The sequence below is a fragment of the Cryptomeria japonica genome, chromosome 9, assembly GCF_030272615.1.
Source record: "Cryptomeria japonica chromosome 9, Sugi_1.0, whole genome shotgun sequence".
NCBI lineage: Eukaryota > Viridiplantae > Streptophyta > Pinopsida > Cupressales > Cupressaceae > Cryptomeria > Cryptomeria japonica.
In genome coordinates this window covers 675,398,894-675,543,072 of record NC_081413.1, presented here as the reverse complement: position 1 = coordinate 675,543,072, position 144,179 = coordinate 675,398,894, and the positions used below count along the sequence as shown (strand labels likewise).

Genomic DNA, 144,179 nt, shown 5'->3' with positions numbered 1-144,179 from the left:
CAGCAGCAATGAAGATTGGTAGATGAAGTTATGTTTGTGATCACACATGCTAATTCAAACAAATAAACGAGATTTGATTGATAGAGTAGGTATTCTGACTGAGACATAACCAGTAGTGATGAAAATCATTCAGATCAATAAAATGACACAAAATTGAATTTGTTATATCAGTGGCCAACATAACTAAAGTGTACAATGCAAGATTGTCTAGATGCATTGAACCTAGGGAATTGTAACAAGGTTCTAGCCAACCTAATGATGGTTTTAAATGTGTGATGAGGTATGAAGAGATATGTGTGTGCTTGAAAGTGTAAGAGATCATTAGCAAATTATGTATTTTTGATACTATAGTGATCAGAGGAGTTAAGAGATGGAGTATATGTGATGTTGTAATGTTTTGAAGCAGACCTTATCAGACACTCAAGGTGTTATACTGAGATCATTTGTACTTGTTATCTCCCTAACAATTGCAGCAAGAAAATCCTCTTACAAGGTCACTCCTAATAGGGTGCAGTCGGATCCTAATAGTTATGATCATTAAAATTCTCTAACCAGGTGACACATTAGCTTGTGTTTGTAAATCCCAGTAACTTGGGTATCTCCTAGTAGGGTTGGTCCTCATAGGCCTTATTGTATAGCTCTTAACCAGGCTTAGATGCTCCTAATAGGGTGTGCCCCTAACTAGGTGTTGTAAACCTTAACCGGTCAAATCTCTATACTGCAGATAGTGGATATTGTGGGTACTAACTCCCACTGTGGTTTTTCCCATTTGGGTTTTCAATGTATAAAATCTTGTGTCATGTGGTTTATGCTTTATGTGGTGATTGCATACTTGGTGTTATTTCTTATATGCCTATTGAGTTTTAAGTTGGTGAAATTGATAATAAGATTTGTATTGTTTTTACTTGCACTGATTCACCCCCCCCCCCCCCCTCTCAGTGCCTTATAAGTTCATCAATTGCCATTCTTTTTGGTAGATCAGTTGTAGACTTGCATCACAAACTTGAGATGTATGAACATGAGTAGGTAAAATAGGTTAGATAATTGAAGGAGCTTCAAACTCAACTAATTCCTAAAGTTGAAATTTTACAGCAAGCATACAAGGAGTTAGAGGCTATTTTGGCTACACCTGTGATGAGCACAGTTGATGCAATGGAGGAATTAGCCTAGCAGATAAAGACACATGTTGAGATTACTGACACACTATTAGAGACATGGGATAATGATCTCAAACAAATGAAGTTTCATTTCAGTGATGTTTTTTTTTAAATTTCTTTATAAAAAATTTATGACTCTTATATTTATATATGCTCTGATGCAAATTTTTGATGTAAAATGTATATATCTTTAATGTATTTTACTTCTTTATTTGTCATTCTTGTCAAAGGGGGAGTAATAGTTAAGAGTCCAGTCAAAATTTTGTATGCAATGTAAAGAGGGAGTAATAGGAGTAATTGCTAAGGGGGAGTATAGTCAATTTTTGTATTACACACCTAGTTGACAAAAATTTTCCTAAGTGTTGCCATCAATGCCAAAGGGGGAGATTGTTGGTATTTGATCATTTGATCTTAACCGGTAATTATTTGTCTACCTGATACAACCGGTACATGTTTGATTAGATTCTTGTATGATGACTATGTTGTATGTTGTCATTGATGGAAACTATGTTTTTGCAGTCATCTAAGTCCTATAGGTCAACCGGTAAGCAGAGACAAATTTATTAGAACCGGTAGTTAGGACTTTAACTGATAAAAGACAGACAAAGTTATACTCCGACAATCGGTACAGAAAATCTATGAAGAATGAGATGATGCAGTTTGATAGCAGCAATGAAGATTGGTAGATGAAGTTATGTTCATGATCGCACATGTTGATTCGAACAGATGAATGAGATTTGATTGATAGAGTAGGAATTCTGACTGAGACATAACCGGTAGTGATGAAAATCACTCAGATCGGTAGAACGATACAAAATTGAATTTGTTATATCGGTGGCCAACATAACTAAAGTGTGCAATGCAATATTGTCTAGATGCATTGAACCTAGGGAATTGTAGCAAGGTTCTAGCCGGCCTAATGATGGTTTTAAATGTGTGATGAGGTATGAAGGGATATATGTGTATGAGCTTGAAAGTGTGAAAGATCATTAGCGAATTATGTATTTCTGATAGTGCGGTGATCAGAGTAGTTGAGAGATGGAGTATATGTGATGTTGTAATATTTTGAAGTGGATCTTATCAAACACTGAAGGTGTTATAATGAGATCATTTGTACTTGTCTCCCTAACACTTGCAACAAGAAAATCCTCTTACAAGGTCACTCATAATAGGGTGCAGTCAGATCCTAATAGTTATGATCATTAAAGTCCTCTAACCAGGTGACACATTAACTTATTTTTGCAAATCCCAGTAACTTGGGTAGCTCCTAGCAAGGTTGGTTCTCATAGGACTTATTGTATAGATCTTAACCGGGCTTAGACACTCCTAACAGGGTGTGCCTCTAACCGAGTGTTGTAGACCTTAACCGGTCAAATCTCTATATTGCAGATAGTGGATCTTGTGGGTACTAACTCCCACCATGGTTTTTCCCATTTGGGTTGTCCATGTATAAACTCTTGTGTCATGTGGTTTATGCTTTATGTGGTGATTGCATACTTGGTGTTATTTCTTATATGCCTATTGAGTTTTAAGTTGGTGAAATTGATAATCAGATTTGTATTGTTTTACTTGCACTGATTCACCCCCCCCCCCTCTCTCAGTGCCTTATAAGTTCATCACTATCCACTACCACAAATATAGAATCATTCCCTCTCTATGTTTTAGGAAATCCTAATATGAAATCCATGCTTATATCTTTCCAAGGTTTCTCTGCTACTGTCAAAGGTTTATACAATCCCACATTTTGACTACTACCCTTTGCAACTTGATAAACTCTACAACTTTGCACATATTTCCTAACAACCTTATGAATCTAGGGCCAAAATTAATGCTCACTCACCAATTCTATTATTTTATCAACACCAAAGCATCCAGCTAATCCTCCATTGTGTTTCTCCTTTATTAGATTCTCCCTCATAGAACTCTTACGTATGCACAACTAAATTCCTTTGAATAACATCCCATCTTGAATGAAGTAATCCAACCACTTGCTTATGTCTACCATAACCGGTTCTCTACATGATCCCCAAGGTTCTGCAAAATTCGGGTCATCATCATACAAGGTCTTCAACTCCTCAAATCCTAATATTGTCACTCTCGTCTCTGTCAACAAATTCCTCCTTCTACTTAATGCATCGATAACTTTGTTAGAGTGCTTCTATGCTTCAACATAAAGGTTTAACTCTGCAAAAATTCTACCCATTTCATATGTCTCTAATTCAACTTACACTGACTGTTCAAATACTGTAAAGCTTGATGATCCGTATACAACACAAACTCCTTAGGCAACAGGTAATGTCTCCACTTCTTCAGGGCTTGAACTATGGCATAAAATTCTTGATCATACATTGAATATCTCCTTCGAGCATCATTCAATTTCTCACTGAAATAAGCTACTACTCTCCCTTCCTGACTCACGACTGCTCTTATTGTTGTTCCACTTGCATCACAATCCACTTGAAATACTTTATTGAAATCCGGTAAAGCTAACATAGGCTGCTCAGTCACTTTCTGCTTCAATAGTTCAAAAAAATTATTTGCTCTGGTGGTCCACTTGAACTCCTTCCTATCTCCCCTCATTATCTCAGTCATAGGGTTACAAACAGAACTCAAATTTCTAACGAACTTTTGGTAGAAACTAGCCAATCCATGAAATGATCTTACCTCTCCAATGCTTTCTGATGTAGGCCATTCAACAATTTCTTTTACTTTCTCAAGGACCATCTTCAAACCATTCTTAGATATCACAAATCCCAAATAGACTAACTCATCCTTCATGAAAGTACACTTCTTAAGATTTATCAGCAACTTTTCTTCTCTCAACCTCTACAAAACTTGTCTCAAATGCAACAAATGCTTCTCTTTTGTCTTACTGAAAATAAGAATGTCATCCAAATATAAAATAATAAACTTCCCCAAAAAATTCTTCAATACCTCATTCATCAACCTCATGAAAGTACTTGGTGCATTAGTTAGCCCAAAAGACATCACCAATCATTCACACAATCCTTTATTTGTCTTAAATGTTGTCTTCCACTCATCTCCTTCTCTGATACTGATACTGATCTGATGATATCCACTCTTCAAGTCTATCTTTGTAAAGTATTTGGCTCCACTCAAACAGTCCATTATGTCATCCATCCTAGGCAAAGGAAATTGTTATTTCACAGTGATCTTGTTTATTGCTCTACAATCGGTACACATTCTCCATTCTCCATTCTTCTTAGGTGCTAATGCCGTTGGTACTTCACAAGGACTCAGACTTTCTCTAACCAAACCTTTCTTCAATAGCTCCTGCACTTGTCTATTCAACTCTTTATTCTTTGTTGGTGTTATATGGTGTGAAGCTTTGTTAGGCAAACTAGCTTCGGGAATCAAGTCCATGCAATGACTGATACTTCTCACAGGTGGTAATCCATCAGACACATTATCTGAAATGATGTCTTCATACTCTGTCAAAAAATATTTTATCTCTTCCGGTTGTTCTTCTTCATTCTTCGGGTTCTCGGTCTTCTTAGGAACTAAGGCAAAACACACATTCCCATGTCTCATTCCATCCAAAATTTTCCTTCCATCCACCAAACAGATTCTAGCATTCATACAAACTTCACCCTTCAAAGGCTCCTCCAAGGGCAACAAGGTTTTCTTCATCCCATTGGCCACAATAGTGTATGTATTCTTCCTCCCATCATGTATTTCCTGTCTATCAAACTGCCAAGGTCTACCCAAGAAAAGGTGACAAATATCCATAGGCATAATATCACATAAGACTTCATCATGATAATTCCCAATTTTCAATTTCACCAAACATTTCTCACTTACTAACAACTTATGATCATCATGAATCCATGCTATCTGATAAGGCTTAGGTTGTTTCAATCTTTCCAAATTCAACATATTCACCATCTCTTCTAAAACAAGATTATCTGAACTACCACTATCAATGAAAACTTACAACACTTATCAGATACCTTAGATCTGGTCTTGAACAAATTCTTCCTCTAAAAGGGCTCTTCATCTCTCTCGGTATGACACAAAGCTCTCCTCATCATCAATAGTTCCCCATATTCCAATTTATTAGCTAATCAGGTGGGGTTTTCTTCCACCACTTCTGTTATTCTGGTATTCTCTTTCTTCTTACACTCAAAAGAACGATGTCCTTCTCCTCCACACTTATAGAAAGTTCCTCTAAACACTCTCTTGTCTTGTCTTTTGTCATCTTTTCAAAAATTCTCATTCCGATAGTCATCCGGTTCTCTCCTTCGGTAGAAATTTCTATCATCTTTTTGGTATGAATTAGCTTCTTTGCTCACTTCCTTGTCCTTGTTTTGATCTGTACAAGTTCCTCCACCTTTGGTATATCCTCTTCCTCCTTGAAATCTTCCTCCGAAAAACCTTCCACCTCTGTTCATGTCTTTTGTTCAGCTTCTTTTATGCTTTCAGGGCATACTGGTAAGATTCTTCAACACTCTGCAATTTGATCAAACTGAGTTCATCTTGTATAGACACCCACAATCCATTTAAATATCTTGCAACTTGTTCAAATTCATCATCAACATGTCTGGATCTAATATTCAACATGTAAAATGCTTCGGTGTACTCCTTCACACTAGATTCCTTTTGCCTCAAATTCTACAACTTCTAGAACAGATTCACTTGATAATCAACTGGAATAAATTTTGATTTTAACTAAGCAACCATCCAATCCCACGTTTTGATCTTCTCTTTACCTCTTCTTTATCTATCAACCTGCAAATGCTCCCACCAAAGAGATGCATGACCCTTCAACCGGGTACAGGCATATTTGACATTTCTTTCTTCCGTAGTGTTTTCAAAATTAAAATATTTCTCCATCTCTGAGATGCAATCCATCAATTCATCTGAATCTAACTTTTCATCATATTTCAGTGGGGTAAAACGAGGTTTGGTATTTCCCTACTCAAACCCTCAAAAACCTTTCTTCATCAAGATCAATCGTCGTTGGGTTTACTTGTTTTGTCAGGGCTTCTTCTCCTTTGTCTTCACTCACATCTTCAACATGTCGGCCTCTTCTTTGGGTTATCTCAATGACTTCCAATCGGGCTACAATTCCTCGCAACATTTCCATCACAATAGAGTCTACATTCCCACATGCTCCACCATTCCTATTTCCTATTTGTGCCATCTTCACGCCAGTTCTCTGCAAGTGTGGGTTGGATCCACAGTCCGCAACCCTACAATAAATTTTCTCTGCGCAATTTCCGAAATGAAAGATTGCTCTGATACCACTTGGTGCAGTCACTAGTTAGAAGAGACCTCAAAGAGATCAATCTGGGTCGGTCAGCAAGAGTAAACAGAATGGAAACACAAGGATATGGTGGAGGCAATGCAGAACTGAATAAATTATATCATGAAAATTATTTACAATCAACCGATAGCAACTGGGTTACATAAACTGGCTCACTACTTGCTAAAACATGTTTAATCACAGAACAAGTCACAATCAGGACCTCAAATATTTAGATCTATCTTCTATGTTCTATATCTTAACTTATCTACATTCTAATTCTTAGTTGCAATGATTTATACGATCCAAGGGGATCTGGTCAGTCCAAAAGGGATAAAAAATGCCAAAGAACAAGACCTAACGTGTAAGAAACAACAAGGTCGGCCTTTGCCAAATAAATTCCTCCAGAAAATCCAAAGGATAAAGTCTAGATCAAAGGGAAGGTCAGCCACATGCCAAGGAACATCAGAATCAATGCTCAGGGCTCTGCAAGCTACGAAAGGGAGCTAATAGATCCCAATAGATCAGGAAACCGGTACTAGAAAATTGTCTCGAAAACTAGTAGTGATAACTTGCCGAAAAATGATCCAAATGCTCCACGGTTTGATAATAAGGTAGATGATCAAATCCTCAAGTAAAATCCAAATCCTCAAGATCTGATGAGCCAATGCCAGAAAATGCATAATGAAATGCTAAACAAAAAGGAAATATTTTTGGTTGATGCAAGATTGCCATGAACCAAGGATGCTCCTGCATCACTTGTAGCACATTATTTTCTCAGTTTTGTCTCCAATTTTAGTACTTTACCCTAAATCAGCATTTCAACTTATAAAAGAGGGAAAAACACATCATAATCAACCAATCCATTTAGTATTCAATCCTTATCTGATTTGTGACTGAATCTAGTGGATTCCTCCCTTCCTTTGAATGTAAAGGAATTCCTCTCCCAAAGCAAAAACTGATTTGGTGATTTACCCTTCTATGTTGCGAATTGCCAAATCAAAATTTCCCCCTTATAATAACAATTACTAAAACTTAATAGAAATAAACATAATAGCATGCATACCACAACACAATGATTTATGTCGGGAAAACCCTTTCAAGAGAAAAAAAAACCCACACTCTAAAAGTCGCCCAATATATTATTCAAAAATCAATAACATATTACAATATACTTGTAGAGAAAGCTTCTCACAAGAGTATCACCAATGGAGATCCAAAGGTAACTCAACAGCTATCAGAATTTGATAATACATCACACTATATAGTCGTAATACAATGCACTTATAATATAGGGTTGCCTTTTAGGACAAACAAAGCACATAAGATATCCACCATTAGATCTATGACCTAATGATAAAGGGTCGTGATATACAGTAAGCTATGCATAAAATGTGGCTTTATCAACTATTGATCATTATAGAAGCAATTTCATAGCACATGAAATACACTAGTAGGAAAAATTGAGCATTCCTTATCCAATATTCTAAATACACTTCAACTTGTGTGCTTTATTCAACCATCTAAATGCACTAGTACAATACTCAACACTCTTAACACACTTTTTCATTATTGTAAAGTTGAGAAACCATTTTCCTAACAAATTTGCTACTTGTTGAGCACCTTATAGGAGCAACAAGAGGGGTTCCAACATTATTATTTAATCACTAAGGACTGAGAGGCCCATAGACTCATGACACCATTTGAACTTCTTTGTGATCACTGCTTTAGTCAAAGAATCTACAACATTCATCAAATTAAACTAGATTCACCCTTCCATCCTCAGCCATATCTCTAACAAAAGATACTAAACATTAATGTGCTTGGTCCTAGCAAAAAAAATTGGGTTCTTAGCTAGGAATATTGTACTCTGACTGTCACAATAAACTATCGTTGCACCTTGTTTTATTCCAATATTTTAACATAGTCTTTTAAGCCAAATGGATTCTTTACAAGCATGAGTAGCTACCGTATAATCTATTTCAGTGGTGTATAAAGCAATCACATCATGGCACTAACTCATCCAACTAATTGTACCACCAACACATAAGCACCAGTATGTCTTCTGCAATCAACATCACCTACCCAGTCTAAATCCACATAACCATAAATATCAAGGGAAATATAATCTCCTACTAAATTACCATGATAATGTGCAAAGAATACATTGAGGTACCCCTCAAATATCTCAAGACTCTTTTAATTGCATCTGAATAAACTCTACCAAGATTAGACATATATTTGGAAAGAACTCCCACTGCTTGGGCAATGTCTAGTCTGGTGTAGACCATAGCATACATCAAACTTCCAACTATACTCTGGTAAGGCACTCTACTCATGTCTTCCATCTCTGATGGAGATGTAAGATAATCTTAAATGGATAATTTCATTCTAATTATAAAGGAAATGTATAATGATCTAAAATCATGCATGTTAAACCTCTATAAAACTAAATTCACATACTTACTTTGGCCTAGCTAGATCTTTCTATTCACTCCATCTCTTCTCATCTCCATCCCAAGAATGTTCTTTGTTGCACTAAGATCTTTCATTTCAAATTTAGTAGCAAGTTGAGACTTTAGTTTTGAAATCATACATATCCCTTTACCAATGAATAACATATCATCAACATATAATTCAATGTATAGGAAATGATCACCATCAATTATAATAAACACGGTGATCAAATTTAGAATGCTCAAATCCAAAACTCAACATATATGTATCAAATTTTTAATATCGCATCCTAGTACTCTGTTTGAAGCCATACAAATATTTCTTCAATTTAAAAACCAAATTACTTTTAGCTTGTACCACGTAGTGCTACGACTATGTCATATAAATATCCTCTATTGGACTTAATTGATAATTTTTGTTGCTAGGATATGTTGTTGTCATTGATGTCAACATATTTCTGTGACCTATTCCAGTGAGTTTGGGAAGATTTTCTGATCCGGTTTTATAATTTAGTTTTGTTGATCATTGTTTTGTAGAATCCATTATTTCGTCTGATATATTCTAGTATGATCAGATCTTGTGCTGAGATTTTGGGATATTGTCTTGGATGATCTTGTGAATCTTCATTGTAGATGGTTTGTGATTTTATGCTCCGCAAGTTATCTTTCCTTGTGACAGTTGCTGATTGGTTGTGTTCTTGAGGTTCTAGATGTTGATCGATGAAGATTTGAAAAGTGGTGTTGGTGTAGCTTTTCCAGATGATTCTAACATGTTTGATGATGTTTCCTAGTTGTGTCCTATTTTTTTTGGTGATCCACATTGATCATTGTGCGATTTTTGGTGTTTTTTATGAACCGGTGATGATTTTTGTGTTATGCGATTTTTCTAGTGGTGAAGCATGTTGCAGTTGGTATTAGCAGGATTTCCGGTGGATGTGATCATTTGGGAATTCAAATTAGGTCCATGCTATGTAATGTAAATCATAATATTGGCTCGATGGTACATCTTTGTATCATGCAATGTAATTGTAAGTAGAGGGTTGAAAGTTTAGCCGACCTTTTTATCAAGGTTGATGATTTGTATATATAGGTGAGATGCTTATGTAATTTGTGTGTCAGTATTGTGTCTGAAATTATCAGAGAAAGATGAATGTATGAACAAGGATATATCATTCAGTGAAGTGTTGAGGTGAGTTTGGTGTTGTAGAGTAGACAATTGTGCTTAACCAAAACTATCATCGGGCATTTGTAAGATGTTATCATTGCAATTCATTCCTTCTTGATTGTAGTCTGAATCATATTGTAAGTTAGTGAGACTTCCCTGAGGGTTGTAGCCTTCTAAGAAAATATCTTTTGAGCAGTGAGCTCTAGATAGTGTGCCTGAATGCATGTGCATTCCCCATAGTTATATTTTCACATACTATTGCAGAGTATCATCTTACTGTAGGTGGGTTCCCACCATGGTTTTTTCCTTGATTGGGTTTTCCACATCAAAAATTTTGGTGTTGTGTGTTGTGTTGTTAATTTGGTTGTCTGAGTATTGTTGCAGTTTATCAGTTCTTGTTTTGAAGTTTAATTTTCTAGATTCGGTGAAGACTGATTTACCCCCACCCTCTCAGTCTTCCTTCTTGATTGTTGCTAACATCCTCCTCCAAATCACCACAAAGGAAAGAATTTTCACATCCATTTTCTATACATTTAAATCATAAGCAGCAACAACAAAAAGTAAAAATCTAATGGATGTCATTTTTGCAATAGCAGAAAACATCTCACCATAATCAACACCCTCAACTTGAGAGTGGACTTTCACAACCAACTTCGCTTTATACTTTTCAATATTTCCATTTGAACCAATCTTTATCTTGAACACCCATCCAAACAAGATCCCATGTATCATTCTTTTTCAAGGTTGCCATTTCTTCATCCATAACAATTTTCCAGGATTTTGCATCATTCATACCTAATGCCTCTTCTATAATTATAGGTCCATCCACACTAGTATTCAAATAAAAAATACATCTCTAATCATCAAGTGAATACCTTTCAGGTGGTTTTCTTTGTCTTGTAGACCATCAAACAAGATGAGTTGGAGGTTCTTCCTCTTCTGACAATTTAAATCTAGATGAGCTCTCCTCAACTTCTTTCCTATCTAGGGATCTTTATTTAACTCTTTCAAGAGTAGAAAGAAATTGAATCACATCTTCCTATTTAGTATTTTCTTGTTGCAATGTAATAGGAGGCTTTATTTATCTAAAAATGACACTTCTACTATAGGGGATAAGATTGGAGTTACTGGGCCAATCTCATGAATAAAGAAGCGAACCGGGGGGGGAACAAGGGCTTTGCCTTTGTGATATAGGCTACCTTAGCTAACCTTATGTGCAACAAAGTCCCAAACTTTGTATCCTTTCGCACCATGACTGTATCCAATGAAGATACCTTTCACAACCTTGTTCTCCAACTTTGTTCACTTCTCCTTTGGAACATGTGCATACGCCTCACAAGTAAAAATTCTAAGATGTCTCAGTAAAGGCTTATGACCTAACCATGCTTCCATAGTCTTTTTATCAACAAGAGTTAATGTAGGAGACCTATTAATCATGTAGCATGTAGTGGCAACAACTTCAGCCTAAAACTATTGTTCTAGACTAGCACTACTAATCATACTCATAGCCTTCTCCATTAGTGTCATGTTCATTCTTTCTACAACTCCATTCTAATGCGAATAATATGGAGTTGTCTTATATCTACTAGTACCACAATCTTTATAGTATATATCAAAATTATTAGAGAAAAAATCACCACCATTATCAATCCTTAAACATTTTATTTTATTTCCAATCTACAATTCAACCATTGCTTTAAATTCTTTAAACTAACTGAACAATTCATATTTACTCTTTAGAAAATATACCCATGTCTTTATACTATAACCATCAATAAATGAAACATAATATGTGGATTTTTCAATGGAAGGAATATCTATAAGACTAAATACATTAGAATGAATAAGATCTAAAAGACCACAAGATTTATGAGAACTTGAGTATAACTGAATGTGGTTTTGTTTTTCATAAATGCAATGCTTGTAGAAATCAAAATCAATATTTTAATCATTCAAATCTTCAACAAGGTTTTTATTTTTCAAGATCCTTAAACCCTTTTCTCCAATGTGGCCAAGTCTCTAGTGCTATAACATGGTCTTTTCTGCAGGTAACTTTGCTTCAGAAGAAAGAGCACCCTTAGGTACCCAAAATCCATATCCATCTACTGAAGGTTAAACCCTTAAATCTTCAAATGAAGTATCCATAAATTTTCTTTTAACAGAAGTGCTATTACACTCTACAATGTATGCTTCTAGATTATAACATGTGTCAAATATGGTACCTCTAGCAATCACCATAGCACCCTTCACCATTTGACATCCTACATCAGAAAAGACTATCTACACACCCACATCTATCGGTTTGCTCACAAAATAAATTTTATTTTAGTCTAGGGATGTGCAACACACCAGTAACCCTTTTCACTCTACCATTAGGAAACTTGATTCTAACTTTACCACAACCAACAATATCTAAATAAGAATCATTACCCAAGTACACCTTACCTCCATTGAATTCTTCATATTTAGAAAACCAATCTCCATTGAAATTCATATGAAAAGATGCACTTGAGTCAATTAACCATGCATCATTACCCATATGATGATAGACTTATAAAACACTGAGAGGGGGGGTGAATCAGTGACAGCAAAAACAATACTACTTTAAACACTGACCGATAGATATACTTAATAAGTTTACTCAACATTATGCATGCAATCCAAAATGATATTAAAGCATTCACAATAAGTAAAACATCCACCATAACACAAGTGTTTATACGTGGAAAACCCAAATGGGAAAAACCACGGTGAGATGGGACTCACAAGTTATCTATCTGCAGTAATAAGTAACTGACCGGTTAAGTTCTACAAAAGTGCTCGGCTAGGAGCGAATCCTGTTAAAGATCCCAAAGCTTTGTTAGGAGCTATACCATGTTAAAGGTAGTACCCTGTTAGGAGTAACCTCAATAGAGCATTTCAGAATCCAAACTAATGGATCACCTTGTTAAAGGATTTGTACAATGAAGCTTGTTAGAGCTTACCCAGTTAGAGGATTTGACTATTGTAGTGATTAGAAAACAACAAGTGGTGTGATCTAGAAGTAGCATAAATTGCTTGAATAGATCCTCTTCTGTGCACTCAAAACTACATCACCAACATATTTTGCAATGCCTTCAACAACTTAACACTTCTATCTTCACATCAAATCATCTCATATCATATATTCAAAATAGTTGATCATAATGTCATTATATAGATATTTAGATTTCATGTCGCCTTAGAAATTATATCACAATTTCCTAGGTGCAGTGTATCTTGACAATCAAACATAACTCATCACAAATTACTGCCAAAATTTGTCAGTTAGGGTAACTCATCACGACCGGTGATAACTTATCACACAATCAATGAATACCAGTTGGAACACCAATACTGGTTAGAGTTAACAATTTCAACATGTAAACCAATTGTCCTTTGTTGCTTCTTTGATGGTCTTCGTTGAATCTTCAAGTTGGTTTCAAGTCATTCCTGCATATACTAGTTGTCTACATGTGTCAGTTTAACACTCTCTAAACCATCATAAACTAAACTTCCAATACCGGTTGCAATACAAGTAACTTTAGAAGTAATACCAGTAGACAATGTGAACATATGTGTGTGTACATGTTCCATCAGTGACAACACATGAAGTCATTCATTACAATCATCATCAAGCTAATAATCTCCCCCTTTGGCATTGATGGCAACACTTAGAAAATTTTACATACAACTAAGTGTGCTTACAAAAATTGTACAAACATATTTCTACTCCCCCTTAAGAATACATACAAAATTTTCACAACACATACATATTTCTACTCCCCCTTTGACAACAATTCCAAATTGAAAAGTAAAATACCTATTTGCATCAAATGTTTACATATACAAAAACTTAAAAGTTTGTATTAAGGAGTGTTCACTTCAATTTGCAATAAAATGTCACTGAAATTAATCTTCATTTGAGAAAAATCATTATCTCATGTTTCTAGTAAAGTTTCAATGATCTCAATTGTTGTCATAATAAGTGCAGAAAATTCTTCCATTGCATCAATTGTACTCATCTCCAAAGTCGCCAAAACCACTTTTGCATCCTTGTATACCCGTTGTAAGATGTCCACTTTAGGTCTTAACTGGTTCTTTAGTTCTTTTAAGGATCAAAGTTTCTTGGCCTGTTCATAATCATAGACATCTAACCGACTTTACAAATCATCCATAGATTTGCCAAAACCTAAGACTGAGTCCTGTAAAGGTATATAGGCATTACATATCTTTGTCAGTTCCAGTTATGTTTCTATTTGCTTCCTAACTATATCATCATAGAAAAATAAAACATTAGATGTGTAGGCTAGAATTCTACCTCCTATCTCAATATCTTTTCTCAAAAGATCTTTCTTCAGGGATAAAGCAATCTTCCCTGTATCAATATCTTTCATTGTTTGTTCTCCTCTTTTCTTCATGTAGTTTTTCTTAGCCATAGTCTAAGTTGCTTCTTCAAGGGACTTGAGTTGGTCAGAAGCATCAGCAACCAACTGGCCAAGCTTGTCAATAGGAGTTGACAAGTTCCCTATAGCAGTATCTGGTAGAAGACTTGACAAGATCTCCACAACAGTTTGGATGGTTTTTGCTTCCTTCCTATGTTCCTTAAGCCTCTTCTTCTATGCTCTGGATTGTATCACAGTAGCAATCTCCAATAATTTTGATGCACTCATATTGTCAACATCTATAGGCCCTTTGATGTCAAATGAGTCATCATCATCATCATTCTGCTGCTTGACTAATGCTTTTTCTGGTTCAACAGATTTCTCCTTCTCGGTTTCTCTTCCTTTTATTCTTTCTCCTTTTCCTATTCAGAGGATTTCTCTGCAACTTTTTCTACATGTTTCTCCTGGGTAGCCTGTGAAACCGGTGGGAGTTGTGATTTCACTGGTTGATCTTTTACTTGTGGGGGTGGAATATCCACACTTGGTTGAGTTGCCGATATATCCACTGCTTTAACCTATGAATTAGTAATTACCGGTGGTTGCATATCTGGTTCAATAATGTTCCTAAATAGATCAATGGTATCTTGTATTTCATCAACAAAGATCACCGGTTGGGAAGTAGTTTCATCCTTCTTCTTGATAGGATAGAAAATATCAGCTTGCACTATTTCTTCCTCATCCATTTCCAGTCCTTCCAAAGTATCTTGCTCATTAGCACATTGGGACTCTATTAGTTTACACATTTTTTGAATGTTCTTTGCTATCTAATGAGTCTCAACTTTAACAGATTGCATCTTTCCACTTATTAGCTTTAATCTCCTTGACTTAAAAGGAAATTGTGTTTTGTGTTTATCAAGCAATGCAATTAACTCCTCTTTAGACAGATCAGGAAAATATTGAATAAACGCATTATCAATAATTTATTTTTCTTTCTTCGCAGCTTCTTCCCATTTATTCAAAAGAATAGAATATAAAGAATCATAAATATCCTTCTTAAGATCATGAGGTAATCGATTGTAATGACACAAATAGTCGATTACCTATTGAACAATTTGTTCCTTCTGATCTTCATCAAATGAATCAAAACATTTTTTAATATTATCAAATTTATTCCTTCCCAGTATCTTTACCGTTCTCTCAAAATCAATCATAGGCTTGTAAGACAAAGCTTTAATGGGAATACTCTTTGAGAGATGGCTTCAATTGGTTTGGCCTTTTTGCCAGTTGTCTTTACCTTCTTTGGCTCCTCCTTAGTGTCAGTATAATCAGATTCTACTTGAAGAATCAGTTGTCGGCCTCTTTTATTTGTTGTGGTCTACTTCTTTATGTATACCTTAGGTGTCGGTTCCTTTTTAACTTGGACACTTTGTGTCACTCTAGTACTTGTTGACACCAGAGGCGCTTTCTCAACCTTTTTCATTTTCCCTTTACCACTACTGGGTGGAGCACTACTAATTTCTGCTTTTGCAGTTTGCTCCTCAACAGTATCTAGTCTTTTATTCTTCTTGTCCACTGGAGATGCCAACAAGTTATTGGCATAACCAATCAATAAGTCATAATTGACTTAATAGCTCATGTCTTCCATTTCATCTTCTCTTGGTTCAATAACTTCCATCAGACAAAAAACAGTGGTGACTGTGAAAATGATGTTCTTAGCAAAGTTTTTCACCATATCCTCGGGTAGCCTTACCCTCATACTCATTTTATTTTGAAATTCATTGAAGTACTTGTTCATTCTAGCAAAGAAACTGTTCTTAACAGCCTTAATGATATTCTTGATCTGAGTAGTTACCGGTAGGTCTTTAGACCATTCAATATCACCAATTCCCAGTAGGAAATTCTGAAAGTAAAATAATAAACCAAGCAATAACTGATCAAATTTGAACTTTTGATTGTTTTCCTTCTTAATTAACTGTATATTCAACATTAATTAACTCCTTATGGCCTCACATAGGTCATAATTTTGCATTCTGAGCAATCATTTTATAGGGTGTATGCACTGTTGCAGATGGCACACTATTCAATCTACTGGAATATAATATCTTGTAGCCTATAACTATAGTAACCAGTTTAACCGTTGGTTCCTTAATGTTATTAACAGAAAATGCACGCCCATCAGAGGTAGACGAGGTTAAAGTGGTTACAGTCTCTTTAGCAATTCATCTTAGCTTGGGAACTTCACCGGTTGACCAAAAACTAGTCATAACATGGATAGCTTCCTTGGTTATAGTGTGTGTCCTTTCTAGATACATGTTTTCACCATGAACACGACTTAGAATGATTCTGATGTGTTCCTCTTCAAAATCCTCAAGAAAATAAGCTGCATTATGAAAACCCTTCTCATAAACCCTAACATACTTGGGTTGAATCTTTTCGCTCTTATCGCAAAGGGGTTGCAATTGAGAATAAATTGATAGTGATCCTAAATCTTCAATTTTACAATCAATATAGCTAGACAAATCACCTTTTACAATGACACCATCAAGAGCTTGAGATAAAGCATTGTAAGACACTATGCGTTCTGATTCCACAACCTTCATAGGTTCTGATGTGATCATTAGCCTCTCTACTTGCTTAGATGATGAAGCCATTTAGATAAACTTGATTCGAAAAGGGATTTAAAAATAAATACCTTAATTCTCATGTGTTGCCTCGGTTACCAGTTGATTACTCAAGTACACACCAGTTCCACCTAAACTAATCTTCGAATCAGCTTCAATCACGCAAATCACGGCACAAATTTGACTAAGACCAACTAGAAAATCTCTCTTCGCTCTGCAAGTGCTCAAGAATTCTCTTTTGAATGCATTTAGGGTAAAAACAACATAGTAAAACTCACTTTTATCCTTTTTACCTACTGCATTAAATGCTCGACCACTAGGGTTACAAACCCTAATACACCTCTTAACAATGCATACAATATTAACAGGTGTAAAACTAGTTGATAAACTTTCAAAAAACCGATTGACAAAAGATATCAAGATTTCACACATAATAACTCAAAATGCAAACTCTCTTACCACTCATCTTTCAAGGGGTTCGGAAGTAGATTTACTGCTATGCTCCCCTTAGCCTTGTTGAAAGGCTCAATTCACCGGTGCAGGATTCTCCACACTGGGTGAAGGATTAGGTACTTCTGCAGGTATATCATCATTCTTCTTTTTCCAGATTCGGTTCATCTCTTCTCTATTTTCCTCAACATTTACCTTTTGCTTACCTTTCTAATCTACAAAATGATTAACTGGCTTGTTCTTTCTACTTCTATAGAACTTTGCCATGTATCCCGGTTTATGAAAATGATAGCATGCCATTCCAGATGATCTTCAGGATCCTGCATTGCCTCTTCCAGTTCTCCTTCTGCAATTCATAGCCACATGACCATAATTGTTACAGATGGTGCAAATGACATTAGTTACCTTTTCCATCTCAAATGGACTAAACTGGTTGACATAGGGTCTATGTCAGTTCATGTTACCCCAATTGTCATAGGTTATCCTCTAGTTACCATTAGGTCTTGGATTCATGTGAGGTACTGGATTATTTACTCCATATCAGCATTCAACTAATCTATGTCCATACATTTTGCATGTAAAACAATAACCTTCAAATCTCCTAGATGCATACCTAATATTTGCATTGTAGCTTGTATTCTCATTGGGTTTGTTTCTACACACATTTGTAGTATGTCCAGGTTTATGACAGACAAAGCAAACAGGTTTAAAAAATTTCTTACCGGTAGGCTTGTTAGCCTTAGGAGCAGTTTTGTCCTTGAGAATGTTGCTCTTTGTACCAGAAGACTCTCCTTTCTCATATGTGTTAAAGCCTAGTCCAGATGTATCACCTTTCATCCTTTGTGATTGGATCTGCTCGTCTAGAATGGTAGAACTTTTATTGAACTTTTCTAGCTTTCCATTAGCCTCAGTGAGCTCTTTGGTAAGATCTTCATTGTGGTTTGTAAGAGTCTCTCTTAGGGATGACGCCATTTCAAGATCTAGCTACAAAGCCTCTTTTTCTTCTTTTTCTGCATGCAAAGTTACATTTTCTTGTTTGATCTTAGCAATCTCATGATCTCTTTCTTTGACAAGGTCTTCAGCTGCCCTCCTAGCTTCCAGCTCTTGACTCATGCGGATAGTTAGGGATTCTAACTCTCTTCTCAGATTTAGCTTTTCACTGTTCAGTTTTTCAACTTCTTCAGCTAATGCATCAATGTTATCTTCATCTAAAGAGTTATTATCAGATATTTCCAATAGTTGTTCAGTCAGCTCTCTCCTTTTGACTTGTGAAGCTTTAAATCTAATCCTTAGGGTTTCAAGCTCTTCCTTGGTAGCTTCAAGCGCTCTAGCCATCTCAAAGTAGCTCATATCTCCAATGGTGGCTTTAGGGTTTCCTTCCAAGCGATTAAGCCTTAAAGAAGTTAGGCTCTTATACCAATTAATAGACTTATAAAGCACTGAGATGGGGGGGGTGAATCAGTGATAGCAAAAACAATACTACTTTAAACACTGACTAGTAGATATACTTAATAAGTTTACTCAACACTATGCATGCAATCCAAAATGATATTAAAGCATCCACAATAAGTAAAACATCCACCATAACACAAGTGTTTATATGTGGAAAACCCAAATGGGAAAAACCACAGTGATATGGGACTCACAAGTTAACTATCTGCAGTAATAGGCAACTGACCGGTTAAAGTCTACAAAAGTGCTTGGCTAGGAGCGAATCCTGTTAAAGATCCCAAAGCTCTGTTAGGAGCTATACCTTGTTAAAGGTAGTACCCTGTTAGGAGTAACCTCGATAGACCATTTTAGAATCTAAACTAATGGATCACCTTGTTAAAGGATTTGTACAATGACGCTTGTTAGATCTTACCTAGTTAGGGGATTTGACTATTGTACTGATTAGAAAACAACAAGTGGTGTGATCTAGAAGTAGCACAACTTTCTTGAATAGATCCTCTTCTGCACACTCAAAACTGCATCACCAACATATTCTGCAATGCCTTCAACAACTTAACACTTCTATCTTTGCATCAAATCATCTCATATCATATATTCAAAATAGTTCATCATAATGTCATTATATAGACATTTATATTTCATGTCGGCTTAGAAATAATATCACAATTTCCTAGGTGTAGTGTATTTGGAAAATCAAACATAACTCATCGCAAATTACCACCAAAATTTGTAAGTTAGGGTAACTCATCACGACCGGCGATAACTCATCACACAATCAATGAAATATTGGTTGGAACACCGATACCGGTTAGAGTTAACCATTTCAACATATCAAATAATTGTCCTCCATTGCTTCTTTGATGGTTTGCGCTGAATCTTCAAGTTGGTGTCAAGTCATTCCTGCATATATTGATTGTTTGCATGTGTCAATTTGATACTCACTAAATCATCATAAACTAAACTTCCAATACTGATTGCAATACAAGTAAATTTAGAAGTAATACCGATAGACAATGTGAACATGTGTGTGTGTGTGTACATGTTCCATCAGTGACAACACATGAAGTCATTCATTACAATCATCATCAAACCAACATATGAGTGGTAAAAAATACAATGAACACATCACCATCTTCCTTCTCAAATTCAATCAGAATCGAATTTTTTCTTCTTCTTCTTCTTCTTCTTCTTCTTTTCTTTATAGTCCTTATGGATGTGTCTTGATTTACCACAATTCTAGCAAATGACTTTGGACTTTCTAGGAGATTTGGATCTCCCTCTAGACGTGGATTTATCATGCTTCTCCTTATTCTTGCCTTTTTCCTTAGGTCTCCCACAAACAATTAGGGATTTCTTTGAATTTATATTTACCTTCCTCTCCATCTCTTCACCAAGCAAGGAACCAACCACATCTTCAGACTTCAAAGTAAAAAAAGAACTACTGATAGTCATAACAAGAGAATCCCGCAAATTAGGCAAATAATAAAGCAAGATTTGATATTTCTCCTCTTGATCCATCTTGACACTGACAAATTCCAATTGAGCCACTAACATATCGAATGCTTTCAGGTGGTCTATAATTCATCCACCATCTTCCATTCTCAAGGAATACAATTTCTTCCTCAAGAAAATCTGATACAATAAAGAGTTAGCTTGATACATTTCACCAAGCTTGTTCCATAGTTTTTTTGTATAGGTCTCTTCATGAAAATTGATTAGACCCTTATTAGACCCTTAGCTTTATGATCCATAATCTTATTAGACCCTTAGCTTTATGATCCATAATGTTGTATTGAGTAGCTACACTAGGATATAAAGGTCTTGAGAAATTCACATCAATAACATCCCACAAATATCGATCTATTAGTAGATCCTCCATCTTCAGCTTCCACATCTCAAAATTACTTGTAGAAAATTTATCCACCTCTATTCTCCCTAACGAACTTACCATCTAAAAATTTCTACAACAAGGTTGAAAATTATCTTTTGCACAAGCTCCCACTCATAATCTAAATTATTTCAAAAAAACCCAACAACCCACAACTAAAACCTTAGGGTGATCCTATGTTCGGTCTGTCCGATCTCCTATGCATTTTTTGTCTTCGGGGTTTGTTATTCCTCTTTGTCAGCCTTCAGTGGTTGAAAATTAATCCTTGAGGCATGTATAAAAAAGAATTCAATACCCTCATTCATGGACAGATGGACAATGAAAAGACAGATAGAGAGCATAAGGAGAAGATACAAGATTTCAAGATCATCATCAAGCATTCAAGAATTCAAGTCTTCTTCATTCATCCATTGGAGCAACATCACAACATTCATTGGTGAGCATGTGTGTGTATTAGGGTTTTGTCATGTTACATGCCATTTCATACAACATTTTTTATTACATTCAAGAATCAAAGCAATCATCATCAATAAGTTGCAGATCTACAAGGTATACATCTCCATTGTTTACATTCAAGCATTTGCAATTACTTTCTTTCTAGGTTGATTCCTCAATTGGGGTTTGACTGAGGCAAGCCCCTATCTACAAGCCCCCTTTCTTCTCTTTTTTGTGTGTAGGTTGTAGGTGCGCAACTGTAATTGCGGGTTTGGGCTTCATTTGCAGAGACAAAAGAACCCTTTTTGTTTTGCAGATTTTGTGGTGGACCATGTACATTCCCACCACGGTCCTAACGACTTTTCTCCAAATTTGTAGGGTAGAACCATGTTAGTTTAATTAGCTCATATTTGAAGCTACAACGTGATCCCAAATTGGTAGCACCTCATTTCACTCATTTCCTCTCTCTTTTTCACATAGTCAACTTTCTCATTTACAAAAGAGGGTAAATCACACTTCAACCACTTGCAATCCACTCAGAATTCACATCCTTGTTTCCCTCAGATTTGGATCTAGTGGATTCAACCCCTCTTTTGAATGTAAAGTTACTCTCTAAGTGAAAATCATCCTAGTGGCTCCCTTTCTCTCTCCTAGGTGGGGAGTCACTAGGATCCAATTTTCCACTTTACAGGACCTTACCTTTTATATTGAGTATCTCATTTAAGAAGTATAAGGCCAGGCAAATAAGGATTGTACTATATTTTAAAAGTGTTCTTTTATCCTACTTGATCTTCTTCAAATTACTTAACAAATCATTTAGGAGGGTTGAACAGAGGTCATACCTTTTCTCATCCTTGAGCATCTGGTATGCATAGTATATGGCAATACCGAAGACAAAGTTGTACCTGCTTGACTAGTAAGCCTTGTAACTGACCACCATCAATGCAAATTTTACATCATTCTCTAGTATATTGCTTATGGTCATAGCCCTGTTGTCGAATTTGGAACTCGTGGTGGCTATCACCATGTCATTCGAGACTTTCCTCAAGCTGGGCACATCACCGGTTTCAGCTAGGCCTGTCATGGCACAGATCGCCTGTTTGGTGATTTTGTGTGGCTTATCAAGCCATATGAACTCATCATGAACATGACTAAGAATGTACCAGATCCACTCTACTTTGTCAAACAATGAAAAATGAATGAATTGTGAGAAACCCTTATCTTGAAGCACCTTCTATTCGGATTTGAGATTTCCCAAACCATCAGCCAAATGCTTGTTGTATAGGTTCAGCATGTTTGCATTTCCAAACTCCTCGGGATCAAAATGTATGTGAGCCCTGATATCTTCATTATGAAGCATGCCATATGGCACAGATAAAAATGCACCTTCTGGATTATCCTCAACCGACTTGAAAGGGTGTTTTTTTTAAATAGGTTGGGCCTTGTCCTTAACTTCAACCACCAAAGGGGTAGCAACACCAGAAGATGAAGCCATTTCAAATGCTAGGGTTTGTAGAAACTTAAAGATTGAATGGATAAATACCTTGATTCATAACCGGGTGCTGAAATTTGCTTTGGAGTTGCTGAAATTGTTGTTGGAATCGTCAAATCACTTTTCTCTACTTCTTTGCACTGTTTGCTTGATCACATTGTGACAAATGAATCTTCAAAATGCACTTTTATCCTTCGAAAACCTAATTTTCCACTACAATAAATGCAGTAACTGGTTACCATGATTTTCATGAGATCGCATACCAGAGCATCAAATTCTTTCTGAAACTTTTGGATATGATCTGGACATATGATCCAATCCTTTTGCAACCTTTAGGAATCAATTGCAGACCACAGAAGAGGAGGTTCTTAGAATTTGCATGAAAAGCTCATCCTAAGCATAAAGCTCTAGTTACTAGATGAAGATCATGCATCGGATTCAGGTGCAAACCCATTATCGGCTTTGGATTCATCTTTTTTAACCTACATATTCTCATGTTTGTCTCTGATCTCTTCTACCTTCGCTTTTCCCTTCTCATCTGATTTGCTCTTGTCTACTAGAACATTGTTCTTGCTTCTGTAGTACGTTGCAATGTGATCGGTTTTGTTGTGTGCATGGAAAACAACATTATTTTGCATAGGTCTGAAGTTCATCTGACTTGGTCTTGTCCTGCACTAATTAGAGATATGTCCAAACATCCCACAAGTATAGCATCTTTTGTTTTGAAAGTTATTCATTACTGCTCTACACATATTTGACTTGTGTCCAAAGTTATTCCATATGAAACACTGACCGGTAAAGGTAGGAACATTATTCATGTTGTTCATTCCATTATTCATCCTACTTCTACATTGATTCACCATATGACCAAATTTATTGCAAGTAAAGCATCTACCATTGAATTTGTGAGCATTAGGTTGTCTTACCAGAGGATTATTGCTCTTCTTTTGACCAGGTTTAGCATTTCCTTGTCTAGATCTGGAGGATTCGCCTTTCTCAAATCCAAGTCCTCGCATGTCCTTTCCATGTCTTTGACTTTGTAGCATCTCATCAAGTCTTGCTGAGAAAGCTTTGAATTTTTATTTGTATTCATTAGCAATAGAAAGTTCATCCCTTAAGGTAGAAATTTATCTTTCAAGTTCTTGACCATTATTCCTTGACTGTGTCAACTCAAACTTCAACTGATCATTTTCATAGGTAATCCTGAAGCACTTATGAGCTCTTTCCTTCAATGATTGTGTCATATTCTCTTCATTTTTCTTTTGGTCCTCAATCTCCTTAGTCATTCTCATCACAATGGATTGCATCTCATTCTCCAAAGTAGCATTCTCTCTCTCAAGCTTGTTGACTTCGTTAGCTTTATCATGGTATTCTATGATCTGATCTTCTTTCTTCTTCGACTTGTCTATCAATTCTTTCCTCTTGTCTCTTGAAGTGTTCTCTTGATCCTTCAAGTCATTAATAAAATCATTAGCAGCATTCAGGTTCTTCTTCAAGGTACAAATATCATTTCTAGTTGCATCAAGATCCTCAAGTGCCACACTAAGTTGTCTCTGAAAACTGAAATCCATTTAATCAATCTCCCAGACCTTCCTCAAGTGATTAAGCTTCCTTAGAGGAACCTGGCTCTGATACCAATTATTGGAATCAGGGATCACTAAGAGGAGGGATGAATTAGTGATCTACCGGTTAACAAATTTTCAAACTTAACTTTCAACCACCGGATGCAAACACATAAAACTAAAATGCAGAAACATGAAACAAACAATCACAAGATCATTATGTTGGTATTTTTATGTGGAAACCCAAATGGGAAAAACCACAGTGGGATTTGAGCCCATAATATTATTCCACTATGGCCAGTAGAAAAACTATATTACAAAATGGGAATTCACAGGGATTCAGGCACACTACCTAGAGCTCACTACTCAATTACAATAACATGGAAGGCTACAGCCCTAAGAGAAGTCTCACTGACTTACAAAGTTGTTATAGTGATGAATTAAATGTATGAACTCTAAAATAGCATCTACTATGCCTGGATGAGTTTCGGTTAAGTGCTAAATACAATGACTAGAGCACCTTCTCTGTTCTGCTTTGTTCTACACTGTTCTCTATCGCAGTTAGCTACCAGATCAAGAATGCATACGTGAAACTGCACCAAAATGGATTCTCGATCACCTCTTGCTCGCATATAATCACATCATACACCAAGAAGATCACCCACACTAAACTTATATACTGACAACCACAAAATAGATCATTTACCATGTCGGCCTTAAGGTGTAATGTGTAGTCACATGTCGGTTTGACCATATCCAAAACGATAAATGCAAATCACCAAAATAATAATAAAATGATGTGTCTGAGTTGGCCCAATCAACAAGAACACAATTCAATGCACCGCAATCACCGAAAAGCTTCCAGACCCAAAACTGCTCAGTTCTTCCTGAAATACTGATTAATCATCTACCGGTTAACACCCGCTTTTGAATAAGAAGAATTACGACCACCAGATCGAATCTCTATGAAGAGTTGCCATCAATGACAACCCTAAGCCAATAATCAACCACAGAAAACCACTGGAATCCACTGGATGAGTGTTAATTGCCAACAATTTACATTTTCATATTACCTATAACCTAATAATAATGTTTGCAAGTCTACCAAGGATAACTTCATTAATTCAAATGTGTAGTTAGCTCGGTCTTAAAGTAACATTTTATACTAGGATTAAGATCCTGCTATGCATTACCCAACACAAACTCAACTAGTTCCAAACTACTTTCAAACACTTCTTCTCATTATGTTTCTTTCTCTAGTGCATCCAACAAAACCTTTGACACAGTCAACAAGCTAACATAATGTGCACTCTATCACTTCTAACTTTTTATCTGCTTGACTAAATTCATTGAAACTTGGATATAACATGGTTCATGTGAACTTTACTTCACTTCCAAATTGCAAGCCATAACTACTAATTGCAATAGAATGTGGTACCAAAAATTATGACAACGTAACATAATACAAATACTATTTTTGAGAAACAAACCTCAGAAACCTAATGTAGACATGTACATGCCTCCAAAAATGCACTAGATATATAGGAACCATTGAGATTCGTATGTAATGAATACGTTAACATTCTACGAGAGAGCTATCCAGTCATTACTAGACTCTATCCTACATTGTTCTCAAAATACTCTCACATAATATACTCAACAATCTCCTTGACATCAATGACAACACTATATTTGACATGGGCTTGGGTATGATTTAGTGTATATATATTATATACAATTGGAATTGAAAAAATACATCAAAAATTACAACATAGTTAATGATGCTTTTACCATGAGGTTTTTCAATACCATGGAGGGATATAAAGAAAAGAGAATTTTAGTGGATGCACAAACTACAATATGCCCACATGTAGCTTGGTTCATCCAATGCCCACTTATAATATTATAATGGAGGTATTTAATGGGGTACCCTTCATGTTATTGAGGTACCCTATAAATAAAATTATATTACTAAAATTATCTCAAAAAATCATAGTCTCTTGAAGCTTCTTAGGCACTGCACAAGGGCAGAGGCATGAACTTCCCTATTAACATTGGTTGGTATAAATGTCAACAAAAGGCATAGAGGTAGAATTGGAATTGTTAGGATCCAGGATCTTTGGGTTGGCTAGCCAAAATATGACCCCTACCATAGGCTGGAAAAGTATATCACAAGAAAACTAAGCATGAAACTGTTTCTCATGTTTGAAATCATCAAATCCAAAATAATTAGGCTAAAAGGACGAATCACAAAATACTTAACTTATTAAACTGATTTTAAACACAATACAATGAAATAAATGATAGAAATAGAAAGATTAAACTAAATTAAAAGTCCCTATTCTCCACTTTTGCTTCCATTATTCTTCTCCATTATTGTTGGTGTAGGTGGATATTAGGTATTGCACCGATTTCTTGCATAAGATGGACAATAACTTTGAAGACTGTGATTCTAGGATTTTGGATGCTGTGATTCTAGATTGAAAATGAGAAAAGATGTTGAATTTATAGATTTTCAAGAGAGATGGGGAGTGATTTTGAACTCAAGACCTGATTGGGAGACAACTAATTTAGATTGATCAATTAACATAGTTGATTGATTTGTTAACTAAGATTGATTGACTTGTTAACTCATTTGATTGAGTAGTCAACTAGATTGATTGGATAGCGAACTGAATAGATTAGTCAGTGAACTAAATAGATTGGGGAGATGACATAATGGATTGGAGAGATAAGTGGATTGATTGATTAGTCAGAAAAGGTGATTGAAGGAGATTGAAGAGTTAACTGAGTTAACTGATTTGATCAACCAGTTTGATTTTCAACATGTGTTGTAGGATTTTGAAGTTGAATTTGACTTTCATTTTCAATTTGGATTTTTGAATGCTGAAATGCACATGAAATTAACTGAAATTCAGATTTGAGGAAATATTAATTTAGAAGAAATGAAATTAAGTGAAATGAAGTGAAATTCAAATTTGGGGAAGAATGAAATGAAATTAGGTGAAATTAATTAGAATTAGAATTTGAGGATTGGAGGAATAATTGTTAATTTGTTTAAATAATTTAAATAAAATTATTTAAACATTAAAAATGAGTTTAATTAAATAATAAAGATTATTTAACTAAGGAATAAATCATAATTAATATGTAATTAATATTTGAGATGGGTTTGAATGACGAAATGATTAAAGAATTGGATAATTAGTAATGTAGAATGTGATGATTTGGATTAGTAAATTAGCTTGGTTAAATAATTAAAGAATTACTTAATTAAATAGACAAATAATTAGTATGTGATCAATGAGACATTTTTAGGTGTCTACATTTGCCCCTCTTTGACACAATGTCAAAACGATATTGTTTCAAAGAAAATGAATTTTTTTTGCTCCAATATGCCCTGATAATGGAGGTATGATGCCCCCTCAAGAGATTGTTTGTGCATTCAAGGCATGAATGATCTCTTGAAAGAAGAATGTTAGATGAGAGATGGAAGAATGGTTAACTTGATGACAGGAATGAGTTTGATTATAGAAAAGAAATGGTTGAAGTGATTTGTAGATTGATTGGATTGATAGGACAAAGATAACATCTGGTTTCATGAAGGACACATCCTATATAAGACAAAAATGGTCAAAACGTCTAGTTTCAAGAAGGATACATCCTATATAAGACAAATGATATATCAAAATTGGATGAATAATGAAATATGATGAAGGTGAGGAATAATTGATTGATAGATAGAAATGTTGAAATGATAGAATTATAGATGAAAAGATTGAAATTAAGTGACGAGAGAGATGTTTTTAAACAAAATGAATGATTGGAAAGAATTGAAAAGGTTGATTCAAGAAGAAAAATGTTTGATGAGAGAATAATCTGAAGAGACAATCAGCATAATGAGATTAGAAACAATTGGTATGAATTGAAATGTATTGATGATGATTTGATTGATGGTGAATAGTCTTCTTTTCTTTATTCATAGTGTAACACATTTTCATCATTGAGCCTTATTATGTAACAATGAAGCTTTGTACACCAGGGTATAAGGAACCAAGATGCATAGATATCTCATTGCAAAAAACAAACACGTAGCAGACAAGAAATGAACCCTCCATAATGGGAATAGCACCAAGGGTCGAGGTATGTGCAGTAGTCACAAGCATGGTTATCCTTCATGGGATAATTGCCAAATGAACATACCAATCACAGACACCCACTGGAACTATTGCCCCAGAACTTCATTGGTTCACACCACAAACAACAAACAAAGAAAAAAATCATGCCCATCACGGCTCCTCTACTCACTTTTTTGGACGTCCTTGAGTAGCAAAAAGCAATGATCTTCCCCAAATTGATAAAAAGATTCAACCAAAATAGACAAAACTCAACAGTTAGACTGACTGTGTCTTTGCTTTGATTCTTGCGAGACAACTTATTGCAAGCTTTTGATTCTTGCGAGACAACTTATTGCAAGTTTTTGATATTTTTTGATATTTAGTTTTTTTTTAAGAGATTTTCGATGTTTAGGGGTTTTGGCATTTTCTCAATGTTTTTGTATTTTGTGGATTGATATTTGAATGTTTTTGGATTTTTTATGTTCTTTTTTTTTTTTGTCCCTTTCTGGCAATTGCGGTGGATTCTAGCAATTGCGAGAGATTTTGATAGTAATTGCGTGGGATTTTAACATAAATTGCAGATAAATATTAGCAATTGTGTGGGATTTTAACATCAATTGCGGATTTCCATTTTCTGGGCTTGATTTTTCAATGTTTTTGATATTTTTCTGATATTTTATGTTTTTGATTGATTTTTTCAGGATCATATAAAGGTTTTTGGTATTTTTATGGTTTTCAAATGTTTTTGGTATGTTGATGTTTTTGGATTTTGTTGAAACATGACTTTCCATTAATTGATAAAGATAAGACTAACCTGGACAAAATCCAACAGCCATACTGATCTTTGTCATTGTTATGATTTGTGTGATCATTGATAGGAATGTCTGGTTTCAAATAGTGAGTACCCCGTATAAGACTGATCTACCTAGTTTTGAGTGTACCCTTCCTTGTATAAGACATGTTGATGTTTGATAAATTTTGATCGATAGATTGATTAACAAGACATGTGATCAATTTGATTGTAGGCTTTGACAATTTACTTGTTGTTGATATGATTTGATGGATGGCCCTTGCTTTCTTGCTTTGATTTTTCAGATTTTTTATTTTTTTTTCGATTTTATTTTTTATTTTGTGTTTTTCAATGTTTTTGTTATTGATGAAACATGACTTAACATTAATTGATAAAGATAAGACTAACTTGGACAAAATCCAATAGTCATACTAATCTATGCCATTGTCTTGATTTGTGTGATCATTGATAGGAATGTCTAAGAGTGAGTACCCCGTACAAGACCGATCTGTCCGGTTTTGAGTGTACCCTTCCTTGTATAAGACATGTTGATGTTTGATAAATTTTAATCGATAGATTGATTAACAAGACATGTGATCAGTTTGATTGTAGACTTTGAGAGTTTGTCTGTTATTGATTTGATTTGATGGATGGTCTACGATTTCTTGCTTTGATTTTTTATTTTCGATTTTTGAAAGATTTTTTAAGGACATTTTCTGATTTTTTAAGTACTTTTTCAACTATGCCCCCAAGTATGCAAACCTATGATGACATGATGATCTAGGAGATTCATATGAAGATAATGAATTTTTGATATGAGTTATGCTAATGCAAGATGCATGATGAAAATGAAGTTCCTATTCGAACAAAGATGATCGTGTGCGTTCTTCACTATGAAATGCACACTAATTGATTCAAAGGTAGGAAATGTTTCAAAGATAGGAGTTCAATTTGTTCTCAGAAAACCTTAGACCATCCAACCCAACACTCTATGTAACCAAGATATATGAATGGAGGCACGGAAAACTTCTCTATTAATTCTTGAAAATTTGATATTCTTTTAGCCCATGTGTGTGCAAATGAATTTATTCTGACTCTTAACCATCAAAGACCCTTGGAATCCTATCTGGCTAGCTATGTAGGTTATTCTGACATCAAAAGCAACCTGGATAGAGCCTCACTGCCAGCAATATTTTAGGGCTCTGACGAGGTTATAGACTCTAATCTCTCAAATATAGCTCCATTGCCAGCAGGTGTCCATAGCCCTGATGGAGTTATTCGCATGTTCCCATAGTCAAGCTTTTTGTTGTACTTGTATGCATGATATTTTGGTTATATATCTTTGCCCTTTTTTATATTGATTTTTTTGATATTGATTTTGGCATAGCACTTTTTTTTCTCTTTTTTTTCTTGCCTTGACTTGTAAGTAATGAAACCTACGTAGTTATGACAATTATAGCGGCATTGAAGTAGAATTTTGGATTTTTCACTAGCTACATGACCAACTAGGTATCTGTAATGACTTAGAGCTATTGATTAATGTGTGAGATATAAAAATCAATATATTTTGGGTAACAAGGCTCAATAGTGAAACCTCTACTCAACCATGGATAAAGCTCAATCATAAGGTGACATTGAAGATAAATGAGCAAAGACCTCCCATAGACTTCCTAAACAAGTATCTAGGAAATGAGACAACCTTCGTTCCTTTCAGTGCACACAGGTGAATGACCCAGACAATCATCATGTTTTTATTGATGTAGCTATATGTTGTGCAATATAAAATGTAACTATGATGCACTCTAAAATGGAGATATGTAATGCAGTAAAGAAATATGCAAATGCAGTACTGAAAATTGAAATGAACCCACCCTTAGATGTACTATCTTTTTAGGTGCATGTTGTTATTGAGTTGGTATAAAATTTGTGTAGATAATTCATTGGTCTTTGTTTGAAGAGTTGGATAAACTTGTCTTTTTCAATAGGATATAGGATTCAACTGGGTGTATTTCATGTACAATTTTTGCTATAGCCTCCTTATTTTCAAACTAAACCGGTTGTGGTAGAACTAGGAGGGGCATTTTTAATTGGATAAAGCCAAATTTGAGTGTTTGTAGTCACTTTTGGGTAAGGTAGGGGGAACCTTTGAGTGTTAAAGGACACAAGGTCTCATTTTCATAAAGCAGGATAAAGTAGAAACACTACCTAGGTGGTCAAATTTATCTAATACTTTTTCTTAACATGCATGAAGTGGCCACGCGTGACTTTATTGACAAACGCACATACGGTTGGACAAAAAATTATTTGGCTATAAAATTTATCATGGTTTCTTTAGAGGTAAAGAGGGTATTTGAGAGCTTCTTCCATCAAAACGGAGTATTTAGGCCCTTACATGGTGATAAATTTTGAAGTAACTCAAATTTGTTCTTGTGTAGTGTCCTAAAATTGCACCCTTTTCAATTTTGACCGCATTTGGGGCCCTCACCTTGGTATTCTCATCATCATGCTTGATTGGGACCTATTTATGCCTTTGTCATGCAATAAATGACATATTTTCATCTTGTGCCTTGTTGGGACCCCTTAAGCCTAGCCCAATTTGGGGTAGGACCAGGGTGTGGTGCCTTGGTCCTCACTAGGAACATGACACCACACCATGGTCCTCCCTAATTGGGGCCTAATTTGAACCATATGCCTTATCCAAAATTTGACCAAGAATTACTTCTCCATGTCGTCCTATGTTTGAAAATTAATATGTTTGATGACATGCAAGTATATAAGGAGATATTCCCCTCTCATTTGGTCATAATGCATAAGGAAACAATAAGGTCATAAGGCAAGGATAAGAGGGAGAACTGCATTCAAGCATTCAAGCATTCATCATCAAACATTTTTAGAGGTCTTCAAGGCTGCATATTCTTCATCCATCCATTATGGAGCAATGTTGGTGTAAATAATTATTCATCTTGGATATTATTACACTTTACTTAAGTTTACTTAGGTACATGCATTTCATAGTAGTTTGGGTATGAGACACTTGGGTGTTTGTGCCACATTGGGATAGTGTGTGTAGGAGAATTTCCACCTTTTATGGTGTTGATCTTATCTTCTTGTTACATTCCACCTCATGTGGAATATTATATTATTTCTCCTACCTGCCCACACCTATTTCCTACCTACCCTTGTTTCTTATTGAGCCACATGTCATGTTTGTGTGCTCACATATCCATATAGCCTTGCCTATATAAGCAGGCTCATCCTCATTGTTTGAACGGGCAATCATTGAACATCGAGCAATCATTGAACATCTTGTAATGGCCTATATAAGATGATTTTTGAAAATTAGGGTTTTAACAAGTAACCTCTTAATTTTGTAAATTTTAATTGCAAATTGAACAAGACAATGAGGAAATTGAATTTGACAATCAAAACAATTTTCAGATCTAAGTTAACCACAAGCAATTTTTACAAATCACAAGTTCAATTTTAATTTTAAAAACTAGGGTTTTTAGTGAATTAACCACTAAGTTTGCAGAAATTTGAAACTTGTAAATGAAAAATATGGAATTCTGTTCAAAGGAAAGAATGCAAGATGTCGAGTTCACCAAAATGTAATGGTGGGAAAATGGTGAATGATAAATCAAGAAGGAAACTACCCTTTCCCTCAAAGAGAGATGAGAGTTTCGCTATCAATTACCATTCAAGCACTTAGGAAGAGGAGAGGATAATTCACTAGATTCAATCTCTTCACATAAAGATGGTAGATTGAATTCTGAATGAATGGGGAATGCCAAGCTGATCCCCTCTTTCTTATTTGATTTAGAAAAGAAGTTGATTGAATTATGTAGTGCAAAAGTGACAAAGAATCGATTATAACTTGAGATCAGAATGGGATGAAGCTATGCACCTGGAATTGGAAGTAAAATGTTGAGACGAAGTCACCCTGCGAATTTGAGGAAAAGTTGCCCGAACTGTGGCGAGAATGTACATGGTCCTCTGAAAAATCCGCAAAATGAAAAGGGTTTTTCTACCTCTGAAATGAAACCCAAATCTGAAAGGACAATTGCGTGCCTGCAACCTACACACAGAAAAGAGAGGAAAATGGGTTGGGATTAGGGGGTTTGCCTTTAGGTCAAACCCCAGTTTTGGAATTAACCAAGTAATGAAAGAAAGTACTTGCAAGTAGATGTAAATGAAAGACTGAATTGTAAATCACCTCAAGAGAGGTTGTAGTCAAAATGTTGATAGAATGTTGAAATCAATCTCCTCTTCAATGGTTGAATCCTTGACTTGAATGCAACACCTAACCTTGAAGGAAGACTTGAGAATTCTCAATGCTGGAAAAGAATGTTTGAATTCTCTCGAATGCTTGATCGCTTGTGCATACTCTAATCTTATCCAACTTATCGAACCTATTCTTATGCAAATGAGAGGACAAATGCCCCTTAAATACATGTTAGTGGATTTGAATTTCATCACAGGCCGACATTGAGGGAGTTTCCCACCCGAGGCACAACCAACAATGCAACCCTAGGAAGGGTCCTACCCCAAAATAGGGTAGGGACAGGGGCGCCACGCCCCTGTTCTACCCCTTTCTCCAGGGTAGAGTGCGAACGGGGTGATGCAGAGGCCAAGGAAGAAGTTGTTTCCACAAGCTCAATAATCTCTGATCTCTGATCAGGCTAGAGGATTCGAATTCGCATGCATGAGGACCCTAATGCAGTCGAAAATTGCTAGGGTCATAATTTTATGACGCTATAGCAGAATATGTGATCTCTCTCTCTCTCTCTCTCTCTCTCTCTCTCTCTCTCTCTCTCTCTCTCTCTCTCTCTCTTTGAAGATTACCTCTTCTTTTGAGTTGCATTTTACATATACTAATATCTTTTATTGTTTTGGATATTTATTCATGTAAGTATATTGTGCATTTTCTTATGCCTAATCTCTCCTTAGAAGATTGTGTAATTCTTCTCATTGTCTTTACACTTGAGGGGCAATGATTTCCCCTCCTCTCTTTTCTCCAAGGATCTACTTTTCCTTTTTTGAGTGGTGTTTGTTTCATGATTTGGTGTCATTCCCCATGTGAAGTTGTTATTGGCTCAAGGATTCTCTCTTGTACAAGAGGTGTAAGTCCTTGGATACAACCTATTCTTCACTTGGCAATGTACATATATCATAAAATTACCCCTCACATTGGGTCAAAAGTGTGTCATCCTTCATCAAGAATCCCTTTCACCTAGCAATGGGAGAAAGGTATGAATTCTTGTTCTCCTTCCTTTATTTTAGTAGAATATGTTATATTTGTTTAAGATAGCTCCTCTTGGAGGTAGATGCCTTTTGACCAAAGATATCTTCTCCTCCAAGGACCTCCTTTACACTTGTTGCAAGATATCTCTTTTTCAACTATGTATACTCGCTTGAAGAGTGTTCCCTCTCTAGCTTGGATTTATGACATCGTTGCCCAAAGGATATCTCCTTTGTGTTGAAGGTAAGATATCCTTATTTATAGCTTCCTTAAGACATCAACATAGGGTTATGTTGACATATTAAGGGGGGGGCACCCATATCTCTCCCTTTCTACCTAATTGTACTATATTTTTGCATACCATTTTGCATGTCTTAAATGGGGTGTTCATTCTCGGAACCAGAGTAAACAAACTCTTAGAGAGAGATGCTTCACACTTGAGACTAGACATAACATTTAATATATGTCTTAGACGGGGTTACACATCACTGGAACTAGAGAAAAGATGTCCTCGAAACTAGGCATGTATCTGTCATTCGTCCCTCGACATTTGCACACACATTCGCCCCTTGGCATTTGCATTTACATTACATGTCTTAAGTAGGTTGAAGCACTCTTGAAACCAAAGGAGACAAACTCTTAAACGGGGTGCTATACACTTGAAACCATACATCACTTGCACACACGCATGAGGATGAGTGAAACTAGCTAAAAAAAACTAGACTATTCCTACTCTCCTCCCCAACATGGATCACCTAGATAAAAACATCTAGGGATGAGTAGTCCATGTTTGTTCTCATCATGGATCACCTAGATAAAAACATATAGGGGCGAGTATTCCATGTCATTTCTCATCATTCTTCTCATGTATCACCTGGATAAACACATCTAGCATGTATTCATTCTCTCTTCTTCCTCTCATTAACTCATAGTTTTGCTATTGATAGTTCATGGATGATGCTTGCTTTACTATTTGATGTGATCACTTGTGTTCATGAGATGGTATTTTTTAAGAATGATATTAGTTGTTAAGACATTTTGATATCGAGGTTAACTAGCCGAAGTTGGCTCGAGGTCTTGTTTTTTTTTGGTTCTTAGCTTTTTGAGTGTGTCTTTTTGTGTCTTGTTTTGTGTGCCCTTGCATATGTTTGAGTGAGTTGAGATCCTAAGATTGGGGGCTTGGTTCCTCAAGATTAGCAATATCTTATACTCCTTGTGTTTTTATATGCATTCCTCATCTTCTTTTATCTAATTTACCGTGACTATTTGCATAAGCTCACACTCTTGCTAAAGTGGGGGCTAAATGTAGCATCCTAAAATTGCACCCTTTGTAATTTTGACTGCATTTGGGGCCCTCACCTTGGTGTTCTCATCCTCATGTTTGATCGGGACCTATTTATGCCTTTGCCATGCAATAAATGACATATTTTCATCTTGTACCTTGCTGGGACCCCTTAACACTGGCCCAATTTGGGGTAGGGACAGGGTATGGTGCCTTGGTCCTCACTAGGACCATGACACCATGTCATGGCCCTCCCTAATTGATGGGATGGGGTTAGGGATAGACTAGCCTAGTCTATGCTCTTGGATCCTTTCCTTCGATCACCTGGTGTTCTCCACACACCCTAGGGTATCTAGGACTTCCTTCGCTTGAGGAGTCCCCTAACCTTTCCCAATTCCACCCACCAATGAGTTGCAATGCTTCTCCTAAGGTCTCACCTACTCACGAGACTCAAAACCCCTTACTATGGCTAATAAGGGCTAGGCTTGTTCTACACCTTCCAAGGTCTTAGCAAGGTTATATCAGGCCTAATTCATGGTCTTTCCACCCATTCATGTGCCCCCAAGAGGTTTCAAGCCTTCAACCCCTTACCAATTTCACTATTTTGTGTTTTGCCTACAAAATAGGGCTACAAGGATTAGGACCAATTCGGCCTCCTACCCAGTCCTTTAGGGCTTCCTTTCACAAATGATGCACAAACTACCCAAACTCCCAAAATGGACTACCATTCATTTGGCAAGGGCTCAAGGATTTCTCTAGTTTTGGGCCTCCAAGTGGCCGTACAGTGCCTAGGGCAAATTTTGGGGTTTTTAAGGGTTTTGTGAGGGTTTTTTTTATGGTCTACCTGGGTCACAATGGATGTTCTATGTTTTAGCTACCTTGTTTGGATTTGTGAGGGCTCCTCCTTCACACCAATGGTGCTTCACACACTCCTCTACACCTCCTCCAAAGGGTTCACTCTCCTCTGACCAACCTTGCTCTCCAAGACCTCTGCACCAACAACCATTCCTAACCGGGCACTGTCCAGTCTCGCCTAGGAATGGGTCTCCAAATGGCTACCTTGCATTTTCAAGGGCCCTGCTTGCATAGAACTATGGTACAAGGTCTCTACTCTCATTCCCCATGGTTTCATGGTGATTCCACAATGGGGAATGGAGTTATGATTCCATTTGCACAAACTAGTCCTAAACTGGATAGTGAAAAGTCAGTTTTCAAAATATTTACAAACACACACAACCTGCAAAAAAAAACCTAATATAATTGCTCACAATGAAATTATTTACACCATATAAGACACTCCACATAGTTTTACATGCAAATCAATCTATTAACCTACTCGGTTGCTTCATTCAAACTGACTGGTAACCAAAAAAAATAGTCACAATCAAGCTTTTCTTCCTTGGGCCGTACAATGTCTGACATCCAACCCATTAACTTAGGGTTTGCAAATACTTATACTACCCTCTCCTCGATTGGTGTGCCAAAATTAGGGCTCTCCACACTCAATAAGAGTCTTTGACCTTTTGGGTGGAAAAGTTGCTTGACAACTTTTAAAAGTTGTCATGCAACTTTTGCATCTTTTGAGCAACTTTGCCATTGTTGCTTTTCAGGACTCCTAGGCCTATTTTGGGCTATCCTAAGGACATCAACATACCATTAAGGCCTAACACACATCCAAGGCACACTCAACCTCTCCTACGCAAGAAATCACAACAAAAACACTAAGGACCTAAAACTAGGACCTAGTCAAACACAAATGAGCTCATGGCTCTTATTACATATACAATGGCTTCAAAAGAAGCACAACCCCAACAAAACAAAGAAGGAGGAAGAGCTTGGAAGGGTGCTCCTACACCATACTCCCCCTCTACACACAACTAATAAATATAAGAAGAGATGAGAGTCGGGTCTATGCCAAGTGTCTTGAACCTGCTCTCTTTAACCCAGGTAGCTTCAGACTCAGGCTAACCTGCCCACTTCACCAAGTGTTCCATGTAGACCTGGTGTTTGGTGGACTTCTTTATTCTAGATTCCAAGATCTCCTCTACTATTGGCTTCTTCACCTATGGTAAGACATTAGCATCTAGGTCTTGCAGCACCTTGGCTTGGTTCTCCTCTTGCCCTGCTATTTCACCCTTCTACATGATCAGGTCAGCTACATTAAAGACTAGTGATATAGCCAAATTTGAAGGCAGGTCAACTTTGTAAGCATTCTCCCCATACTTTGACAGAACTCTACAAGGTCCTACCCTCTTCATTTGCAGTTTGGTAGGCTTACCACTTTGCATCCTAGCTTTGCTCAAATGGACCATCACAAAGTCACCCACCTTGAACTGAACCTCTCTTCTTTTCTCATCTATTTTGGCCTTTAGTTTTTGAGTGGATTCAAGGATGGATTTCTTAACTTGCTCTTAGACTTCCTTAATAGTTTGAGTGAAGTCCTCTGCTTGCCCACTCTTCATTTCCAAGGTACCAAGGTCTCTCAACTCGCATACTCCTCTTGGATGTCTACCATAGACAACTTCAAAAGGACTTCTACTAGTGGTCCTATTCACACTGTCATTATATGCATACTCTGCTTGAGGAATGATCAGGTCCCATGTCTTCCCATACTCTTTAGTTAAACACCTCAACAAGTTGCCTAACACCCTATTGATGACTTCAGTCTGACCATCTGTTTGTGGATGGTAAGCTGAGCTAAATGAGAGATTAGTTCCAAGTCTCCTCCATAATGTCTGCCAAAAATGACCCATGAACTTGTTGTCCTTGTCTGAAACAATGCTTAAAGGGAGTCCATGAATCCTAACAATCTCCTTAAAGAAAAGATGTGCAACATAGCTAGCATCATGTGTAGTTTTGCATGGAATGAAATGGCTTATCTTGGAAAATCTATCTACTACCACATAGATGTTGTCCATACCTGTCTTTGTCTTGGGAAGTCCTACTACAAAGTCCATGCTTATACATTCCCAAGGCCTATTAGGGACCGACTTGATCCCCCTTTTGCTCTTTGGCACACACCACATTGTTCTTGTAAGATATGGACCAACTCTGATACCATGTGAGATATGGACCAGCTCTAATACCATGTGAGACATGGACCAACTCTGATACCATGTGAGACATGGACCAGCTCTGATACCATGTGAGATTTTGCCAAGATCAAGAGGCAATGGAAAGCACAAATAAGAGATAACAAAATAGATGATAGAAATAAACTGTATTCTATCAAGATGAAAAATATGATCAACTCGATCATTAAGCATTTGTTGTTACGTATAATGAATATGAGCCTGCTTATATAGGCAAGGCTATATGGATATGTGAGCACACAAACATGACATGTGGCTCAACAAGAAACAAGGGTAGGTAGGAAATAGGTGTGGGTAGGTAGGAGAAACAATATAATAGTCCACATGAGGTGGATCACCCACTGAATGTGGAGTGTAACAACAAGATCACACCATAAAAGGTGGAAATTCTCCTACACACACTATCCCAATGTGGCACAAACACCCAAGTGTCTCATACCCAAACTACTATGAAATGCATTTCCTAAGTAAACTTAAGTATAGTGTAATAATATCCATGATGAATAATTATTTACACCAACAGTTCTACATATCTTTTCACATCCCTTGGCAACTTTGGCCAATAGTAGTACCTCTGTACTAAATCCAAGGTTTTGTTGACCCCAAAGTGTCCACTTAAACTGCAATTGTGTTTCTCTTGGATGAGGTTCTCCCTCATGGATCCTCTTGGTACACACAACTGATTACCCTTGAACAAGAGACCATTTTGGAGAGTGTAATTTGTATACTCACCATGGAAATGGTTCTCAAACTCCTTGCAAATCTTGTAAGATGATGAGAAGTCTTCATCTCCTTCATAGAGGTCCTTGAAACCTTCTGTTCCTATGCTCTGCAACTGCAGTTCTTGAACTATCAACAACTTCCTACTTAATGCATCTACCACTTTGTTAAGTTGCCCCTTCTTATGCTTGATGGTGAAGGTGAAGGATTGGAGGTATTCCATCCATTTCAAATGCCTATTGCTAAGCTTCTCTTGAGTGTTAATGTAACTCAATGCCTAGTTGTCTGTGAACACCACAAATTCCTTTGAAAGTAAGTAATGCCTCCATTTTTTAAGAGACTGCACTAATGCATACAACTCTAGGTCATAGGCCGAGTACTTCTTCTTTGCTTCATTAAGCTTCTCACTAAAAAATGCCACAGGTCTTCCCTCTTGACTCAATACACCACCTACTGCAATTTCACTTGCATCACACTCCAATGTGAACAACTTATCAAAGGTAGGTAGGAGAAGGATAGGTTTTGTGGCTACTTCTTGCTTCAACAATTGAAATGCTTTTTCAGCCTGCTCAGTCCATTTAAACTTAGTTTTAAGGCCTCCCTTAATGGTGTCAAGGACTGGTGCACATATGCCACTGAAGTTCCTCACAAACTTCCTATAGAATTGAGCTAATCCATGGAAACTCCTAACTTCAGTCCCTGTTCTAGGTGTAGGCCAATTCAAGATTGCCTCCACTTTGCTTGGATCCATCTTCAAGGTTCCTTTAGACACCACAAATCCTAAGTAGACCAGCTCTTGCTTTAAGAAGTCACACTTCTCTAGGTTGATGGTGTAGCGTCCTAAAATTGCGACACTTGCAATTTCGACTGCATTTGGGTCTTCACGATGGCGACACAACACTAAACCTGAATGGAGACCCCGAAACTTGCTCATGACATCAAAAACTGCATTTTTCCAAGCACCCTGGCCTGATCCCTCCTTGCACCCTGCTGTCCCGAGAGGTGGGACCAGAGCGCCCAGCGCCCTGGTCCTTCAGGACTATGGCGCCCAGCGCCTTGGTCCCTGGCCCTATTTTGGGCCCGGTCTCCTATGGGAATTCGGGCCTTTTTGTTTGCAAATTGGAAAATAACATTTCCTGGTCGGCCTAAGGTCAGGAAAATCAGTCTTTTAACCCTAATTGACAAGTATATAAACTACATTTCCTCTCCCATTTGAGGAGGTCGAAAAAAGGAGGAAGGACATATGTGTACAAGACGTGGAAATGATATTCAAACATTCAAGCATTCAAGCATTCAAGCATTCCTTCAAGCAATTGATCATTCTAAGTCTCCATTCAAGGCTAAGTGTTGCATTCAAGACAAGGATTCAACCATTGAAGAGGACATCACAACATACAACATACAACATACAACATACAACATAATCTATACCTTCGCATATAAGGATACAAACATCCTTACAACAAGGTATTAGTACTTGTTTTACATTACACTTACAAGCGTTTCTCATTTCTTGGTTAATTCCAAAACCGGGGTTTGACCTAAGGGAAAACCCCTAATCCCTAACCCCCCAATCGTCTTCACTTTTCTGTGTGTAGGTTGCAGGTACGCGGCTGAAATTGAAGATCTGGAATCCTTGTGCAGAGACGAACAGATCCCCCTTCGTTTTGCGGATTTTTCGGAGGACTGTGTGCACGCCGAGCGCCATCGTCCTGTCAACTTTTGCTCAAATTTGCAGGACAGCACCGTCTCGACATTTTACTGCTAATTCCAGGTCTGCAGCTTCATATCATATTCCTATCTCTGTTTATAAGTGAATCTTTCCTACTTTGCATGCATTCCTAGTTCAATCTTTCTATCTACATTCTTTACAAAAGAGGGTATCCTTGCTATCACAACCCTTGAAACTCATATAGAATCCAATCTTGCATTGCGTGGGATTGGATCTTGTGGGTTTCAACCCCTCTTTTGAATGTGAAGTCCCTCCTAAGTGAAAACCATCAACCCTAGTGACTCTCCCTTCTCTCTCCTTGGAGTTGGGGAGGGGAGGACGACTAGGGTTCGATTTTTCTGCTTTACATTTTGGTGAACCTGACGTGAACATCCTTTCTGATTATTCATAGTTAGATCTGAAAATTGGATTCCTTGATTACATTTCCATATTTGATCTTTTGCAAATTTTAGAGGTTGATTGCATAAAAACCCTAAATTTTCTTTTTAAGTAATTGAGCTTGTGAAATGTTTAATTGTTAATGCTTGTTTCAGATCTGCCCTTCTATTACAAATTATCAATTCATATTTGTGCGTTAAGTTTGAAAATTAAGTGGTTAAGTGTCAAAACCCTAATTTTTGAAACCCTCTTGATTCAACCTTTGTCCGACAATTTCACTGATCAAAACATCTCCAAATCGGCTGTAACTTTGGATTCCGCAATAAAATCACAATATCTTTCATCCCTGAAAATTTGAAAAAAAGTTGCGAGGACCGTGTGCACCCCGAGCGCCATCGTCCCCGAAATTTTTTCCGAAATTTCGGGAGCTAGATCTTACTGTATTTTTCTGCTAAAATCCAGAATTTTGGCTGATTTTATCAATTTTAACACCTTCAAAATTACAGTCAAAGTTGGTCTAGCGATTGCTTGGATTGAGGCTTCTAATCATTCAAAAATTGTTGAAATTGAAATTTGTGTCAAAATTGTGTTTCTTAGAGTCCTAAATCTGAAAAGTGTGTTATCATTCATTCGAAATTTCAGTGATTTATTCAAATTTTTGCAATTTGTGACTTTTGAAATTAAGTGCTTAATTACAACAACTTTGATTTCCGCTTTCAAAATTGAATTTTGCGTGAAATTGAGTCAACTTTCAAATTTCAAAGCTTGCATTGCTTTTGGTATTCTCTCTAAAATCATAAAATTCAAAATTTCAGTTTCCCTCTTTTTTTTTCAAAATTCAAATTTTGCATTTTTCGACAATCTTGGTAGGGTTCAATTTTGAGATTGCAACTTTAATTTGGCCTATCTACAGATCGTAAAATCACTCAATTTTTTCAGGTTAGCTGTAAAATCATCATAACGTTCATCCCTGCAAATTTCGAAAAAAGTTGCGAGGACCGTGTGCACCCCGAGCGCCACGGTCCCGGACATTTTTTTCAAAATTTCGGGAGATTGTCTTGATTGTATTTAACAGCTTAAATCTGGAAGATTGGCTGGCTTTACTGAAATTTGCTACCTCTAAAATTCAAAATCTTCTCTCTTTCTTTAGTGCATGAGTTTTACAACAATAAACCCTACTTACACTATTCCCGTTAGACAAAGCCTTAGAATTAAGTCCTTCCAAGGTGTAATTACTGAGGAGATGGAACCTAATTTGAATGGCCTTTTTAACGAGGACATGGGTAATTCCTCTAATCCTCTTACTGATGAAGAAGCTCTCCATGAGGTTTCTGTAGAACAACTTTCAAAATTGGATAACTAATTTGATGATTTTCGACAATGGATGTCTCAAGAATACCCTAATAGTCAAGCTCTTCCTTTAATTGAGGGTCTAAAACGTATGCTTCAAAGTGATAAGAATGGAATTGATATTTTGCGTGGTATTGCACACATTGTGGATTCAAATGTGATGCCTATGAAAAGTTGTGTCAAAACCTTAGGTTATACACAACCTCCTACTCAAGACAATCATCCTATTCCTTTGACGACTCCTATTGCTAGTATACCTACTTTTACATCAAACATAATGACTACTTCAATACAAGACATTCCTCCTATGATCACCAGTCATGGGGGCAATCCCTCTTCTTCAATCAACCCTCTTCCTTCATTCAATCCAACTTCTTCATTCATTCCTTCAATGAGTGTGCCTATTATATCTTCACAAATGAACATGACGCAAGGGGGCAATTCATTTAACCCTTCCATTCCTCCTTGTAGTGTTCCTCCTATCCAATCATCTCCTATGACTAACTATCATAGTGTCCCACCACCTTACTCTCTACCTTCTTTCAATAACATAACACCTCCATCACAATCTAACATGTCTAATATGAACTCTTCGACTGAAGCGACCATTAACAATCTTGTACAAACTGTCTCTTCTTTACAACAACAAATTGCCTCTATGAATCAATCTAAGTTTAGTGTGCCCACATTTGATGTTGCGAGCCCACTTTCTCTTGACATTGTTCGAGCTATCCCCCCTAAACATGTTGAAATTCCGCATTTGGAGCTTTATAATGGTAAGGGTGATCCTCTAACACATGTTAAGACCTTTCAAACAATATGTACTGATTTTGCTTATGACCAAAGGTTGCTTGCAAAACTGTTTACTAGAAAATTAAGAGACAAAGCCCTACAATGGTATTGCTCGTTGCCTTCCTATTCTATTACTTCTTTCGAACAACTTGCAAATGCTTTCATTCAACAATTTCAAAACAATATAAGTCCTAAAGTTACTTTGATTGATTTAATGCATTGTAAACAAGGTGTTAAAGAAAAAGTGACTGATTTCATTGGTAGATATAAGCATTTGTATGCTCAAATTTCTTTTCCAGTGCCTGACAATGATATTCAAAGAATCTTTATTTCTAATTTACAAAAAGACATTAGAGAAAAACTCTTGTTTTCTGAGTTTACTTCTTTCCAACAGTTGTGCGCAACTCTTCACAATTATCAACTGACTGTGAGTCAAATGGAACAATCACATCCTATGGCTCCGAGTGATAAGGGTGATAGTAGTCAACAACCATTTGGGAAGTTTAAACCGAACAGAGAGTCCATTAAATTCAATGAAAACATCATCAACAACAATGTGAATGCAGCATCAGGTGTGTCTCCTATTTCTAAGTTTTTCAAGAGAGAAAGAAAGTTTACTCCTTTGAATGAATCATTGCATAGTATTATGAATAAGCTATTGGAACAAAATGTGCTTACTCTTCCTCCTATAAGGCAAATTGATCCTACAAAGATTAATTCACCTTATTTTGATAACAAATCTTTTTGTCAATTTCATCATCATCCTGGGCATGATACTGAAAAATGTTTTGCTTTAAAGGGAAAAATTCAAGATTTGATTGATAATAATACTATCTCTGTTTCTGGAGTGAATGATAAAGGCAATACATCTGTAGCTCCTCCTAACCAAAATCTTTAGATTTTCACTGATCCATTGCCTTCTCATACCTCTAATGCGATTGATACTACTGATTCCTCTGTCTCACCTGATGATCTCGTGTCTATGTCTCCTAATGTGGTTAACTTTGTAGAGCAGCAGAAAATCCCTAAATAACTTTCAATCACCTTTGATTCTAGTGAAACTATCAGGGCACCTGATGGTCCTTTATATATAGTTGCAAAAGTCAAGAACACACCTTGCCGTGGAGTGCTTATTGATCCTTCGTGCATGATTAATATCATTACTGAAGAATTTCTTTTTACTTTGCAATTGAATCAAGTGATGTATGACAAAACAGATGTGGTTGTGAAACTATTTGATGCATTTTCTTCTCCTGCAATTGGTTCTATTACATTACCTATTGAGGTCCATAACAAATCCCTTGATGTGGACTTTGCTATTATTCCATCATCCGAACAATTTCGTGTGAAGCTAGGCTATCCTTGGCTATCTTCCATGAAAGCTATTGCTTCTCCTATTCACAAGTGTCTGAAATTTCCCCATAATGGTGAAGTTGTTGCTGTCAATCATAGTCTCTTTAAACCAGCTAAAAGAACTTCTAGCCTTCCTATTGATTACTTTTGGCCTAAACAATTCCAATCTCTTCCTCCACGAAGTGATCATCTTTTCAAATCTTATCAAAAGTGGAAAAAAGATATGATCCTTTCTCTAAGTGAACCTAGAACACCCAAACTTGATATTCCTATCGTTCTTGAGAAGGAAGTTCTTCCTTTGAAAGATAAAACCAATGTCTTTCCTCAAGAAGATTCCCAACCCATCCCTATGGATGTAACTATGCCTATATCTAATAAACTTCCTAAAAGTAGACCTATACCTCCTCGTCATGATGGACTTGGTCTCCTTCCTAAACCAAATATTGCTCCCTTATATGGAGCAGTTCCTCCTCCTTCCTCTTATGGAGAGAAGAGACCTTCCTCTTCTCCTATTGTTCAACCTAAGAGACCACAACCTAAACACCCAAGTGATAAGGATGAGAACATTACTCCTCCTCAATCTTCTCAACTTCCTACTAAGACTAGACGAAATCGTTCTGCACGTGAACGCCGACGAAAGCGTCGTCTTAGAGCTCAGGCAGCTGCTTCTCAAACTTTGCAATCCCCAAAAACACCTTCAACTAATATTCCATTTTCTCCTCAGCTGACGATTGAGCCGAAATCTCCTAAACATAAGATGCATGATGGTCTTGATCCTGTGCGAGTTAAAGATCCTATTTTTATAAATCTTGATGATGATATAGATGAAAATGTTATTCATGATGAAAATGTTACTCATGTTCATTCTGATCATGAATATGAATATGTTGATGTTGATAACCATCTATCTAACGAATTTTCTAAAGCACTTATCCTAGCTCCTAGACAAGAACAACGTGGCTCGGAACATGAACATAGCCCTTGTTTGGATCTTGTGATAGCTCCATCTGCTGTGTTGGATGTTCCTCCTCTAGCGTGTTTCCTACCTTCTCGAAATACTGATCAGCAAGATCGGGGGGTAGATGACGTGCTAGACTAGTTCATTAGCATAGCAGATTCTCTCCTCCTCTCTTTTGTTACTTCTTCTATGTGTTATTCTCATTCTTCTATTTGTCGTCCTTAGTGTTGTCTACTTGAGGACAATGCAAAGCATTGAGATCTCTTGATCTCTCTCATGTTGACTCAAAAGACACATGTGTTCCCTTCTTCTAGGTGACCTTCCTTGATTGGGGAATGAAGAACAATTATGCATACATACATATGATATACATGAATTATCATACAACATACTGACCCCGAGGAAAGCGAAGTCACCTTGTGCTTTGTGTTTTGTGTCCATTATCCTTGGGCTTATCTCACACTTGGGGGCTAAATCCTTGTGATAACGTGCTCCTTTCCCTTCTCATTCTTATATGTATCACTACCTTAAAGTAATCACCCCCGGTGAGGCGTGTGCGATCGCTTTAACATAGGGGGGCATACATCCCGTTCATATCTTTTCAAGATACTTGAAAATTTCTTGACAAATTTAGCTTTGCCTTGAAAATTTTTGATATCTTTCTTGCATGACTCATAGTGAGGGAACCTTACTACTGACAGTCGTGGTTCTCCCTCGTGATCTTCCCTTTTACTTTGTCAATCGAAGTCGTAAGATCCTTAGTCCACTGGGGGCTTGGTGTATCTTGCCTCCTTGACGTGGTGAAAGTTTTTCAATGTTGTTTCCTTGTACTTTACCGGAAGTATGAGCGTACGCTTATACTCCTGCTAAAGTGAGGGCTAAATGTAGCATCCTAAAATTGCGACACTTGCAATTTTGACTGCATTTGGGTCTTCACGATGGCGACGCAACACTAAACCTGAATGGAGACCCCGAAACTTGCTCATGACATCAAAAACTGCATTTTTCCAAGCACCCTGGCCTGATCCCTCCTTGCACCCTGTTGTCCCGGGAGGTGGGACCAGAGCGCCCAGCGCCTTGGTCCTTCAGGACTAGGGCGCCCAGCGCCCTGGTCCCCCAGGACCATGGTGCCCAGCGCCCTGGTCCCTGGCCCTATTTTGGGCCTGGTCTCCTATGGGACTTCGGGCCTTTTTGTTTGCAAATTGGAAAATAACATTTCCTGGTTGGCCTAAGGTCGGGAAAATCAGTCTTTTAACCCTAATTGAAAAGTATATAAACTACATTTCCTCTCCCATTTGAGGAGGTCGAAAAAAGGAGGAAGGACATATGTGTACAAGACGTGGAAACGATATTCAAACATTCAAGCATTCATTCAAGCAATTGATCATTCTAAGTCTCCATTCAAGGCTAAGTGTTGCATTCAAGACAAGGATTCAACCATTGAAGAGGAGATCACATATTACAACATACAACATACAACATACAACAACATCTATACCTTCGCATATAAGGATACAAACATCCTTACAACAAGGTATTAGTACTTGTTTTACATTACATTTACAAGCGTTTCTCATTTCTTGGTTAATTCCAAAACCGGGGTTTGACCTAAGGGCAAACCCCTAATCCCTAACCCCCCAATCGTCTTCACTTTTCTGTGTGTAGGTTGCAGGTACGCGGCTGAAATTGAAGATCTGGAATCCTTGTGCAGAGACGAACAGATCCCCCTTCGTTTCGCGGATTTTTCGGAGGACCGTGTGCACGTCGGGCGCCATCGTCCCGTCAACTTTTGCTCAAATTTGCAGGACAACGCCGTCTCAACATTTTACTGCTAATTCCAGGTCCGCAGCTTCATATCATATTCCTATCTCTATTTATAAGTGAATCTTTCCTACTTTGCATGCATTCCTAGTTCAATCTTTCTATCTACATTCTTTACAAAAGAGGGTATCCTTGCTATCACAACCCTTGAAACTCATATAGAATCCAATTTTGCATTGCGTGGGATTGGATCTTGTGGGTTTCAACCCCTCTTTTGAATGTGAAGTCCCTCCTAAGTGAAAACCATCAACCCTAGTGACTCTCCCTTCTCTCTCCTTGGAGTTGGGGAGGGGAGGACGACTAGGGTTCGATTTTTCCGCTTTACAGATGGATAACTTCTCTTCATGCAACCTTTCTAGGACTAACCTCAAATGCTCAAGGTGCTCCTCTTTGGTTCTGCTATAGATGAGAATGTCATCTAGGTACACCACCACAAACCTGCCTGTGAAGTCTTTTAACACCTCATTCATCAACCTCATGAAGGTGCTTGGGGCATTGGTGAGTCCAAATGGCATCACAAGCCATTCATACAATCCTTCTGTGGTCTTGAAAGCAATCTTCCACTCATCACCCTACTTGATTCTAATCTAGTGATAACCACTTTTAAGGTCCAATTTGGTGAAATACATAGCACCTCCTAGACAGTCCATCAAATCCTCTATTCTAGGAATAGGAAACCTATACCTTATGGTGATCCTATTTATCACCCTTGAGTCAGTGCATAGTCTCCACTTACCTCCCTTCTTTGATGCTAGCACTACCGAGACTGCACATGGGCTGATGCTCTTCTTAATCAATCCTTGTTCCAATAACTCCTGCACTTGCCTTGCGACCTCCTTATTTTGATCAGGTGTAAGCTTGTATGCAGCTTTGTTAGGTAGGGATGCTCCAGGAACAAAGTCTATTTGATGGCTTATAGACCTTCTAGGTGGGAGTGTTGCAGGTGCTCCATCACTCACTATGTCTTTATACTCTTGTAGCATTTGCTTCACCTCCTTGGTTACTTATGGCTGCAACTTGTCTTCTTCCTCCTTTGGTTTCACAAAGATGGCACACTTCACTATCTCCTCCTCATGAAGCAATTTTAAGAACTCTTTACCAGTAGCCAATAAGACACTAGGGGTTCTTGAAGTTCCCTCTTCATCCTCTGTCAAGGACTGAATCTTGAAGGTCTTGCTATCCTTCTTGAATGATATGGAGTTCTCCTCTCCATCATAGATCACCTTCCTATCAAATTGCCAGGGTCTTCCTAGCAGCAGATGACAAGCATCCATAGGCAACACATCACAAAGGATCTTATCCTTATATCCTCCTATAGAAAACTCTACCCAAGTCTGTTCATTAACAAGCACACTTTGTCCTTTGTTCAACCAAGTCACCTTGTAAGGGTTTGTGTGGGGTATTCTTGTGAGTTTCAACTTCCTAACTTCCTCTTCTGATATGATGTTGTCAGTTGAGCCTGAATCAACTATCACCTTGCATACCTTACCAAGAACTTTGCATCTCACCCTAAACAATGCTCTCCTATGTTTGGGTTCCTCCTCAACCAACTGTCTGATCAAAATCTTATTGAACATTAGATTTTCTCCAATTTTTGATTCAATCTAGTCCACATCCGGTGTCTTGCTGCTTGAAGAGTCTTCATGAGCATAAGCAACCCTCTTTCCACTGTTTGATGAAGTAGGCTTGTCAGGGCATCTATATGTCGAGTGTCCCAATTGTCCACAGTTGTAACACTTCGTAGTTGCAAAGTAGGAGTTACCTCTGCCAGTACCTCTACCCCTACTTGGACCACCTTGTGCACCTCTTCCTCTAGAATGGCCTCCTCTAAGATTGGTTTCACTGCCATGTTCAATCAACTTGGCTTCTCCTTGGTTCCTCTGCTCATTTGACTTGCTTTGGTAACCACCTCGGTGGTTCATTTGGTCTCTACCTCTGCCTCTACCCCTGTTATTGGAGTCTCCTTTCCTTTTGTTCCTCTCTTCCACTTTGACAACAAGCTGATGACATTTTTGAACAGCAGTAGGAGTCCATAGGCTTATCTCCTCTTGAATGTTCCACTTTAGGCCGCTTAGATACCTAGCCACCTTAATAGATTCATCTTCTTAGACTTTGGATCTAAGACAAAGTTTTTGAAATTCTTCGGTGTAGGAGGTCACATCAAGGTCTTTTTATTTCAAACCCTGTCTCTACTTATGAAGTTGGACTTCATAATCCTCTGGTAAGTAGTTCTCTTTGATCTTTCTCACCATGGCCTTCCAATTGGCAATAGGTAGCTTCCCCATGCTAACTCTCTCTTCTTGCAGGTACTTCCACCATGTTAAAGCTGCTCCCCTTAATCTTGATTTGGCAACCTTAACCTTTTGAGCCTCTGTCACTCCCTCATACTCAAAGTGGTTTTCCATGCCCTCAATCCATTCCATGACAGTGTCAATGTCCATCCTTCCATTGAAATGTGGCAATCCTTCAAAAGCTTTGGTGTTCAAAGCCTTAATAGCCTTCACAAAAGGTTCTTCATTAAACAAGGGATTTGGTTCAGGAATAATGTCATCTAAGTCAATGGTTTTCTTGCCTCTATCTTTGGTGTCTTCACCCCAAGGTCCTTCTGTCCTCTAATCCACCATTTCTTGCAGTTTATCCCTTATCTCACTCGTAGCTTCTTCAAGGAGTTGATTCTTCTCCTTCTGCTCTTCTACCTCCCTAGCCAGCTCTGCATTAGTGACCAGTTTGCTCTCCCCTACTGATTCACCAGTATATAGAGACATACACAGTCCAACAAATCTTTAACTCGCTCTGATACCAATCTAATGGGATGGGGTTAGGGATAAAATAGCTTAGTCTATGCTCTTGGATCCTTTCCTTGGATCACCTGGTGTTCTCCACACACCCTAGGGTCTCTAGGACTTCCTTCGCTTGAGGAGTCCCCTAGCCTTGCCCAATTCCACCCACCAATGAGTTGCAATGCTTCTCCTAAGGTCTCACCTACTCACGAGACTCAAAACCCCTTACTACGGCTAATAAGGGCTAGGCTTGTTCTACACCTTCCAAGGTCTTAGCAAGGTTATATTAAACCTAATTCATGGTCTTTCCACCCATTCATGTGCCCCCAAGAGGTTTCAAGCCTTCAACCCCTTACCGATTTCACTATTTTGTGTTTTGCCTACAAAATAGGGCTACAAAGATTAGGACCAATTAGGCCTCCTACCCGGTCCTTTAGGGATTCCTCTCACAAAGGATGCACAAACTACCCAAACTCCCAAAATGGACTACCATTCATTTGGCAAGGGCTTAAGGATTTCTCTGGTTTTGGGCCTTCAAGTGGTCATACAGTGCCTAGGGCAAATTTTGGGGTTTTTAAGGGATTTGTGAGGGTTTTTTTTATGGTCTGCCTGGGTCATAGTGGATGTTCTATGTTTTAGCCACCTTGTTTGGATTGGTGGGGGCTCCTCCTTCACACCAATGGTGCTTCACACACTCCTCTACACCTCCTCCAAAGGGTGCACTCTCCTCTGACCAACCTTGCTCTACAAGACCTCTCCACCAACGACCATTCCTAACCGGGCATTGTCCAGTCTCGCCTAGGAATGGGTCTCCAAATGGCTACCTTGCATTTTAAAGGGCCCTGCTTGCATAGAACTATGGTACAAGGTCTCTACTCTCATTCCCCATGGTTTCATGGTGATTCCACAATGGGGAATGGAGTTATGATTCCATTTGCACAAACCAATCCTAAACTAGACAGTGAAAAGATAGTTTTCAAAATATTTACAAACACACACAACCTGCAAATAAAAACCTAATCTAATTGCTCACAATGAAAGTATTTACACCATAGAAGACACTCCACATAGTTTTACACGCAAATCAATCCATTAACCTGCTCGGTTGCTTCATTCAAAATGACTGGTAACCAAAAAAAACAGTCACAGTCAAGCTTTTCTTCCTTGGGCCATACAATGTTTGGCATCCAACCCATTAACTTAGGGTTTGGAAATAATTATACTACCCTCTCCTCGGTCGGTGTGCCAAAATTAGGGCTCTCCACGCTCAATAAGAGTCTTTGACCTTTTGGGTGGAAAAGTTGCTTGACAACTTTTAAAAGTCGTCATGCAACTTTTGCATCTTTTGAGCAACTTTGCCATTGTTGCTTTTCATGACTCCTAGGCCTATTTTGGGCTATCCTAAGGACATCAACATACCATTAAGACCTAACACACATCCAAGGCACACTCAACCTCTCATGCACAAGAAATCACAACAAAAACACTAAGGATCTAAAACTAGGACCTAGTCAAACACAAATGAGCTCATGGCTCTTATTACATATACAATGGCTTCAAAAGAAGCACAACCCCAACAAAACAAAGGAGGAAGAGCTTGGAAGGGTGCTCCTGCACCACTAATTGGGGCCTAATTTGAACCCTAGGCCTTATCCAAAATTTGACTGGGAACTACTTCTCCATGCTGGCATATGTCAAAAAATTAATACGTTTGGCGACATGCAAGTATATAAGGAGGTCTTCCCCTCTCATTTGGTCATAAGGCATAAGGCGATAATAAGGTGATAAGGCAAGGATAAGAGGGATAACTACATTCAAGAAATCAAGCATTAAAGCATTCATCATCAATCATTTCTAGAGTTCTTCAAGGTTGCATATTCTTCATCCATCCATTATGGAACAACATTACATCATTCATTTGCAAGTGTGTGTATGTGATTATGATTTTGTCATGTTCATGCTATTCATACAGCATATGTGATTACATTCAAGAAGCGAAGCACCATTATTAGTCATTGCAGATCTGAGGTATACATTTCCATTATTCATTTAAGTATTTGTAACGTTTCATTCAAGGTTGATTTCTCAACCGGAGTTTGACTTGGGCAAACCCCCATTCCTAACCTATTTCCCTTTCTTTCTATGTGTAGGAAACAGGCGCACGACTGTACTTCTCATAATAAGCTTTAGGCATAGAGACAAAACAACCCATTTTGGTGTGCGTAAAATTCGAAGGACTGTGTGGCCGCATCATGGTCTCTGCTTTTTGGGGGCATTTCAAGGGGTGGGTTTGAATCAACTTATACTGCTAAATTCCAAGTGCATGACAAAACCTCGAACCTGTAGCTAATTATTTTCTTAGTTTTGTCTTCAATTTCAACACTTTACCCTAAATCAACATTTCAACTTACAAAAGAGGGAAACACACATCATAATCAATCAATCCACTTAGTATTTAGTCCTTATTTGATTTGTGATTAAATCTAATGGATTCCTCCCCTCTTTTGAATGTAAAGGAATTTCTCCCCCAAAAGAAAAAAATGATTTGGTGATTTCTCCTTCTACGTTGCAAATTGCCAAATCAAAATTTCCCCTTTACATCTTGATACTATGCACAAGTAACTAGATAATGTATTATGTTGCCATGGATGCACCAGTGTAAAAATAGTACAATAATCTAGTACAATGGTTGTCATGGTCATTATTTTTTAGTAGAAGTGATTTCAATAAAAAATAGGGGGAGAAACAACAACTTGGGAACATTTATTAGGGGAAGAGCACCAGTAGTTGAGCACCCTGACTTCGCGCTTCTCAAAATCCTATGTGGAAATTTCAAATCACTCCCAATTTTTTACAGTAGCTTACTTGGCAAGTCCCCTGCTTTTAACTAAGCTTTCAGCACCACATCATCAAGTATGGTGCCACATCAACATGCTTTTTGCCAAGGTGTCCAAAACAACCCAAAAAAAAAGTGAGACCAATAGGCGTGCAAAAGAGGCCCCAATAGTTGTGCAACTGATATGACATCACTTGATTGGTTACTTTTTACAATATTAGTACATTTCCTAACAACTATTGGTACATTTCCTAACAAAAATTGATATTTTATGTTTCAAACAATAGGTTTTATTTGTTCAATTTTTAGAACAAAAGGTATCAACAACCCTCACAACAATTGATACATGCTCAACTACTTGTACTCTTCCCCTATACGATTTATATCATGCAAACATATTATATGTTTTATAATCTATAGGTGATCTATAGGCGAGTGTAATTTTTTGCACGACTCTTATCTTTGGCTCATGTGAAGGCAGTGCGTTGGGCTTTTCGAACTCAGGAAACTCTTAACATGCACAGGTTTTTTGCTAACTTTGTTTTGTTTTGCAGGCATTTATTAGTTTTCAAACTCCAAAAGACAGGTGGATGGTCCGACCTTTCAGTACACGTTTATGTGGCATCCTTCATGCTTCTCTCAGAAGAAAAAGGTTTTACAAAGGGTAGAGACTTCAAGTCTTGTCCGAATGCAACAGTGGTCGCTATTGCCAAACAAAGGGGGAATGCAGAGAGATAACTGTGTGTTCAACTTATCAAAGGGAGCATATGGAGTACATGCTGTGTAAATACATAGTCTACATTTCAGTGGCAAAATGGGAGCGACCATTCACAGAGCACATTTCATATGAGCTTCTTGGCCAGGTATTCTACATTCGCAGTTACCAGGTCAGAAAGAGTGTTAAAAGGATAATTAAAGAAGAAATTTTGTTTCCTCGGTTCAAAAGTATGATCTTTGGGAAGGTCAAGCGCATATTGGACATCTTTTCCCGCGATAGTTTCTTCTTAACAAGCATGTTTACCTATCAATCTATGATAATTTCAAGCACACCCTGGAGAGAGTTTTACATACATTCATCATGCTTTGGATAGGCATCACAGAGTAGTTGGGCAAGATATGACAGATATGGTAAAAAAGGAGGTTAATGCAATGCTCATTTTATTGAATGTTCATCATGATGTTGTGGATCATCCTTGCCAATCTTCATTTACATAGAGCACTCGAATTAATAGTAACTCATAGCCCACATTACCAAACCTTAACATCCCACCAAGGGTTGTTGTAGTGCAGGTCAGAGCTGACATTGCGTGTACCTCTCATGTGTCGTTAGTTGGTGAAAGGGGTTTGATTCAAGGACAAGAAGATAAAAATGAAATGAATCCACAAGCAATGAAAGAGTAGATTATGCATAGTTTTTGTTTGTACTTTGTTTTCAATTTTGTAATTCAGCGAATGGGAACATAACAATTGGTGATATAGTATGTTAATAGGAAGCAATATTAGAATTAGGGATTAAATCTTGGATGATGATAGCTGTAATCAAAGCATATTCTGGCTGATAAGAGCCATTTTGTAATCTCAAAACTTTATTATTAATATATATCAGGCTTAATGTCTTTTACCCCCAAAAGTAAAATTGCTTTCATAACATTCAACCATGGATTCTATATAATTATATTTGAATTTAGTTTTCTAGGAATTAAGTGAATAATGAGCAAAGTAAAGTGTTGAGCTTGGATTGGAAGAACAAAAACCTAAACATGATTTTGTAATATTATCCAATCCTTTAAGAGTAAGTTTGGACAAGCATATGATAGATAAATCTACTGTCATATAATTTAAACAACCCTTTATGTGTATGTAAAAAATAGATACATGATCAATTGAGGATAATTTGATGGTTTCTTTACCAGATTCCACAATGATATGTAATGGTAATGCCCATTTAAATAATCTTGGGTGGGATCTCTCTATCATCAAAAGATATATCATGACAATTTGCATGTCTTATAGATTTAATCTTGATGCAACCTATATATATTTTAAGGCAATTTGTAGGTCCTCTCCATGAAAGAAGTGATGTACACACTAAGTTCCATGGGGGGATTTTAGCTTGGGTACTTTAAATTTTTTAATATCATAATAGTCCCTTGTTTAAGATGAAGCATGTCGTATAATATGTAAAATAGAAAAGTTTGTGGTAGACTAACATTTCACCTCTTTGTAACTTTTGATGTGTATGCTCAAGGAGATGATAATCTTGAGAATCATAAACAATATGAAAAGTAGGTGTAGGATGTAGACAAGTTATGCTAATACATGGGTCCACAGGTTAGAAAATAAAATAGAAGTTGTCCTCTCTAAATCTATTCTATCCTCTCATGAATTAGACTTGAAATATATATGTAATAATAGTATTGAATAAAATAGTAAAAGAAGTGTTAGAGCAAACAAGATGAATCAAATTAATGGGGGATTCACTCGCTAGGCAATATTATATCATGTGCGTTCATATTGGGGGGTTTAATATCACTGAAAATAATATATTGCCTATCTAGTGATAATAGGGGGGTTTTAATTTAGGGTATGAAAAAATACAATATTTGGTGAAAATAGGTTTTTTTAAAATTTGGGCCATGTATTGGGAAGGGGTGACAAAAAAAGAGTTTAGGGCAATATTTTTTGAAAATAGGGGGATTCTTTAGTATGTCATGAATGCGCATGATATAACCCAAGTTCACTAAGTGAATCCCCCATGATCAAACTATTCTAAATTTGTACCATGTAAACACAATCTAAACTCATTAGTCAACATAATATCATCAATATGCAAATAATTAGCAAGAAAAAATGATTTTACATGTAAATATGCCCCATTAGACCCACCACACTTGAATCATGTAAGAGTTCCTTATGAAAGCCCACACCATTGACTAGAGGAATTAGAGTTAGCTTCCTCCATTTCTGGACTATATCTCCTCCATTAAACGAACCGCCATTCGAGTAGTAGATTCCAGGGACCAATGACTCGCCTTCCCATTCCCTGGCAAATACCCCCTTCTATTATTGCCAGGCAGGCAGATTCCCCTCATGCAATATAGTAGGAAGTAAATAAGTGCCAATAAAATACTAATGACAGTCTAATAACCAATAAGGCATAACCTGTCACCATGAGATGAAGGAAAAGGCAAGAATAATTATCCATAGACTCAATATGAAATGGCAAAGAATGATAGTATATATGTTCACCACCATGTATGAAATATGAAATTCATGTGAAGCACATGAATATATATAATTGCTATGACATTTAATAAATTTATCACCATCAAGTACACTAATGCAATATCTAGGTGAATTACACGATGGACCTTGCTTAGTCTGTGACCATCATTGAACTACAAAACATGTGCTCATTGTGAAATATGTGAACAAATAAATAAATAATATCCAAAAACATAAGATACTAATCAACCTCATGAAGGAGGGGAAAGATAAAATATGATAAACTAACACATTTATAGAAGGCGAATGCATATCCATAGCATAAAAGTTCACAACTATATGAAGGATAAATGCGTTGTATAATATGAAAGATACAAACACATGTCATACTATGAAATAAACACATGTAAAATAGCCATGGAACAAATCATAATTGGTGCCATAATGATGTGATATTCTAGGGTGATAGGGGTGAGATAAATGATAACTCACTATTCATACCCAAATGTTAATCAAAATATTTTGGAAGATAAAGATCAAATCCTTAAGTAAGGTTGAAAATATACAAACATTCAAAATAATTTAGATCTAAAAATATAAATAGAATTTATATAAAAGGTGGATATGTATGGAACTAGATGGGTTCACAAAAAAGTGAAGGGAATCAACTTTTCCTCATGTCTAATATAGGCTAATCTAGTAAAATACACACAAATAAGTGTAAGCTTGCTTGTATTAATAAATGAGACTTGAGTATCAATAAATTGATGATTTACAACAACTAGTAAAAATAAATAAATAATTATACATAGCTCAATAATCTAACAATACATTAGGATTGCTATTGATTTGAATATGATGCATTTTGAGTTCCAGAACACTAAGTATCAAACTAGTGAATTGCTTAGGAATTAGAATATCTTGTTATGATTAGGAAAGAACACATTTGATTGTTAGGGATGAATTTGTGATTGCAAAAATTTCATGCATGTGTTTTGTAGACTTTTGTTTTCAACTTTGCCAAGTGTGTCTTGATTTTCTTTATACTTCTTGATATTTATGCATTTGCATTATTTGATAATACCTTTGTGAGGTTACCAATATGTCACGAGGGGACATGTTATATAAGGTCCACTCATGTGTATATCAATAATAGATAATCGTATTTATGCTCCTATAATACTTGTGTTGAATTAGATTCCCCTTAACACATTAAATGAAGTGTGTAAGTATGAATTAATTCCTTTATTCTTTTAGATTAGAATGAATGCATCAAATACCTTTAAATATAAAGACATATCAACATATCACACAAACTCATGTTTAGTTGTCCTAAGCAAGGGGGCAAATGTGAGAAGTTCACCATAGTTACGTTTTTAATTTTAAAGTTGTGTATGATGAGTTGATGACTACAACAATAACCTTATGACTACAAACTAGTCATAGGACAAAAGGACTAGATCTGAGTGGATGATGTGTGCATGGAAATAATTGTTCACATAAGCATAATAAACATGTGGATATAGATAATGTATATGAATAGAAATAAATAATAGACACACATAAATATGTGTAAATGATAGGTAGATAACAAAGACAAAAGACCTAACTTTTCATTATGTTATATCATTTTCATTATATCTATAATTAATAGAAAATGACATAATATACAAATTTCACCATTAAAACTTTCACCCACCTAATCAAATCTCCTCTAATATTATTGTACTCCCTTAAACATAAATGAAGTATACACCATCATACAACCTAAAATAAAATCTAAGGTCACATTTCCAAATACAAAACTTTCCACAATTAAGGAAAAAAATAAATGGACTAAAAATAAATAAATTAGATTTATACTATTAACACTCTTCAAATGTTATTCTGTAATAGGAAAAAAGACACATCATTATTCTCAAAGTTCCCGTTCCATATGCAAAGAGCGCCACTAGTCAAAGGTTCTCATTATATCTAGCAGTTGTACAGAATCTGATTAAATGGCGAAATATCTATCCGTCAATAAACCGCCAGAGTTAAGTTATGTAAACCCCGGTTCGACGAATATGCCGTAATGCGCATAAAATGAAAATATCTCGTTAGCCACTAGTCAAAGGTTCTCATTATATCTAGCAGTTGTGCAGAATCTGATTAAATGGCGAAATATCTATCCGTCAATAAACCGCCAGAGTTAAGTTATGTAAACCCCGGTTCGACGAATATGCCGTAATGCGCATAAAATGAAAATATCTCGTTATCTTTATCTTTCGAGGGTTCGGATTCATGTTTTGGGAACAAGTAACCTCTTCTCTGCAACTATGGGTGAATTTCGGTTCTAACTGTAATCAAGTAAGAATTCATTTAGTTTATCTGTTATTGTTCTACGTTATTTCAAACTAACGTTATGAATTTGTTAAATGCCGGTTATTTTGTTTCAATTTTACGAATTGTACCAGGGAAAAATTCTTTTTCGGCCGATCGAAGGCACAATTGCTATTCTATCACTAAAAAAAATTGAATTATGAATTTCGGCCGCTATATTTTGCTTTGATTTTACACAAGGATAATATTTGAGCCCAGATCTTGCACGAGAGTGTTTAGGGTAAAACTATTGGAAAGTACTCTCTTGCATTTGAAGAGGATTGAGAAATGATTTGGTTTTGTCTTTGGGAGAATGAGTATTTAAATGGGATATGTATAGACAGATGATAGAGGGTAGTTTATGCGTAATTTTATTTTGGATTGGGTAATTTTCCGTTCAGGAAGCCTTTGATTGCCTTCGTCAAATTTGTCCAGAAATTGCACCTTGCTTCTCTGGTTGCGGTTTTCTGCGCCCTGCAGTGGAGGCCATTGTTTACTTGATTTGAGCACACTACATTTATGATTTTATCCATATTAATATGTAACATATTTCCTCTGGATTTGAACATGAGAGGATTTACCACTCGAGTTCATCGCATTCAACTAATCTAGCATAATATTTGTTAGGTAAGCCGACTATTTTTCTGAATTGCATCAAGTGGAACATACTTTAAGTTTTATTTTTTATTTTTTTAAATGCACGTACTTTTTAACGTGACCAGCCTCACGCCCTCCGCTGCTGTATGAAATGCTTTTGACCCAGAGTTATGAATTTGACGTCACAAGCGGGAACTCGTTCCCACGAAGGCACAAACCTGCGATCACATTGGCGTGAGAATTTAGTTGTCACAACAACAACACCACCACCACCATTTAACCAACACACTACTATGGGATGAACTCCACTTTAAATTCTTTGCCATTTGATTTTCACAATTATATTACAGTGTGCGTGGATCATATAATTATGACTATTATATTACATCATGTGTGGATCATATAATTATGACTATTATTAATTATATTACAGTGCGTGGATTACATAATTGTGACAAGTATAGTACACGGTTTGTAGATTTCATAATTGTGACTGTTATATTACATGGTTTGTGGTTTGCATAATTGTGAGGGTTATATCACAAAGTGTTTGGAGTATATATTTCTGACTGCTATGTTACACATTGTTGCGACTGTCAATATGATATTGGTAAATTGCCAATCCCTTCCAAACTTATTGTTAACCAGTATGATCTAAATACTGCAATTTATTAGTGAGGCTCCCCCAAAATTATGTAAAGTGCTAACTGTTAAAACTTGAACCAGAATATAGAAAATCAGAGAACAGAAAATAGAGAAAGAAACACAAATGATCAAGCCCTCTTATCCTGGGAAAACCCTCCACCTTGAAAAATAAATTAAGAACAAGTCGTTTTGTAATCTCTATATATACGCTTGTATATTGTTGAATACATTATCTGATTATTGAATCATTCATTCAATTTATTTTTGAAGGTGGAGGGTTTTCCCTGGATAAGAGGGCTTATTCATCTGTGTTTCTTTCTCTATTTTCTGTTCTCTGATTTTCTATATTCTGGTTCAAGTTTTAACAGTTAGCACTTTACATAATTTTGGGGGAGCCTCACTAATAACAGTTAGCTTTGATACCATGAAAAATAAATTGAATGAATGATTCAATAATCGGATAATGTTTTCAACAATATACAAGTGTATATATAGAGATTACAAGACAACGTTCTAAATTAAGAACAAGTCGTTTAAAGTGAACTACCAAAAAGCTAAATGCTAAATAAAGCTTAAAAGCTAATTAACTAAAAAGAAAAAGCTAAATGCTACATAAAGCTTAAAAGCTAAATGACCATTAAACAAGGAACTAAATATAGGTGACTAAAATATAATTAAATATTCTAATACACTCCCTTAATGGTCATTCTATCTACTAACTACCCTACAGAAGACACTATAGGTCTTTTGATCACAAATGAAAAGAACACTCTGCTACAGTGGAGACCCTCCCTGGATCTGAAAAGTGTTAATGACCAAGAATACCAAAATCCATCCAACCTGACGTTGGGTAACCAAACTGAAACCTGAAACCATGATTTTGAGGAAAAATCGGCAAACCCTCCAAAACTGAAGATACAAATCATCATTTTTGTGGAAAAAAATTGTAAAAACCCTTGAAACGATTTTTGTGGAAAAAAATTGAACAAAACCTTGAAACTTTGCATGGCAAGACCCAAAACACCACGTGGTAAGACACCAAACATCACGTGGTAAAACATCAGACATCATGGAGGGAAACACTAGACAACATCACGTGGTAAAATACCAAACAGCACGTGGTAAAAACAACAAACCTCACGCGGCAAAATAGTAGACATCACGTGGTAAAACAACACTCCCTGATTTTTGAGGAAAAAACAAGCAAAACCCTCCCATGATTTTTTGTGGAGAAAAATCAGAAAACCCATGCGAGCTTTGCAGATGACAGATAATAATTTTTAAGGAAAAAATTCTAAACCTTGCGAACAATTTTTGAGGAAAAAAAATGTGAAAACCTTGGGACCTGTAGGACTTGGTCTGGCCTAAATCAATCTGATCAAGGCAACAATATGCAGATATCGTGAACATGCACCGTTTCTAGGTGTTGTGGCAATTGTTGAACTTTTGACTGTGTTCCAACATGATGTTGGTCAAAGATGCCATCACGAAAATGGAAGTTGAACGAGGTCAACCTAGTGAAAGCATGAGACAGAAGAATCTGATTCAAAAATCAGAATAGAAGTCGCTGCACAAAAAATCTGAAACCTTGGAGGAGAATTCAGGCATGAATTCCAAGGCGCGAATTTCGAGGTTTGGAAGAAACCCAGAAATTAAAAAATTTCTGCAAACTTAAAACAGTATAAACGGTGCCTAGAAAACACCAAAATTCCCGACGTCCACAAAATTAGTAGAAATTGTGGACTATTTTTAAATTCCAAAGCAAATTCCTTGGCACAAAATTTAAGGCACGAAAAATGAGGCACCCAGAAAAGTATGAGACCAACCCAGAAAAGCTCTCGAAAAACTCACCAAGAATTTGAAATCAGAATGCAGATCCGACGGCTCAAAAATTGAGGCACGGAAAACGATGCACCCCAAAAACTCTAACGACGACTCTGTTGAGGTCTCGAAAAACCCACCAAGAATTTGCAACCAGAAAAAATTTTCGACTTGAATTGAAGGGTCAAAACCTTAGTCAAAAATTGCAAAACCCTAGGAAAATTTTCAATCTGCAAAAAAAAAACCTCTAGGTTGCAGGCCCGAAAATCTCCAGAACCCTAAAAAAAACATGAATTGCTGCCCAGCACAAAGAAATTTGCCCACAAACCAGAAACCCTCGAAATCCTCAAAAAGCCTTCAAAAAAACAAAATCGTTTTTTTTAACAAAAAAAAACAATTAAAAAAAATTTGGAAAATATTCCAGAAAGAAGGCCATGAATTTTTATTAAAAAATTCGCCAAACTTTAAAGAATCCCATTGACTCGCTTTGATACCATGAAAAATAAATTGAATGAATGATTCAATAATCGGATAATGTATTCAACAATATACAAGCGTATATATAGAGATTACAAGACGACGTTCTAAAATAAGAACAAGTCGTTTAAAGTGAACTACCAAAAAGCTAAACGCTAAATAAAGCTTAAAAGCTAATTAACTAAAAAGAAAAAGCTAAATGCTAAATAAAGCTTAAAAGCTAAATGACCATTAAACAAGGAACTAAATATAGGTGACTAAAATATAATTAAATATATTAATACACCTGAGGGTGAAAAACCCAGCCCACTCAAAATTAACTTTATTATATCTTTAGAAAAGAATACAATTGATGACAGTCGCATAATACTATCAATCATAATGAACTCAGCTGATACAACTTGAATACAAACCAAAACCTTCCTATATCTGAAACTCAGTATGCAGAAAGAAATACACACTTTTTCTGATCTGACAGACACGATCATAAGGAAGAAGAAGCCGATCAAGAAGGCTGCCAAAGAAGAAGACGTGACAAGGAAGAAATGACCAATATAACATATCAGAATATCAAAGAAGAGTCACACGAAGGGAGAGGTAGAAGCATGGACAGTTACTTCTGTACGGACAGCCTCATCACCTCCACCGACAGCCACATCACCTTCACCGACAGCCGTTGCAACATGAAGAGTCACCGACAGTAAACAAGGCAAAGAAGGAACAGAAGCTAAGGAGCCGATGCTAGATAAGATAAATAAGGAGCCGATAATCTCTATCGAAGCTATATCTTCAACACTAACCGTGATTTTTGAAGAAAAACAATTGTGTTTGTTAGTAGAAAAAAATGTGATGTTGAAGCTTTGCATAGTTGACTGCTGAAGAAACCTATTGAGGAATAAAATCTAATCCTTAGTTCATGTTAACAAGATACATCTGAAAATGCTGTGGCTTGTGAAAATAAATCCCTATGCAGGTTACTCTAAATCCCTACTGCAAAAATAGGGAAATTGCCAAAGTTGCCTTTAATCAAAGATTTTGGTAACAGTAGCTGTTACTATGTTTCAGTTGAGGAATAATGTATTCAATATCCTTTCATTTGTTTGGCAGTAGAATTAGGACGTACTTAATAGAATTCTGGAAGGGCATGTAAGGTTCAGGTTTATATTGCAACACTTGAAAATTTAGGTGCTCACTTCAATAAAGGTCCCTCTTTTCAGCTTGGATGTGGTTTAGTTAGTGCTAAGTTGGAGTATTTACTGCCACAGTGACCCATATTGTTACCTGTACGATATGATTTAAGTGGCCTATCCAGTTGATTATACAAGGTTTTTTTTTTGTTTAATTTTAATTTTTAGTTTTCTATCAAATGAAAGTGCTCCACTTTAGCAATGAGGAATAATTTTTTTATAATTTAAGATTGACATTTTTAATGCTCGACAACCTCACCTACCTTTTGTTCAATACATGACAACTTTTGTAACATGTTCCTGCATATGTTCTGGGTTATTGTTTCCTAGGACTCTCCCTTATTGCTGTAGAGGACTTGAACATAACTCAGTCTAATAAACTCCTTTTACTATTACACTTGAACTATTTGGAACACTTTGCTTTTTAAAATTGCAGTTTTTTCAAGTGAAATTGTATCCAATAGAATATCCTGTCCTTTCAAGTGAATTCTATTGGACTTGTATTTTCTAGTTAATAGTAACAACTTTTATGTATAATTTTTAGGGCTTGAAGGAAATAAAAATAAAGAGAAAACACCATAAGCAAATTGAATCTGTTAAATAGTAGCTCTATGTTGATGCCAATGTATAAATAACAATAGAATCTATGTATGACCAAAAGTAACTACCATGCGTGTCTGATGATTATGATTATGGTTGTAAACCAATGAATGAAGCACTTATGAAGTAGTTCAATTCCCAACTTCATTAGTCCTAGGTAATATAGGTACTACATGACTTAGCATTACTATGGAGTCGTAGTATGCAAGAAAGTTAATTGTCATCAATCATAATCATGAGCTCATTTTTAATGTATAGAATGATAATTGTAGAAAGTTGATCAAAACATGTGAAAATTGGATGACTCATGGCATGCACTCTATCGATTTGTGTATTGTGCAAAGGTACACTAACCTGGGAAATATTATGTTCATCTTGAAAAGTGGTAGAATTTTTGCTAATCCTTAGTTATCATTGATGAATGGTTGTTGCATTAGCTTGGGTATTGTGAAACAATTCCCAGTACAAGTGGCTACTTTAGAAAGGTTAGTTATATCATTTTAAATACTCAAGGTAGAAGCTCAAAATGTCATTGAAAATAAAGTTTAATCTAAGCCTATTCTAATAGCTATAATTTATTAGTAGTTTCCACAAAAATTATCAAAAGATGAGATGATTAGGGAGAAAGAAGAGATTTACTAACACAATCCCACTACTTATGCCCATTCACTAGTTGAAATTAGACCAAGCTTGTGTTTGCCAAGGCACTGCAATACAATACAACTTTAGTGTATAAATGGAATCCAAATTTCACTCTAAATCAAAGAATAATCTAGTTTTAGTGAAAGCTCATGGATGCATGGCCAATTTTGTTATATGAGATGTGATTTTTGATTTTTTAATGTTAGAGTTTATCTGTCTTCCTACAATTTGGTTCAACATGGCTTGTAATTGAGGCAAATTCCCCTTGTCTTAGTCAAATTTTGTAGTTTTGTGACACACATGGTGTCATGCCCCCTACCATAAGAAAGCAGAGATAACCAATATAACCAATCTCAGCTTTCATTTATACTAAACTAAGGATTTAAGATTAAGGGAGGCTGACCTCATCAAGGACTAGATATTAAGGCCAACCCAGAATTATAACTTGAAAATGGTAGCAATCAGGAATAACCTATATATATAACCAGATATATAAGAGCAATCTATATGAATGGCTGACCTCTCTTTTCTTATTGGCATATATGCAAGACATTTTCTATGCTGTCCAACCTTAGTTACGGCACAAATTAATATTTCTGGCCAACCACCTTTGCCAAGACAAACACATGCTAGCCGACCTATGTCTTTATTAATGTAGGCTCACCTATTTCTAGCGCAATCATCAATGAGATGCCTTCCTTGTAAGGGTCGCCCCTCTCTATATGGCTGCCTCTTTAGAGAGGGCTAAAATAAATTTAATTAACTGAAGAGGCTGACTAGTCACATCTCTTTGGGATAAGTCGTCCTTCTTGGAGAAAACACACCCCTTGGGTATGGTATAAAAGGAGGGTCAGGCCTTGGAAAGAAATAATCTCTGTATTGAAGAGCAGATAAAGAACAAGAGAGCAGATCAAATATGCAGATCTGCAAACAGAAATCAGCAGACTGATGATGCAGCATCATCGAATCAAATAAACTACAGCAATCAGCAAATACAAGGAATTGCAACATTCTATCAAGAAGATACACCCAGATCAGACGTGTGAGAGCAGAAGACCTCTAACCATTTCAGATCTGTTTTAACAAGCATCTAATAACTTTAATAATTGCTCGTGGTATATATTTAGCCTATGCATTATTTGTCAACATTTATCTTTTATATATTTATGTGTATGATTGGATATAAAATGCATATGTCTGTTAATGAATCTGATTGTAAACCCCCATCATGTAGGGAAGGAAGGAGGTGTAAGGAAGAGGGGTAAGTATGAGATTGCCATCTAAGTAGGCCACCCCGAGTGGATGTCCATGTTGCCTGCTTTGGGGCCAAGAGGGCAAAGGTCTGCTCTTGGGCTTAGATAGGAAGATTAAGAGGTCCCCTATTATGATCTCCCCTTTGACTCCACAATGATTGGTTATTGACCTTAGGGGATGAGGCATGGATAGGGAAAGCAGGTTCAAGCACCGCACTAGGTAGACCACCGTGAGTAGATGTCCATGTTGCCTGACATTGGGGAGAAAGGGGCTAGTGTCAGCTCTTGGGCTTAGTGGGGGGATGGCTTTAAGCGAACTTGTCATGCTTCTTCCTCCAAACCCTAATGTGTCTGAATGGTAGGGAGTGATATAGATATTGTCTATATGTTGATTTGAGATAATTACATGTTCTTATCTAACCCTAGTAATTGAAGAAGTATCTATGTATATGTATCCTTGGTTATGGTTGCAGGATCTAAATCAGGGCGTATATTGTTTAAAAGAGGTAACCCATTGGTTAACTAAAATGATATATCCGACCTTGATAAAGTGCTGTAAAATGATATATCCGACCTTGTTCAATTTTTTGTATTTTGGTTGGTTTAGTTATCGAATTTTGATCCCAAAGTCAACCCTATGCTTCTATCCTACTTGTTGTAAATGCATTGACAACATGCAAATGTGCTAAAATAAGTTTCAAATATGCCCAAATAAGTTGAAAATGTTCCTAAAGAAGTTTTAAATGTGCTAAGTCACTATTTTGCTTCTCCACAACATGCATGTGTAATATTCTTCCCAGAATTTTTTACTGAAACTTGCAGTTTTCACAATGTTATTATGCAGGAATTTTGTCAAACAGTTTGCATTCAATTTTGTGTTGACATAATATAATAAACAGTCACCACATAAATTTATTTGACTATTTTGATATAGCCCTTTTGTTTTGATATATCTTTACCAAATAAATTTATACATGTGTAATATTCTTCCCAGAATTTTTTACTGAAACTTTCAGTTTTCACAATGTTATTATGCAGGAATTTTGTCAAACAGTTTGCATTCAATTTTGTTTTGACATGATATAATAAACAGTCACCACATAAATTTATTTTTACAATTTGTATATACTTCTGTCAAATTTTCTTTTACTCAATTATTGAATATGCACTAGTTAATATTTGAATATATATATATATATATATGATGTAAAATGATATATCCGACCTTGATAAAGTGCTGTTGATAATCCTTCCCAATATGGATTTAAAAATTTATTTGGTAAAGATATATCCCTAACCCTAACTCATCTCTTGCTTTATTGCAATTGTGATTCTAGGGAAAACTCTACGGTAAATCCAAAAGGGGATATTACACATAGGTCAATTTCACAATCTTTGATAGTTTAAGTAGCGTGTGTTGTTTGATCACTCCATAAAAATCTTCATTTGATGATACATAAGGATCTAATATGCAATAGGTAAAATTTCCAAGTCCAATCTTTGTCGTTGGTCCATGTTAGCTTAGTAGACTTGATGTTTTATCTCAACATTAAGAGTTCTTTTATCAATGGTAGGGTGCATTCTTAATTCTTTTATTTTAATTCGTGGCGTATGATTGCTAGGTGCCATGTAGCACACTCTTGGGACTTTGGTCCAAAAGTCTTTCTTATTTTCTTCTCGAAAAGGTTGTGATTGTTTGATATGCTCAACCATATCTAATCTATCAATCCATGTGCCTAGCCTATTTTGTAGTTATATTGCTTGTAACAATTGATTTTTGAAGTTTGACACACGTAGAAGTTTGCAAAGGTATTTCAATAGTAGTACACTTCAAGTGGGATTTTGGCCACTATTTTGAAAATCTCCTTTTTTTTGTGGAAAATATTGAGCAACATTCAAGCTTGGTGGCTACCTTTCAAGTGCCAACAATTAGTCTCAAATACTGCAACGGATTTCCTTATAGAATAGAGGACCATAAATTCAAGAACGATTACCTTGCATCCATTTCAAGGGTACTGGAACTGCTTGAATGATATCATTTCAAGGGTTTGTTTTATGTGTGTTTATGTTTGGTTGTAGAGATAATGAAATGATATATAATCGGCATGAGCCTTTTACTTTTTAGTTATTTCTTTTTGCATCTTTCTCCCATTTCTCTTTTCAATTAGGCTTAAACTAAATAAACAAGAGCTGGCCTTTCAATCTTGGAGGAAAACTCAAGCCAAAAATATCCTTCCATGCATTATCAACACTATCTAAACGCATTATCTTTTAAAGGAGATCGTGATCAGGTCATTCAATCAATTCTAGAATACCATATACCATCCTTCACTAATTTCTCAAAGGCACACCAAAAGGTTAGAAAAATGGAAAAACAAAATCATTGCCAAGAGGCATGCTTTAGTCTCAAGAAGAACAAGGTAAAGGAACAAAACATAATGTAGAGGCAAGTGGATCGATACAAAATGCTAACACTAGTAGTGCTACCTAAGCTAGAAGCAAAGGGGAAGACACGTTTTATCGAAAAATTACCAGGTTGATCAAACCATTTCAGACATAGCCCCATGAGAGAGAATCATGCATGCAAGCTTATTGAATAACCATAATGCAAAGATAAAAGACATACTACAAGATTACACAAGATATACCTTTGCAAAACCCTTGAGTGGCAAAAAACCAACCTCCAATACATTTACATAGTCTCCATGAATACTTTTGAAAGTCTAAGCTCCTCCAATGCATACTCCATGTTTCCAAGCATGTAACGACACATCCCATGTCACACTTCACATAAGTACTCAACAAGGGAGCTCAATACAAATGATAGCCAAGCCAAACAACAAACTAGCTAACAAGTCAACATGTGCTTGCTTTTATAGGATCAAGCTCACAAAACAAAGGTAAAACCATGTGCCTCAAAATCATGAGTGTACAAAATCATTGATCTTAACATTTACTTTTTGGTACATTTTTTTTCCTAATATTAAATATTTTCCCATGTGCAAAACATAAAATATTTAATCAATGTTACATACAACTTTACAAGTGGACCCAAATAAGTATTTTATGTGGCTAAACACTGTTGGTATTTTGATGATGTTTAGTTGTGATTGTCATTGATGGACACACTTATTTGATGTATGAATTATTCTCAATCGGTAGCTGTTCTAACCAGTATTGTATGTATAGTCTTTGTTTGTTGAAGACTATCGGTGTTGTGCAAAAAATGCTTACCGGTCTTAGTATGACCGAAGAGCCCAAGCGGTATGAAGATCTCAAGCTGAACAAAGACCCTGAGCGGCAGTTAATGTGTTGATCGGAACACTATGTTCCAGTTTTCTAGTCTTCACTTGTTAACCGATATACATGTAATGTGTGATGAGTTATCATCCACCGACACTATGGCGGTGTCTCTGTGCCGTGTTACCAAATGTGTCTAGATGCACTGTACCTAGGAAATTGAAGTCTAATCTTATTGGACCGACATGAAATCAAGTTCCTATATAAGGACATCATGTCTAGGGTTTTCGATATAGAAGAGAAGTTGATATGTGCGAGTCTTTGAGAGAAGATTAGGTCTGATTGAGAAAAGGTATCTCGTGACTGAGATTGAGAGTGCAAAACATAGAAGACTGAGGTAATGCTTGAATGCATTAACAAGGAGTTGTCAAGGATTTAATCAAGCATTTTGTGCTACTATCTAGATCATTCACTTGTTGATTACTAATATCTTCAACAAGTTTGAAACCCTTAACCGGGTAGGCCCAGCCAAGCCTATTGTAAATCCTCTAACAAGGTGGTTCACAGTTGTGAATTTGAAATCCTCTAACAGGGTAGTCTCTAACAGGACTTATCTCCTAACAGAGATCTGGATTCCTAACAGGCTCTGTTCTGATGAAGAACATTGCAAGACCTTAACCGGTCTGACCTTAACAGGTCTGGTTACTATTCTACAGATAGTTGACTTGTGAGTTTTACTCTTCGTGGTTTTTCCCATTTGGGTTTCCACGTCAAAACATCTTGTGTTATGGTGATTGCACTTCTGTGGGTGAATGCTTTATTTGCTATTTGGCTTGTTTATGTTCTAATTAGTTTATTGTTTAACCTGCTACACCAGTCTGCAGTTAAACTGCTTAAGTGTTTGTTTAATTTATTGTGTATACTAATTCACCCCCCCCTCTTAGTATTCATCAAACACATCTCCTAAAGATGCACCACAATTAAATATTTATTTTACATAAGTAAAATAATTTTTGTGCAAGGTATGCATAAGCAATTTTAAAATATACATGAAAAAGCTTAGAACAAGGACAATCTCAAAGAGCTAGCTAGAAGGGCTTAAGTAGTCTTTGGGCTCCCTTTAGCTGATCAAGGCTTGATGCGAGGTATTAGAAAACTAAAGTAGAAGCAAAACATCCTATGTTTTAATGTTGCAATTTTTGGAGATGGGTTAGACTTTGTGTTTAATTGTGAAAATAGAGATTGGCAAGGTGGAGGCTTTTCTCTCTCCTATGATTGTGAGTGACAAGATGTGTCATGAAACTATATGATAGCTCCTTATACAAGTTAGTTTCAACAAGGATTATGAGCAAGACAAGCACCGCACAAAAGGTTGGTGACATTTTGGACAAGGATGGAGTCCTCATAGATTTTAGTTTCAATGGGGATCATGAGAAATGACAAGTAACAAAGGACAAGAACCACACAAAAGGTTAATGACATTTTGGACAAGGATGAAGCCAATTAAAGATGGAAAGAACAATAGTATATCTTAGGACAAATAGTAGTGGGTATTAAGGCTCATATCAATCAGTTGGTGCAATAGGGATTGCTTTCACTGTTTGATGACAATCAATAAATGCTGCCCCATGATACATTATTGAAGTTAATGAAAGGAAAAGAGCTAAGACAAGTCAATTTTCAATAAATTGTTAAGAGTGTCTTCTATTGATGAAGTGCAAGTAGTTTTCAAGCCCTTGGTGGAAGTGGAGGCCACCATTCAAATGACTGGCTCAAATGCAAGGTGAGTTAAACAAGGACACCATTGAGCTGGAGTGTCACTTTAGAACCTTGTGAAAGTTGAAATCCTTTTAGAGAAAGAATAGGGAGATCAATAGGTTTCCTTGGAGAGTTTGTAGATGGAAGGTATCAATTTATTTTTGAAATTTTGCTAAGGACCCTATGCCAAATAGATAGCTTGTGGTGGATTCCTTGTTCTTTCTTAGGTGAAAGAACCCTTGCTAGTCACAAAAATTGTAGTGATTTTTCATTATAGGTGGCATAACTCTTTTGTGTTGATAGAGTTTGGTTCAACATGGCTTGTAGTTGAGGCAAAGCCCCTTGTCTTAATCAAAATTTGTAGTTTTGTGATATGCATGGGCCAATTTCACAATCTTTGTTGTTTAAGCAACTTGCTCTATTTGATTACTACATTCGAATCTTCATCTGACAAAGTGTAAGGATCCGAGATGGAACAAGCAAGAGTTTCCAAGTTTGATCCCCATCATTGGTCCATGTTAGCTTGGTGGGCCCAAAGTTTTACCTTAGGAGTAAGAGTTTTATATCAATGGTTAGCCCCACCCTTAAGTTACCTTATTTTTGGTTCATAGAGTATGATTGCTAGGCGCCATGAGGCACACTCTTAGGGTTTTGTTCCAAAAGTCTTGCCTATATTCTTCTTGAAGTGGTGATGAACATTTTATATACATAGTCAATCTAATCTAATAGTTTGTGTGCCCCATGGCCTATTCCTTAGTTATTTTGGGCTCGATGGTCTTTTTTTAAAGTCTAAAGTTCACTTCAAGCAAGATTTTGGCTGCTATTTTTTGAAACTTGCCTTTTTTTTAGATAATACTGAATAGCATTCAAGCCAATCAACTCTCTTCCAAGTGTCAACTATCAATCTCAATTGCTCTGATGGTTGCACTTAAAGAGTAGAAAATTATAAATTCAAGAACAAGCACCTTGTGTTTGCCCGTGTAATTATTTATTTGAACTTTATTACTTAAGTTTACTTAGGTAGATAGGATAATGAGTACTTGTAAAATACTTCTTTCATGGTATATCACTTTTTAGGTTTTGAAACATTTTTAAAGAAATCTCTTGATTTTTTGTAGTTTTTGCTTCTTCCTCATCTTTACTGGATTTGGAAACGTGAGGCTATGTAAGGTAACTCTCTGCTAGCATTAATTAATCTATTTTGATATTAATTTCTCTTATTATCTTAAGTTGATAATTGTATTCTGCACGATTTGTAGGTTGCATGCAGCGTTTTTGTAATCTTCTATAGTCACCTAGCGAGGCTTGTATTTGGATTTTTATTGAATCCTACATGGTATCAGCGCCTTTTTGGCATCTTTAGTTGGTTCAGGCTTTTGATACATGAAGGTTTCAATGGAAGCTTTTTAGGAGAGAATAATATCTAATTATTAGGGTTTCTCTTTTTGATCTTATTTAAGGTGAATTTTGAAGCTTAATGGATCAAGCTTAGCTCACAATGGCATTTAGAAAGCTTGAGAAAGTCGAGATTGGCTTTCGTATCATCAAAACTAAAGACTTGGAAGCTTTGTTGCTCAAATGGGTTTAAGTGCTGAATTTGGCAAAAAACTTTTAATGATTCATTTTTATGCCAAATGGACCTCCATTGTGTCTAGAAGGCTACAAAACCCTTATTTTGATCTATAATTTGTCAATTTTGGTCTGAGACATTTTTGGTTATTTGTATCACAGTTCTGTAGAAAAAAAATCATAGGTCTGTAGGGCAAACATCTGGCTATTTCCACTAGCTTTGCTCACCTTTAGCTTCGTTGCCTTGTGGCAAAACAATTGGTTTTCTAGACAAAGGGCGGAGTCTAGTGATGGAAGTGGTTTTGAGTTAATCAAATGGTGGTTTTGGCATATTTAGTGCAAAGGAATCTTTTGGGGGCATCTCAAAATATTCCTTTGTTGTTGATGTCAACATGACATCATCATCTTATCCCAACTCTTGATTCCTCTCGAATGCAATTTGAATGCAATTTTAATTTTTGGTGCTGAACTTCAGAGGCCTGTTTTAGCTCATTTGTGCATTTTGCTATTCGAGCAATTTTTTAATGGTATGGGCTAATTTTTCATGATTTTTATAGTGGTCTATATGGTTCCTGATTTTGGTGTCTTGTTCTTCTAGAAATTGCAAATTCTCATAGGTGATGTTGAGCAATTCTCATTTTGAGAACTTCCGAGGCTTTGTAGGGGCTCATATGTATTTTTTTTTGGTGCAGTTTCTTTGATAGTGTATGATTTTTCATGTACATTTCATTGGTTTAATATTATTTATCTCATTATTTATTATAAAATGTAGGTCAGCTCTATGGCCTATTTTGGGAATTTGTGATACATTGAGATCAAAACCACTTAGGTGTTTTGGGAAGTGACAGCTATAATCACACTCAATTATAAAGCGCCATCATAATAATCTGCTACGAGGTCTAATAATTGAGTTATTTTGGGGTTATTTTGTATGTAATTATGAACAACAATAAAGCTCCATCTTGGGGTCTTCATGTATAGGCTTCTAGTGTTTCTACACAACGAGGCATAACAAATGGATGAGAGTGCAGTCTGATGACATGTACTATTTTTCCCTCGTATCTTGATCAAAGTTCGCATGAGTTGCATTTGGATCCTCTAGTTTTCTCTCTGCCACATCTTGCTTATGATTTTGACACATTTTGCTTCACATTTGGTTCACCTCTCAAATGGAGAGCCTATGTTAAATGATCCTGAATCTTGCATTTGATTCATATTGGGTCACATCTCTATTTGAGAGCCATTCATTATGATTATTGTTTCTGAATCTTCATGGTACTTGCTCCTATGGATCAGTTTTAGTCACAAATTGGCATTTGCATTGAGGTACACAAACAAATTTCAGATTCATTCAGCATTCTCTCTTCTCCTCTCTTGAGGGAGTTTTGTTCTATTGGTTTCTCCTTATCTTGAGAGGCATCATCATTGTACATGGATACCTGATGAGGTCTACTTGTTAGAACACATTTCATGTTTCACATTTCTTTTGAGTTGCACTTAAGGTGAGGTGTTAGTGTAATTATTTAATTGCACTTTATTACTTAGGCAAGTTACGTATTTACTTAGATAGGTAGGATAAATGAGTAAAAATCCCTTGTTAAAAATCCCTGTTTGATGTGATATCACTTTTTTCCTTATCTTCTCAGATTTGAAAACATTGTTAAAGCAATCCTTGATTTTTGGCTTTTCTACCTATTCCTCTTCCTCATTGGATTTGGAAACTTGAGGCTATATAATATAGCTCTCTCCTATCATTCAATTAATTTATTTTGACACCAATCTTCCCCAGTTATGTTTGTATTTGGATTTCTATTAATCCCTGCAGCATCCATCTCAAGAGTACTGCAATTACCAGTAGGGGCATTTCTGGCCATGGTGTTGCTTTGTCTAGTTCCTTCTGACGCTTTTCTGTCAATGGGACTTTACCTGGGAGTTTCAAGATTCAAAATTTTGTACTTTGGGGGGGATTTCTATTGTGGGATTGGGTATTTTTCCTATATAATAAAGGCTTGTGTGCCATATAGCAGTTTAGATTTTGTCTTTTATGGATGCACTTCATGAGCCTTATGCATATGCCAATGTTTCAATTTTTTTGTAGGCTCTAGTAGAACTGTTGTGTATGTATTTAGAGGTGCTAACATTTCATTGCATGTGACTGAACAATATCATTTGATGTAATTGTTATGAAAAGTTGAAACTTTACTAGTTCTAAGTTGGTTGCAAAGGAATATGTTTGATGCATGTTTATTTCTGTGTTTTCATCATTTCTATTGACTGTTATGTTGTTAGTGTGCGAAGCCTTGGTAGAGTTTCAGGCCATCAAAATCAGATTTATTTCCTTTTATCAGAAATCAAAACAATAAATCAATCCTAATCAAACAATATTTACCGAAAAAGAGATAAATTTAGCAGTTCAATTAAAAAAACTAGTGATCAAAGACTGGATCAAACTCACAAGATGCTAGTAATGTGTAGTATTCCTTGATAGAAATAACAAGAAAACAAAGGTGTTATATAAGTTTTTGGTCCTAGTCCTTAGATCCAAGGTGCCTCACATAAATTATCTGAGAAGTAAATGTCTAAAAAGTCAGTTTTTGTCCATTATTGATATAGCCAAAATTTGATGGTGTAGAAATTGTGATTAAATGTAATAATTACATGGTTTGCCTTTTAAATTGCACGTCGTCCTCTGTTATAATTAGCTGACAGATGACCTCAGTTTGGTCAATCCATAAATTCCTTGGTTTTTGCATACCTGTGATATTCTGAGGTAATCCTTATGTGTCCCAGATTAGCTATGATATTCTTGGGTAAATCCAGAAAATGATAGCTTACTTCGTCATGCTGTCATATTAATCCATCTATCTTGTTCCCACCCCTAATTATAAGTATCTTAATGCAACTCCTTTTTAAAGTTTAACTACTTTCTGTCTGTTTGGTTATCCTGCATAATTTTATCATCTATTTTAGCTTAGTGTTGCTTTGTAATCAGATTTTTATTTTGCAACTCTTGTGTTTACCCACTATGCATGTGTATCGCAAGCTTAAAATTGTTAAATTTAATGATCAGATTATATAGATAGAAAATTCACACAAAATGCAGAGTGTATACCCTGGGAAAACCTTCCTCTTGAAGGTGAAAAACCCAGCAAAGAAGTTCCTTATTATTTTATTGATATACAAGATGTCTTTACAATGGATTTGCTTCACCCCTTGAAGCTAGTATCAACTCAGTTCAACTTACAATCTGTAAGAAGTAAGTTCGATATGCAATAAGAACAATCCACTCACTGTCTATGATGCCACTGCTGTGTGTCTAGGAGATCTGCAGAAGATAGAGATATCGCAACACAAGGAAGAACACGATTTGTATGCTGAAGATAATAGATTATTTGCTGAGCAAAGAATACGATCTGCTTAATGAATAATCTCGAACTGAAAATAGAGAGAACACAATCTGCTTAATAAACAACACAATAACCTTGAAGGTGATGGAGTGAATGAATCTATATATCAAACACGTCTTGTCAACCAACACGACTTATATCACAAGTCGGCTTCTTATTAATCAACACATCCTTTTGTTATGGCTTGATTATATTTAATTTAACATGTCTTTATCAGACCGATTCAATCCCAAAAGACACTTCTTAATTAACACGTCTTAATCATCATTTGTTAACAAGATCGGTTCAATACAAAGTCGGAATATTAATGAATATAAGCAAATCGGTATAACTAAATGTCTAAGGCCGATTTAGTTGGCCTTGAAGGACACCAACCAACGCTATTACATTGACACTCCCTCTTAGCTAGGGAGGAATCTTTCTCAATATCTGAGTCACATAGTGACATCCACCATACCTACTCGTAGAGGGTGGAACAAGGGCTGGAACCTCAAACTTCTTTCACAGAGAAGAATGCACAACAAGGGCAGCATACCTCAAACTTCTCTCATAGAAGAATGCATAACAAGGGCTTGCACCTCAAACTTCTCTCACTGAGAAGAATGCATTATAATACATATCAAGTAATTATTGATGCTGAGATTCCCTCTCAGCAAGGGCTTCATTCTCCACAACTCCAAGCTTGTCTCGAAAATGCAAAAAATTCACTTTCGCAAGAGGCTTGGTGAAAATGTCATCTGTTTGTTCTTTAGTACAAATGTATCTCAACTGAACAACATTCCTTTGTACCATATCTCTGATATAGTGGTATCGAATCTCAACATGCTTTTTTCTGTCATGGAATATTGGATTGACTGAAAGCTTCACACAACTTTGGTTATCACAATGAATGGTAGTAGGTTCCAATGATTGTCCAAACAATCCTGCAAGGAGCTTACAAAGCCACATTGCTTCGCGAGTTGCCACACATGCTGCAATGTATTCCGCCTCTGTAGTGCTCAGAGCTACTGAAGATTGCTTCCTGCTACACTAGGAAATCATAGTAGATCCCAAGCTAAAACAACAACCAGAGGTGCTCTTCCAATTAGTAACACTCCCTGCCCAATCAGAATCAAAATATCCTTCAAGAATCAGGTCCACACTGGAAGAGTATTTCAAACCATATCCAACTGTGCCATGCAAGTATCTCAAGATATGCTAGGCTGCAACTAGATGTATCTGTCGATTTTCACTCATGAACTGGCTAAGTGCACTCACAGTATAGCAAATATCTGGACTAGTGTTAACTAGATACATCAAGGACCCAATCAACTGCCTGTACATAGTAGGGTCCACAAGATCTGAACTAGCTGCAGCTTCCCTCAATTTCTTCAAGTTAGTTTCCATTGGTGTGGACATAGATTTACAATTTGTCATTCCAAATCTCTTCTAGATATCGATGGTGTATTTTCCTTGACTTAGGATAATCTCATTGGGCCTCTACCAAATTTCCAACCCTAGAAAGAAGTGCATGAGTCCTAAGTCCTTCATCTCGAATTCTGAAGTCAATTCCTTCTTGCATCTATCAATGAGATGATCTTCCCTTTCGGTCTAGGCACAATATCCCACACATCATTCTTGAGAATGGATTGATATTCCTCATCCATTGCATCTTTCCAAACCTGTTGTTTTGAGGCTTCCTCTACGCTGGAAGGTTCAAACCCAATAAGATTACACATCAATGCAACATAATTAGAGAATCTATGTGGTCTTTTACTTTCTATGAATGTGCCTCTAGGAGCAAACGGTTCTGCTTCCCGCAAAAGTGTTTCTTGCCCAAAGAGGTCTCTTTCGAGACACAACAATATCTCTAGGCCCATCAGTAGGATCCAAAGGTTCAATTGGATCATCATTCATATCAGGTTCTGTAGACTCCCTCTGAATCTCAGGCGCATGATCAACATTCATGTCTTGAGGAGTCTCATCATCTATCTTCATGCATGAGCCCCTTGATTTCCTGAATGCAACATCTTCCTCAAATGTGACATCCCTGCTTACTTCTATTTGCTTCTGACCAGGGATGTAAATATGGTAGGCTTTGGATGTTTCACTATAGCCCACAAATATCCTTGTCTTGCCAAAAGGCTCCAACTTGGTCCTCTTGTCCTTGGGAATATGAACATTCACAGGACAACCAAAGATTCTTAGGTGACTTATATTAGGCTTGATCCCTGAAAAGGCTTCTTCAGGAGTCATATTTTGCAATATCCGATGAGGACATCTGTTCTGAACATAGACAACTGTTCTAGAGGTTTCTGCCCATAGAAAAATCTGAAGGTCTTGATCATGAATCATAGCTTTTGCAGCTTCAACAATAGATCTGTTCTTCCTTTCTGCAACCCCATTTTGTTGAGGGTTGTAAGGAACACAAAACTCCCTCTTGATCCCTGTCTGAATACAGAAATCACGAAAGCTACTCGAGGTGTATTCACCTCCATTATCAGACCTTAAAATTTTAATTTTCTTTGCAGACAAATTTTCTACTAGAGCTTTAAACTCCTTAAACCTACCTAGGACTTCATCAGACTCTTTAGACCTTAACAAATAAATCCAAGTCTTCCTAGAGTAGTCATTTATGAAAGTTACATAATACAAACATCCACTTGGGGATGGGATTGACATTGGACCACATAAATCTAAATGTACAAGATCGAGTATTTCTTTAGACCTACTTTTACTGCTATGAAAAGGACTTTTAATATTTTGCCCATAGCACAACCTTTACAAGTACCATCATGTACATGAATAAGTTTAGGAATACCTTTTACCATCTTCTCCAATGATGGAAGAGCCCTGAAGTGAAGATGTCCAAGTCTTCTGTGCCAGAGTTCGCTGGAACTGGAAGAATGATGAATAAGAGCTTGAACAGGGAGAGTGGGGAGTTTATATAAACTCTCATGTCGATTTCCGATCACACAAGCAGTCTTGATGCTAGAGTTCTTAGGCCAAGCAAGGACTCTTCCTTCAGAAAATGCAATTTGATAGCCCTTAGCCTCCAAGGCTGAAATAGACACAAGGTTTCTCTTGATCCCTGGCACGAACAACACATTACTTAGGTGTAGAGAAACTCCAAATTCAAGGTTTAGAGATGTGGCACCAAATCCTCTTACAAAATAGCGTGCATCATCCCCAATAATAACTTGAAGATGTGACTCTTTCTCCACTAAATCAAAAAGATGCTCCCGATAATCGGTGATATGTTGAGAGGCTCCACTATCAATTAACTAGGTATCACTGTCCGTAGGAACATTGCTTGATAATGCTGATATGAAAAGAAAACCATTGGAGTTATCTTCAACCTCCTTCTGAGATGAGACTTCATTGATGTTTGCTCCTTGATGATTAGGTCTTGTCAAACAATCCTTTGCAAAGTGACCAAACTTGTCACACCTAAAACACTGGATGCGAGAGAGATCTTTCTTCCTCTTCCTAGAATCAGGTGCAAAATCTGATTTCAAATCTCTATTCCTTTTGAAGTTGCCCTTCTTCCAATTCTTACGTTTCTTGGTAGATTGAGTGGCAAGAACATGTGTATCTTCAATCTTGATTCTTCCTGAATACAATCTGCACGGAGTCGATCAAACTTAGGTAATTTGGATCTTCCACTTATGCTTTGGATAGATGGCTCCCATGAATGAGGGAGACCATTCAAGGCTAGCATGACAAGGTCTTTATCAATCACTTGATCCCCAATTGCGCTTAGTTGATCTCTCAATTCTGAAATTTTCATGAAGTAGGTGATGACTGAATCTCCCTTTGCCATCTTCACCTGGTGGAGTTACTGCCTCAAGGCAAGAGCCCTACTTACTTTGTTAATCTTATATAAATCTTCCAAGGTTTTGAACATATCTCTTGCAGTTGTCATCTTGGAGATGAGAGGCACCAAGTGATCCCTCAAGGAGTCGATTAATATGTTCTTTGCTTTGATGACATTTTTCTTGAATTGAAGCTTCTCCTCATGATCTTCAGGTTCGGATAAATCCTTTTCCTCCACGAATTGAAGATCATCATTTTCTTCAAGTGCAATGAGCACTCTAAACTTCCATGAGGTGAAGTTAGATGCGCCTTCAAGCCTATCTTCAACTTTAAGACCGTTCACCATTTTCGAGACTTAGAGATACTACTTGACAGAGAGAGAGAGGAGAGAATACTTAGAAGTTGTAGAGAATCTGATCACGATCTTCTTTCACCGTGGCTCTAATACCATATTAAATTTAATGATCAGATAATATAGATAGAAAATTCACACAGAATGCATAGAGTATACCCTGGCAAAACCTTCCTCTTGAAGGTGAAAAACCCAGCAAAGAAGTTCCTTATTATTTAATTGATATACAAGATGTCTTTACAATGAATTTGCTTCAGCCCTTGAAGCTAGTATCAACTCAGTTCAACATACAATCTGTAAGAAGTAAGTTCGATCTGCAATAAGAACAATCCACTCGCTGTCTATGATGCCACTGCTGTGTGTCTAGGAGATCTGCAGAAGATAGAGATATCACAACACAAGGAAGAACATGATTTGTATGCTGAAGATGATAGATTATTTGCTGAGCAAAGAATACGATCTGCTGTATAATATACGATCTGCTTAGTGAATAATCTCGAACTGAAAATAGAGAGAACACGATCTGCTTAATGAACAACACAATAACCTTGAAGCTGATGGAGTGAATGAATCTATATATCAAACATGTCTTGTCAACCAACACGACTTATATCACAAGTCGGCTTTCTTATTAATCAACACGTCCTTTTGTTAAGGCTTGATTATATTTAATTTAACATGTCTTCATCAGACCGATTCAATCCCAAAAGACACTTCTTAATTGAGACGTCTTAATCATCATTTGTTAACAAGATCGGTTCAATACGAAGTCGACATTTTAATGAATATAAGCAAATCGGTATAACTAAATGTCTAAGGCCAATTAGACAATTTAGTCGGCCCTGAAGGACTCCGACCAACGTTATTACATTAACAAAAATAGGTTAATGTGTTTAATCCAGAGGCATTGATGGTTATTATTTTTGGGAGAGATCAATGGCAATTGCATCCTTTAAACCCACTGGAGGGCCCCACAGATATGCTTTAGTCCGAATCTTGGACTTGAACTAGGAATTAATCGGATTCCAAATATTATTAGGCTTGTGAAACTCCTAGAGTAGCTTGGATATAAAATGACATCAATGTGTTGTGAAGTAAATTGGGGCCCAAAATTGTTTTAGGTGGTGCTGAATATACATTTCACATCCACATTTTCTTTATACTAGCACTTGTACCTATAGGACGTTCAAGGATTACACTAATGGCAAAATAAAGATAGATTATAAATGTATTTTAATATTTTATGATAACAATATAAATTTATTCACATTTTGTTTCAAATATGAACTTTAATCTGTACAAATAAGCATTGTATCATATAATTAGATGTATATGTTATTCAACAAATTTTTAAATTTTTTGTAAACAATTAGATTTCTTTAAAGAAACAATTCCAACCCTTTATCTATTACTAATAATGTTTACCACTCAGTGTATAAGCTTACAAACAAATGCAACAAAATGGAAGAAAAAAATCAAACAAACAAATGAATAATTAATGTGGGTTTTTTATTTTAGAATAATGATTGGGCAAACAAAAGTTTTATACATCAAATTGATATATTGTCTAAGGTACTCTTGAAAAATTACCTTTGCCTTGTATAAGAACAAAATATTTATGTATTACAATTTACATATGATTTGTTGAGTTCATTGGTAAATTTGTTAGCATGTGTCCTAGTAATTTGTCTATAATTGCATGCTTTTAAAATTTTCCTTGCAGTCCTTTGCAAGGTATTTTTTGGCTTTAAGTTTAAATGCCTAAATTAAGATAGATACCTCAGTCCAAGTTTTTGGGTATATACCAAATTTTAATTGTGGCTCAGGATTCTCCTATTTTTAACATTTTATATATTATCTTATTCCTTTTATGTAATACATTTTATATGTTATCTTTTTCCCTTTTCGTAATAAATCGTGGGCAAGGATATGCACTGTCATTAAGTTGGTATAGAGTAATCTTTGATCACATTCGTAAGCATTGTAAACTTGGGTCATGAAGATAACTCGTAATCATTATCACAACCCTACTATATGCCATGAAAGATATGGATCATCTTACCATTACATCATAACTCTTTCAACTAATTTGCTTGTGATCTTGACCTCATCTTATATTTTACAAATACTTGGACATGTTTCAAGTTATATAAATACTCTTGAATAAATTAGCGTGTCTAATTGTTTGCAAAAATACACAAGAACTATCGAGAGCCATGAATGTTATTTAATAGATTTTATAAAATAGTGCAATGTAACATGGGAAACTTTTCCTTAAAAATGAGGCCATTTTTACTAAGAATTTCCAATGTTTGTGACAGCTGGGAAATTTATTTTGATGTTTCAACATCTCGATAGGTCAAGTCACTTGTTTATAACAATAAGATTGTGGCATTGAAACTCAAGCGCAACATTTTGAACAACTATCATGTTGTTTAGAGTATGCACAATGAATAATTTAGAGTTTTCCCATGGATTCTTACCATTGACCATGGGAAGGATTGTTTGAATATGATATGAAAGAATGTTAATTAAAGTTTTTTTAGTCTAATTATTGAATTCATAGTTCCAAAGCTTAAGCTTGCAAGTAGGAACTTTGATCATTAAGCCTCGAAGATGTTTGAGAAGACATGAAAAAGGAGATATAAAAAAAAAATCTGTGTTCTTGGTCCCCAAAAATTCCTATAAAAAATCTTTAATAAGCAATAACTCATCACCAAAGTGATGAAAAACCATCCCATCACGATCAAGAATTTTTTTAAATAAACCCAAGCCCTACAAGGTCAAAATGTTTGAAATCTTGAAACTATTTGTTTGTGGCCCTTACCAACTTTTCCTTAAATGCCATCAAAGCAGAAGATGGAACAAGATCGAGAAAATTAGAGGAAAATGGTGAATAATGCCAGCCTAATCTAGCCAATAAATCTTTGAAGGTTGGAGCTTCAGTGCCCAAAACCGTGTCAAGAACTTCTAAATTTGATGGTGATATGCTATGAAGAATCACAGTAAAGGATTTCAAGATTGAGGGGATGAATTGTGAAGGATTATGTTAAGGAATTATAAATAGTATGAGGATTCCAAATGATGTATGTTGTATAGATTCAAAAATTTCATGATTTACAAGTAGGTGAGCAGTCATTTTGCCTTTCTAAAAGATGTGACCAAAACGTGAACTCAAAAAGAGGAGGAGCAAGAACTCTGGCCTCTTTTAAGGTTGTCTTTAAAAATCAACCTCTACAATGACATTTGGATGGCACTAATAATATGCAATCAATCTCCTTTTACTGTTAAATTGCTTACTGCACAAAGTAAATGCAAGTCACAGGCCTTTAGTTAGAACATGTGCTTATGCCTTATATTGGTTCCAGTACTTGATTTGAGGGAGAAAAAGTGGTTGCATTTAGCTTCCAGTTTTGCAAGATGCCTTTAGCGCCTGCAAGGCTTAGATCAAGGCTTAGATTTGCTCTATTTAATTCCCCGATCTAGAATTCTTGGAGACGTTTAATTATTTTGAAACAAGATTAAATAAAATACAACTAGAAATTGGAAAAATAAGGACTACAAATCCTCAACTTTTTGAGTAGATCTGAATTGTAGTACATCAAATGAAGAGTCGATTTACAAACCATAGCTTCTACAAAAATAATTTAATTATGTACTTACTATGGGTCAACAAAGTTGATAGTCCAAGATACATTTTGCATGTTATAATCAGATCTAGAAGTGTAATTAAGTTCCAAAATTCTGTTATCTGATGTGGATCTATTGTGATCAGTCTTCACTGTTTCTTGCAGTCTTCCCCTTGTGAACTCGTGATAGCAATCCGATGTCCCTATGTGTCAGTGCTGGTAATATCAATAGGTGCATGTTATTCAAATCCTCAAGCTACTTGTGGATGATACTGGTAATATCAATTTAGATATTGTATTTCCTTTCCCATAGTGGGTTAGTCAATTGGCTAGCATAAAACCATAGAATGAATTTAATGGCAATTGCATCCTTTAAACCCACTGGAGGGCCCCACAGATATGCTTCAGTCCGAATCTTGGACCTGAACTAGGAATTAATCGATTCTAAATATTATTAGGTTTGTGAAACTCCCAGAGTAGCTTGGATATAAAATGACATCAATGTGGCATGAAGTAAATCAGGGCCCAAAAGTGTTTTAGGTGGTGCTGAATATACATTTCACATCCACATTTTCTTTATATTATTTTGGTTTCCTTTTACCTGGATGCAAACTCGATTATAAACGCGAGTGAATAAAATTTCTCTATATTATTTTTGTAAGGAGCTAAGTTACTGGTTCCCGTGTGGCTACTGGAACCCAGTATGACGGTATGACAGTTTTTTCCCCTTGGGTATGGGTATTGGAATATATGTATGTGTGTGTGGATATTCTTTTAAAATTATATAACAGTGATACTCGTAATTACCAATATATAGAATATTTAAATACCTCATGCGTAATTCGCAAAAATGAAAATTCTCAAGTCTCAAAATGTCATTACACAATAAAAACTCAAAATTACATCTTCATATTCTACTTCATCAAAATCATCAGGGTTAACTTTTGGTTCAATTTCATTTGAACTACAATCAATTGGAGTGCCACTCCCACTAGTTGTGTCACATGCAAAAGTTGCCTCATCTATAGAGACTTCACCATAACTATAGAAGCAAACAAATTGACAATAAAAGCATCAAAGTCAACATCAATTTCAATTTCATTTGAACCACAATGAGTTACAATGCCACTTCCACTAGCCATGTGTAGTGTACAAGCTGCCTCATCTAAAGATATTTTTGGGCAAGTTGTGCAACAATAATGTCTACGTCAACCCATTAAAAAGTTAGATCCCTATTCCTTGTCACCACCTCATTGTAATCAAGTTCCTTATACAATAAGAGATCCTAATAACCAGAGGGGGTTTGGGAGTGGAGACCCCAATGGGGTTGAGGGGTAGCACCCCACATGGGGATATGGGGGCAATGTCTCTAATGGAGTTGAGGCGCAATGCTTCTTGCGGGGTTTGAGGATAGCGTCCCAATTGCGTTCCTTGTTGCAATACAAAGCGGGGTTGAGGGGTAGAGCCCCCGCCACCAAGCCCAAATTTAGGCCTTTGAAATCACACAAACATTTAGGTTGCATGCCATTTTCACAAATTTATCACATTAGGATGAAATTATGAATGTAAGCACTTTTTTCGTTTATAAAAATGTTCTTAAAAAATAACTTATTTATTTATTTATTTTTTTGGACAGCCCAAGTTTGCCTAGGGTCCCTCTTAGATACCTCGGGCATAGGACTCGGAGTTGAAATGTACCCATACGTGTATAGGGGGGTTTTAGAGGAACTTGGTAACATAGGTTTTTAGCAAATTGTACAACTACTTATTTTTTTATCTACCAAATGGAGCAGGTTGTCTAGTTCTGAAAAAAGGGACATCCCCTCCAACTCACAAAGTTTTAGGGACATTGAGAACATCACCTAGACACTTGGGCATGTGTTCCTATGGACCGCCAATTATAATTAGCATATTTGTGAGTAGTTAAGTTCTTTTAGTTCATGTGCTTATTGCAAGTTCCAACATGGTACTTGTTCTTTGCATCCACTTCAAGGAGCTTATAAAAAATGATAAACTTGATTTTACCTCTCATAGAGTTGTAAGCCACCCATCATTTATTTCTTTCGGTTGTGTGTGCACACACACACAAACACAACCCCACACCCACCAACACATGTCCGTCCAGGCACACCAATACACACCCATGTGCATGCACACATGCACTCACGCACATGCGTGTGCATGCACTTATTCATTTCCACTGGTGCAACCTCCTCAACTGTGTTTATTGTTACAAATTCATTTCCATTATTATTTTCCGTTCCTTGTTGCTTGTAACATAGCTTTGAGATACCCACATTGCAGGCCTGGTTGTCTTAAGGTGTCATAGGATTCACTAAACATAAACTTGGATCATTGTATGCTATGGGTCTGCTAAAAATATTCTTTGATTATCGTTGCTACTGGTGGCACACACACCTTCAATTTGTGTGCTTGCCTGCTTTTAACACTTAAATTTATTTACCTAATACAGATGTAGGGATATAGAGCAAATAAAAACAAATCACAAATGTTACAAACAGATTGAAATCGTAGGCAATGGCTGTATTAACTGCAATATCTAGGTAAGTAGTAATATGTAGTAACAATCACCTTTAACCACCAGAGATACCTATTCAACACAATTAGGTCCTTAAATCAATCAGTACCTAGGAAACAGTGAAAAACCTAAGTATGTTAGTTTAATGTTATAGATGGTAGTATGGAACTGGGAATAACATGATAAGTCAGTATGTGCAAAAGTGCTGATATTGGCGTTATATGTGGATCCAATACATCAATACAGTGTATTTTAATATTTCATTACAAAAGATTCAAATAAAAATTTAATTGGAATGATTTGAAGCAAGCACTCTAGTTTAGAGTGAATGAATCTCATAGACCAATAATAAGTTTGAATCTCATCTGACACAATCCTTCTTGTCTGCTATCTTTTTCATGTGCCCATTTTGACTTAGTATACCTGGCAGGACAGTTTCTTATTCCTATATAAGAAGTCCAAACTGTCATTTTTTAGGCTGGTTTTGTAGTTGTGAGAATTTGCCAAGATCTAGAGGCAATGGAAAGCACAAATAAGAGAGACAAAATTATGATAAGAATAAACTGTATTCTATCAAGATGCAAAATATGATCAACTGGATCATTACAAGATGTTGATTGATTGCCCGTACAAACAATGTAGATGAGCTTGCTTATATAGGCAAGGCTATATGGATATGTGAGCACACAAACATGACATGTGGCTCAATAAGAAACAAGGGTAGGTAGGAAATAGATGTAGGTAGGTAGGAGAAGCAATAAAATATTCCACATGAGGTGGATCACTCACCAAAGGTGGAATGTAACAACAAGATAAGTCGACAAAAGGTGGAATTCTCCTACAAACACTATCCCAATGTAGCACAAACACCCAAGTGTCTCATACCCAAACTACTATGAAATGCATTTCCTAAGTAAACTTAAGTAAGGTGTAATAATATCCATGATGAATAATTATTTACACCAACACTCCCTCTTAAGTGCAACTTAGGGGAATGCATTTAAGTCTTCAATGCAACTAAGCAATGCAAGATGGGTCCCGACTACGAGGCCATGTTAGGTACCCATGTACAAATGCAAATGCAATCTCCCATAAACGGAGAAAGAGAGAAAAACCCAATGGAAAAAACCCTCCCCTAAAAGAGAGATGATGAAAGCAAACAATGCTCTCAATGAGGAATGAGAAGAACAAAATATGTCGCCCCCATAAGAGAGAAGAAGAGACCATGAAAGCCCCCCCTCAATGTCGAATCTCCTGCAAGGATGGTCCAATGATGTTGACCAAAATACCTCCCCATAAGGAAGAAAGAGAGTCAATGCTGCACCAAAAATGTTAAAAGTGTGACAAAACCAGGTACCAAGTCGATGACGATGACTCACTCGCTGCAACAAAATGAAGATCATGTATGGAGACAACCTGCTTTGAGCATCATTTGGATACTTGTAAATGGCAGAAATACTGGTACAATCAAAGTCTCATGGGAGCCATGCACAAATGTGTACAATCTAAGTCTCAATTGGGGCCATGCACCAAGTCAGTCCCACAAGATATTCTTAATCTAAGTGTACAAGAGGATTACATCGAATAGTCAACAAAAACAAGATACAAAGAGGTGTGGCATTTTATGATAGTGCGAGTACAACATTGCTCAAGCAAGAGCATACATCATGATAAAATATTCAAATGTGGAAACATGAAAATGATGCCACCAACAAAGAAGCCTTGTAGAATACTACAGATGAAGATGCCTCCGAATGGAATTTCACCAAGAGATATAAATGAACAACTGACCCCCCATAAAAAGATCATGTTGGCACTTGCAAATAATGGCAAAGTGGACTTCTGATTTCAATGATTACAACTTCTCAAAATGAGATATAAGAGACTCCAACAAATACTGCTAGTGATCTAAACTGAGATCCAAGCAAAATACAAGTACCAAATAGGCCAAAAAATGACCAAATACTGGAAGTACAATTTCTACTCACAATCACTGCAAACTAATGGCATATTATGAAAGTAGACAAAAAATTATGCACTCTCAAAAAAAATGACACCTGAACAGGAGTCCATATGAGCCCAAATGAAGCCTCCAAAGTTGTAAAAATCGGGATTTCATGATTTCCGAAAACCTGTATCTGAAAAACAAAAACCTCCCGCACCTCTGTATAGATCATGAAATTCTACTCCAAAACAAAAAAAAATGCTCGAAAAAAGGAGTCCGGATGAGTGAGATATCACTATTTGAAAATTGCCTGCAAAATTATAATTTCTGGAAAATTTCTGCCGCAGCTTCAAACTTCAAATGCCTCTAGATTTGGCCTCCGAAGTCCGATTTGGATGAAACAAAACGCAAAACTGACTTTCTTGGACCTCCTCAATCCAATGGTGACCTTAGATTTGACCCATCAAGCTTCAATAGTAACCTGCAATAGAAAGCTCCAAAATGGAAACCCTAAATAGCATCAAATTTCTCTCAATTAGCAAACCAATGACACTCTAATGGCTCTGATACCATGTGAAAATTTGCCAAGATCTAGAGGCAATGGGAAGCACAAATAAGAAAGACAATTATGATAGGAATAAATTGTATTCTATCAAGATGCAAAATATGATCAACTGGATCATTACAAGATGTTGATTGATTGCCCGTACAAACAATGTAGATGAGCCTGCTTATATAGGCAAGGCTATATGGATATGTGAGCACACAAATATGACATGTGGCTCAATAAGAAACAAGGCTAGGTAGGAAATAGGTGTGGGTAGGTATGAGAAACAATAAAATATTCCACATGAGGTGGATCACCCACCGAAGGTGGAATGTAACAAGAAGATAAGTCCACAAAAGGTGGAAATTCTCCTACACACACTATCCCAGTGTGACACAAACACCCAAGTGTCTTATACTCAATCTACTATGAAATGCATTTCCTAAGTAAACTTAAGTAAGATGTAATAATATCCATGATGAATAATAATTTACACCAACAGTAGTTACATGTAAATTACTTTTTTATGTTGAAGTCCAAGCAATGGGTGATTTAGGTTGGTTTTGCTTGTGGTATGCAAATTAGTAATTACTTTTGTATGTTAAATTATTTATAATTGTGAAGGATATCCAACATTTGTTTTAAAGCTTATTTGACTTTATTGTGGCTTCTTTTATGTGTAAAAGATCTGTTATTTTCTTTCTGTAGCTTATGTGACATTGTGCTGTCTATGTCATGCAGCATTAAATTTAACTGCAAGATTTGGGGCAAATTGTGCCGGGTATCTTAGGGCTCGAGCAGTTCTTAGCCACTTGAGGCGGAACTGTTTTCTGTGTTGGAAAGGAGCTTCTTAACCTTGAGGGAATTATGGCAAGCATGGAATCAATTTGCTGTGGATGGAGCTACCATCGTGAACAAGTTATTTTATTATGTTATGTTTATGTCAGGCACTTTGGTGGTCTGTTCAAATTTTATTTCACATCCTCAGTTAGATATGTTTCCTGAGACCATGGACGAAGATTTAACATAAATATCTGGCACTCTTAGTACAGTACAGTACAGTACAAAGAGTATGTTGTTAAAGTTGCTCTTTATTTTTATTGCTTTTCTGTCATTGTTTTCTTTGCAGCAACATAAGTAGAAATAATTTTCATTCAATTTTTTAATGGAATATTAATTATAAAAATATTGTGAGTTCTTAAAAAATCTGACTTTATTTTGCTTGTATACAGTGTAAGATAACAGGAATCCAATGACAACCGTTATCATTTGCCAAAATGGTAATAAGTTTAACTAAAGGTGCCTTTTTTATTTTCATTTTTTTTAATAGAGGATGTATATTTTGTCAAAATTTGGTATACTTTGATTTTTTTTTTGTTGATTTGACGATTTTGCTTTTTTTTTTTGTTGATTTGACGATTTTGCCAATTTAAAGTTCAGTTTGATGGATTGGATATCTTTCTGTAACAGTTTGAGAACATGCTGTAGATAATTTTGTTATCTGTCAACATTTTTATTTCAGTTTTTATATATAGATTTGAATAAGTAATTTTTGAATTTGAAGGTACCTGATAGTTTTGAATGTGGGTTGGGCTTATTTTGTGACTATTTAGCTTCTTTGGAAAATTGGTTGATGATATGTGGAGAGTGGAAACTGATTCTAATTTGCGAGTTTTTTATTTGTTCTGAATGCAGGAGTTGACCTTCCTCTTGATTCTGTCCGTGTAGCATATTAATTTGCTCCTTCGCGAATAATTCTGGTTCATATGTACTATACCTTAAGAGAAGAACAAAGCAATCATGAAACAATTTGTTGAGAACAAACTTTTTTAGTTGTAAGCATGGGAGTCACTAGAGGTTCTGAAATCTTTGTTGCAGCTTTAGCAGTTTCACACTCGCAAAGACAAAGGGTGGAAACAAAGGAGTGCCGTGGAACTGAAAAAGCAGTGGATGCATGAAAACTCTATCTTTTGTCCTTGTCACAAGATAGTGGAAGTATTTTAATTTGTAATCTCTTTACATAAATATAATTAAGCACACAGACAGTAAATAATTGATATTAGTTGACAGAGGCCATATATTGTTTGGAGCGTGTTTTAGGCTCAATGCCTATTGTGGGTTGTATGTTAATGGCTGCTATTTTCCAGCCTTTTGGTGAACATCAAGTTGCTTTTTTAGTAGTAGGATTGTCAGGTTTGTGCACATCTCAGGAATGGAGAGCCACAGGATTGTATTGTTTGGATCATCCTGTCTTCTTTTCGGATAATCTTCAACTGAACAAGAAAGATCTTAGCTTTCATTTTTGAAGTCTATTACCTCCATCTTCTCATCTTGCAAGAACAAATGGAGCGGTCAGTAATCCTCAAAATGATTTAGAAGTTTCTATTTATTTAAAATCTTAAGAAGCTTTTGGGTGGATGGTTCTTAGTTGTTTATGAATTTCACTCTACAATTACTGACGATATTGGATGGAACAATTGTATTCTATTTAAATACGAACTTGATAAATATGTCAACATACTTCTTAAAATTTTTATGGTGCAGTTATAAGGTAATCAAGCAATTGGGGGATGGCACATATGGAAATGTTTGGAAGGCTGTTAATAGGCAGACTGATGAAATTGTAAGTTATATGTGGCATCAATTTTGATGTTATCTTGCAAATATACAAGACAGCTAATTTGGTTCTAATATCTGTTTTAAATTTTTAATAGGGCATTGGTTTGGATTCTGAAAGCTGGTATTTGTTGTCTTAGGTTGCTATTAAAAAAATGAAGAGGAAATATTACTCGTGGGACGAATGCATGAATCTTAGAGAAGTTAAAGTATGTTTTTCTTCACTTTTTGAAGTCACTATTATATTTTCTAGTCAATTTTTATGCAGTTTAATTCCCTTAGTCAAGCGATAATAATTATTCTTTTGATGCAGTCTCTGCGCAAGTTGAATCATGCTAATATTGTAAAGCTGAAGGAGGTTATAAGACAAGATAATCACTTATATTTTGTCTTTGAGTATATGGTGGGTTCAGTTTTAGAAATACTTTATTTTCCATCTCATTTCATGCTAGTTAGCTGCAGCTATTAAGAAGTGCATTTTGTGACAGATCATAAAGATATTTGTTAAGGACCCTGATTTTTTCTGTTTGATGCATAGGAATACAATCTGTATCAGATAATAAAAGATAGAAACAAGCTTTTTCCTGAGTCAAAAATTCGGAACTGGTGCTTCCAAGTGTTCCAGGGTCTTGCATATATTCATCATCACGGATATTTTCACCGTGATCTTAAACCTGGTAAAGATTTTGAACATGTTTTCACTTTTTATCAAGTTTTCTTAAAATAGATGCGATGCATTGTTCTTGTTTACAGTTAATTGCTGAAACACACTAAACTGAAATGTTACTGGTTCTATGCATTAGCTATATCAAAATTTTCTAGTTCACCAAAAGGCAAATCAGTGTAATACCTAGAGCAATAATTGTTACTTATGTTGCATCTTTGTTAACTTAGTTACTTGCCATGGTTGAGATGATATGGTAGTTTCTTGTCTACCCGGGTTATCAAGATTGCTGTTTATTGCATACTACTAATTTGATATTTGGTATGATTCATGTTGATTGCTGTTTATTGCATACTACTAATTTGATATTTGGTATGATTCATGTTGGTGCTGTAGCAGAATAATTTTCTTCTTTTTGTATGCTTCTCTATAGATTAACAGTATTACAAATATAAAAGTAATCTATTATCTGTTTTTCCATTTCTTATTGATGTTTATTATATTTTTTTACAATTTTTGCGCAGTGTAATTCTTTCAGGTTTGTAGTGTTCATCTTAGCCTCCATGCTATAGATCCAATGCTTTCTTCATACCTGCATGTGATTAAGATATTTTTGGTCCTTCTGTTTTTTTTCTTTTGAATTTCAAACTTTCAAAGTAATTTAGTGCCACTATTATGTTCTTACCTGTTTGCTTGAGATTGTCACGTGTGCTTCAGACATAGCTTATTGGGGCTCTTTCTAGGCTATAATCAAGTATAGCTTATTTTGGTCTACCTTTACCTTAATGCTTCAAACTTTCAAAGTAATTTAATGCCACTATTATATTCTGACCTATTTGCTTGAGATCCGTCACTTGTGCTTTAGACACAGCTTTATGGGGCTCTTTTTACTGTATTATCAAATATAGCTTATTTTGGCCTACCTTAACCTTAATGTTTTTTAGCGTTCTCATGGATTTCCCCATTAAATTGTGGTTTCTGATGTGTATGTACAGAAAATTTACTGGTGACTAAAGATGTTATCAAAATAGCAGATTTTGGTCTTGCTCGTGAGATTTGCTCGAGTCCTCCGTATACTGATTATGTCTCAACACGATGGTAAGCGCTGAATTGTGATATTATGTTGTTTATCTCTTTGGATATTGATATAAAATCACCATTGTTAATGTGATTTTTCACATAGGTTTACTGTGATGTATTATGGCAGGTATCGTGCTCCTGAAATCTTGCTTCAATCAACGCACTACGATGCCTCAATTGGTAAGTTTATTCTGTGATAAGATTTTTTAGTTATTATTATGTCGGTTTTAAACATCATTTCTGCTATGTCAAAAACAGATATGTGGGCTATGGGAACTATCATGGCAGAACTTTTCACATTTCAACCACTGTTTCCTGGATCCAGGTATGCTTGTTAGGTAATCAGTATGTCATTTTAACAGTGCTTTAGTTTCAAGTTTCATTTTTTATCACATTAATGGATTGATTATGAAGTCATTCAGTATTTGAAACCACTGAGAGGCATACCGGATAATCTTATTTCGGTGGTGGATACAGTGAAGGAGATCAGATCTACAAGATCTGCAGCATTATTGGCAATCCAAATCATCAGACATGGCCAGAAGGTTTAAGACTTGCTGCTTCTATGAATTACCAATTTCCTCAGGTTTGAAGTTCAGCTCCTACATTTTCATGTCTTTATACCACGTAATTTTACCTACATTGAAATAAAAATTGTCACATATGGTTGAAGAGTTCTTGCTGCTTATGTGTACTTAAAAAATATCTCCTGCATGTATGCTGAATGCAAAAGCTTTGTTACCTGTGGTTGAGGAGCTTATTTGCTCCATTTTTGTGAATTAAGAATTTTTTTTTGTTTCTATGTATGCATATTATGGGTTTTGCTTGTGATTGCATGTCCTCTTATACATTAATGAAATTTCTTGTACATATGTATGTACATTGTATATTATGGATGTTGCTTGTAATCTCACGACCTAAGATTTTTTTTTTAGCATCAAGTCAGGAAAATGAACTAGTGTTTGGATGTTGCAGTTCAAATCAACCAATCTTTCATTGATAATACCAAATGCAAGCGCAGAAGCCATTGATCTGATGAATGTAAGTTATTGTTTTTATACCCTAATGTCTTAATTAGATTTGTCTTTACATAGGGCTGGACTCATGTATGCTATTATGCTAACCTGATGAAAACCATTGCAGTCTCTTCTATCATGGGATCCAGTTAAGAGGCCAACTGCAGCTGAATGTCTTCGGCATCCTTTCTTCCAGGTTCATTTTTTTTTCAGTACTATAGAGTTAAATATTTTTCTCGTTTGTATCCATTATGTATAGTCAGGTTGTAATGTATTTTTTATTTTGTAGCCATGTTTGTACATACCTCCATCACTCCGAATGAGAGAAATGCATCTGAAGCACCATTCTCTGGGTTAGTCACCTTCTGCATGTTATTGTACGAGCCTTGTATTTCTTTCACATGTATGTTGAATTAAAGTTAAATCTAGACCTAGACCTAACTATAATCTTACTATCCATTTTGTCACTTTTTCTACACAACACACAGGCAAAGAAGCTTTTGGAAAGAATTCTGAGAAGCAAAATATTGATTCATCGATTCTGAAAGCGCCTAGTATTTTGCCAACTGGAAAGAAACAGTTATTTTTATCCACAGGTAATGGAAGTTTAAAATGGTAACCAATATTAAAACGCCCTAAATTATGAAATATCTTAAGGTCTCATGCCTTCTTGGTAGCAGAGTGTCTTAGCTCTTTGCTTCATTTGCTCATGTTTTATATTTGGTTTTCAGAGTTTCAAGGAAAAGGAGCAAGTGAAAGACAAGTAAGTTTATAGCAGTACTTTTCTTGTTACATTTGGGAATGGTAATTATAAAATGCAATGTAATAAATGCTTCTTGTGTACATGGATTTTTTGGTACTACAAATTTCTTTGAAGCATTTTATTGCCATTATTTCCCCTTAATTTTATAAGTAGCTTTCGGAGTCTGTCAAAAAAAGTTGCTATATGCTGTTTTCTATCAACGGTGGAAACACGCTAAATAAAAACAAGAGATGTTGAATTTATTCTTCTGTCAGAGGGTGAAGTTCATCACATTATTACCAAAGGATTTCATGGATTTGTTTCATTCTTCTCATTGTTTTGATTGAGCTTATTTTGTATATGCAGAATGAGTTTTGGTTTTAACCTTTTGATAAAATAATTGTTGCTTTGTACCAGAATACAAACCCTGAGCGTTATGTGGTCAGAAATACCAAACAGGGCCAGTTTCAACTCCGTGGCAGTAGACAAGGTAATGGTTTTGGGGTAGGATGGTGGTCTATCTGATTATTATCCAAAATTAATAAGCCTCTTACTGCTTTAGGACTATCAAGTCAACTTTGCTTATTGCTTAGCCATTCCATATCAGGGTTTTATTATCTTTCTTTAATTTGAGGTACATCACATTCTTCTTACTTGCCAGAAATTCAAAGAAAGACGATTTTTTGATCTCGTGCATTTGCAAAGTCAAATCCTAGGGTTTTAATTGATAAATTGTACTATTATTTTTATATATTTGTATTCAGCTGAGTTTGTGGTATCAGAATTTATAATCTTGCCTGAGCTTTCCTTACATGCTTCTGTGGGAAACTATATGCTCGTTTAGAGATTTTAGATTCTCACAGTTTGACAAAATAGCATGCATGTGGTTACCACTCTAGTGTTTGTAATTCTGATACTTAAAGACTTCCAAGTCTCCTTCGAAACCCCCTTTCAGAGAAATCACAAGACCAATAATGTAGTTTTTTGGATAGAGTTTGTTGCTACTTAAATTCAAGAGGATAGGATAATAATTATAATTTGAGGAAGACATACTTATTCTTATTTAATTATCTATTTATCTATTTATGTTTTACTTTATTTGTCGATTAACTTTAAAATGGATTTTTTATTCCTAAGCTAAAATCATTAACTGATTTTAGTATTCTAATTATTAACTAGAGAAAGTTGCATCTGAATATTTATGTATTTCTCAAGTCAGATATTGAAGGGATTGATGAATTAGGATATTATTTTATGAACTATGCAGCTTTTTAGTATTGTGTTTGAGGAACACATGAAAATCACTGAATTAGAGTCATATATTTTGAAGCACTGATATACAATTTTTTTGAATCAGAGGTGTAAATTATGAAGCAGTGCTGAGTTGTAAGTATACATTGGATGGACTAATTATTGGAATAAAAAATTAAGAGGGAATAATTACATTACACATTCTGATAAACAAGAAACAGAAATTCACTCAGAGACATAATATTTCTAGAGTCTATAGTAGTGCAAGTGCATGCTTCTGGCTAGACTGGCTCAACTGTATAGTTGTTTTAATGCCAACATTTGGATCATACTGTGTGATCCATCATCAGGGAGGGAATAACAATGAGTGTGTATTGCAGAGCATGTTCCTTAAAAAAGAAGAAAGAGGGAAGGTGATGACCATGCTCTGCACCACACTTATAGCTCTTCCTGATTATGGATCATGCAGTGTGATCCAAAACATTGATTTTAAAAACACTGCACAGTTAAAGCCAGAAGCATGCACTAGCTAAATTCACTTGTTTAAAATTTATGTGCATCTCAATTAATAGCAATATTGAGAGAAAAATTCTGTAAGGGAAAAAATTATAAAAAATGACATTTTAATTTAAAGCAGCACTGTCCCATGTTGGCAAGGAGTATTGTCCTTGCAATAACTGCTAGGTGTCTTCCAACATTTAGAATGGCTTGAACACTATCATTTCAATGGTAAATTACTAAATACAGTGCTTGCATATACAGGATCTTCGCTAGTCGGTTTTAATACTGTCATGAATGCAATTCGAATATGTCAAAAGTTCTGACCAATCACAGGGCTCACAAAATATTTTTCAGTAACGACTTAAATAGAGAATGTAAGTTGAAAATGGGTTTAAAGATGTCAAAGGTTCTGATCGATCACATGGGTTGATGAAATATGTTTCAAGTATGTTTGTAATTAGAAAATATCTGCAGTACTATATCCTGGACATTGCCCATGTTTCCACACAAAATCAAAATACGTGGAAGCAGCTGAAGACAAGTCAAAGAAATCTTTATTTTAACTTTCGACTCTGACCAATCACAGGGCTGACACAATATTTTTCAGTAACGACTTAAATAGAGAATGTAAGTTGAAAATGGGTTTAAAGATGTCAAAGGTTCTGACTTCGGATCGATCACTTGGGTTGATGAAATATGTTTCAAGTATGTTTGTAATTAGAAAATATCTGCAGTACTATATCCTGGACATTGCCCATGTTTCCACACAAAATCAAAATACGTGGAAGCAGCTGAAGACAAGTCAAAGAAATCTTTATTTTAACTTTCGACCAATAAATTGGGTTTATGAGAAATGTTTCGAAGTTGAATAAGCTACATTCAGATCACATTTTTGACATTCCATATTAGCAAATATCAGGAAACAATCCTAAAAAGGTTTAACCATACCTGGCGTGTAGTTAAATATGTGATAACACTCGTAAAAAATAAAAAATAACAGAGTTAAATTGGTTTAGTTAAATATGTGATAACACTCTCATAAAAAAATTAAAACGACTAGTTCAATTGGTTTTTTCAAACTATCTAATGATTTCTGAGCATCATTAAAGTAAGTTGATGATGCTCATGTTTAGACTTCTCAAATGGGTCTGCGTGATCACTGGAATAGCAAACAGGACTAGCAAACAAGGTATGAAAACACATAATAGGGAACAAGAAATCTGGCTATAAGATGGAATTTATTAATAACTGTCAGTGCTATGAAGTAGGTCAATGTTCTTGGCAGCAAGAAAGGAAAGTAATTACTGAATCTAGATGGTAATAAATACTTGAAACCTAAATTAAACAATTTATTCATCCAAATATGTGTCATTGTATATCAAACGTGGGAATTTATTTACGCATTAGTTCCATTATCAGTTTTAATTCCTGATCCAGAGATCCTTAGTTTATGTGCTCTTTTTTATGAGATGAATTCTGGCCATTAAGCTGTTTTTAGAAGAAACAGCTATTGTATAATATTGTTAAATTATTATTATTTATTTCTCAATTTTTTCCAATTAGAATCTCTTCCTGCTTTGTTGATTTGTGATATTGCTACAAGTGAATTGAGAAGTACCTTAAAGATGTTTACCCTTACCACATCTGTATTATCCATAGAAACAAACTGTGCAAGAGCTTGCCACTATGGAGTTGAGTTATTGGGATCTAAGTCAGCTGGCAATATGTGGAATATTGAAGATTAATAGTGACGTTAGTCATGTAGTGAATTTCAATTTGTTGAAAGTATTGGTCCATTATACTCTTGTCCAAGCCCACATGCTTAATGTTCAAAAGTTTAAGGGAGAACTTCTTGTCATAATGCTAGATTTAATAGGGGTATGGGGTGTGTTTGTGTGTAGATTGCTTATATTTTGTGAATTGTTGTAGTAAACATGGGAGCTTGGTTGTGAAACTAATGCTCGTGTGTTTTTCAATTTTGGGAAGCAGGTGCCTTATGTGGGAGCAATAATGGAGAGGGCTTCAAGGATGTCCCTGTTGGCTTGTCAGAAAGGTGAGATGCTCTAAGCATTAGTTTCTAATAGTGATCATAACTGCTTAAAGAGAGCCTTTTCTATTTATTATGATCTTTGCAGTGATTTTGTGGAATAAGCATTAGCCATATTACTACTGTACTCCAAATGTTTTAATATTATTGTAGCAAAAGAATTGTAGTAGCAGCCGTATTCTAGGATCTTCCACTCTTGGTTTTGCGAGTCTGATTGTTTCTGCACTTTGCATGGTTCCTCACTAAATGTTTTCTTTTTCTTAAACGTTTTTATGCATCCTTCATACAGCACCTAATTTTCAATGCAGACATGGTTTATGTTATCCTGCAGATTTGCATAAATTATTAAATAGTTTGATAATTCCATAGAAATTTTGTTCAACACAACTTGATTGCTTCTTTTATGTGTCTCCTAGAGCATCAATATGCATTTCAGTTATTGGGAAACCAAGTGCCAAGTGTGTGCATAAAAATGGGAGTGAGCACACTAGTTTCGGCACTAATGACGTCACTTAATCATTATTTCGGTGTTATTGCACTGGGATATTTTTACCACTTTTTTTGTGGGATATGTTAGCTCATTTTTTTTTACTTTCATGCAAAGTAATTCTTGTGAAGTTTATCTGGTATAGTAACAGATGTCTTTGCTCTTTTTTTTAGGAAAATGGGGAGACGAGCTCTAGGACGTTCATCTGGAACAGCAGGCACACATTCAAAAGTTGGGTTTACTGAACCATATATGGATATTACTACTGCCAAAAGCAGAGGGCCTTCTCTACAACCTCTGCATTTTAATAATCACACTACAGGCAATCATTCTCACAGGTCAAGAGCATGATAAGTGAGAAATGTGGCATTGTTAATTGAATTCATCTTTGCGGAAGATTTGTGTCCTCTAACCTCCCTTTGAAAACTTAAAAAGATTTTCCTATGATCTATAAAACAGGCTGCGTTTCATACTGTCTTCCGAAGTATGGTTTATTACTTTATAATAATATATTGAATTATAGGAATTTATGTTGTATTCCTTTTCTAGTCTATATTATGAAGCATAACACCAGCATGTCTAGTATATTTCGATCTTCCGCTAAATTTATCGCTGGCATCACTCAACTTTTCTAATTTTGTCATTTTATCATAGGAGAAATAATAACTTATTGTACCGTCTTCTTGGAATTGTTTGCCTTACTATTTTTAGTATATGGTTATGCATTTCATCTGTTTTCATATTCCAGTAGGCTTTCAAAGTCATTTGATTGAATTTGTGATTATAACTAGTACTCATTAGTTTGAGGCTTCATCTATTTCAATAAGATATTTTCTTACAAATCCAATATATATTGACAATAAATATGAGCAGTCATTTGAATCAATTGCACAATGTGAAGCTGCCAACACTTACCTTTGCCATCGTTATTCCTGGCAATTTTGAAATAGATCATTTGAGTTGAGGCTTGTTTGAGTACAAGAAATTAGGTTTGAGTCATCTTAGAAGAAATCATGTGTGGTAACCTTACAAAATGATAAAATCTACGTCTACTTTAGCAATACAATAAATAGTTGGGAAATGCTTGGTATGAGATTTTCATTTTTTGGAACAAATCATTTCATGTTCACTAGTACAATTTTGGTTTAAAATTGATTTTGGCCTTTACAAGGGGGGTGTCACTGTGATGAAAACAAGTATTTTCATGTATTATTATGGAGGTGAAATGAAAGTCCCTGATCTCAACGGGATGCAATTTGCAAGTGTTAATGAAATTGTATGAACTGTCCTTACATAGAGCCACGAAGTGACATGTTTGTGCCACGTTGAACATCCTTGAGGCAGATATCAATAAAGAAAAAGAACGGGCTATATTTGGCAATCAACTGTCGAGTATTGAGTTTGCAATGCAAGCTACCAAATTTTGACATGGCCCCATGGGTCAAAGGTTAAAACTGGATGGATATAGATCTTAGTATTCAATGGGTAAAATAATTGAATCAGTAATGACAAGCAAATGGCTTTTCTTATTTCAACACATTGCAGAAAATACACTTAACTAGGGGGGAGGAGCCAGAACGTGCGCACCCTAATTTTGTGCCATGTGGACTTGGAGACCAACTTATACTGCTGAGTTGGCTACCCCAAATCAAAATCTTGGATGCTGAGTAGGTGTTTTGCCACGTATCCCATCTTTTGTCGTTCGTGTTGTCAAAATTATGACACTTGGGTGCGTTGATTGAATCGTGGTCGGGCCCACACTCTATACTTGCTATGATTTCCGTTTGTATGGAATGCAAATGCCACATGGCAATTTACCATGTGCACACCCAAACGATCGCGTTGTTTGCCAAAAACTCTTGCCGCCACCTTCAAACTTGCAGTGTAGTGGTATTAACTTTGTGTCACGTCACATTACATCCACTTGGATGTTTGTGTTTCTCAAGCCTTGCAATTTTCAATTCGAGCGACTCCTTGCTGAATGAGTCTATTGTTGCTCATTTCTTTCGCGCACATTTGTAGGTTTTCATTCCTTCTAGAAGCTACTTGCCATGGGACGCTATCAGTTCGACTTTGGACCAGAACGCGAACACCTTGCTATCTGTAATGTGTGCTTCCTTTTGCACATTCATTGTTTTTTTGTCGGGGTTCATATATTTTTGGGGGTTCTTTTTTCCCATTAGTGTGCATTACTTCCTTGTGTGCATGTCTTTTTGTAGGTTCACAACCTAATGGTGATGACATAACGAAGTCGATGACTGACATGAGTTTTCCCCTTTGACCTAGATGAGGAATTTTCCTCACTAAGGCTCACCGATTTCTTGCAACTGTTTTTCATTTTTGTTGTATTCCTTGTTTCCATTGTTTACCATTGTTTCGTTTTTTGATTGGACTGCGTTTTTCTCTAACTCACGTCCTCCACAAACTATTGTTTGAATATCTCGCGAGGTATCTGCATGTCTTTGTGTTTCTGAACACTAAATAGTGTGTTCATGAACACAAATATATATGTAAAGGGCATCACAATCCTCTATTCAAGCTTTATTGACATTTTAATGGCGACTTTTTGAATACAAAATGTTTTCATTTCGTGCATCGTTAATATTGGGATGTTTGGTTTCGATTTCAAGCATCACTGTGGTTTAATGGTTTTCAATTTCATGGTTAATGTTTAAGGGTTTAAAGGGTTGGAGGTTTTGAAAGCCTTTCGATCAAACTGGTTGAGAGTTTCATTTTCATTGTGCGTATATTTCATTACACTCGTTATGTTTAAGGGTTTACACATCATTCATTAATCTGCAGAGGGGTTAAAATCTTTTTAATATGTTGGGTTTACTTGTTCCGATCCTTGCATTGTCAATATTACCCTTCATGTTTGAGGGTTTTAGGGATTCAAATTGAATGTTTTACTGTTAATGTGTATGGGTTCACATTTTCACCTTTATTGATGAGGGTTTGAGGGCTTCAAAGTTCACTGTTTCAAATGGCTTCAACGATTTCAATGTAAATTGCATCAAGGGCTTACATTTATACTATTTGAGAGAATCCAAAACACTATATCAATTGGCATCAAGGGTTTACACTTTCACTCTTTAATGGGTCATGTTGACCTATTCGAAACATGTCCTTGGCTTGAAGGGTTTGAATATCAATTTTTTTAGGGATTCACTTTCAATGTCACTATTTAAGGGTTTCAATACCAGTTTTTGTAGGGATTCACTTTCATTGTCACTGTTTAAGGTTCATAAATTCACTTTATTGTTTAAGGGTTTGAGGGCTTCCAAATCATTGTTTTAATTGACATCAATGGTTTCATTTTTTATTGTCCAAGGGTTTACATTTCCACTCTTTTACGGGTCAAGGTTACATATTCAAATTGACTCCTTTACATTTCCACTCTTTTATGGGTCAAGGTTATGTATTCAAATTGACTCCTTGAGTTGAAGGATTTCAATTTCAATTGATTGAGGAATTCACTTTCACTGTTATGGTTTAGGGCTTCACAATTTCACTTTTCTTCTTTAAGGGTTTGAGGGATTCCAAATCATTGTTTCAATTGCCATCAATGGTTTCACACATAATTGCCCAAGGGTTTAGATATCCACTACTTTATGTTGTAGGTGAACAATTTGAATATACTCCTTCGGGGTGAAGGGTCCCAATTTCAATTGTTTGAGGAATTAACTTTTCATTGTTGCTGTTTAAGGGTCCATAAATTTGCTTTTATTGTTTAATTGTTTGAGGGCTTGCAACTCATTGTTTCAAATGGCATCAAGGGTTTCACATTAATTGTCAAAGGGTTTACATTTCACTGCAAATGTGTTATATGAATAGTTGCCATGTTTCTTTAATAGTTGTGAAGTGAATCAACGACCAATTACCTTTATTGTAATGAAAAGGGTTTAATTCATACTTGGTTTCATTGTTGAACCTCTTTGTTTATAACTTTTATAAGTAGTTGCCATGTTTCTTCAATAGTTGTCAACTGAATGAACGACCAATTTCGTTCATTAGTTGTGAAGTGAATGAACGAACAATTACCTTTAATGTAATGAAAAGGGTTTAATTCATACCTAGTTTCATTGTTGAAGTTCTTTGTTTATTACTTTATAAGTGGTTGCCATGTTTCTTCAATAGTTGCGAACTGAATGAACAACCAATTTAGTTCAATAGTTGTGAAGTGAATGAACGACCAATTACCTTTAATGTCATGAAAAGGGTTTAATTCATACTTGGTCTCATTGTTGAAGTTCTTTGTTTATTACTTTTATAAGTAGTTGCCATGTTTCTTCAATAGTTGTGAATTGAATGAATGACCAATTTAGTTCAATAGTTGTGAAGTGAATGAACGACCAATTATCTTTAATGTCATGAAAATGGTTTAATTCATACTTGGTTTCTTTGTTGAAGTTCTTTGTTTATTACTTTTATAAGTAGTTGCCATGTTTCTTCTATAGTTGTGAACTGAATGAACGTCCAATTTCCTTCAATAGTTGTGAAGTGATTGAACGACGAATTACCTTTAATGTAACGAAAATGGTTTAAATCACATGTGAAATTGAAAACCTTCACCCCTTAAACATTAACAATGAACTTGAAAACATTTCTAGTCAAACTAAAATCTTTAAACCCTTAAAACATTAACAGTGAAATTGAAACCCTTAAACACATTTGAGTATACCATTCCTTGCATTGGTTTAAGGGTATATAGTACACCCTTGCAGTGGCATTAACTACGCATCCCTTCTGCTTAAGTATCACTCTTCCATATAAATGAGGATGCCACAACACACACACATGAATGAGATTGAATCCCTTAAATTGTGAAACTGAAACCCTTAAAGCCAAGTTTGACATATCATGCATATATTTATGGACATGTCTATGCTTAAGTGTATGTACATGCATATGCATATATGTATGTACATGTGTGTGTGTACAATTCTGTATGTACATGTCTATACGTACATGTCTGTATGTACATGTATGTCTGTACATAACTCATTGCTGAAAATCAAACCCTTCAACCGAAGTTTGACATTTCTCTAGTGCATATACATTTCAATGTATGTACATGTATATATATGAAAGTACATGTTTATACATATATGTATGTACATGTATACACATTTATGCGTGTACATACATGTATGCACATGTATTTCCATACATGTATGCACATGTATTTCCATACATGTATGTACATGTTTTTCACTATATGTATGTACATTTAGACATGTATTGCATGTACATATATGTATGTATATAGGGAAGAGGAGCCAAAATGTGTGCACCCTAACTTCAGGGGTCCATGAGGCAAGCCATGTGGACCCACATACCAACTTTGACCACTGGCCAAGTTGATCGCTAAGTTGCCTGCACCAAATCAAAATTATGTATGTACATATATATATCAGGAGGCCAGAACTAGCAAAAATAAAAAATACTTTTAGGGGTGGGGGCTAGAAATTGAAAGGCCCACAAACTAATCTCTGACAAGACTCTTGTTTACTATCCAATCCTCTCACATGTAATTTGATGATTGGGCCAAGGTGTCAACAATTGGAACAAGAACCCATAGAGCTTCCACAATTTTAACAAGAACCCATGGAGATTGAACAATACATTACATTATGCACAATTACAAGCTTTGCATGGATTGTGTACAACATGGGTGAATGCCACTTTTCCTCACACTGTTGTAATCAACCAAGTTCTGCATTGGTCAGAAAAGCTCCATCGTCTTTTGATAGCAATTGTCACAATCCTATACAATGAGGACATGCAGTCATTTGAAACCTTTGTACTCATGAATTATGTTGCACCGAAACATTCAAATTGAATGGTCAGTGCAAAACAATTCACAAGTTTAAAGGTCTTCAAATGGTTGTATGTTTTCGTTGCAATTGATCATGGAGATCAATACTCGTAAGATGAAAAGTATGTCTTCAAGTTAGGCGTATTGGATGTTGCAAGGCTCAACATGTAATGCGAGGTGACATGTAGTTAATGCCATTGCATTGCAAGTTTGAAGGTGGTGGTGGGTATTTTTGGCGGACAAGGCGGTCATTTGGGTGTGCACGCTGTAAATTGCCACGCGACATTCCTGTTCCATACAAACATAAATCGTAGCAGGTATTGGGTGTGGGCCCAACCACGATCTGGTCGACGCACCGAAGTGACATAATTTTGACAACATAGGTGACTCGTAATGGGACACATGGTAATACGCCTACTCACCATCAAGGATTTGATTTGGGTAGCCAACTGAATTGTGGAAAACTGATGACTTCAAAGTAATGAAAACTTGAATCCTTCTAATTGATGCAAAATGAAGCATGCAGTTGTTGACAACTTTGCTCAATCATCCCATTACATGTTGTGAATTGCATCAACATGTAAAACATATAAAATGCACAACATTGGAAACAAATAGTAGTCATTTGTTGACATGCTCAAAATTGGAAACAAGTAGTCATTTGTTGACATGCACATAATTGGAAACAAAAAGCATGCATTTGTTCACAACTTTCTCAATCATCCTATATTGCATCGACGTACAAAAAGATACCAGAATCCTTGTCGAATAAATGTCTTCATTACATATATTTGCAGTTCTTATGTGTAACTATAAATTAGATAGCCAAAAAATCGAATCAAATGTCTTTTTAGAAGTCAATTGAAAAAACAAGGCAAATAAGTTCTTGGCCCTACAACTGATGCCCTCGATGCTGCAATGAGTACCATGTTCTTGTCACCTTCTGTTGCTTCACTAGTACTCAATTCAGTTGGCATTGGATTGCAATATCCGGGGCTGCCACCATATGGTGGCACCCTTGCAATATATTTCGAAGGAGCAGAAAACTTAGGGGATGGGAAAGTAGGTGGACAATTTAACCTTGTTGGAAAGTTCGACATGATTGTGTTCATCAAATCTTGCATTATTGGATATCGTTCAGGCAAAGGCATGGATGGACTAGATTCACTATTTAACATCCTCTTTCTTGCCAAAATAATTCTCTTCTCAGCCTCGTGTTCCATCCTTGCCTTCTCTCACTGCTGTCTTTCATCCTTTTCCTTATTTTCTAGTTCTTTCAACCTCTCCTTTTCCTTACACATAATCGCCTTCTCCTTTCCGTCCTGTTCCTTCTTTTGCTTGGCCAATAAACTTGTTGCCTTGTTCGCTTTGATATTCTCTTTCTTTCTTTCTTTCTTTTATGTCCTCTATTTCTTTCTTCCTCATCTCCTGCACCATGAAAGCATCCATGTACTCATTAGAAGTCAACAATTGTGCTTCCCATCTCAAGCGGATGCCATTACCGCCCCCTTCCATGTTTTTTGTTGACAATGTGAACTAGGAGCTTTAAGAATCATGTAAGTGATGTCTCCTGTTGGGAGGCAGACGCCTCACTTACTTGTGACAAACCTGCATCATTTCTGCTGTCAGATTGGCTAGAATCTGCATAGTAGTGCACCACCTCTGACACTTGTTGGTGGCGAGGGAAGGTGGATGTTCCTTGTTCTTCTTGCCCTTGCAAGTCAACACCTAGATCCATTGCCCCTTCCACCACCCACGATGGTGCAATTCGCTCAGATGGAAGACCAAGACTGTAATCCACATTGTCAATTGCAACTACAACAATGTTGTTGACTGACTGTTCACTGTCCACTTGTGCATTTGAATATGATTGACGGATAAGAGAAATGTTTTATGCAACCACTTTCGGTGATACATCAACACCCAATAGCCTGAGCATGTTCTGCACTGCAGAAGCATCTTTACCATCGTTAATGTCGAATGTGTTGCTAGGATGCATGTTGTCCATGAGGGCATTGGGATTGAAGGGCCATACCCTAGTCCTTCTGAATCCTTCTACAATGTTAGAAACAGTCAATGCCTTGGCCAAAGACTTGCTGCCTATTTCTGCTAGTTTTGCCCTCCTGATTTCTAAATTCGAAAACCTTTCTATCCACGCGACTCTTTTTGATTTGACGTAGGTCTTGAATGGAGAGAACACACTCACATCGAGTGGCTGCAGCTTGTGAGAGGTGTGAGCCGACAATGTGAGAAAGTCTATACCCAGCATCCTTGCCTCATAGATGGTTGACAATGCAACATGGTTGCCATGACCGTCAAATATCAACAAGTTCCTGTTGGTGGGTGATACACCCCCTGGAATATAGTGCTTGAAGTGGTCAACCAATTAAGGAATAGTTCCTTGGTCATCCACACATGTTTCCGTGTTTCCATGCAAGCACCCAGTTCACATTTGGAGATGCAATTTTGTAAGTGCTTCTTTCCTTTGAACAAATAGAAGCTTGAAATTCTTTGCTCAAAAGCGTTAACATAGCAAAGAATGGTTATCCTTTCACAACTCTTCGGAAGTATATAAGACACATTTCGGCTTCCTCTCCTCGCAAGAACCCTCATAGCCCCAAAAATCCCAACCATAACACCGATTTTGTTACAATTCCATATACGGGCAGGACCATATGGATTAGTGACATAGGATTTTGACAACGTTTCATAAAAAGCAGACACAACTACTGGTTTGAAACATTTTGCCTTGTCTTTGTCGAGGACTTCAGCTATCCGCAAGCTAAGTTCCAAATGTTGGGCCTTGAAACTAGACCACCATGACTTCCTAGGCATGCCATCCTCGAAAGGGGTTGGTCTACTCTCACAAATTTGAGACACAACTGCCTTCAAGTTGACGATCTCAAGGCTATGACAAACTGCTGCCATCTCTTGGCACCACTGAACAATATGTACTTCTTCTTCAGTGGTGAGGATTGTTGGTGGAACTTTCCTAGATGTGGTTGTGAGACCACCCAACCATTTGGACAATGTTGCAGTTGGGATGCCCCATTTTTTTGATGCACTCCTTATGGACATGTCATTATCCTCAACATTGTGGAGGGCACCTTCCATGTCACCTGCCGACCACAACTTCTGTTGCATCGTTACTTCTGTTGTAGTTAAAGGTGGACTACAATCCTCTACTACGGACGAGATAGGCTGTTGATTGCGATCCTCCACTACCAGTGGTATAGGGTCTGGATTGGTCTCAACAGGATGGGGGTTTCTGGCTACACAGGTTACCTGCATCCTCTTTTATGTGAACACACCCTTGTGTATGCTGTTCTCTTTGCACCAGAGAATCCTTCTTGTCTACCTTCCTCATCTGCACACAACAACAAGAACATGTATGCTAGCTGTCAAATCATTTAAATTATGCAGATTAATAACAAGTATACACTAATATGAATGATATTATAATTTAATTTGTCACAAGAGAACTGGTATACAGTTTGAAATTTGGTATTGTGAGATGGAACCAACTAACCATGTGATGTTGTAGACCGATGCCTGCTAATCAATTCTAGCAATGGTGCTTGATATGGAAGTGAGGTGCATTTTTAGATTGAATGACAATAGAGTGCAAGATGACAATGCTACTTGAATAATAAGACTATGGTTCCTTTTTACAAAATGTAATATTTTGTCTAGAGTTAGGCTTGCAACTATTTAATTGTTTACTGTATTCGACATTTATACAATACGGGTTTAAAACAGTAACTGTATAAATAACACAACACTTATTCTGGTAGGGATTCAAGGTCGAAACCTTCGAGGTCAACTAGATGTGGTGGAGTACCTAGAATGGGTTCTTTCCAAAGAATGATTTGACTGTATAGTCGGGAAGGGGTATTAGGCTTACAATTAGGTTGAATGTAAACTTTGGTAAAAATCCATGATGGGATTTGTTCATTCACTACTGTATGAAGCATTTGTTGCTATGACAGATTTTCAGAGCATTATCGAACTTCAGGACCAAAGTTTTCTAGGAAAAATCTATTGATATAGTTGGTTTGCCATGATTTAAGCCTGAGCTTGAATAATTTTGAATAGAAACAAGATCTTGTGGGGAAGACAAGATCATCATAGGGGTATGTGTAGACAAAGAGTTCGTGAACAATATGAGCATACTTCACAATTCACTCTTGCTGTGCTCAAATGCATGGAAATGGGATGTGAACTAGCCATTATGTGGGTGGAATTGTGGAATGGGACAAGGGGAAAGATTCACGGAGATATTTCATCATCTGCATTATTTGGAGGGAAGTTGCAATAAGACCTTGACTTGTTAGTGTGTGATGGGCCTTCAAATAGTTTAGCTTATCATTTTCATAATTTTTTACAATCTGATAGTGTTGATATATGTTTGACATTTCCATGCTCTGTTGTGTTCATGTGCATTGTCTGGAATGTATCATTTTGACTTGTCCATAGTCATCTGCATCATGGTTAAGATAAAAAATACATCACGTGACCTAAAACATTACTTTATAGTACAACACCGATTGTCATTTAGAAATAGGGACATGATAGTAAGCATGCGGGTGACGATGAAAGGATAATGAGGATGAAATATTTTGAGTAATTCAAATAGTGAGAGTATACAATCAAAAAAAGAAAACCACTTATATTATATGAAATTGTGTATTTACATGCATATATGTATATACAAATATGAACATATCTGTTTATACATACATGATTCCAAATTCATTTATAGACATGATTTTATATACACTTGTATTTCCAAAATTCATACAAATTCATTTCCATATTTGTATAGTTCAAAGCAAAATGTGTTTTGGTTTACTAGGTAAAAGCACAATGTTGTGTCACACTTTTATAAAAGAAGTGGCCAACACAACTAAAACTGTTTAACTTCGACCACATAAAAGTTACATTTCTAAATTGAATTTAAAAATGATGTAAATTGATCAAATATAGAAATATTAATAAAAGTTATGTTTGTTATTTTTTATTTTTATTTAAAAAAAAATTGACATTCTTTTATATATTCAAAGATTTTTTTTATTGCTGAAAAATGTTGAAAATCAGGGGTTCTAGTTGGCGTCACCAAACAAAATGAAAACTGTTTATGGTAAAAATGGAATAATAATATTGAAAGACTAAATAGATTCAACCACAAAACCCTAGCCTAACAACAACAAAGATCCACCATAACATATGAAGATTACCTAAGACAATGCAAATTAACAAAAATCACAAAGATTATACCATTACATGTCCAATAGGGTTTGAATCTCCATTCTTCCTAACTCCATTGATCTTGCTTGATATATTTGCTCTCAGATTTTATGTGTGCACAAGAGCTCAACAAAGAATGGAAATGTGGTTGTAAGTAGGCTTGATCGCATATGAAAGTTCGAAAGCGTAGTTGAGGATGCTTGTAGTTGAATAGAATGATTAGGGTTGATAATGAAGGAAGTATCTCCTTATATAGAAGACACTATAAGAAATGAAAGAATAAGATTAAGAGGTGTAAAAGATAAATGGTCGGCTAAGATTAGAGGGTAGGTAGAGAAAATAAGAAAATAATGAGAGGGTAGGTAGTGTAGGAATTAAGAGATGAATGACATGTGCCATGGGTAAAAAAGGTTAATGAATTAATTAAATAAATAAAGATTCATTTAATCAATAGAAGAAGTGAGATCAATTAAATAAATAAGAGTATTTATTTAATTTAGGAAAAATGATAACTTAAATAAATAAAAGTATTTATTGAAATGAGAAATAAGGCTAGAAGAGGATAAATGAATGAATTAAATAAATAAAGATTTATTTGATTAATAGAAGAATTAGGCTAAAATAATTAAATAAATAAATATTTATTTAATTAGACAGGATAATTTTATGTGTCTACATTTTGCCCCTCTTTGAGACAATGCAACTTGTCGCGTTGTTTCAAAGAAGATAAGATAAACTGATACAAAGTTGCCCCAAGATGGGAATGATATGCCCCCTCGAGAGATTGGATGAAAATGTTTGAAAAGATTAGAGACAATCCCTCAATAAGAAAGAAAGGCTAGAATGGACTGACAAGATAGGATACGGTGACAGAGTCACGAGATAAAGAAGACTAACTCGGGAGACTAGGGATAGGGTAGTCTATAAGAAAGACTACGAGGGGAAACATTCTCATTGTCATCCACACATCCAAGAGATCAGAGTGCAGAGAGAGTAGAGAGTAGTCAGCAGTCAACAACGATGATATTGGTGCACAGATTTGATCGCGTTCGCCGATTTCAGAGGCCAGCAGATGCAGGAGAGTTGGTAAGTACCACAAAACCTCCTTGTACCTTGTTGCATTAATTGTTGTCATAAATGCATGTCAAGTAGGATAATAAATGCGCTTTAGGTATGTCTTAGAAAAATTTCAAGCAGGGTAAAAACGTTAAGGCGTGTCTACGTTGGTGCCAGGAGCGTTTGGGTAGGCTAGGCACGTATGTGTTGGTGCTAGGCGTGTCTATGACTTCAGTAGTGTATGTGTATTTCAAGCATGTTTATGAAAGACAGGCGTGTTTGTGCAGAGAAGAAGCACATATGTGTGATTCAGGCGCGTCTGTACATTATGCAAACGCGTTTGCGTCTTCAAGGACAAATCAACAGTTTTGTGATAAACATATGCTGTCGATTGGATAAGCTGTGGAGAGGATATACTCAAGCAAGTCCTCTAGGGAAGACTAGGGTAGCAGATAGGGATAAGATTGACAATTTTGTGATAGAACATACGTTGCCAATCAGGAAACTACTCAAGAGGATACACTCAAGCAGAGCCCTAGGATATGATAGATTGAGGCACTTTGTGATGAACAGGGAGTACCATAGAAATTGACAATTCTGTGATAGAACATACATTGTCAACTGGATAAAGCTGAAATTGACAATTCTGTGATAGAACATACATTGCCAATTGGATAAGCTACTCAAGAGGATACACTCAAGTAGGTGCCCTAAAAGATAGGATCAAAGCAACACTTTGTGATGAACAGAGAATGCTACTAGGATAGAAAGCAACACTTTGTGATGAACAGGGAGTACCACTAGGATAGGAAGCAACACTTTGTGATGAACAAAGAGTACCACTAGGATAGGAAGCAACACTTTGTGATGAACAAGGAATGCCACTAGGATATAAAACAATACTTTGTGATGAACAGGGAGTACTACTAGGATTGACACAGCTGCTTTGCTTGACTGCAGGAGGACCTACCTATGCTGAGTCACGAGAGAGATTCCCTTCGACTCAGAGTTTACAACCAGAGCTGACACTCGCGGATAGAGCAGCAGTTCAAGCTATGAGCTTGTGATATATTCTGTATGTGTTTGAATTTCGAGCGAACATGGGATTGCTGACTACTTTATTTGAGAGATGACACTCATATGCATGTTTCATTTGCTGATGGGTGAGATGACAGTAACCTTGGAGGATGTATACAAGATACTGAGGATATCGATCGATGGGGAGTTAGTTCCTTACGATCGAGAGGGAGATGGGGATGCACTGAGATGAGTATTTCAGGATCCAGGACTGGAGATGAGGGTTGGACATGGACAGGAGCAACCACCAAAGCAAGGGGAGGGGTTAGCCTACTAGAGAGACCTGTATTATGGAGTGGGAGGATGATGCAGTGGAGTTGCCATATGTATTTTGGAGTAGGTATCTGATCGGGAGGACACCATATGTCATTGAGAGGTAGTTGATAAACAGGGTATGCAGACAGTTCAACATGATACAACGGATGCCACGGGGGTCAGGGATGTATGCGCGGACCGTGAGGGATCAGGTGCATTTAGGGCTATTGCTTTCTTATGATTAGGCTGTGACACAACTTCTAGAGATGGTTCCCATGCCTTGGGACATATGGGGCAGATGTAGAGGATGCATGGATGGATGTAGAGTATACTGTATGTTGGGTAGAGCATCCATTTCCACGATTGACGGATCCAGTGGAGACGATAGAGGGAGATGGTGGGGGTGATGAAGATGATAATGGGGATGGCGAAGGTAGAGGCCGATGGGGGAGGCGGGGCGTAGTGGCAGAGAGGAGAGTGGCTCAGAGGAGAGAGGGCAGAGAGGAGAGACATGCTCATGTAGTGAGGGGTAGATGTGGATTATCGTTACAAGTGCGAGCAACACAGGTTCCCAGATAGGTAAAGGCTCCTGGACAGGTACAAGGACGAGGACAGGGATAGGGACAGGAGCAGCCACAAGGATAGGGTGAGGGGAAGAGGAGGAGGATGAGCTACTATCCTTGAGGGAGATCTGTTAGGGACAGGCAGATGAGATCCAGGATCTAGAGAGGGAGACAACTAGGCTCATGAGACAACTGAGGGACACTGAGCGGGAGAGGGATCAGCCTATTCAATACTATACAGAGGCTGAGATAGCACTGAGGGCAGGGAGGCAGACAACAGAGGACACAAGGGCCGGATACGCCTATGTTCTGCGGGTAAGGGAGGAGATAGCCTACTGGAGAGACCTGTACTATGGAGTGGTACCACCAGATTAGTGGGCTAGGAGCTTCCGGAATCATGGACTACGACGACCTCTGGAGGGAGAGACAAGAGACAGGCATCTAGCGGTGGGGTCATGGGTCCTCCACCACCACCAGATAGAGGGGGTAGGAGAGATGATCTTAGGGCGGGTCCTTCCAGGGCTCAGACTTCATCGAGGCCAACCGACTTAGAGGGAGGGAGTTCATCATAACCATAGAGGGCTCCCTATGTATCAGTTTTGTACCATTTTGTATGATGATGTAGACACCTTCGGGTGATTATAGCCATATGATTTTGACATCTTTGTATCATGACACTTATGATTTTGATATCTATATGAGATGATTCATCTTTGTGGCAACTATATGCATGTGTAGCTATGTGATGTTTATGATATGGATGCAAATATGTACATGATGAAATGCAATATTTTTGTTCTTTTATGTTTTATATGTTTATGCAAATGCAAATGTGAATGTATGAAATGTAGATAAATATGATAATGCAAATAACTATTTATATGATGAGAATGTAAAATATGCTAACATGTGTTGTGTGTAGGATGTGATGCAATTGTGATATCTATATGTATGTATGAAATGCTAATATGTGGTAATGCAGGTGCAAACTACATGGAATGCAGATATTTTTGGTGTGTCATTATACTCAGTCATGTGCTAGCAGGCTACACAGACTTAGAAGGACGATGGAGGTCAATCAAGAAAGGGGGATGGAAGATAGAAGATATAAAAGTGAAAGAGCTTCTTGTGCCTTATCATCATTGAGCTTTATTATGACAAAATAGGTTATGACAATCGAGGCATATGTTCGACCCAGAAAGTCATTGTACCCGTTTGCATGGAGATAAGACAGTCATAAACAAGGAATGCCTCAGTTCATATTAGACTCACAGTGTCCTCATATCCTTGGACAAGTCATAGCATTACTAAGAGACAATCCACATATATCAAAGAAAAATAGGTGATGATACCCCATCCTCGCCTTTCTAGTCAAAGACATCCTGGAGCTAAAATCTCTAGTCAGAGACATCCCGAAAAAGCTAAAAGACATGTCACCAAAAGATAAAATCAAAAGAAAACCAAGACTTGACACCAACATCCACTGTAGTCTTCAAGTTTAGTGTCTCTTGTCACTTATATAAGTCTATTTGATTGTGGTCACAATGTTTACTTTCACAAAATGATAGATAACACTGAACCATAATGTTGTCTGAGTCTGTTGAAATATTTGATTTGTTGAAGCCCATTGTTACTGTTGTGTCTCATCTGAAACTGACTGAATCCATGCAACTGATACTTTATTACAGAGAAGACGAAACTTTATTGTGGATCTGTGATGCAAGTGTTACTTTATTGTGAATTGTGCGTAGATAGAATGAATTTTTTTTGGAAGAAACTGTACTCCTTGAAACGTGTGATGCTCTTAGTTCCACAACCATCACTAGACGTAGAATTTTCCTTAGCCACATATAGGAGCTAATTTATTATGAATGGAAAGGGGTGAAAAGGAAGGGTTTATTATGAATGGCTAACCAATCTTGGGTAGATCAATAACAAGCCATGATGGGAATGGGTAAGTTTATTATGAATGAAGAGGTTGTGAGTGTGTGCAAAGTGAAGGATGAAATGAAATCTTGAAGGAGGGAGGAGCAATGTCTCTACACATGGCGCCAGTAACCTGGTTTTCACCATGGTATTTGCCCAAGGCACCACCGAAGTGGTTTTCACCGTTGGATGAAATTATTTCTCTTTACTTTTTTTTTAAAATTTTTTTTTTTGTGTTACAAGGCACCTATTTGCTAGGTTTTCACCAAGTAACAATTTTTTATTTTTAAGATTTTTTTGTCTTTTTTGAATTTTTTGTATTTTTGAATTAGGAAACTCTAAAGAGCTATGTGTAAAACCCATGAAGGTGCATGTTGTTGATAGGATCCTTCAAAGGTTTGCCCTCTATGGTTGAAAGTTGATATGCACCGGATCCATAGGCTGCTGTGATGATGTAAGGACCAAGCCAATTTGGTTCGAACTTGCCCTTCTTTTCTCTGTCTTGCTGATTTTTGGGATTTTTTTTGAGAACTAAGTCACCTACCTCAAATGTGCGAGGCTTTACCTTATGATTGTAGTTGGATTGTTCCTTGATTGAATGATGTGTAGCTTGAGTGACTATCTTCCTTGATAAAGGGATTAAGATAGAATTACTAGCGTGTGGACTACACAGGCCTGTATGTGTGTCACTTAAAGAAGTTTAGGCATCCCCGATAACAAAATCCTTCGAGGAAACTCCATTAAAGGTCCATGATGTATCACCAAGAGGGGATGGATGTGTAGAACAAGAGGATGGGGAATGAAGGCTTATGATTGTGAAAAGAAGTGAAAGTAGGATAGCATGATGGAGACTTAGGATCAACAAGTATGCTTTTTGACTTGAAATTTTAGAACTTTTGCCCCCAGTTTTTTTGACATTAGGGGAGATCAACTCTTGTTCTTTTTGTTTCATAGGATTTTTATCCTTGACTTTGATTTTTGCAGAGTCTAATAGCTTTTGATTTTGATTTGGACTAAAAGACTTTTCTTTATTATTCACTTTTAGATTTTTCTTTTCAAAGCTTGATTTTTGATCCCCAATTAGTAAGGGCTTTTGTGATTCTTGTTGATCCAAGTCTGGGAGCGGAGTGAAAATGGAATGAGCAAATGAAATGGTAAGGATATATGAGTTCTCAAGAGGATTGGCGATACACTCAATAGATTCTTCGCTAGAACCACTCTTAGGGCTATTGATATCAAGAGCTGCTTGCACCGCTAGAGGAGATTTGCATTCAGACTTAGTAGCCACAACCCTAGGTGGTTCACACCCAATTCCTTGCAAGTTGTTTATAGATTGTCCCTATCAACTAAATGTGTTAGGAGATAGTGGGAGTTGATCAACATGAAAGATATACTCACCACATCCCATGTCTTTAACCTTGAACTTTTCTTTGATCTCTTCTTGTTTTGATGTAGAAGCTTTCAAGGTTTTTGGATCCACATATGATAATGAAGGAACAACCTCTCGTTTGACTGGGATTGTTATTTCTGATCTAGGCCACAAATTGTTGCAATATATGAATGGGTTTGGATCTACTTTGATGGTCACTTCAACTCCATTGTGTGGAAACTTGATACATCGATGATATGTTGAAGGAACAACTCTCATTTCATGAATCCATGGATGTCCCAAGAGTATATTGTATGTGAGATCTAAATCAAGGACTTGACAAACCACATCCTTCGTAAGTGGCCCAACTTTGAGAGGTAAAGTCACTGTGCCCTTGGATGAGCGTTCTTCGTCATCATATGCCTTAATGGTGATTGCATGTGTAGAATTCACCACCTTTTCAGAATATCCCAATTGTTTAAGAGTGTTCAATGTACAAATGTTCAGACCTGCTCCTCCATCTATCAGGAATCGTTTTATTCAGTGTTTGTGTAGGAAGGCTTCAATGTGTAAAGGTGCATTATGTGGTTGGCTTATGGAGGCATCGTCAGTTTCTGTGAATGTAAGGGAGTGTGGAACGGAAGGGTATCCCACCATAGCTTGAAACTGGTCCACATTAAGATAAGTGGGGATGGAAATGTCTCTCAAAGTTTTGTCAAGAATGGCCTTATGTGTAGGGGATATGCGTAAGAGCTCAAGGATTGAGATAAGTGCGGGTGTCTTCCCTAACTATTCTACAAGGTCATACTCAGGTTTGGTTGATGAGGAAGCGATGTTTTTAGCTGGCGCAACTTGCAAAATGAATTTACCTCAATGAGTTGTAACATTACATTCAGAGGTAGATTCAGAAGAAGATCCAATGCCTTTTAGGACAACCTTGGGTCTTTGGGTAGAATTTTCAAGTGTTTTGTCCTTGATGATAATGGTAGAGACATAATTGTCCATCGAAATGTGATTGATAGTTGAATCATAGTTATAGGATGCTCTAGTATAGTTGGTCTGGCCATCTGTGGCTTTGGATTTGGCTTTTCCCTTGTCATGTTTTGGGAATGGTTCTTTAAACATTTCATGCTCTTGGTTAGATGAGTGTCCCTTGATCTCAATGTCTCCTTTATCAATAAGATCTTGTATAATGTTCTTCAGTCGATGACAATTTCCTATTTTATGGCCCTTGCTCTTGTGATATTCACAGTATTCATCGTCATTCTACCAATTTGGTTTAACCTTTGGCTCATATGGAGGCATATTTGGAATTGTTATTATTTTGTTTGCCACTAGTTTCTTTAAAGATGACTCAAGTGGTTCTCTCAATGGGGTGTATTTACTTCGTGGTTTTGAAGTTGTTTGAGTATTCACTTGATTGTTTGTAGAACTTGATCCATAAAAAATAATTTTGGGTTGCACTGTATTGGCATCAACAATACCATCATTGATTGTGTTCTTGTTCTTGTTCCAAAATCTTGGCTTGTCTTTTCCTTTAAAGTCCTCTTTGTTTTCTTTGAATATTTTGATGACACCTTGCTCAATTAGGACCACCTTTGTCGCTAAGCCTTTTTCAATGACGTCCTTGAAGGTGGACAAACAAGCTTTTCTTAGATCATAACCAATTTCTCTATGGACATTCTGGGTGAACATGTCTACCATTTGTTTTTGTGGAATTTCACAAGAGCATCTGTTGGCTAGATTTCTCCATCTTTGTAAAAATGATGAAAACGACTCTCTATCCTTTTGCTTGGTGTTGCACAAAGTAGTGACTGATATGTCTGTCTCTTTGTTGTATGCGAAATGTTGGATAAATGCCTCTGCTAAGTCACCCCATGACTTAATTCCAGGTGGGAGTTGGGAGAACCATTCCATAGCTTGATTAGCTAAGCTTTGTGGGAATAATCTCATCAAATATGTCTCTTCTGCTGCTACCTCAATGCAAGCTGTGAAAAACTGTCTTATATGTGCCTTAGGATCCCCTTTTCCTCTGTACTTATCAAACTTAGGTGTCACAAAGTGCGTAGGAAATGGAGGCATTGGAATGATTTTGTCAAATGGATAGGGACATGTCTCTCATTGTGTAAGCTGGCTTTGGTCTATTTATGTCCATTTTCTTTTGTAAGTCCTTAATTTGCTGCTCCAAATTGTTCTTAGGTGGAGACTGACTTCTTGGACCATACCCCATGCCCGAATCACCGGGTGGAGGAGGAACATGTTGCATATATAGATGGTATTGATCATACACATGTTCATATGGAGGAGGTCTATAATGATGTTGTGTATAAGGACCACTTGGTATAGAGTCATGATGAGGAATGGGATATATGTTTTGTCTATGTATACCATACTCTACAGGCATGTCATGAGTTTGTTCTAATGTGTTGCCCCCAAATTTGACGCGGGGTTTCCTTGTGTCCAAATTTTGAACATTCCTTTGGATATCCAATTGCTTTGGTGGTTGGTCCTTAGCATTGGTATGTGATTGAGTATATTTTTCTGCATAAGACTTCCATAATGGTCTGCGAAGGTGAGTATCATATGCTTGACCATGTGTATGTGGGACCTCAGGTTTTTGAAACAAAGATGATGGTGCTTTAGGCACAAGATGTGGTCCTCTATTGCCTCCACTACTAGGCCTCCTTTGATCCATTTTGAGTTGAGGTTCTTGCAAAGGTTGATTTTCCATTATTTGAGACATGTCAAAATCATGAGGGATCTTGGCTCCACTTTGTGCCATCACTTGTAAGAAATATTGTCTATCTCTCCTCATTATTTCCTCAACTAATCGATTAAAACGGGGATCTATAATGGAGTCTTCCACTTCTGCTAAATGTATGGAAAAGTTGTCCATAGTCATTGTATGTATCATTGTTGTTTGTAATGTCCATGTTCTCAACATTTGGAATGTTTCTATAGGCATCCATGTCAGGTAATGTGGTATGATCAGAATTCAAAAAGACATCATTGTCATACTCATAGGCACTCATGCTTGCGGACTCTTGAGCCTCTTTAGCTTCTCTCCTAGATTTTTTGGGAACGGGTTTCAACAATGAACTAGGTCTTGACCAAGATGTGTGAGACTAGATGAAGGTGGAAAGAGTATGAAAAACCAAGAGTTGGATGAAATGTAAATGAATCTGAGGTTTACTATAATCACATTTGTTATGATAAATTTAGAACTATAATCCTAACTTGGAAACATATGATCTTGCATATAGTTGAGGAGGGCCTTTGATACCTATAAAATACATTTTCCCAATACTATTTGAATTGAGGAAAACTCTAGAATTGCTAAGGAGTAGTGGACCTTACTAAGCAAGGGTGTAGAAGCATGTTAACTTTCAATAGGGTTATTAGGAGAATTAAAGAGGTAAGTGTAGTAGGCAAAAAATGCCAAAGTGTAGATGGAAACATGATTTTTCTTAGTTGTTGATTACTTGTGTTATTTGATTGATTCATTACACCAATTTTCCTCAAATCATGTCCTCAATAATGGATGCTACTCTCTACATTTTATAAATCATTTTATCATAATGGTAGTGGTAAGCTAATACACATGTATTATATCTCCAAAAAGGAGAAGAGAATGCATTATTTTAGATCATATTTGGTAATGCAAACATGTTCTTTTTTATTATACAAATGACTTAGGATGTACTTAAGCACATAAATCTAGATGTATGAATTAAAAATTTAGTGCTAAGGTTAATGGGTGACAATTAGATCCCAAGATTGTTAGCCTTGAAATTCATAAATTTTTATTTTAGAATAAAGGGATTAAATAATAGTAGTAATTATGTCCAAGAATATGATTCAATATTTTTTATTTTGTTTAGGGTAGAGAAGTTACAAGTAACAATATGAAAAGATATTTAAATAGGAAAAAGAGGCATATCAAAGTTTGCACCTTTTACTTTATAATATTTCTTTCACAACTACATGTCACGCCATCAAGGCTTCCTAGGAAGCCTTTCTGTACATATCTTTCTAAAATTTGTGCGATCCATCAGATTTAATATAGTTGAGACCATGTTAGAGGGGTTCACTCATTGAGACTTGACCTATTATTGAAATATATTAAAATTCCAAAATTCTATAACTAAATAAAACCAGGGAGGCTCATGGATGTCATGGGGGGATTCTTATCCCTTGCATATTGATGTGGGTCATATAGTAAAAAATTCACTATAATTGCTTCAAGAAAATGGCTACAGTTGAAAACTAAAATAAAACTCACAATTTTTTTGATTAAATATAGATCAATAAATAAAAAAATTATAAAATTGATAAACCAACAAATCAAATATTAGCTACATTGCATTCATTTTCATATTCATATATGTGAATTGATAATAGTAAATCATTTTAATGAAACAAATATATCATTTTAAAAATTTTGTAGGTTGAATCTTAGTTTGAACACTAATATAATCCTAACTCTACTAGATTTATTAAAAAATTGTAAAAGGCAAGGGCAAGGAGAAAGTGATAACGATTACGTTTTATGTTGATGCCAAATTTGATTCTATACAACAAATAAATCCAACTTGACCAATCTTTCAAGTATATAGAATGCACTTAACTAGAAACACAAAACGGTGCAATTGTGAAAGGATTTCTTAACTATCAATAAGAATGAACATGGCAAACATATTCATCCATGTATTGAATAAATACATCCTCACATTTCTCATTACCAAGTATATTTCATTAAGCACTAAATTGGAATGCTTAAGTTGATTGAAAAAACATCTCACTATAGTTAGGAAGATGCCAATGATATAAAGTACTTAATACAATTAATCAACTATTCTATTGAATTGCAAAAATAGAATCAACATAGCATAACTTGTGTTTGGAAAACCAACAAAAAGAGAGATTTAAAAAAAAAATTAAAATATTGTCTTTAAGCTTCTTGTTTCCAACCCTTTGCAATATTTATTTCTTTCCCTTAAATAGATTCTTATGAAAGAAAATGGGTAAGTTTTACAACAAATGAATCATTAAAATTAAATTCAAATATGTGATTTCAAAGGGATCCTTCCCACAGTGTGTTGGTTAAGTGTTGTTGTTGTTGTTGTGATCACCAAGGTTCAACTCCCTATCGGGCCATTGTGACATGTACTTTTGCAGATCTAATGTGCTCACAGGTTTGAGCCTCAACTTTGTTAAATTCCCGGATGAGGTCCCCCATTTGTGACCTTACATGTTCATATCTCCAAGTAAAAATCATTTTATGTGGTATCCAAGGGCGTGTTGTGCCAATATCATCAACCGCATAAGAAGTTTATTTGATTCTTAAAAAAATTATAATTCCAAAATAAAAGATGCTTGAAATTCACAATTTAAAATAATAAAAGGTCCCAAATTTGAAATGATATAACCTAATTCAAATTCATATAACAATAAGTCATTGAAATAAATAATTTTTTTTTACTATATAACAATCTCATCTTGAATAGATGTATTGACTAAGTTCATAAATATGTAGTGCATGATTTCAATATAAGTAATTCAAAATCATCATCAATAGAAATATTTTCATTTAAAATTCATAATTTTGACTTATTGAGATAAACATTTAAATTTAATCTTCAATAAAATAACCCGTTTCTAATATGATTTTCATAATATTCATAATCAAATCTCAACATTCTTCTTGACTCATATTTCTTTAGCACAGAGAGAGATTTCTCGCCAACTCCTCCTCAGGTTGTGTTGTTGGATAACAATTCGACGCTCCAATCTCCATATAACACCTCTTGTTATAGTATCAACAAGCCCATCAAGTCATACTTGATGTTCCTTATTACCTCTATGAAGTTATGCAATAACAATAAAATAACGTATCAGTACATCATATCTAAACGAGCTTAACATATTAGTATTTAATCATCTTAAACTAGTTATCACCAATTAAAATCAAATTTTATGTAATTAGGAAGAACATGAATATCATTTTGGTAAAAGATCAACATATTACAAATGATTTAATTCCTTATATTATTGTCTTGACATCAGAAAGCTACTAGTGAATCCTTGTTTGCATGTTATCCAATCAAATCTAAGTTCACATTTTAAATAATTGTAATTTAAATTCTATGTCTATAAATCCATGAACATTTCTTATCATACAATTCATTTTACCTTAATTTCAATTTCATTTTGGGTTGACATTATATTGTGAATGTATCGGTAATCAGTAATAAAAGGTAATGATGATATTTAAGGGAAGTGGATATATATTGGGTAAAGCTCATTTCTCACCTACACAGATTTAAATATCACAAGGCTTTAGTTAGTTATTAGTAAGAAGATAAAAGTGAAAAGTTGGACAAATTTAAATTTTATATGAGTTCATATTATAAGAGTAATCATATAATTTGAATTAACATATAAAAGGAGACTTATTTATAATGAATAGCATGTGCATGAGAATAATGGGAATAAGTGTAAACACAAGAAACAATAAATATGTGAAAGGGAGAAAATTAATATCAAAAGAAGGACATGCACAAATGATAGTTGTATAATATAGAATTAGTACTCTTCACAAAATTATGTTATTAATCAACATCTTTATGTATTAGAGCACTCCACTTAAAATAAAGATAAAACTAAATAAGAAATAACATTAATATATAATCTTCACCATTACAAATATCAACTATTAAAATATTTTTATAAAAGAAGTATAACTGAATTTTCTTTGCCACATAAGCATGTCTCTTTGCCACGTGAGCATTGATGTGCTCATAGTCATAACTCAAAACATAACCATCATGATTCCCAAAGCTCTATACATCCTTGATGTGGATGGACTCCCCACCACATGAGTGTTCCTTTGCTTACATGATCATGCTAGTTTCCTAGACATTTCTCACTTAAATCTTGTCATTTCCCCTGTACGTACCATTACTTAGTAAGAAGAAGATTCACCACACTTCCAACGTAAAATCAAAAACACATTATTAATGGCTATGATCTTTTAAATGCATGGGACCTCCACTTGATCGTAATCTTCCTCCTTTTAATATTAGCTTGATGATTTAACTTATCTTTTTGATTTAAACTTTTGATAATATAATTCTATTTGACCCACCTTTTACGGCCCATTTTGTTATCCTCAATGATAGAGGACACTCGAGATTGGGTCATCTTCTAATTTCGCGATCCAAATTTTGTTAACGATTTTTATTTTAAGATTTTTAACCACTAATCAAATGAGTTATTCTTTTGTTGCATGTTACATCACTGTAAACGAGAAGAAGATGGGTTGTAAAACGAATCTGAGTGATCAAGTAGATAATAAAAAATAAGTTTAACTGTGTGCAAGACTTGTAAATTGGACGCCCACTTAAATATACACATCTTGTAAGAATAGTTCGTACCATTCTCTCAAATATGGATCCGAAGAAGATCATATTCTGCTCCATGGCTCTCATGATGCTTCTCATACTTATCTCAGCAGGCATTAATTTTCTTCTCTCCTCAGTTCCACTTGTCTTTACTTTCTTTAACAATCTCTGCAGTTTTAACTAATTCAAGAGAAACTTTGTTTATGATTTCAGGGCTTGCAAATGGCGATGTAAGTGAGTTGGAAGGAAACAATGCTCGATACCTTGATAAGCGTCCAAAATATGGATGGAAGCCTTTGCCAAGACCAAGGCCAAGACCAGTGAGACCAAGGCCAAGACCAGTGAGACCAGTGCTAAGACCAGTGCCAAGACCAGTGAGGTATACACCGCCTTCTCCTCAAGGAAACAGTGGGTACACATATCCTCCCCCATACGAATACCCTCGCTCCCCATGTTCAACTCCCTCTGCCACCTCGCCTCCGCCCCCTCCTCCACCAGCCACCTCGCCTCCGCCCCCTCCTCCACCAGCTACCTCGCCTTCGCCCCCTCCTCCACCCGCCACCTCGCCTCTGCCTCCCCCTCCACCAGCCACCTATCCTCCACCCCCTCCTCCACCTGCCACCTCGCCTCCACCTCCCCCTCCACCTGCCACCTCACCTCCACCTCCCCCTCCACCGACCACCTATCCTCCATCGCCTCCTCCATCGGCCACCTCGCCTCTGCCTCCCCCTCCACTGGGCAGCTCGCTTCTGCCTCCTCCTCCACACGCCGCCTCACCTCCGCCTACCCCTCCACCGGCCACCTATCCTCCACCGCCTCCTCCATCAACCACCTCGCCTCCGCCTCCCCCTCCACTGGGCATCATATGATTGGAACACACAGAAGGAATGAAGATGTGGATAAATCTAAAACTTTCTATTATATGTTTGTGTGGTGCATGAAAAACTATTTTGTGTGGTCTAGAAGTTGGATAAGTCATAGAAAGCCATATGTACTATTATATAGACAATTAGAAGACTATCATCTATGTTATAGATATATGAACTATAATAGTATCAATATAGTCATAAATTATTTATAATGATTGTAAGATCATGTTAATTTTTAAATTATAATTGTAATATTTTTTATAAATTAATTTATTAAGAGTAAAAAAATAAGTTTTTGACAATTCTTTTTTGAAGGAGAGATGGATTATTCTATCTAAAAATTCAATGGAATTCTTTCTTGCTGAGTTCATATTTAGAATCATCTATAATAATGATTGAGTGTGATGGAAATTTTAATATCATATATTATAAATGATTACCAATGTTGTATATAAAATATAAGATGTAGGAAAATTTTTCATTGAAGACATTTCTCAATTTGATAGATGGAAGTAAGAAATTTTTGATGATTTATCTATGCCTTAAAAAGTCAATTTTTGAAAAAAAAAATCGAATCTTTACCTATCAGCATGCAAACTCAGGTGTTATAGCTCTTTTAAAAAAATTGACCTTATGATCATGTTGCTCAACAAGTGTTATTATATTTTTTAATGTAGTATACGATGCATTTCTTTCTCCAAAGAAATAACATAGATTAAGAATAAAATAATGTGCCTTAATGAGATTTGTGGTGTTACATATGTACCGATCGAGCATAAAGAAGTTTTCCATCAAACTTTATGTATTTTATAATATAACCTACAAAAATGATTAGTATAGCCTAATCTAATGTGATACCATGTTAGAATTTATGATCTTAGGTTACTAATAATCATAAAAAAATTATATATAATAAATAAGATGCGAATCATACAACCATAAATTTACACATAACACTAGATATACATGGGGAAAACCCTTTTAGGTAAAAAATCCCATAAAGCATCATTTTATTAAAACACTTACAAAATATACTCTATTATAAAATAGACCAAACCTTAGGATACTTCTCCTTACTTCCACATGGCCCATAATACCTTTATGCATACTGATATAATTCATCTCCAAATTCATATTTCTCTAATGAGAGAGAACCTCCTTAAATGTAGGAGAAAGGGTGGAAACATTAGTCAAACCTTTTTAATAACCTCATTCATAAATAAGTAATAATCTAATAATTTTAGATTATAATTATTTAAAATAGGATATGCTTAATAAAACATATAATATATAAGGTTTTATAACCTTATATTGATTAAGAATAATATATAAATGTTATAAGAGTGTAACCCCTAACAACATAATGTTCTAACAAATTGTAATAGAGGTGTTCCTCACAAGATCATCTCTAGGATTAGATGGTTAACTACTTACCTATCTAATGGACAAGCCTAAAGATTTTTGCATTTGGGTCGTGAAAAGAGATAGAAATGTTGAAATCAAATAAAGAATAATCGAGTTTCATTCCAAATAGATTAATGTATTATCTATGGAGGTAGATTTTAATAAATCATGATGCAATAATCAACAAAGATAAATATCAAACCAACTAGTTATAATGAAAAAGAGAAGATGATTGTCACTTCAAAAAATCACTTTCTTTATATTAAGTTCATAAAATTTTAATACATGAATAAATACATATTTTGGAAACATGAATAGGGGATCCCCTATATAGAAGAGAAGAGAAAACAACTTCACTTGGACATTAGACTCAAAATCTCAATTTAAAAGTGTTGATTTTGGAGAAAAAAGATCAATAGTCAATCTCAAAATATTAGCTATTAAAAATATTTCACCCATAATAGGCATGTACATCATTATTTATTAATTTTCACTATCTAACCCACAATGGTTTCCCCCCAAATTTATAGTTTAAATTTTAATTTCTTTGGAGAGTTCAAACATATCTATAAATTTAGTGCCTTGAGCTTTTCATGGTTGGGATAGGTTGTTTAACCTCTTAGCCTTACAATACCGTAGAATCTACCAACTTATACTACACTTTAATGTTGTTTGGTAATAAAAACTTTCTATTGTCCGTTTTTCAATTGGTGACCATGAATATCCAGCTTTATTATCCTACAAAATTTGAATTCTTGTATTCAATCAATGTTTCCTTGGCTACTCTAAAATTGTAGGGTCCTTACGATTATACAAGGATGACATGTAGCTACCAAAATTATGTAGTTGGAATGTGGAGTGAAGTATTTTTATGTTGTAATGGTGTGTCACATGTATGTCATTAGATGATTTTTCTATTAATAAATCACATGGTCTACAAGATAATTGAGGAACTTTACCTTTATATTTATGAGAATCCCCAAAATCATGCCATATGTCATTGTTTGGTTCATGAATTGAATCAAGGGTCAAAGAGGGTAATCCAAATCCTCATTTTCACCTTTTACTTTATAATATTGCTCGGATTGAACCCACATGAGTAGTGGAGTTGGCTTGGGCCATGGGTTTTCTCTCCATTGATCTCGAGTTCAATTCAGAGGCTCGGATTTGCTTGATGCATGTGGTTTGTGGGTGATTATGTGCATCCCTAGGGGATTAGTCTCACCTCAACTCTCCCCATCCTAAACCCTAACTGGTAGTAAATAAGAGCAAGGCAAGGAAGGTTGGGCATTGGGTTGGGTCGTAGGGATACCCCCGAGTTAACAAAAATAAATAAATATTGCTTGCACTGCGACATATCACAACATCATGACTTCCCAGGAAGACTTGCTATACACATTTCTAAAAGTGTGCAATATATTAGATCTAATATAGATGAGATCATTAGAGGGTTCACATTCATCAAGACTTGGCCTATGCTAAAAATATATTAGAACTCTAAAATAATATAACTAAATCAAATCAAGGAGGCTCATTTATGTCATGGGGGGATTTCTTATCCATTGAATGTTGATGTTAGTTGAATATACCACCTATAGTAAAGAATTCACTATAATTATTTCAAGAAATAGACTATGGTTGAAAAGTAAAAGAAAAGTATCACAAGTATTATTTTAATTAAATATATATCAATACATAGATAAATGTAAAATTGATAAATCAACTAATGAAATGTTAACTTCATTTCATTTTTTTTCATTTTCATATATACAAATCACTAATAGTAAATATTTGTAATGAAACAAATGTATCCTTATAGAATAGATCACAAGTTGAATATTCTTCTAAATACTAATCTCTCTACCATATTTATAAAGAAATTAAAAAATATAAGGGAAGGGGAAAGTAATAATGATCACATTTTATGTCGATGCCAAATTCGATTCTAAAAGCAATTATCTCCAAATTGACTAAACTTTCAAGTAAATAATATGCACTTAGCTAGTAACGCAAAAAACTGCAATTGTTAAAGGAAAATTTGACCATCAATAAGAATGAACATGACCAACATATTCATCCACATATTGAATAAATAAATATTCAAATCTCTCACTACTAAATATATTGTATTAAGCACTAAATTGGAATCCTTAAGTTGATTGCAAAAATATCTCACCACAATTAGGAAGATTCATGATATAAAGCACATAGTGGAATTCATCAAATATTCTAGTGAATTACAAAAATAAAATCAACACAGCATAACTTATGTTTGGAAAACCAAGAAAAAGAGGGAAAACTACAAAAAATTAAAATATTATTTATTAAAAACCCTTTGCAATATTTATTTATTTTCCTTAAATAGATTCTTATAAAAAAAAACTTAGTAAATTTTCTCATAAATCAATTATAAAAACTAAATTCAAATTTATAACTATAAAATAAAAGATGTTCTAAATTCACAATTTCAAATAATTAAAGGTCCCCCCAAATTTTGAAATGATATCGCCTTTAGAATTCAAATTCATATAACATTAAGTCATTGAAATAAATAACAAAATTTAATTTGTAACATTCTCATTGTTAATAGATGTATCGACTAAGTCTATAAATATGTAGTGTATGATTTCAATATAAGTAATTCAAATTCATCATAAATAGGAAGATTTTCATTTAAGACTAGTAATTTTGACTTATTGAAATAAACATTCAAATTTAATCTTTGAGGAAACAACTCATTTCTAAGATGGTTTTCATAATATTCACGATAATCTCAACATTCTTTCTAACTCTCAAATTTCTTTAGCAATCTCCACATACTTGTTGGATGTATGAGGATATTGTTGGATAAGTTCTACAAATATGTGCTTATGAGATATTTGAGGATGATTGAGAGACGTGTTGTCAAATTGATGTCAACATATTTTCTCTGTCTGGTGCAGTGATGCCGTGATGTTCAATTAGTTGGTTTGTGTTGTATGTTGATGATCAATGGTTGCGGATTAAAGGGTTTGTAGAGAATTATCTCTAGTTGATTCAGTGCAAGTATTAGAGGTTCGGATGATGATTTGAGTAAGTTATGAGTATCTATGTTGTGGCCAGTTTCTCAGTTGTTCAATGATGCCTGTATGTCAATATTTTGATATGCATTGCTTTGCATTATAATATCTTGATTTGCGGATATGGGGGATATGTTTGGGACGTTGATGTGTGTCCCCAATTCAAGTGGTTCATGATTTGGAGGTCTGCAAGTGAATCTTTCAGTTTGACAGTCAATTCAATTAGTGTTCTTGAGGTTTGGTATAATAACGATGATGATTCTAGTAATTCGAGTTGGTGTGGATGTTGCTGTCATAATTCACATTACTTGTGAATGTTTCTAGATCATGTGTCATTTGTGTTGGTGGTCCACATTGATTTTTGTGCACGTTAAATTGATGATTTTCTTTGGTCCAGTGGTGTTCTTCATGTTCTTGGCTGACATGGTGATTATAGCGTATTGTAGATGTTCGAGGCATAATTCTTGGAGTTGTTTCGTATTCGAGGTGGTGATTTAGGTCCATACTATTTCTTAGTTGACATTGTTTTGGTCTGCATGTGATATTTTGTATTTGGTTAATAACTATATCATTGTAATTATTTTATGTGTGGTGAGCCGACCTTGTGTAGATCAATCGGTTGATGTCATGTATAAATGAATGTAATAATCTTGTGAGAGGTATCATGTAGAGTGTGTGAATAATGTATTGATTTTTTAGAGAGTAGAGAAGTGTGGAGAAGTAAGTTAAAGTTGTTATGCGCTTAACCAAAACTGTAACCAGGCATTGAAGATGCTATTTCTCAGTTCATGAATTTTCAGATGTGATCCAAATCTATTTGTAAGGTAGTGAGCCTTCCCCAGGGTTCTAGCCCTCCTTGTTATGTCTTTTGAGCAATGAGATCCAGGCAGTGTGCCTGAATGCCTGTGCATTCCCCATTGTAATATTTCACATAATTCTAACAGAGTATCATCATATTGTGGGTAGGTTCCCATCATGGTTTTTCCCTTGACTGGGTTTTCCATGTGAAAAATCTTGGTGTTATGTGTGTTCATGTTGCGTTGATGATTCATATTTTAATTGCTAATAATCAGATTTAAATTTAAAGTAAGTTTCTGCAAGTTTTGGTGGCAATTGATTCACCCCCCCTCTTAGTTGTCGACCCTATTTTCCTCAATTGGTACAAGAGAAAGTTCCTCCGGAGAAGTTTAACAACTTGAGGTGATCCGGGATGATGATTTACAAGAAGGATAGTCCGAGATTTGATGGAACTAATTAATTACTCTCTTTGGAAGAACCAGATGGAGTGTCACTTGAGATGCATTGGTGAAGATTACTGGAAAATTACTAAAGACAAATATATTGTTCCTGCAAATGGTCCTACAAATGCTTATGAGAAAGGAAGTTGAACACAATATTAGGGCTAAGGAAGCATTGTTGAGTGCTCTGACTGATTCTTAGATGACAAATGTGATGGATTTGCAGACAGCTGATGAGATCTGGAAGAAGTTGGAAACTTTGTATGAAGGTGATAGTTATGTGAAGACTGCCAAGTTGCAGAGTCTTAAGGGAAAGTATGAGAGATTGAAGATGAGCGAAGTTGAGAACATCACTTCTTTTATACAGAAGGTAAATAAACTTGTGTGTAATATCAAATGTATTGGTAGAATATTGGAAGAATAAGAGATTGCTGCTAAAGTTCTTAGCTCCTTACTTGCATCATATAAACACAAAGTTGCTACTATTGAGGAAATCCGGACCATGACTAATGTATCCAGAGATCAACCTTTGAGTTAAGTGAGTTTGGTGATTCTCTTCCTAAGGTAGAATCTGCACTCAAAGCCTCTATTTCTGGAAAGGACAAGCAAAGATATGATCCGGGTGAAAATTCTTCAAGGATGATTTCTAGATATGAGAAAGAGATGAAGGAAATTGAGGAAGAATAGAAAGAGTTTAACGAGCTTGAAGCGCTTATTGCCAGGTGATACCCAAAGGAGCCGATAAGTATGAAGGAAAGTTGCCTCTTAAATGTTTTTCATGTAATAAGATAGGACATTTTGCTTCAAGGTGTCCATAAAAAGTTCCTAGGAAACCCTATAAGCCTAAATATTAGAAGAAGTGTTATTATTCTGCTGATGAAGGTGTGACAAATCATGAGTCAGATAAAGGGAATTCAAGTGATAATTAATGGGTGTTTATTGCTATCAAGGAAGATGATCCAAAACCTACTGATCCTACTAGCTGCATGAATGTGGAAAGAGCTTTGGCCACACAAGTTGAAGAGAAAGATGAATGGGTGATTGACCAAGGATGATCTCATCATATGGCAAGTGATTAGAATAAATTTATGAGCTTGGAAAAGTATGATGGTGGTGTTGTAAGGTTTGGTGATGACAAAGCTAGTCTAATCCAGGGTAGAGATTCCATTTCTCTTGATGGTAAGCACAATACTGATGATGTCTTGTATGTAGAAGGTCTAAAGAATAATCTTTCGAGTGTTGGATAGATGGTTGATGAGCGATATGATCTGCAATTCAAGAATGACAAGTGTAAAATCTTGGGTAGTTTCAGTATTGAGATTGCATGAGGTGCAAAGAAAAAAGGTAACATCTTTCATTTGAATAGTGCTGGTAAAAGATGTTTGATTGCTTAGATTGATGAAAGTTGGTGATGACATAGTAAGGACATGTCATGTGAATTTAGATAGCATGGTTAAGATAATTTCTACTCAAGTGGTGAGAGATCTTCCTAAGTTGATGAAACCTACTAACCCTATGTGCAAAGAATGTCAATTAGGGAAGCAAGCTAGAGTTTATTTCAAGAGTAAAAATCCATTTACTAATGGATTGTTGGATCTTGTGCATACTGATTTATATGGTCCATCTAGAGTGAGAAGCTTGCAAGGTGATAGATATTTCATGTTGCTTATTGATGATTATTATAGGATGATGTGGGTCACTTTCTTAAGCGATAAGTCTGAGGCTTTAAAGAAATTCAAAATTTTCAAGGCTATGGTTGAGATTAAGACAGGTTTGAAGCTAAAGTGTCTGAGATCTGACAAAGGCGGTGAATCCATTTCTAGCGAGTTCAATACATACTGTGAAGAGAATGGGATAAAGAGACATTCGTCTGCTCTGAGAACCCCTCAACAAAATGGAGTTGTAGAAAGGAAGAACAAAACAATTCAAGAAGCTACTTGAGGACATGATGATTGAAGGAAATGCTCCACATATTTATTGGAGAGAAGCTGTGAGTACTGCTATTTACACTCTTCATCGGGTGCATATTAAAGGTGATACCGGTAAGACTCCTTATGAATTATGGTTTGGTCATATTCCTACTGTTAGATATTTCAGAATTTTTGGAAGTAAATTCTCTATCAAAATGGATTAAAATTAGGGAATTTTGATGGTAGATGTGATGAAGAAATATTTCTTAGTTATTCTAATTTAGAGTAAAGCCTACCGATGTTATAATAAGAGATTGAGAAATATAGTTGAGAGTGTAAATGTAAATGTTGATAAAGGCAATGAGTATCAATATAGATCTTGCATATATGATTTAGATGACCAGAATGACAATTCAAGCAATGAGAAGCAAACTCAGATCCAAAATCAGAATTAGACCGCTCTAGTGAATCCAGTACCTCAAGGTGAAGGAACTAGTGCAAGTGCTAAAGAAAGAGATCAAGAGTATGAAAATCAAGAAAATCCTAAGACTCCCAGGTATGTAAGGTTTAATCATTCAAAAAATCAGATCATAGGAGATAGAAGAAACGTGTTCAAACTAGGAGAAGAATTGCAGATATCTTCACAAAGCCTTTGCCTAAGAATACTTTTGAGTATGGGTAAGTGCACCAAGATGGTTTGCAAAAATGGGGGTATAAGTGGACACATTTTTTGTTTTGTTTTGAAATCCGGTAAAATTGAACTTGGAGGAGAAAGTTGAGAGCCATCCACTCAAGATATGAAGATACTTAAAGAACAAATATTTTATTACTCTTAATCTAGTTTCCAAACTACCAATTTTTTTCAAAATTGGATAAGATTAAGGGGGTCAAATCCTTCACACACAAAAAACAGACCTTGATTTTTTCTAAAAAACATAACATAGTGTCTGACGTGCGCATCAAAAAAGTCATAGTTAGATTTAGTTTTTTGATAAATCATTTGGCAGAAAGATAGTTAAGAGTGAGAACTAGAAGTTGTGTATTTTTTTGTAATTTTTTGTTGAGTTTTTTTTATAATAATTTTTCCAATCGATCACATCCTAAAAATCAAGTACCTGTTTGTGCGTGAAGCATAACTTGCACCAAAACAATTGAAAATACTTTTTAAATTTTTTGTTGTTGTAAAGAATCAAGTGCACTACAATAATATATAAAGTTTTTAAAATTTAGATAAGTATATTAAAATTTATTAAAAAAATGGTACATGTATGTCTCTGAGACACTGGTAAAAGAGATTCAATAATAATATGTTATTATTGTTCAAATTTTAAAAAAATTACATGGTTAGAAAGCTCAGAAGATGGGTGAAAATATGGTGGCAATTTTAGAAACACCCACTTGATGAGGTGTAAACCCAATGATGACAAAGTCGAGAAACCAAAGTGATAAAACAAAATACATCAAAAAGGAGGGAAATGGAGAGAAATCAAACTTCCAACTCGCAACTTTGTCATCCAGGCCTATTCACAAGCCTAAAAAGTCAAAAGAGCGTATGGGCTACCTGTACTATAAACATCGTGTACGGGGTATTTTTAAAATAAAACCGCGTATGGGGTTTCTTTACAATAAACAATGCGTACGCGATGTTAAAACTAAAACATCACATATACGCTTCTGCTTGTGTTTAAAATGTGGGTGTGTGCATACATATATGTATACATGTATAATATGTAGAATATGATATTTCATGTATATATGTATATAATGTGTATATATATAATATATTATATATGTATATAATATATATAATATATTATATATTATATATTAATATATAATATATTATGTATATATACACACATATTTGTGTATGTATGTGTATTGCCTTTTGATATTTTATGTGTATTATATGTATGTGTATGTATGTATATTGATATATTTTGTCTTTTGATATCTTATTGTACTGTATTGTATTCCTCTCTCTCTCTCTCTCTCACTCTCTCAAGACCCCACATAACACCTAATGACCTCTTCGGACCATGTATGATATCTCAAAGGGTCAAATGGTGTCTTAAAGGGTCATATGGTGTTGTAACACATGTGTGGCTCAATTAGGACCCCACGTGACCCCTAATAACATCATGTGACATGTCTTCCCCTCCCCCATCCACCTCCCTCCCTCCCTTCTCTCTCTCTCTCTGGACCCCACATAATACAACATGACCCTTTAGGAGCATATGATGTCCTAAGGGGTCATACAGTGTCCCGAGGTGGCAAGATGAACCATTATTATAATATAAAAAGCAGTGCCAATAATGCTTACAAAATTTGATACCTAAGGGGTCATATGGTGTCCTATGGGGTCATAGGACACCATATGACCCCTTAGAACACCATACAACCCATAACGACACTATATGGTGTATTAAGGGGTCATATGGTGTCTTGACCCCTAAGGACATATTACATGACCCATAACGACACCTAAGGGGTCATATGGTATCCTAAGGGGTCATAGGACACTGTATGACCCCACATAACACCACATGACCCTTTAGGAGCATACTAAGTCCTAACGGGTCATACGGTTCCCTAAGGTGGCAAGATGAACCATTATTACAATATAAAAAATAGTATCAATACTGCTTAAAAGAATAACAAACCAACATTCTCCCCCTCTCTCCCTTCCTCCATACCCCATCCCTCTCTCTCTTCTTCTCTCCCTCCCCACTCTTTCTCTCTCCCTACCCCCTTTATCGCCCTTACTTTATATTGTCCTCTCTCTCTCTCTCTCTCTCTCTCTCTCTCTCCCCCTCGCTCTCTCTCTCCCCCTGCCCATTTATCTCCCTTACTTTATATTGTTGTATTGCAATTAGGTCTGCCATGTAGTGGTCACCATTTGGATGAACAATGGACCTAATAATCCCAAAGTTCACAATTTGACTAGCAGAGGCTATGCTTTCCTTAATATTCTTAGCATTTGAATCAATGTACATCCCTCAACCATAGTCCTCTTGTTGTTTGGATTTGGGCAATCTTTGGTAATGCACATTTTTTCTTTCCAATTTGTTCCCTTGCAATTCTCTCTCTCTCTCTCTCTCTCTCTCTCTCTCTCTCTCTCTCTCTCTCTCCTCTCTCTCTCTCTCTCTCTCTCTCTCTCCTTTTTCCACCCTCTCTCTCTCCCCCTCTCCTTCCCTCCCCTTTCCACCCCCTCTCTCTCTCTCCCTCTCTCTCCCCCTCTCTCTCCCTCCCTCCCTCCCTATCCCTCTTTCTATCTCCCTCTCTCTCCCCCCTCTCTCTCTCCATCCCTCTCCCTCTTTCCCTCTCTTCCCCTCTCCCTTTCTCTCCCTCTCTCCCTTTTGCATCCTCTCTCTCTCTCCCTTCCATTACCTCTCTCTCTCCCTCCCTCCCTTTTCCACCCTCTCCCTCTCTCCCCTTTCCACTCTCTCTCTCTCTCTCTCTCTCTCTCTCTCTCTCTCTCTCTCTCCTCTCTCCTCTCTCTCTCTCTCTCATCTCTCTCTCTCTCTCTCTCTCTCTCTCTCCCTCTCCCTCCCTACCTTTTCCTTCACATTTTCTTTACTACAAAAAGCATGCCTCTCTCCCCCGCCCCCCCCCCCCCTCTCTCCCCCACTCCTCTCTCTCTTCTCTCCTCTCTCTCTCTCTCTCTCTCTCTCTCTCTCTCTCTCTCTCTCTCCAACTCCCTCCCCCTCCCCCCCTCTCCATACCCCTCTCCCTCCCTCTCCCTCCCTACCTTTTCCTTCACATTTTCTTTACTACAAAAAGCATGTAAGGGGTATTGGGACTATTAGTTCACTGTTCTGCTAAACATTTTTAAGGAATAACAATGCGTATGGGCTCTTTATATGTTTAAAGACTGTACGGGGTATTGGAAATATTAATGTTGGTCTACAAACATTTTTTGCCCTAACAAAACGTACGGGGTTACTAAAAAGATCGCGTACGCAGTACTGGGACATATACTTTTAGTTGCCCAACCACCTCAACAACCTCAAAAAAAGTTTTTGAGGTCGTTGAAGGCCCCACTGCAACTGCATCTGCACTTCAATGACTATTTTGTACATTGAAGTAGGTGAATTTTTTTGTTTTTGCATGATTTCAATTGATTGAATTATTGTTCTTATTAGTTTTGTCAATGTTATTATGATTGTTTAATAGTTTTGATTTAAAAAACAATGACAATTCTCAAATTTATGGTTATTTGATTGTTTATGAACTTTTGTTTACATATATATGTAATATGATTGTATTTAGGACAACCGATATCAACCATGGGAAAGAACAAGTGAGGAATAATGGAACAATGAGAGGCTGAAAAGGAAAGACAAAGGAAATGTATGAAGAAATTACGTGACATAAGAACAATGGGACAAGAAGGTATGTCATCCTCAACATCTCAATTTGATTTACCAAACGAACATAATGCACCTAATGAAATCGAAGAAGAGACATTTGATTTACCGTATGAACTTAATGCAATTGAAGAAGACACCACATTGAATAATCAGTTAAATGATGAACATGCACTTGCTCTATTTGATGAATTGAATGTACCCAATGCACGCAATGCACCAATGTTAACACCTCTTAGAATCATTCATAGGAAACCAAAGTATCTAATTGACATTGATGAGAATATATTGAAGCCAATGCCCAATAAAATGAATGAAAAAACTTGTAGGAGAATGGTTAAAAGAATATGACAAAACTATTTTGTAAACTTAAATCAAACCGCAAGATGCCAATCAATAGTTCAAATGATTAAAAATTTGAATTTTAGAGAGACAATGAAAATTTTAGGCCTAAGATCATTCGAAAGTAATAACAAAATAACTATTGTGAGAAATATATTTGATGCATATCAAGGTATTGGTTCAAAATCACGTACTAAAGATTCTAATGTTACTCGACGTGCCATTACATCAACCATAATGAGCAAGAAAATAAAAAAAGATCGTTTGATAATCAAAACAAGTAAGTCATTAAACGTTAGTAGAACAAATTAAGTAAAGCATTATAGAGGTAGGAAAAAATAGAAGAACCTAACAATAATTCTCTTTGGGCATTCTCAGGTAGACTACCACGCAAAGACAAGGTTGTTGTTGATGCACTAAGAACATTAATTGAAATTTTTTGGCATGACAACACAAGAGTTTCGCCCAACCAAAGAGATGTAGTTAGAAGGAAAATCGAGTCTATAAATTGTGAGCCACATGACAAACACTATTTGGATATGACTCGAACAAAATTTTATGAAAGATTCCTGGAAAATTTTCCTCAAATAACAATTTGTCAAAGATTTTTTGAAATGGCAAAACCTTTTTATATCAAGATTAATCATGTACGCACCACATGTTGTTGTAGGATGGATATTGAATTTTCCATGCAATGTGATATTTTTCATCATATTTGTTCTACTTTGCACACTAAAGATGTTTTGCAGGAATGCAATATACAAGCACCTCCTAAGTTGGCAGGAGAATTTATTTCAAGTGTGCTATGTAATAGACATGATGGTTGCATTTATTATAACATGCCTTGTTTGGAAGGTTCTTGTGCTATATGTGGTGGTTTGAAATGTTTACCAAGATGTGTACATTTAGAGAGCACACATGAAATTGATATGAAACTAGTTTCTTTTGGAAAATACAAGACAATCACATATGGAGTTAAAGATGGAAAAGATATGAAGAGATGTGAGTTAGTGAAAAATGATATATGTGTATCTGAATTTATGAAAATGTTTCAAGAGAAACTAGTTTATGAGTACATAATCCATACACGTAAAGCTTGATGGTTAGATGAGCAATTAAATTTATGTAAGGACACATTTCCTCTTGGCACCATTGTCTCTATCATTGATTTTGCTGAAAATTATAAACTACAACCTCAAAATGAAGTGCAATCTATGTATTATCATTCTACACAAGTTTCTATTTTTGTACACATAACATTCATGCATGCAGATGATAGCACAAAGGAGGATAGAAAGGTTGTAAGAGAGTATCACTTCTACATAAGTGATGATCGTACTCATTCATCAGAGTCTTTACAAGGATCCTTTAAAGATTTATATGATAATTTAAAGGAAAGAAACATACAATACAACCAACACTTAATATGGTAAGATAATTGCACCACACAATTCAAGAATGCAAGGATGTTTTATTGGTTGACAAGGATGCATATGAAAAGTGTTGTACAACATTTTTGGAATTTCATTGAGGCTGGACATGGTAATGGAGAGCACGATGGTGCAGGAGCATATGTAAAAAGAGCCCTAGCTAGAGAAGAATTGAAGTATGAAGGTGGTGCTGAGTTGATAGATGCAGAAACAATTGTGCGATGGTGTAACTCTACGACGGGTCTAGGTAATCCAGGTACGTAAATGGTTCGTAGATATTTTGGTTGGTCACTGAATCTAACATTAAAAAATATCTAGATTGTTGTATAGTTGCAAGATCGAGTGACATGCACTCATTTATGAGTTCAAATACAAGTTCACTAGTAATTTATACATGTAATTTATGCTATGTTTTTTCTCTTCATGCATGTATTTTTTGTGGGAAGAATGTGAATCACAAGAGTGGGTTGACAAATGGTCTTGTAGACCGTTGGTTCCCATTGATACATATCAAATTCCCAAAGCACTACAATTGAGCCAGATAGAGACATCAATGGATTTTGACCATGTATCCGTCCTAGTGGATTCAGGTGATTTTTTGAGTTAATTTTTTTTGCAAGTATTCTTTTTGGTTCATTTTGTTGTACATCACACTTTATTTTTGGTATTAATTATCACTTTATAAAATGCAGGTCATGTGTATGCAATTGTTGCAGAAGAGAACAATGAAGAAGGAACAAATTACTTTTTGTGTCACTATGTTGAGCCTAAAAGAAAATTGACAACCACAATTGTTTACGGAGAGGGTATTGAGTACCCAATAGGGTCTGTTGTCATGACAGGAACATGGCTTAGGAGATACCCTATCAAGAATATTGATGTTTGGTTGTTTGAGGACTTTGAAACACACAAACATATTATTCATTTCTTTAACCTTGTTGTTGCAACAAATATTCATTTAATGAAGTATTGTGGTAAACCTCATAACAAGATTTTATGGAAAGTTAGTGAATCTGACCATGAGGCAATACTTGACACAATACAGGTTAGAGCTGATCTTGAAGGCTCACTTGATTGATTCTACGGTTCAGAGTAGAATGGTTTTGAGAATTTTGTATGTATCGTCGGTGAATTGTTCTATATTCATTTTATATATATAAATGCCCATGAGCTAATCTGTACATGTTCAGGGGCATAATTTTGTATATTTAAATGGCCATGAGCTGATTTGTACATGTTTAGGGGCATAATTTTGTATATTTAAATGACCATGAGCTGATTTGTACATATTTAGATGCCAAATTTTATATATTAAAATGGCGATGAGCTAAATCCCACATATTTAAATGCCAAATTTTGCATAAAAGCCCAATAGAAAGTGGCACACACATGTTGAATGGGCTCACTAGTGCCACCTGTAGCAACTAATGGCTCATCATCCGGTACAAGAGGGTGTGCTAACTATGTCCCATGTTGGATGATCACATCAGTCGATGTTGTGGTTGTTTGAAGAGTCTGTAGCTCCATCGACTCTTTTAGGTCTACTGGGATAGTCAAATGCACCTTGGGTTTGGGTGCTAGTGGACGATGACTCTCCTAGGCTACTCGCCTACAGGCTCCAGGTCTATCTTGGGCAGAGCCACCACCTCTACCATAGAAATCTCTCATGTCAAAATAATTAGGCAACACATTGAGGACAAACTCATAGTATACTTTCCTCAAAAAATACAATGGCACCTCAAAATTATTACAAGGTGGCTCGTCAAAGACCATCCACCACCTCTACCAAAAAAAATTCTTCATCTTCTTATTGGTACATCAATGTATGGGAAACCTCTTTGCATTAAGAGGTAACAACTGACCAGTTCTAGGATCAACAAAAAGGGCACATATTTTGTGTTTACTAATGTTTTTGTTTTTCACTCCCTCATATGGTAACCCACTAGCATTACATTAACGACACCTATCCCTATAGTTTCCCCATTTTGTAATTTGAGTGGAAACTGCAGTGGCACCACTAGCTAATGTTTCTAGGCTAGTGGCAAGAGATTTATGATGCCAAGCTCAAATGTTTTCAATTTATTAATCAACCTATTTATTGAATACCTATGTTTTGCCCTAACTGATTAAGCAATTGCTCTTGTGTATTAGGTTTATGGTGAAAAGGAGGAGCTGGAGGTGTATTTTGTGGGATTTTGTTCGGGGTTTTGAGGAGGTGCATCTTGTTGTGGATTTTTCAGAATCTGGTTTGTGTAACAAAAAATTAAAAAACCTAATAAAAATAAATAAATTTAAATTCAAAACATAAAAGAAATTGAACAAATGCGAAAGAAAAACAAAAATCAAGCAAAACCAACCCTAATCCATGGCATTTGGGTGACAAACGAGCGAGCTTGTGTGTGGTTTAGCAAGAAAAAACTCCAATTTTCAACTCACAACCGCGTGAAAAGTAAAACACAGTCGGTCAATTTTTTTTTGATTAATAAGTACCGCATATGTGCTTGTTTAGGACTTAAAACTGCGTACGGGGTGCTAAGTCCTAAAGCAGCGCGTACACGGTCTTTTTTATAAAGGGACCCCGTATGTTATTTTGTCCCTTAAGGCTCCTTGACAACAAACCTTAGCACGTATGGGGTGATTTGAATTTTTTGTACCACAATCACGGTGCTATTTTTTCCAAGTGTTTTTAGGTGTGTGTCCACTTTTCTACACACCATCTTTGTGCACTTACTCGTATCTCACAGAGAAGTTAGGGGTAATTGCCTCTCCTGATTAGAACTAAGGTACTTTGGTTTTCCTTAGTCTAGTGCATTTCACAATCATATCTTGTGATCTAGATTGATGAGGTGGCTACTACTCAGGGGGAGTAGTCAAATGTTTAAATTTGTGAGTTTTGTGGTGCAAAAATATGTACTTTTCCATTGATGTCAAAGGGGGAGAGAATCATGTGAAAAACCCTGAAGTAATTTGGGGGAGAGAATTAGAGAGTTATTAATGTCAAAGGGAGATAAATCTTTCTTTGTCATTGATTGTTTTTCACATCATATGTTGCCATCAATGCCAAAGGTGGAGATTGTTGGATGTATGAGGATATTGTTGGATGAGTGCTACAAATATATGCTTATGAGATATTTGAGGATGATTGAGAGTGTAAAGTGGAAAATTGGATCCTAGTTGTTCCCCACCTAGGAGAGAGAAAGGAAACCACTAGGATGATTTTTACTTGGGAGATACTTTACATTCAAAAGAGGGGCTTGAATGCACTAGATCCAAATCCAAGGGGAATAAGGATGTGAATACCAAGTGGATTACAAGAATTGGAATTCAATTTTCCCTCTTTTGTAAAGAAATATGTTGACTATGCAGAATATGAAGATAAAATGGATGAAATAAGGAGCTACCGATTCAGGATTGCGGTGTAACTTTGGATCTAAGATATTTAGACTGATACGAATCTGTCCTACAAATTTGGAGAAAATTCATCAGGACCGAGTTGAAGTTGCACCTGGTCCTTCGAAAAATCCTCGCGTCGAAAAAGGGTTTTTCTATTTATGAAAATGAAGCCCAAACTTGCAATTACAGTTGCGCACCTACAACCTACACACATAAAATAAGGGAAGAAGGGTTGTGGATAGGAGTTTTCCTTAGTCAAACCCCAGTTGAGGAATCAACCTTGAAAGAAAGTAATTGCAAATGCTTAAATGTAAATGATGGAAATGTATACCTTGTAGATTTGCAATTTTTTGATGATGGTTTCTTTGCTTCTTGAATGTAATCACAAGTGTTGCGTAAAATGGCATGTAACATGACAAAACCCTAACACACATGTACATGCTTACAAATGAATATTGTAATGTTGCTCCAATGGATGAATGAAGAAGACACATGGAGAAGGAGATGTTTGAAGACTTGAAGACTTGAACGCTTGCTGATGATAATGAAGTCCTCCTCTTGAATTTCGCTTCCCGCCTTATGCAAGGACTAAATCCCCTTTTATACTAGCCTAGGAGAATTAATTTTCATCTCAATGAAGGCCGACATAGGAGAATTTAAGTCCCCAAAAAGAAAATTAGGTCCAAGGGTCAGATGGACCCATCTTAGGGCCACCCTAAGAGGGAGGACAGGGGCGCCACACCCCTATCCAAGGGGGATAGGGGCGCCTGCCCTATTTTCGGGCCTGGACAAGGTCCTGAGGTGATACTAAGGCTAAAACATGAGGATATTTGGAATGATGATGCAATGAAGGGTCCCAATTGAGTAGGGAGATGCAGTCGCAAAGGTGAGGGCCTAAAATACGGTCAAAATTAAAAGGGTTGCAATTTTATGACGCTACAAAGAGATGTGTTGTCATTGATTTATCAACATATTTTATTTGTCTGGTGCAGTGATGCTGTGATGTTTAGTTAGTTGGTTTTTTCTGTATGTTGATGATCAGTGGTTGTAGATTAAAGGGTTTGTAGAGTATTATATCTAGTTGATTTAATGCAAGTGTTAGAGGTTTGTATGATGATTTGAGTAAGTTATGATTATTTGTGTTGTGGCCAGTTTCTCAGTTGTTTAGTGATGCCAGTATGTTAGTATTTTGATTTGCATTGCTTTGCATTGTAATATCTTGATTTGCAGAGGTGGGGGATATGTTTGGGACATTGATGTGTCCCGAATTCAAGTGGTTCATGATTTGGAGGTCCGCAAGTGAATCTTTCAGTTTGATAGTTAGTTCAGTTAGTGTTCTTGAGGTTCTGTATACCGATGATGATGATTCTAGTAATTCGAGTTGGTACCAATGTTGTTGTGGTAATTCACGTTGCTTGTGGATGTTTCTAGATTGTCTGTCATTCATTTTGGTGGTCTGCATTGATTGTTGTGTACGTTATTAATGATTTTCTTTGGTCCAATGGTGTTCTTCATGTTCTTGGCCGACATAGTGATTGTATCATGTTGTGGATGTTCGAGGCATATTTCTTAGAGGTGTTTCATGTTCGAGGTGGTGATTTAGGTCCATACTATGTCTTAGCCAACGTTTTTTTGGTTTGCATGTGATATTTTATATTTGATCAACAACTATATCATTGTAATTATTTTATGTGTGGTGAGCCAACCTTGTGGAGATCAATCGGTTGATGTCATGTATAAATGAATGTAATAATATTGTGAGAGGTATCATGTAGAGTGTGCGAATAATGTATTGATAGTTTAGAGAGTAGAGAAGAGTGGAGAAGTATGTGAAAGTTGCTATGTGCTTAACCAGAACTATAACCAGGC

General features: G+C 36.1%; 2 protein-coding genes across 9 annotated transcripts; both read left to right on the top strand.

Annotated features, from left to right (window-relative positions):
• The first annotated feature begins 58,967 nt into the window (after positions 1-58,967).
• LOC131077228 (cyclin-dependent kinase F-4) lies at positions 58,968-124,784 on the top strand. 8 transcript variants are annotated; one of them, XR_009358883.1, is made up of 21 exons: positions 58,970-59,162; positions 89,919-90,247; positions 90,410-90,457; positions 90,873-91,528; positions 91,722-91,800; positions 91,934-92,002; positions 92,107-92,196; positions 92,332-92,470; positions 93,453-93,555; positions 93,665-93,717; positions 93,796-93,862; positions 94,015-94,123; positions 94,513-94,578; positions 94,681-94,749; positions 94,843-94,906; positions 95,042-95,149; positions 95,285-95,316; positions 95,713-95,785; positions 99,037-99,100; positions 124,509-124,624; positions 124,658-124,784. XR_009358883.1 is itself a non-coding variant. In XM_058014678.2 (21 exons), exons 5-21 carry the CDS (start codon positions 91,521-91,523, stop codon positions 99,930-99,932), a joined length of 1,371 nt encoding a protein of 456 aa, XP_057870661.2. In that variant the 5' UTR covers positions 58,974-59,162; positions 84,312-84,378; positions 89,919-90,247; positions 90,410-90,457; positions 90,873-91,520; the 3' UTR covers positions 99,933-100,118. The 8 variants fall into 8 exon arrangements, 7 of the variants coding, with proteins under 7 accessions (XP_057870665.2, XP_057870666.2, XP_057870660.2 ...); XM_058014678.2 differs by lacking the exons at positions 124,509-124,624; positions 124,658-124,784 and adding exons at positions 84,312-84,378; positions 99,755-100,118 and having other exon boundaries at positions 58,974-59,162; XM_058014680.2 differs by lacking the exons at positions 124,509-124,624; positions 124,658-124,784 and adding exons at positions 84,312-84,421; positions 99,755-100,118 and having other exon boundaries at positions 58,974-59,162.
• Positions 124,785-139,354: 14,570 nt separating this feature from the next.
• Positions 139,355-140,038, top strand: LOC131858197 (uncharacterized). Its single transcript, XM_059211319.1, has 2 exons — positions 139,355-139,507; positions 139,610-140,038. Exons 1-2 carry the CDS (start codon positions 139,471-139,473, stop codon positions 139,993-139,995), a joined length of 423 nt encoding a protein of 140 aa, XP_059067302.1. The 5' UTR covers positions 139,355-139,470; the 3' UTR covers positions 139,996-140,038.
• The last annotated feature ends 4,141 nt before the right edge of the window (positions 140,039-144,179 follow it).

Bases quoted from the DNA above. Each gene is read 5' to 3' on its own strand.
- LOC131077228 (XM_058014677.2), top strand. The intron at 94,907-95,041 runs GTTAGTCACCTT...CACAACACACAG, and splicing joins TCTGAAGCACCATTCTCTGG to GCAAAGAAGCTTTTGGAAAG. The intron at 95,317-95,712 runs GTAAGTTTATAG...GCTTTGTACCAG, and splicing joins AAGGAGCAAGTGAAAGACAA to AATACAAACCCTGAGCGTTA.
- LOC131858197 (XM_059211319.1), top strand. From the start codon at position 139,471: ATGGATTTTGACCATGTATCCGTCCTAGTGGATTCAG. The intron at 139,508-139,609 runs GTGATTTTTTGA...TATAAAATGCAG, and splicing joins ATCCGTCCTAGTGGATTCAG to GTCATGTGTATGCAATTGTT.